We start from the raw sequence: 109,887 nt of genomic DNA on the forward strand, positions 1-109,887 counted from the left end.
TTCAGATTCATTTTTCAATAAATGATTCCACAAACAACAACCAACATAATTATTACATTCAAACAAACTACTTGTAGTAGATAACGTACATTATTCAAAAGTTCACATTACATTTGAATAATAACACGGGAGAAACGGATCCTCTCTTTTCCCCTCTCCTCTCTCCCTCCCTCTCTCTCTCTTTCCCCTCTCTCTCTCCTGACAGCCCGTCAGTTTCTCATGCAGCTCCTGCAGCGCGCTAAACAGAGGGCGGGGCTTCAGGTGATTATGCAGAGCTGCGTGTCTCCGTCTGACTCAGCAGCTGATCTGATCTCTCTCTCTCTCGTCCGGTTACACTTCACTCGCGTTTATGTCCATATCGATCAGATTCCACCTCACCTGATCGGCCTTTATAGAGAGCACCGATCAAACTATTAAGAGTGAATATCGGCCGATAATGAACGGCGGCCGATCGATCGGAGCCTCCCTAATTATTACCAGACATTTTGACCGGCAGGTTTTGAATTTACCGGTTTTTAATAATGTTACCAGCTAAAAAACGTTAATTACCGGCTACGGAAACCCTGAGCTACACCATTGTTTGTTTCTATGGTAGCGTGTCTCTTTGCGCGCAACTCAAAGTCTGAGAGGGTGAGGAAGATAGTCACAGAAAACAAGAACAAGAATCGACAACTCGACCCTCTGCTCACTTACAACTACAATAAGCATGTTAATATTAATCTAATACAGCTCCGGCGATCCACTAGCACCCCCCCCCCGCGGTGGTTTTGAAATGGCGGTGGCGTAGCCAGGAATTATTGTGTGGGTGGGCCTGGAGAAATGTAGGTGGGCCAGGGGGAGACATATTAAGCGTGGGGTCTGAGCTGAAACTTCATTAATGATTTTAATGATTTTTTTAATGCACTAATAGAACATAAGCATAAATTAGCAGTGAAAACAAAAACATAGGCACGGCGGCCTCAGAATGTGTGTAAAACTGACATCCACATAGGGATGGGTATCGTTAAAGCTTTAACGGTACTACTACTTTTATCGATAGCGCTTATGCTCCAGGTTCAGTACCAACCACATCATAAAGTATGCGGACGATACAACAGTGGTGGGACTCATCAGGGACAACAACGAACAGGCCTACAGGGAGGAGGTGAAACATCTGACAGACTGGTGTAACACCAACAACCTGATCCTGAATGTCGATAAAAACAAAAGAGATCATTGTCGACTTCAGGAACAAAAAGCACTGTCACCCACCACTCCACATCAACGGCACAGCAGTGAAGACTACAGACAGCACTAAGTTCCTGGGGGTGCATATCACAAGCAGTCTGACCTGGTCCACTCACACGACATCACTATTTAATAAGGCACAGCAGCGCCTACACTTCCTGCACAGCTCCCCCCTCTCATCCTCACCACGTTCTACAGAGGAACCACAGAGAGCGTGCTGACCAGCGGCATCTCCATCTGGTCGAGAGACTGCAACGCCAAAGACTGGAAGTCTCTGCAGAGAGTGGTCAGGACAGCAGAGAAGAGACACCGCTCAGAAACGCTGCCTGACAAAGCCCAGAACGTTTTTAAAGACCCCACTCATCCTCACCATGCTCTGTTCTCCCTGCTGCCCTCCGGCAAGAGGTTCCGCAGCATTAAGAGCAGAACAGCCAGATTCTGCAATAGCTTTTTCCCCATGCCATCAGACTGCTGAACAGCAAGTAGGCCAGTAACATAAAGATTACATGTTGTGTTACGCTGTGTAAAGAGCACATATTTTCTATATAGTATGTCTATTTTATTTATATGTATAGTAAGTCTTTATATTTTAAACGCACACTTTATCTTTAATTTTATCAGCACCACGTCACTATTATTTATTTATATGTACAATTTTAGCAAGTTTTTATATTGTCCTGTTCCTGTAAGCCAGTACAACGAAATTTCGTTTTAATAGTACACTCTGTCTTGTTGAAATGACAATAAAGTATGTCTATGTCTATGTCTTATCGATCCGGTCCTTTAACATTACTTTTTTGGAGAAAAACATAAGGTCAATTAACTAAACAAATTGTGAACAAAACTAACATTGCTTTTTATTTCAATTAAATACATAATATTTCACATCAAAAGAAACAACAATGTTTTAACAAATCGTATTAAATAATGTGATGACAGAACTGTAAACAGAATAGCTGAAACTTTAATTAAATAACTCTGTTTCCTCTAATCATTAACCCATGTTTGTATAATGTAGTTAACTCTGTGTGTTGCTGCTAGCATACATAACACCTGACGTGGAAACGTTACTCGTGGACGGGGCTACAGAGCTACTGCGTGGGTGCGTGTGTGTGTTGCTGCATGTAGCAGCTGCGTGTGTGTAAACTGCCCCGCCCCCTCGCACACAGACGGGGGAGAGAGATCTCTTGTCTGGATTGGAAAGATCGAAAATACTAAAAATAATCAGACGCATTTTGCAGTCTTTTTGCATGTTAGAAACGGAGTTGGCGACACTTAAACTGCAATGTAATGTTTGTGTAGCAATATATGACATATATCGGGGGCCACAGGTTGTTTATCCTTGACAGTCGCACAGTGGGCACACACTGTGAGTGTTTTCATATTCAGCAAATGTGTACACGCTAAACTGCAGACCTCAAGAATAAATAATTAGGGCTGTCAAGTTAACGCGTTAATAACGCGTTAACGCAAAAACAAATTAACGCCACTAATTATTTTAACGCGATTAACGCATGTGTATTTTTTCCTCGGCCGCCCCGTAGTTTCAGAGCGCATCGAGTTTAAAATACCATCTACAAGCTGATGCTGACAGCCCCGCTCCTGCTGCCCGCTTGCAGCAGACCACACTTCCACGCTCACCGGCAGGCACCGACTGGCTATTGGGAGGACCGGGAGGACCGGGAGGGTGTGTGTTTGTGTGGCCCGAGCGAGCGAGAGAGAGACCTTACGTGTTGTTGTTAGCATCTGGTGCTAGCTAGCTGCGCTAACGGATATAAGGAGCTGTTTAAATGAAAACAGGGGAGCAACATTTCGCCAACAACTGCGCCGAGCACTTGACTTTATGCAGGAAGCCAGACAGTGGGACATTGTACGAAAAGTCAGCACACTCAGCTAGTGTTAATGCGCGCAACATGATCGCAGCGTCCAGGCAGCTCCCATTCGAGCATATGCCTTGAGATGCACATAGCTCCAACGATCCACCATCACACACACACACACACACACACACACACACACACACACACACACGCACACACACACGCACACGCACACGCACACACACTGTATTGTATGAGAGGTTCCAGGTTGAATTGAGGCGAATATCTGTGATGTTCAGAGGTTGTTGTGTTTAATATTCATGAGAATATTTGTCATTGTTCAAATGATAATAAACATTAGCATAACGAATATTTGTCCACTCATATCATATGTTGATAAGAGTATTAAAAAATGAAAAAATATTTCTCTAAGGTACATTTAGAACAGATGTGCGAATTAATTTGCGATTAATCGCGATTAACTATGGACAATCATGCGATTAATCGCGATTAAATATTTTAATCGACTGACAGCCCTAGAAATAATACTTTCATTCACTCACGGCAAAAGTTACTTTACTTACTATAAAAACTCACGGTAAAAAAATGCACTCCCTATTCCATTGTCATGAAGGTGGAATCTAACTATATCCAGAATAAGTTTTATTGGATCCAGGCTAGAAACATGTTTATTTATGCTGTAAAGTTGGGCATTTTAACATGGGGGGTCTATGGGAATTGCTCCTTTTTGCATCCACCCCCTGTCGGCCACTAGATGAACTGCAGTTTGTGGCACTTCCTTCTGGGCTTCCCGGCTCTGCGCTATGAAGCGCTGATTGGCTGTGGGCTTCCAAGTTCCAACAATGGCCCTCATAAGAATCCCAAACGGACCCAAGACTTGTGTTGAGGGTCCCAATAGTCTTCACTCTTCAGGACACAAATAATTCGCCCCCTCCCCCTTTCGGCCAATTCAGAGAGCACCAGCCAATCAGCAGCCTCTGCTCATTGTGTACAAACAGAGCCTCGTGCGCCCTGCAGCCTTTAAATAGCCCTGCAGGAGAAGTGATGACCAGAGCACATCAGAGGAACACAGCACCAGCAGCCAATACACAAAAACCTAAGTAAAAACTAAAGAATGGATCCCATGAGGTGCAGAGAGTCCGTTTGCAGAAGTCTGTTTGGCCCAGTGGACCGAGAGCAGCTGCGCCGGGAACTGACGCTGAAGATGAGGGAGATCACGGAGCAGGACAGCCGCCGCTGGAACTTTAACTTCCAGACGGAGACTCCGCTGCAGGGCAGGTTTCAGTGGGAGGAGATCCCCGCCGAGTCCGCTGCTAATATCTACCAGGAGTCCGAGCAGCAGAGAAGGGATGTTTGTTCTGCATATACTGAGGAAGAGGAGAGGCTGAGCGCAGGGGTCGACCAGGAGAACTGCTCCAGGGTCTCCAACAAACGGAAGTTTCCCGCAGAGGGGACGCCCGTCCGAAGGAAGAGGACGCTCTCAAAGTCTGCAGCCAAGCCCAGGAGCAATGCACGAATTACAGGTGAGGATCAAACCCTGCAGATCCATAAGTGTGCTATTTAAGCTGTAACGCAAGTTTATTCTGATAATGCTGGTCTTTTTAAGTGAGTAAACGTGTTTTTCTGGCAGATTTCTTCGCAAAAAGAAGGAGGACCACAGAAACCAAGTGCATCCTCAATCCTTTCCACACAAGTTCCAGTGAAGCTGCTCTGTGCAAAACTATAAGATGATCATGCTTCTGGAATAATGGACTCTTTTATATTTATACCTAATGGATTGGATCAAAGCCGATTCACTGCACCAAAGGATTTTATGTTATGTTATTTTATTACTTCGTTTTATTTTATTGTCAACTTGAGTGTTGGTTAAATTATACCACTTTCTGTTATTTATTCTATTTATGAACTTTTTATTTAACGTCTTTGCATTTTTATGTTTCATTTCACAAATATGTCTGTTCAAAGATTTCTCATTTGCATTATTATGTGAGAAAGCACATTTGTAAGACTGACTGGTCCTTTGTTTCTGTATGTTTCATTTATTTCTCAATCTTGTTGGTGGATTTTTGTATTATGACGTGCGAAATGGAACAGCACTGTTTTGTCCTTGTCATGTTTGCCTAGAGTCTAACTGAGAATGTAAAGCCTACAAATATTGCAATGTTAAATAAACTATGTTTTAATGACACTATTTCTGATTGAGGGATTATTATATGTCTCCCTGGAGGATCTGCACCTTTCAGATAAAGCACATTTAACATATTCAGACAAAGACCCAATTATCTACTGTCCATATTCATTTGGTGTTAAATGCTTATGCATTTACACACTCTAAAAAACTGGTTATATTTTGTAACTTGGGCAAAAAGTAGCTCGGAAAACTTCGTAATTAGTTTTCCAAACAATGCCTCACAACTTGTCGTGATTTAGATTTGTCTATCTGAAGCTTCCAAATGAACTGTGCCTTGCAGAACTGCACATAGTTTTGGATGTAAAACAATGATTTATAATATACTAAACAAGGTATAATTATAACAAACTGTGCATTTGCATTGCAATTTTGAGTTGAGACACAAACCTATTTGGAAATCCTTTACACTTTTAAATATTTCTGTCAAACATCTTGCAAGCCATATTAATTGGAAACTGAAATGAAAGTGTGTTTTGAGTAATAAACAATATTTTTAAATGCACTTTCAGCTTTTAAGAGTACAAACAAACACTTTACCCAAAAGCTGCTGTCATAACTCACTATGGTAAAAAAAAACCTGGAGTTCAATCATTTTATAGATTTGTGAACTGAATTTCAAATGATTCGTTTTTCAATTTGACTGCAGTCTTATAAGAAAGTACATCTTTGGTTTTATGCTGACTTCATGGCAGCCACGGTTGAGTAAGATTATAAGTATGCCTCTGAAGCCATAGAAAAATCAATTCATGTTGCAAGTTTGGCAATCGAAGGAAGAAAAAAACCTTTTAGAGTAATTGCATTTTCTGGGCTGTATTATGAGATGTTTCATAATCACAAAATTATAAGGACTGTGCTGTCAGGCTTGAAATTATATCCGTTAATATGAGCTGTAACTGCCAAATTAGCCCATTAAAGAGGCCAAATCCCACAGAGGCGTATTCCCTCCCACAGTGTTGGGGTTTCAGCTCTAAAGAAATAGGAGAGGCCATCTGGCAGAACAATGGCCACAAAGCAGAGTGTGCCGTCCATTTCACCTGCAAATCAGCCCTTAGAGCTCCCTGACCCCCCGAGGTCTCCCCTCTTTTCACTCCATCTCTTTTCATAGTCGATCATCTATTATCACTGACATGTGCCCAAACCAATCCCACTAATGTTTATTCTGACTTTGGCTTATGTTTACTTGTGTATCCTCCTGCATGAAGCAAGCATAACATATACATAATTTACATTTTTAAATGCCTTAATGCCAAGGACAGTCAATGTTAAGTGTGTTATTTCTGCATAGGAACAGATGATCTTACATAATGCACCACTGAATTCATGTCACCAGTCAAGAAATCAATAATGTAACCATCCCTTGGGTTCAAAGTACCTCATGGGATCCCAATCTCTCCGCCCAACTCCTTCATTAGATTCATTAAAAGATGCACATTACAAGCTGCTTGTACATTATCAGTGAATGAAGCTTTCCCTAGTGCAGGGTTTGTGTCAATTAATGCAGTCATATTGCTGAATGATTTAAACCTGTACTCTGTATAGGTTCAAACACTGATATAAAACCTAAGCTATTGTACTAATTTCCTTTTCTTCCATATAGAAGAAGCTAAATGAGAACAATTATTAAGTTTTGCAACTCTAACAGTGATCTAGTTGATAAATTAGCACTCAGCGTTTTAAGAAATACACAGTTTTAAAACGTAAAGTGAAAATAACTCTAAAAATAATTTAGTATGTTGCTACATTTTAAGCTTTGCACCTTGTGATTCAGCAAGTTGCAACTCAGTATGCAGAGTAAGCATAAATATTAACTAAAGTTATTTAGCCAGAGCAAAGCTCTGTTGTTGTTTTCACGAATTGAGCATTTACATTTGTTTGTGTTTATGACTGTTGCGGTCTTTGTTGTGGTTCTTTTAAAACCTCTACACCCTCCCTGTAGTGAATCTCTGCCCTCCCTCACCTCCTGTGTAGCACAAAGGCCATCCACCCTCAGCACACTTTAGGAGGGTGGGGTCCATTGTTGCGGACACCAGAGGCAGATGGTCACTTGGGCTTTTTCTCCTCATGGCCACTTGTGTAAAGGAATTCCTGGACACCCCATGGATGGCCAGCGAGGAAAAGGTCACCATCTGCTGCCCAAAGGTCACCCGTGCAAAGGGCATGGTGTTAGCCATGGTGTTAGCTATCTCCATAAGTCAGCGGAGACAAAGCAAACCTGACATCAAAAAAATCAAATGAATTCTGCTGCCTGGCTGCCACTATCAGAGATACACTGATTTTACGGAGACAGTACCTTGAATCAGTTTGATAGATGACTGAGGAGAAGAGAAACTGCAAAAACCTTCACTTTTTAATATGAAAAATTACTTTTTGCTTGTATCAAACCACCTCTGGCAGAAAGACAAACTCTCCCTGGTAACTGAAATATTTAGCTCATTTGTTTTAGTCAGAGATTCCTTGCCTGAAGGCACCATACACAACACAAAGACACTTGTTAATAATAACTACAATCTTTTATTGCTACAGAAGAATATTTCTAAATATTACAAATGTGAAAACAACATCTGATTACATTAAAAGTCAAGGTTTGAAATGTAAGGTGTTGTTCAAATCAGGTTTTATTTATAGAACACATTTAAAACCGATTTTTGGTCGTGCCAAAGTGCTGTAGGCCTACATGTAATAAAAACACTTTACTATAATAGCAACAGAAGACAATACTTTACAACAGCAAATATAAAACAACCCTGTCTCCTAAAAATTACATCCCCACAGAACTAAACTGCATTCTCAATTACGTTTAGCCAGAAACGTATTTTCTCCCACCTTACGTTCGTTATGAACGTATCTCAAATACGTTTATTTTATATCTTCTAGAAACATATTTTCTCCCACGTTACGTTTCTTATGAACGTATCTTAAATACGTTTATTTTCTACATATCTTTGCCATTTATTGTCTTGCTTATAATAATGATAATAGTCATTTATAAATATCATTTTAGAGCACACATTTGAAATCAGTAGGCGAGGCTGTAATTTCGCCAGCTGTTACTCTCATGAGCGAGACAGAAAATAATAGTTTTAACATGCCAAAAAGCTGCTGTGTCGTTTATTGCACCTCAAACATTAAAACAAATCCAGAGTTACGTGTTTCTGTACTTCCTCTAAGACAGTGGCGAGTCGTGACTTGTATACCTAGGCCCTCTGACCCCCCCCCCCCCCCCCCTCGAAAAAAAAGAAGAGTCATTACGTCACACCGTATACTTCAGCGGAATATCAAAACAGCGGCCCGCAAAACGCATCAATGACAGCGACCCTCTACCACACAAAACAACACCATTTATATAAACACCTATCATGACAGGGCACCCACAGCCAGGTAACAATTACAAATGAATTAAGTCGGCACGGCGGCCCACATTGAAAATGACTTAGGCCTACCTTTGATGATCAAATTACTCAAACACAAAGTCCATCCTCCTGTCCTTTTGGATGAAGCACTTGATGGCGGGGTCATGCAGCTGATCCTTTGCCACTCCAGTTTATCATTGTAACTCAATCTTGAAAATGACTCGGTTAATAATTTTGCAAACGATGTCATCACTATCACTGAAGTGAGCCATCATGGACAAACTTATTCTTTCACACACACATCCGGGTTTTGGGCCGACCGCGACACCGTACTTCCGGTAGCTGCCATTTTACGCGAGGTGCAACCAGGCAGGGGTTTCCGCCGTGTTACTTACTTGTTAGTTACAATACTTTGAAGATGGTGAAGTGGTGTAGTGCTGGGACTTGTAGAAATCATCATTGGATGACAGATAGTGATGGGAAATCCAAGTTTTCTTTCTTCAAGTTCCCCAGTCACGAAAAACAGCCAGGACGGGGGGCGAGAGCTTGCTCTCGCAAGCCGTGGAAACCCAAGGACACCGTGCAATATGTGTACATCTGCTCGGCACACTTCATTTCTGGTAAGTTGAAGTTGTATTTCAGAACAACTACTATGTTTATGATTAATCTGATGTCCGCCGCTAGCCCGGACTGGACCAAACTACTGTTTACCTTCCTCTACAGCAGAATCATAGCATGGTAGCATCATGGTTGCTCTTATCTGTTTTTCAGGGCAGCCTTCCAAGGAGCTTGGCCATCCAGATTACATCCCGACCAATTTTGCTACGCCTGGGAAACTACCAACAGCTGACAAGTGCCAGAAACTGAGAAGGTTTGCGAAAATTCATGTACATACTGATGATATGCCTGGCCTAAATCGAATACTGTTGTGATAGATGTGAAGTATACAATTTTACAATAACATACCAGCTGTGGGTAGGTGTTAGTTATCACCCCTGGTAGGGCTGTGCAATTAATTGTATTTTATATAAATGATATATATAAATATAAATGCATTTATTTAATTTATGTTTGTATTGGTTTTTCAGTTCAATTATACATTCAGGGTAAACAACAGTTAAAAAGATACTGTTCAAATTATTATTTGTTTTAAAGTTCAATACATTTATTTTTCTAAGTCAATGAATAATCGTATTTAATAATCGTGATATCAATTATTGACCCAAATAATCGTGATTATGATTTTTGCCATAATCGCACCACCCTAACCCCTGATATATGTAATGTTTGTGTGTATTAGGTTCTCGAATGCTATGTGTCGTCATGGAAAGAAGATGCTTGGCAAAGCAAATGGGCCCTCAAAAAAGAAGTGCAGAGTGGCTTACGCAGTGCAGTCCCTGTTGGAGTGCAGGACACATCCCTTGCATCCTCCGAACCTCCACAGCATCAACCTACTCCTGATTCGCCTCAACCGTCGACCAGTTCAGTGTCTCCACCTTCCGTGCCTCAACAGATGCTCTTCGATGAGATCTCTGCACTCAGGGCGGAAAGAGATGCTGCTTTTGCTGAGAGGGACCATGCTAGGGCCACCCTCAACTCTGTCCGGCTGTCTTCTAACACTGTTGCTGAAAACAATGAGAAGTGTCAGTATTACACCGGACTAACTTGGCCCATTTTTCTAGCCACTTTTCAATTATTGCTAGTTTCGATGATATGCAAAGGTACCCCATCCATCCCCTACATTGATCAGTTTTTTTTATATGATAGTGAAGTTGAAACATGGCATGAAGTTTGAGTATTTGGCAGACCAGGTAGGCATCCCTCAGAGCACGCTCATAGATCATTTTTGGAAGTGGATGGATGTAGCCTTTGTGAAACTGAAGCGTGTTGTTAGTTGGCCAGAGAGGGAGCGCATATTTTCTAATATGCCACCTGCATTCAAGGCTCTGTACCCTAGACTGACTTGTATCATAGATTGTTTTGAAGTGTTCATTGAATCTCCAGGGAACCTTAAAGCTCGTGCCCAAGTCTGGTCAAATTATAAGCGTCACACCACTATGAAGTTTCTTATTGGATGTAACCCACTTGGTGCCATATGTTTTCTGTCTGATGCCTGGGGTGGGAGGGTGAGCGATGTGGAAATAGTACATCAAAGCGGATTCTTGACTAAATGTGACCATCACCCGGGTGACCAAGTTCTAGCGGATAGGGGGTTTACAATGAAGGAAGAGTTTGCGGGTATTGCTGGTGTAGAGCTGCTCACACCAGCATTCACTAAAGGGCAGAGTCAATTACCAGCCAAAGACCTTGAATCCTCTAGGAAATTGTCATCTGTGAGAATTCATATTGAGCGTGTGATTGGCCTAATGAAAAAACGTTTTGTTATTTTGCAAGGCACTTTGCCGATTCGACATATTAAATCTCTGAAGGATGAGGCAGATCAGGTAGACAAATCAAGTGCAGATAAGATAATTGGGGTATGTGCAATTTTGACTAACCTTGGGGGTGGGATTGTATACAAGGAATGAATTTGTATGTGTGGTTGCTAGTTCACATGCTTACATTTAGAGTTGACCATGTTATATTTTGTATGTTGATTCTGTGATACTTTACCTAGGATTCCATCCATATTTTCTGTATTATTGTCTTTGTTCAAATATTGACCTGGTGTCTTTGTATAAGACTATGATGGATTTTTTTGTGTCCCATAAATAATACATGTTGCCAACAATATCGTTTCAATTGTAATTTCATCTGGGTTTATGAAGGAGTACAATGATCCACAATAATGTGAGAATTAATAATCCTTCTCGGATATAATTATTTATAAAACATAACATGAACACACATTTATAAACATAAACATGACATTGAAAAACTATACTACACATACTTTCAAAAACATGGCAGAATTGTGCCAAATGAGAAAGAGAAAGCGTCAAAGGAGACAGTGAACGTTCACTGTCGAAACGTTCGCTTTCTCTTGGTGTTGCTCGACTTGCAATTGTCGCAGTACCACGTTTTGGACCTAGGCTCCTTGGTAATGCCAACGCAAGCCCAGTGGAACCATTGGTGTGTGCATTTCTCATCATCACACCCTAGCATGGGTACACTATCTGCGGAGCCACACGAACAATGACCCTGCTTGTTGTCATGTTCAGTTTGCTTTGTACCCAGTTCCAACTTTCTGAACAACAGCTCAGGGCGAATATGTCCCTCCCAAAATGCTGTTAAAACAGGCACAGAAGTTAGGGTGTACTCCTTGTCAGGGAAAACTGTGCATACATGACCCCCAGTGGGCAGCCACACAAGCAAGTCGCAATAGCTTGCACCAGTCACATACATCTGATGTTGCGTTTGGGTGTAGTACTGGTGTGACACCTTGAGCTCGAGATTATGGTCTAGACAACTGTCTTTCTCCTTGCTCATTTGTTCTATACTCATTTCACGGAATTTAAATGGGGACTTTATCTCCAGCACGCCCATCCCATGACACGAGCATGGCATCTGGAGAGGCAGCGAGAAAAGGCTGCTCCCTTTTGATGAGGAGTCCACAGTTGTTGACTTTCAGATCACTGTGCACTGAAGAGATGGCCCCGTCAGCATACTGCTGCCTGGCAACTTCTTCATGTTGGTTCCCCCACATAATTGCAGTCGTCTTCAACTTTGATGGCCTGTCACAACATATGGTTTTTATGAGGTTCTGTGATGGCTTTGTAGTGCTGGTGCGAAGAACAGAGTGGGAAACGGATGAGGTGATTCGACCAGCCCTCTGCTCGTACCACACCAAAGACTTGGACTGCAGCTTGGTGACATTACCGATATGCTCCACATCTTTTTGGTCAAGTGTCATAGTTTGTGTGGCAGCACTGTACACCTCATCAAGGGACTTGAAACCCTCCACACCTCTATAAAGGGACCGCAGCCCTGGAGGGACTTTCTGTGAGGGTACAACAGCTTTCTTTGGGGCGAAGTTGGAAGAAGTCGAACCGAAGAGGCTGAGCCCAACTGGCATGACTGGGTTGGAGGCAGCAAGAAGGGAAACAAGGAATTCTTCAAATCCATCAGAGGAGACGGGTTGGGGGTCTGCTCGACGAACTGGCGCGTTGTTGGCAACCACCTTCTCTTTGGGCTTATCACCATAGAAGTTGATGTCGGCCACTCGAGCTGGTTGCACACCTTTCATGCTCGCCTCGTTCCATGTGCAGAGTAAATCAGTGCAGGCAGGATCTCTTGCTCCGCCGACTCTGATGATCATCTCCACCTTGTAGAGGAGACCTCCAATATGGGAGTATGACTCACCAAGCCTATAAACACACACATAAATCAATGTAAAAGTTCAACAAACTACAAGTCAATAATCTGGCATTGTTTTCTGTGAGAAAGACATCCACCAAAGGTCAAATGTTTTCATATTTCCAATGATGCCTATGTAATTTAATTGTTTTCAAAAAACAATTGTGACAACCCTGTGGTTGTCCACCCGGTGGTGCTGCTGTAACCTGTGTGTTTACTGTAATCAGCAGTGATGGAACCCACCTGTGGCGCTGATTCCAGGATATAAGAGGGCTGCAGAACAGGCTCTCACTCTCTCTCAGCTGCCCTGCTCGGTGCAGCAGGACACCGCTCCTCTGTTCTGTTTTATTGTTGTTGGAACCACTGTGTTGGATAAATAAATGATTGTTTTGGGCAACTCCGGCGTGGAACTGTTGTCTTTATGTTACAAGCAGAGCCAGCTTGTAACAATCATTTATTTATCCAACACAGTGGTTCCAACTAAAATAAAACAGAACAGAGGAGCGGTGTCCTGCTGCACCGAGCAGGGCAGCTGAGAGAGAGCGAGAGCCTGTTCTGCAGCCCTCTTATATCCTGCAATTAGCGCCACAGGTAGGTCCCATCACTGCCGATTACAAGAAAAACACAGGTTACAGCAGCACCACCGGGTGGACAACCACAGGGTTGTCACACAATATACAACCAGAATATGTTCATAGTAAACATTTAGTTTCTACATACTGGAATCTACATACCCAGCTTTGCAGTCACAGTGAGCAGCAACCACATCGCCGCGCTGGGTAACGGCTGCCCATGGATGATGCGGCGGTTCATTCACCCGGAATGACGGTGTTACATCAGCTCTCAGGACAGTGAGGGTTGTGTCGTCAGGAATGATATGCCTCACTGTCTGCACCCAACCAGATTCCAGCAGTTTGTAGGAGTCTAGTGCTTTGTAATTTCTCATTGCTTCTCTAGTGTGGACACCTTGTTGAAACACAAAGGTAAAACATACACTGTCACCTTATAATTAAACATCACACATAGTAGGATATACTACCTTTGATTTGACAGCTGGTAAGCATCAATGTAAGGCTTAACACAGTGACAATAGCTACAATACTGGTAGTACCAAATTATATCAATGGCCAATGATGAGGTTATGTTTACAGCCCAGGGCCTGTATTACAGACCTTTATTAGTCCCACAGAGGGGACATTTGCATCGTTACAGCAGGAAAGAGCCACAGACAGCTTAATGTTACCAATGTTAAGAAAAAAGTACTAAGTTATGATATAATAAAAAACGTGAGAAGTAAGAAAAAAAATACTTTCCAAAATACAAATCCTGTAACAGTCTAGGTGTTGCTAAGCTTCCTGTACTGAATATCATAGTCTATTGCCTTAATCAATATCTAGTCAACTCTAAAATACCACATATATGCAATGGCATGATAATATTATTGTGACAAGTGGGGTATTCACCTGGTGTTTCCAGAAGATAGACTTATATGTTGCCAAAATCCACCGGAGGCCACTTTCTAGGGTCATTTTGCCATGAATCGGCAGGAACTCTGTAAGGGCAATCAGACAACCCACACAGCTCTAATTTACGCCGGTAACGTTTGAGAGCACACCCCTCAAGTCCAGAGATGTAATCGGAAGACATGGGCCTACAGGGATGTCTTCAGAATATAAATATTAATAGAAAAATGATTGCGCTCTGCCTGCTTATGTTCGCTCGCTGTTTAACTTTGCACCTCCATAAAAATGGCGCATTTTCCCGGGTGACTCGTGACGTCACTGTGTGTGAAAGACGATTTATGATTCGAAAATAATAAAAGTAGGGTAGACATGTGGATATTATCCGGCTGAACAAAACGTTCATTTATCTAACAGGTTCGTTTTCCACAGACCTTATTTCGAGCTGTTTTCCAAAATCCTATGGAGAAATCCCATTGCTCTTTGTCGAGGGAATCCGAGCGCAGCTTACTTCCGGGTTTTAGGACGCATCACTGTACCACTTGCATAGACCTCACAGCGGGCGTAACTTGTCATAAAGTCCGCGATAATAAAGCCCGCCCATTTAGAGGGAAGATATGATTGGTCAATTGTACTGTCATTTGACATTACTCTCTCGTTGAGTTACTATAGCGGGCCCTCTGTGAATGTAGAGAGGGACCAACAGAGAGGGGTCTGCCTGCAGACCTCCACTCTCAGGACAGTTCCGGTGCAGACCTCCACTCTCAGGACACCTCCACTGTCAGTACAGGAAGTGCACGCGAAGAATTCCAAAATAAAATCACCACTATCAGTACAGTGCCACTTTCCAAACAGGAAATGCACGCAAATACAAAATAAAATTGGATCGTGACACTTAATATAATACATATGTATATATATAGATATATACGGACATCTTGTATTGTAGTTACTATCAGTACAGCCGCAGCGCCACTTTCAGAACAGGAAATGCACGCAAATACAAAATAAAATCGTACTGACACTTATTATATACATAAAGTATATATAGATATATATAAAAATAGGGACACCTTGTATTGTTTACTCTCAGTACAGCACCACTTTCCGAACAGGAAATGCACGCTAATACAACATAAAATAGCACTGACACTTATTATCTATATATATATCTATATAGATATATATATTTATTTATATATATAAATACGACATATTGTATTTTAGTTACACCCGCTAGACAACAGTGGAAGTTTCGAGAAACAACCGTGTTTGCCGGGTGCACCGCGGCGGAGGTGGAGAGGTTCCAGCTGGGAACCTCCACCCCGCTGCGGGACCCGTGGGACCCCTGGACGGTGCGTCTTGGTCACGCTTCATATCGGCCGGCACGGAGGCCTTCCGACAGTGGGTCGCGTTTGCCATTCGATCAGTGAGAGGAGAGGAGAAAAATGCAACAACAATTGTCAAAATCCGTTAATATATGGATGAGTGTGGGGGGGGGGGGGCTGGACACAGGCCATGGGGGGACACCCGAGACCGGGCAATGTCCCCGGTAGAAACCGGGTGAAATAACCTAAAAAATAATAAAACCGGGGAAAAGTGGAAAAAAGTGTCCGAAAATAGGCACTCGTGAGGAGGGCAGTCCCCTGTCAACTCCCGTTATATATCTCCATGGTGTAATTTGAGCGAAAAACTTTTACGAGAACCAGGCTGGGGGGGTCAAAAGGGCTTGACCAAAGCCGACCCAAAGTGCACGGTGGTCGGACTCATCACCTCCGTGATGAGTCTCCATTGTGATTTGAAAACTTCCATCAAACGAGTCCTTCGGTGGGCGGGAAAAAAACGCGTCAGAATCGTCACTTCCTGTACTGACAGTGGAGGTCATAGATATATATAAACACTAGATGGCTCACACTCGCTGCTGGCCAATGGAGACCGACGTTGCCACTTGGCCGCCATCTTGCTACAGGCAGTGCTCTCATTCATAACATTATGGTTTACTATTTAAATAACCATTGCTTGCTCAATTTTCAACCGATTTTCAAACGGTTTGGTTTTTTATAAACATCAACGATGTAGTTATGATACTGTATACTTATAATAATGGACTTTCATATGAAAATAACATTAATCAGATAAAGCAATAGCTATACACACACACAAGGTATTTATATTAAATATTTGCCGGTGTATATATTTCCATTTATTTTATTATATTGTCAATATTTAAAATAAATTATAAAATTAAAATACATTTATATTTTATATATAAAAATCGGTCTCATGTTACCACTCTGTAAACCAAGAGTTGTTAATTGAGCAATGCCTTAGCTTGAAGAACAGGGACACAATTAATGACAATAGCATATGTTGGTATATTATTTAGATATTCACACCTTTATCAGAAGAACCAAACCAACATAAAATGTGCTCACAGACAGGCCAGTTCTGTCTAATTTATCACAATTATTTTTGACATGAGATCTTCATATCATCCTAGTTTTGTATTTAGTTTCTAGATTTGTAAACAAATCCAGAACCTTTGAAATATGTTATTGAAAAAAGACCAAGAATAATATAAACTGTACCATATGTCCTTCTGTAGTCCATTTGTGGTTTGTCTTGACTCACCCCGGCTGATATATCACAAAATCCACTGTTTAAATTGTTCTCTATATTGCCCCTATGCCCCTGTAAGGTGTCCTTGGGTGTTATGAAAGGCGGCCCCCCAACATAAATGTATTATTATTATTAAGAAGAACAACTTGGTGTGGTGTGGAGGGGATGTAGGAAGCAGGAGCAGGTGGGGAGAGATGGGGCTTCAAGGTTCAAGGTTATTTGTTTTAAATGTGTCTTGTACACAATAAAATAAAATACAGTATACCACAAAACCAATAAGACACACAGTGACACATGGCACACTAACAATCAATCATCGTCCAGCCTCAGCTTTGGTATTCTTTCACAACCATGTTATGGGTTTATTAGACTGAGCAAACATAAACATATGTGGTGATCCCACGGGTTCTTGTTTGCAGACAGCGGCGATTGGAGCATCCGTAGGCTGCACAAAAGTCCGGCATAGTCAGGTACTTCTGTAAGCACAAAGCCAGCAAATTCCTGTATCATAATGCAAGATGTTTTTAACAAGCCAAACCACTTGGAAGAAATCATGTGTAACTTAAGTTATGTTGAAAAGGAAGAGCAGTTCTGCCTCTCCCACTGGTGTAAAGTTGCTGGGTGAACTTTGTAATACTAGGTCTCACTGACAGCCTCTTGTTATTAGCCAGCTAATAAATACAATCACATACACAAAGAAAAGCTGCAATTTCAACATGTCCAAGCATCCAATAAACCAAACCGTTTGTAAATCAGTCAAGATTTCAGCGAGTTAAGAGTATTTTTGTGCAGATCACTCACCTTACAACAGCTACCATAACCCGAATCAGAGTAACTGTTGACTGTAGCAAGATGGCGGCCAGTCAGCTACGCTGGAAAATCTCCCATGAGCCATCTAGTGTTTATATATATCTATGGTGGAGGTGTCCTGAGAGTGGAGGTCTGCACCGGAACTGTCCTGAGAGTGGAGGTCTGCAGGCAGGCTCCCATGGACCAACAAGCCCTCCCGTCTTCACAGTAACTCGCAGAGACGGCATTTAACCCTTCACATTCCAACAGAAACTGAACAGGCAGATTCGAAGGATTTATTTATTTGGAAATATTATTTTAAATACAATTAAATCAAGTTATTTTGGTAAAACTAATGAAACATTTAACAAAAAAATATATTAAAAAAAATGTTTTTTTTTAATGGTTTCAAATATTATTTTTTAGAATATATTAGGCCCTCACAGAGGGCCTAGAGCAGGGGTGCCCAACCTTTTTTGAACCGAGAGCTACTTTTAAAGTTGCCAGTCTGCCGAGATCTACCAGTCCAAATAGAGAGGCCATTACTGACAGCCTACTGCCAGGTAAATACACACTTATACTTGTATAAAACTGACCTTTGTATGATTAATACTTCATAAAATACTGCAGATCCTTTATCTTACCTCTTTCTAATCTACACACATACAAGTATTTAACTGAAGTTACACAACAGTGTTGTTGATACAGAGTTGGAGTTTATTCACACGTCACATACTACAGTGGGTAATGTTTTCAAGAAACATTGAACAGTGCTGCCACATATGACAGAGGGGAAAAAGAAAAGACTCTGAACCCTCTCTTTGCCATTATATAAAAATAGTGTTGCTACAAAAGTATAAATTAGGCTTACTAATAAGACAACTCAGATCTGAAGCTACACAGGAAACTGCTGCAACAGTGCAATAAAAAAGACAAAATTAATAGAATCAAACCCTTTTTTTGTTGCATTTTAGTAGATTATAAAAAGAAATGCCTTTAAAATAGGATGCAAGCAACACTAGTTTCTTAACCTGAATTGATAATAGACTATAATCAATTTAAGTTTGCATTCTTATACCATTTTGTACAATAATTATAATGAATAAGTTCAAACAAACTCAAACTTACAGCTGATTAATAACGGTATCTGACTTGAGTTTTATCATATCAAAAACCTGTTGAAATGCTACTGTTATTTTTATTACGCATCGACAGCCTCCAGGAATGCTTCTTTCACAACTTCACCGTCTTTGAAAGACTTCATGTGTTTCGCAAGAACGTGACTGACACGATAAGATGCTATGGTAGCAGCCTTGCTCTTGTTGTTGGGCCTGGTGAAAATGGACAGCTGTGCATTTAGCTGTCCTTTCAGGCCCCTCCCCTTTTGGAGCGTAGGGCAGAATTAGGAGGGAATTCCGTCTCGTAGCATTTGTGCACTGTTTTGAAATGCCACTCCTAAATTACCCTTCTTCGATAAAGCCACGCTCGCATTGCAGATGAGACAGATAGACTTTGAATTGGAATAGATACAAAAAGAATCATCCTCCCGCTCGGAGTGAAAATTATATATGTTTTGCTTCTGCCATAATTGCGGTCTTGTGTGTGTGCGGACTGTCACTCCTGTTGACACGGACAACGTTAGCGAACTAGTGCACTGCCCACTGCTCACCAGCCACGCCCCGACACATGGGGTCACGCCGGCCAATCACAAAGCTTTGATGCGTTCAAGTGCATTATTCTGGCACAGGAAGATTATGTTACAGGACATTAACGATAAAACAGAATATTGTTGTTCTATTTTTAGACACATCTCGCGATCGACTGGAAATCTCCCCGCGATCGACCGGTCGATCGCGATCGACTGGTTGGGCACCACTGGCCTAGAGGGTCCTGACGGCTCGCCACTGCTCTAAGAACAAAGGACAGTAAAAGAAGATATCTGTGGCTTCAGGCTTGATCCCCGTTCAAATGACAGCGTTGGTTTCCCCAAAAGTGGGCGGGGCTGTAAAGTGACGTAGATTTTACTCTCGTTATTCAAAACCATTCTATTTATTCTAGCGTAAATTACATGCCAGTGTTTTATGTTTTTATTTATTTGTTTTTATTTTAAATCGTATAATGTTGGACATTTTTTCCCGTCTGTGAGGACAATAAATGTGGCTTAGAGCCTCAAAATACTGAAATCTGTATTTTTGAAAATCTTTTTTTCCTTCTAATTTGTGCTTCTTTTCTAAATAACACACTGTTATTTACTCAACAATAATACACAATTATCCTTGTTTTTATTTATTCGTTTGATTCTATAATCTTGGGCTTTTTAGCCGTAAATAAAATCACAGGAAACAGACGTACAGGCCTATAAGGGACATTTCGAACGAACCCACTGAACAGATTACCCAAGATCCTCAGCTTGAAGCTCGTTGATTGGATGTTTTAGCCGCAATGCATGTTGGGATATGATGTTAATGTGATATGTTATCCGAAAACATTTTCAACAAATAAAATAATACTTTATTCCGAGTGTTCTTGCTTTTCTCTTTGTAAGTCATCACATAACGGCATTGTAATACACGGTTAGGCTGCATTACTACACATCTGCCGTAGTTCTTTATTTATAGAGCCCTGATGAGAAGACTTCTGGACAAACTGGAAGAAATGCCGCCAACACTGAATATGTGACGTGGATCATAAATATATCAACAATTAAACAACATCTTGCATTTATTTTCACAAAATACGTCTCCTTGCAGTATCAATAGTAATTCAGCTGACTTTTATATTTGATCCAATTGGTAGATAGGTTATATTACACCATAATGGTGCACAGCTGATAGAAAAGGACTTGTAGTTTTTAAAGATATTACTGATTTTATTTGAATAATAAGAATGTAAATACTGAGTTGAGAGCATAGTCAGGGAATTTGGGTGATGGGAGACACATCTATGGAATCACAATTTCAATAGCTTACCATTAAATGACGGATATGCCTTTCTGTCTGTGATGTTTTACAAATCAGATATTAATGTGTAGAAGTAAAATATGAGAAATAATATTGCAATATCCTGTAAAATTATGTAAAAACATGAATACAACTACATATCTTCAGATGTTATACATACATAAGTGTCCTACACTAATAATACAAAGTTATTATTAGTATGCTGTGTGTAACTTGTGTGCACCGCCTAGTGGTTAAAGCACGTTATTGAATTATTTTTGTTGAATAATGTTATTTTTGTTGAATAATGTTATTTGATGAAAAAATTATTAAGAGGACATACTTTCATAGATGGAAAGTAGAAGGTCAATGATAGAATTATAAAATATAAAAAATCAAGAAGATACTGTAAGTGATCTCTACAATAAAACAGTTTAGTGCTGGATGTAGCCTACAAAGATATTAATATGAGGTGTTAGGAGATATAAATGTTAACTAGGCCGCATTTCCAAATCTCCCCGCGTCCCTAAACAAGCTGTTATCTTACATGAAGGAAATCCAGATGATACACTTAACCGTTAAACAATAATCCACTTTAATGGTAATATACAATGCAATACAATCAAATACATTACCATACACAACCATATCGTATCATATGTGTAATGTCAGGAGTTTGGCCTACTCCTGGCTCCTGCCCACAGGCCGCCAGACCTCCAGTCCAAGCAGCACGAGAAGAGAGAGAGAGAGGCACACAGCAGGGTTCCTGTCTAAATACTTCGCTGACCAGAGGAGGAGTTATCTGCGCCTCCCTTCCAGACCAGTGATTGGCTGCCCAAATTATTATCAACAGCTCACATCTTAAATTCCCCAATCCCAGTGGCTTAGCTTCATTATCACAGGGATGACTGTATGTTAACTCCACACCTTCCCCCTCTTCCTTTGTCCTCACAAAACCAAATGTTCACAGGCCCCAAAAACAGTTCACAGTTTTCTTACTCAAATCATTTTCAAGCTTCTTCACAGTTTGCATGAATACATACAAATATTTCCTTACAATTCCCTCTTTTGCACTCTTAAAAAAAGAGTGCAATTTACACAAGGCACTTGCAAAAAACTGCATCCTTGTCTGCTGAGTCTCCATACTTTTTATTCTCAGTGTCCACAGTGAAGGGCACTCCGTCCAGGCTCTCGTTGCAGATGACGCAGCGGAAGCAACCGGGGCGGTAAGACTTCCCCAGGGCCTGCCGGCCTGCATGTCCATGATTAGATGTCCACCTGCGTTGCACTTGTCTGCAGACTGCTGGAACCCAGAGTACAGAAAGTCCTCTTCACAGAAAACCCTTCCTGCGTCATAGTAGAACGCCTTCCCTCTCAGCCTTCGACTACAGGCGCTGCAGGTGAAGCAGCTGTCATGGTAGAGGCTGCCCATAGCTTGGCAGGCCTGGCTGGCTCCATACACCGTCTTGTTGCACTTAACACACACTCCTGTTTCAGCGGAGAGTGGAGTCCCCTGTGCCGTCCTGGCTTGCCGTGTCTTTGTCCCCTCTGATCCGCTGACGGCGGCTTCTGGGCTGCCTGCTAGAGAGATGTCTTCCTTCTCCTCCGGCTTGCTGATGGCGGCTTCCGAGTCGATGCTGAATAGATGTCCTCCCGATCTTCCTTCTCCGGTCCGATGATGATGCCTCCCGGGATGACTGCTGGATGGATGTCCTCGAGGTCCTTCTCCTCCAATCCGCTGATGACAGCATCCGAGTCGACCTCCATGACGAGAGCCAGATCTGTCCTGATGTCGTCTAGGGTCCTCGCAGGTGTTTTCCCCCGCCGCACACTGGCTCCGCACAGTGGTACCAGTTGTCCCCCTTTCCTTGTAGGCGGACGGCATGGGATGTCCTCTGGGTCACTCGGTCGGGGCCGGAGAGCCTGGGGTTGACAGTCAGCCTCCTGCGTCTCGGGTCCCCCTTTTGGCATCCACAACCTGTGTGGAGAAATCTGATACAAATCCCTCAAGCCTACGCTCCGGGCTCTGGGGCCCTCGGCTGTTCGACCCACCAGTGCGTGGCAACTTGGAGCCTGTTGGTGGGGTGTCTTAAAACAACAGACGTCTGAGCACAGGTTTTCTAAATGAATTGTGCAGCTTCAGAATCTTAATACTTGGACTGTGCCCACTAAATAAGAACCACAACATCTTTAGGTAAACTAAATAACATATTTCAATAGCTCTGAATTTCTGACAAGCATCTGTATTTATTTAAATGAAATCCCTGAGATCCCATTAAAAATCTAAAAATATGATTTGAACTGCTAATGTTTCTGGTAAAGAAACACACTAATCTTATGGATTCAAAAACAACCAAAATCACAATACTAACAAAGTGAATGGCTTCCTGGTGATACTGCTTCTACCCGTCAGTTCTTAGATATTATCCTACTAAAAAATGAATACAAAATTCCAACAAACTGTCATCAAATGTCTTTCTATTACAAATGTAGATGAAATGTATATCCCCATAATGACCTAAACAATAAAGTCTATGGCTCTTACTTCTTTACCAGGCTAGTTACATGATGTTGTCTGTTGAAACATTACTCACCGGTCAGCCTCTCCAGTATTTCATTCTGGACTTACATCTCTCTGGTAGCCCCTTGGCCACTGATTCTTTATCTGTGTTACCTGCTATAACTCAATCAATACTAGAGACATGTCAACATTCATCAAACAGCCTCTTATCCCCAAATATGGAGCAGGTCAATTCTAAAACTGTCAATCAATGGTCAGATTGAACAATGGAGTTGGGCCAGCCGGTTCCTTTCAGTCCCTAAATGAAAAATGTACATTGTAAAGTTTACACTCCCCCTTTTTTACACATTATCTCATGTGTAAACAAAAACCTGTATGGGAAGAAAACCTTCAGGTCATAATGGATTATAAGACAATACCAAACATTTTTCCCAAATGTACATCCATTATTTCCACAGTAAACACTTGAGAGTGTTTCTCTCCATCATTCAGTCCTAAAAGAAACAGAATTCCAAATGTCATAGTTTGAGTTTCACATTCTGCAAACCGCCACCTCCTGTGGGATTGAAATATCAAGTAGGTTAGAAACGGTTTCCCCTTTTGTGCAATGTTAGGAAACCTCTCATTTCACACATTATTATCACACAAAAATAATGTGTTAGTCCAAAACATGCTTGATTAGTCATCGTTTTAAATCATGCAGTTGCACTGATCAGGTGCAGACATACACTCACTCACACTCACACTGTCAGGTTGTAAAGTCAGGTTTGGTCAGGTTCACCGCAGAGTCAGTCATTGACAGTGCCTTCCCAAGTTACCCTGTCGGTCAGTTGGTCTCAGTCTTTTTGGCCATGTGTCTTGCTCTGCAGAGACTTTGATGTTCCAGCACAGGCCAGCATCCTCCGTCTATACAAATCTGTATATATGGAGCACCATCATTTATTAATTCACAATTACAACTATAATGTTCAAGATATCTCCAACCCCTCCTTGCTGTTTCCAACATTCCCTGAAAAGTGTCTAGCCAAAAAAATGTCACTTCCTTATTGTACTATTACTATTACTGCAATTCATTTCCACCTAATTAGTATTAAAATGACTAATAGATCTATTTCAGAAACATGTGTACATTACTATCTTGTGTCAAAACATTACTAGGATCTGTAAAGATCTGCTATGTATTCCATAACTCATTCTATCAATTTATCTTCAATTCTGGTGCACTTAAAGAACAATGTTACCCTCTTTAACAGTGCGTGGAACTCTGGGTGTCTGAACATGAAACCAGTACCTCAAATTGAAATACTATATTTTGTTTAGAACCAGCTTTCCCTTCAACATGACCTATATAAATAAATATTTATCTCATCTTATAGAGCTGTTACTAAAACTCTCCCTTTGAACTGATCAATACTGTAACAAATTAAAACACTACCAAATTCACACACGAATAAAAAGTCCAGTGCATACTTCCTTCATGCCCCCCCCCCTTTTTTTATCAGTGTGTATTAGACTGATTTTCCACTTCACTTTAATAGTTCTCCTCTTTTCCGCTATTTTTATTTACCAATTGACTAATTTATGGTCAATACATCTTCTTATCTTCACTTATTTATCAAGTCAATTCAAGTTCTTTACAATACATTAGTAGATACCTTGTGAAGTATTCACAATAACTAATCCCCTCTAGGATATGAAATCCATTCATCTTCAAGCAGATACTATGTCCTTATTTATGTTTTGTTCACGATAACAATGGTATAACAACCACATGTCATCAATTCTGGTCCACCTAAAAATCAATGTTAAACTCTTTAGCAGTGTGTGGAACCCTGGATGTCCGAACATGCAACCATTACTCCCTCCTTTATCAAGGATTTAAAAACAGAAGTCATTTCATATTTCCTATGGTAATAACTATGCTACAATGGTGAAATCAATTATTTAGATTGGAATACGATATCTGGCTTGGCACCAGCTCTCCCTTTAACATTATCCATACAGATAAAGATTTGTCTTATAGAGTGGTTCCTAAAACTATCCCACTACTTTATTCACACGTGAATAAAAAATGTCAAAGAATATTTTGTTAACCTGATGAAAAGATTGAAGAATATGGTTGTACTCTGTCATGTGGCCCCCTTTAACCCTCAGTGTGTTCTCATTTTACTCTAATAGTTTACTGCTATTTTTAATTTAATAAATCTTTCTGTCTTTACGTATTTATGCTTTAAATGTGCGTTTTGTGAATAAGTGTGTTTATGTGTAAACTCACTCATTCCCGTTTTCCTTTTCTCCTCCTCTGGTTTTCTCAAGCCGTGACCCCGGCCTCCTCACTTCTAATCGACCATGCCAACTCCTCTGATTCTGTGTTCTCTTCAGTCCATCAGCTGTAACTCTATTAGGCAGCCATTGGCCCAGTTACATCTGCATGCCCCATCATGCTCATGTTCTTGCACTGCTTTGCATTTCATCTCCTCCTTTACAGTCTCCCTGCTGTTTTTATGGAGGGCGGATTCTGCTCTCATGTCCCACACTTTGCTCTTGTGCTCAGCTTGGAACTTCATGGTCCCGTCTGAGGGACTGATGAGCGTAGATTTCTGCCCGTCAGCATGCTGTTTGGTTCTGGATGCCACAGGTGGAGATAGTTCTGGCTGCAGTCTTGTTGTTGTTGTTTCAGCTCTGGTTCTCTGTCTGTTCGATGGAGAAGGAGGAGTCTCCTGTTGGGTTAGGTATTTTGTCTGCTTGGAGGGTCGGGATCGTAGCCTTTTCTAACTCAGAGGGGGAGTCCAGGTCTCGGGACGCATTACCTATAAAAAATCTACCACACTGAGGTTAAATAAATCCAACCCTTTCCACTCTGACTCTTTGTAATCATACTATCTGTCTTAATTGTTAAATGCCATCTAAACAACCTAATTGATGTCTACAAATGATATTACAAAAACTCACTCTAAAAATTGTTTCATCCATTGCTACATATTTACCCAACATAACTCTTTCAGGAAACCATTTTCTCCTATACATTGAAAAACGTACATGTTTCCAGCATCACATATTCCACACACTACGAAAGAACATCTACATATTTTCTCCAATATTTTAAGCTAGTTTCTATAACAAGATTATCATGTGTGACATAATAATCAGATGTCTTGTTTGCTAACCAAGAATATTAAACTTTAAAATGTCTTTTGGCCAGTTGAAGTCCTGCTTACTTCATCTTTAAACTCTTCTTTAATTTGAAACCAAAAAAGGTCTTCCTTCTCCACCATGATCCTATCTCTATATCAAAGTCCAGACAAACTGATGATTTATCTCTATAAACCATGAGGAAGGACTCATAAAACACTATTCTCCCCTACTTCAGTTCTAAATCAAATGAGCCAGACAGGAAACCCCCTCTAACCACTTGAAATTGTTTATCTAAGTTGTGTTACAAGCAGGTTAGATCTGTAATGAATTAAAAATCAATATTTAAGGACGTAATATAAGTTAAATATATTGTTAAGCTAATTACTGTTTTATTGTGAAGGCCTCTCTGGCGAACAGCGGCCTTTGGCTTTTATTTTGAAAGGCCGTTCCGGAACAGCGACAATCGTTCTAATGCAGTAACTATAGTCGTGAAAGAGACAAGGAGGGGGAAGGCGTGTGGAAGCAAGCAATGAACTGAAAATGCCACCAATCCTGTTTTAACGTGATGGCGTACATTGAAAACCGAAGCGGGCATAAGCACCCCTGTGATAACTGACAAGCGTTCAAAAACCTTTCTGCTTATCCCTTAGGCTACTACTTTTCGTCTTATTCATAACCTAAAAATCCAATTGTGATGAATAGCTTGCTTTTGTACCATTACATTTACCAACATAAAACAAGGTCTGTACTAATCAACAATGACAACCTACAGACAGCTCATTTATTTAAATATACGCAATATATTGACTTCGCTTTTATTTATCTGACTTAATTAACGTGCTTCCCCCCCTTTCAGCCACTAGATGGCAGCAGCAGAGCACAAATGAGCTTCACTCTTCTGAGCGAATGTCTGATTACCACAGACAATGCTCACACAGGTTATTCAGGTAAAAATCACACAGATTTATTCCCCGTACAGTTTGTCTAGCTTGATAACGTGCCTCATATGTCGTCACGCAGGACTCTCTGCCTACCTTGCGATCAACGTTATGTTTACGTCAGCCTTTCAAATTAATGTTTACAGACAAGGGAAACGAGAGCCGGTCTCGTCACAATGTAGGTGACGTTAGCGCTCTCTCCCAAGGATTTAACAGATAACAGTTCACTGACACTTTCGCTTATTCGGCCTCAGACTGTTATTTACCCCCAGTTTTAAACGGCGGCTCGATCTGAAATATCGAACATCCAGGTTTCGTCGTGTAGGAATCACACCCACAGCCCACGAACTGCACCGCTTCCACGCCACTTCAGGAATAAACTACCTGAGATCCACGCTAACTGCTTTATTTCTCGTCACGCAGGACTCTCTGTACCTTGCGATCAACGTTCACGTGTTTTATATAACTTTCCTAACATGGCAAAAATATGCATTGTATACTCCATTCAAACTTCAAAAACACTCTGAAACGCCTACAGACAATCCTACAGTTTCGTTACCTTATTTGTAGTGGCGCAGGGCCCTGCTATTGTCCGAGGCGTCTAAAAGTGTTTGTTCCCGACCTAGTCTGGTCGCCTGAATCCTTCCACAGCTCATGTTTATTCGGCGTCGAGATCACCATTTGTTAGGAGATATAAATGTTAACTAGGCCGCATTTCCAAATCTCCCCGCGTCCCTAAACAAGCTGTTATCTTACATGAAGGAAATACAGAGCATACACTTAACCGTTAAACAATAATCCACTTTAATGGTAATATACAATGCAATACAATCAAATACATTACCATACACAACCATATCGTATCATATGTGTAATGTCAGGAGTTTGGCCTACTCCTGGCTCCTGCCCACAGACCTCCAGTCCAAGCAGCACGAGAAGAGAGAGAGAGAGGCACACAGCGGGGTTCCTGTCTAAATACTTCGCTGACCAGAGGAGGAGTTATCTGCGCCTCCCTTCCAGACCAGTGATTGGCTGCCCAAATTATTATCAACAGCTCACATCTTAAATTCCCCAATCCCAGTGGCTTAGCTTCATTATCACAGGGATGACTGTATGTTAACTCCACACCTTCCCCCTCTTCCTTTGTCCTCACAAAACCAAATGTTCACAGGCCCCAAAAACAGTTCACAGTTTTCTTACTCAAATCATTTTCAAGCTTCTTCACAGTTTGCATGAATACATACAAATATTTCCTTACAGAGGATGTGCAAAACAGACAAACTAATTAACCTTTATTAACACATTAAAGAATAATTTAGGTTAAGGTCTTCTTTCAAATAAGAAAAAAGCTCTGGGGGTATCTATCTACAGATAAATATTAAGCCTGACAATGTACTTAACGTCTAATATATTGCTTTCCTGCAATGTTAACTAAGTTGAAGCACTTATTTTAACTGATATTATACACATTAATTATACTCTTATGTATGTATTGTAGATAGTATAAGAAATGTGCAGAATATTTAATGGTGGAGGTATACACACATATTGATAGATGTCTTGTAATGCACTGTTGAGGAACCTGTGTCCCAAGTGTTTCATTCATTGCATAACTACACCATAGTTGTGTATATGATATGTCAATAAACCTTAGAAAATCTGGAAATATGGAAAGGGATGTGCAAAATAGCAATTATATACAGTTTTTAATGAACTATTAGTAGAGAATAACGAGTAATTAATATACTTTATAGAGATCTGCAGATAAATGTTTAGTCTTCTCAAGCACCAACTATCAAATATCTCTCCTGATTGTTGACACTTGACAATCACCTTTCCCTGCATTTTACTCAGGTGTAACTAAAGTCTGCTTTAAGGGTTGTTTATATTTCACATCATTAATCAGAATCTGCAAAGTAACTAAAATAAATGTAGTGGAGTAAAAATACCAGGTTAACCTCTGAATTTCAGTGGAGTAGAATTACAAAGTAACAATGAGCTGTCATGTGGGTATATATTAATGCTGCCCATTATGGATACAAACGATTTTCACCCATTTAGTAATTACATGTTTTAAATTTGTACACACCAATGTGTTTCCTATCGCCTAAACCTCCAGGGCTGTAGGCCTACACAGTTTAATACTGTCAATTTCTAATTTTGGGAAAAACAAAAATGTCTTTTAAAACTACAATTCCCAGTAGAGACGTGCCATAGAGAACATGTTGCGAAACACAATAGCCAGCATCCAGTTTTGAATAGTCTGCCATTGTTTCGTTCCATTTCAAAGAGTTTGACGCTCGGCGTAACCTTGGCGCACTGCCACTCCAACATCCAATCCCAGAGCTTGAAGATTAATCACGGGGTTTGTCAATGGGACTGTAGTCCCAAACGAGAGCTGGGGATTATGGGTAGTGTAGTGTCTTCGGCCATCCTAAACTGAATTTTTTTCCGGATATCATATCGCATTAACAACACCACATCTGGCGTCACAGAGATCTTCTGTTACTGTCCTTTCTTCTTAGAGGAAGTACAGAAACACGTAACTCTGGATTTGTTTTAATGTTTGAGGTGCAATAAACGACACAGCAGCTTTTTGGCATGTTAAAACTATTATTTTCTGTCTCGCTCATGAGAGTAACAGCTGGCGAAATTACACATTTCAAATGTGTGCTCTAAAATGATATTTATAAATGACTATTATCATTATTATAAGAAAGACAATAAATGGCAAAGATATGTAGAAAATAAACGTATTTAAGATACGTTCATAAGAAACGTAACGTGAGAGAAATATGTTTCTAGAAGATACATAGAAAATAAACGTGTGAGGATTTAAAAACCCCTAGGGTCTGGGCCGACCTCACATGCAGGGGCAGACTGTTGTTCCTAAGATATTATTTATATCGTATTTTATTCCACAAGAATACAGCATATTGAATTATAGTACACGATGCTGTAGCCAGTGGCGCCAGCAGGGGCCATGGCCACCCTGATATATTTGTTGGCCCCCCCACTGGCCCCCCCACCACACACACCGCCTCGCCAGTCACGTATGCATAGTAGTTTATCTGATATTTAACAACAAATACACAGCCAGCGAGTTGCTTGATTTGAGCTTCCAAAGCTCATACTACAGCCCCTCCCTCTCCCTCCCAGTGGCGCCAGCAGGGTGGGGCCCGGGGGGGCCATGGCCACCCTGATATATTTGTTGGCCCCCCCACTGCCCCCCCCCCCCACCACACACACCGCCTCGCCAGTCACATATGCGTGGTAGTTTATCTGATATTTAACAACAAATACACAGCCAGTGAGTCGCTTGATTTGAGCTTCCAACGCTCATACTGCAGCCCCTCCCTCTCCCTCTGTTACCATGGTAACACTCTGATACTTATGGGGGTTATTCCCTATCTTTATTCAAGAGCGTGGTATTTAAATTTGAGAGCATACTTTATGTATTTATTTCCCTCAAACTCTGTCCTCGCACTCAAATAGTGCCCTCGCACTCAAATAGTGCCTGCTTGCACTTAGATTTGCTCTGCTTGTGCTCAAACTGTACGCTTGCACTCAGATATATTGCTGCTCAGAATTATTCTGTGCGTGCTCGAAACTTTTTCTGCTCTCAGAATTATTCTCTGCGCGCTCAACATTTTTGTGCAACAATCCTGTCAAAATCCCTCAACCAATAGGAGGCCAGGTGTCCTTGCGGGTGCGTTCACTTTACTTATTACAGCGTCCCGTCAGGGCGGTTACTCTTTGGTTTATAAACTCCAGCCCTCCACGGCTTGATAACATGTACTTCACTTGTTTGATTTACAACTTTCTTTTGGGGGGTGGGGGAGGAAGCACAGTTAGTATATATATATATCAGCACCTTACATAATAGTTACGTTCAGTGGCGTACTGGGACTAAAAATCAGCCCGGGAATCTCGACCTGCCCTCGTTATCGCTATTAAATTGTCAACGGGAGGAGGGGGCAGCGCCATATATAGAGCTCTGGGAGGGGGGATTGCTAGTGAATTTTCCGACCGGCCCACTTCTTCCTCCAGACTGCTGTTCTGCTCCAGCACTGTTGTGCTACAGCTTGGTTCGGCCCGACGCGAAGCGGAGTGTCGACAACCATATTGTATAGATATTCGTATATCACGGCCTGAAGTGAGCTATTGCATTTATAAAACGGTTACCACGTGTGGCTGGCAATGTGAAAGAAAAAGACACACTCCAATTTAAATAGTTTTTATTATTAAATAATGATGTTCAAAATAAAATAGTCCCTCCGTTGCCTTCTGCACAAAACATAGTGCGAGGTGGTTGATATGCAACAACAATAACAGCTAGAGAACATAATAGACAGACAGCATTGTCGTCGTTTAGGTGCTTTTTTTTCTGGAGATAGGCACTTCTCAATCCACTCCTCCATAGTAAGGCCACCCCGGAGGTCGAAGTTAACCTTAAATGTTTCCATTTTAAGCTTTGTTAGTTAGTTTCGTGACGGACGTAATGTAACAGTTGTAACCATATGGTTGTAACGGCCCGTCTACACTACAGCGTCGACAGCGTCGAAAGCTCCAATCTGCCCATTCACTTTCAATGGGGTGACGTCACGTAGTCGCGCTTTTTCGCCGAACTGAATTGTGGGTAGCAGAGCGGTCCGTCTCAGGCGTATCAGGCGACAGAAGTTGAACAATGTTCAACTTCTGTCGCCTGAGACGCCGGAGTAGCCAGCGCCAGCCAATCAAATCCCGTTTCCCAAAATCTGACAGCTGAAGCCGTAGCCAATCAAACCGCATCTAAGCTGGGAGAGATATCCCGCCGTTCATTTCTATATTTCAAAAAAAGTCGGAGGAGAAACTAACTATCGCCGTAGCAAATCACCCGGTTTTGTATGACCAGACCCTCTTCACCTACCGGGATACAAACCGGAGGAACCAGGCATGGAGGGAGGTGGCAGAGACAGTGGGTGAAACTGGTAGGTTTTCGCCTGTTTGGGGAGTTTATATATATATATTGCTCCCATACAATCCCCGGGGTTTTTTGCTTTGTATGTCGGGGGCGGGAGATTCATGTGATTGGTTGTTGGCCGTGTTGCTTGAATAAAATCCCCAAGCTCCAGACACGCCCAGCTCCAAGCTATTTTTGAAGCTGTAGTGTGGACGCTCCGTAACGCTTCTCAGACGCGGAGGGATACTGACTTGTGAAAAGTAACTACAATTATACCCTGGATATACGCTCATTATATCACGACTAAGAAACATCAGATTGCTTGATTTGAATTGTCCGTTTTATAAACATGTACTAACTGTGCTTACACCCCCCCCCCCCAAAAAAAGTTGTACAGCGAAGTGATGTACATGTTATGTTATAAAGCCGTGGAGGGCGGGAGTCTATAAACCAAAGAGTAACCGCCGTTACGGGACGCTGTAATAAGTAAAGCGAACGCACCCGCAAGGACACCTGGCCTCCTATTGGTTGAGGGATTTTGACAGGATTGTTGCACAAAAGTTTCGAGCGTGCACAGAATAATTCTAAGAGCAGAAAAAGTTTCGAGCGTGCACAGAATAATTCTGAGCAGCAATATATCTGAGTGCAAGTGTACAGTTTGAGCACAAGCAGAGCAAATCTAAGTGCAAGCAGGCACTATTTGAGTGCGAGGACAGAGTTTGAGGGAAATAAATACATAAAGTATGCTCTCAAATTTAAATACCACGCTCTTGAATAAAGATAGGGAATAACCCCCATAAATAACCCCCATAGATACTCGGCGCACCACTCTGATAGTTGTGCGCACCACTCTGAGATTCGCACAGACAGCAGCAGGTTGCAGCAAAACGTTTCTTTCTACTGACTTTTCTACTGACTTGACAAAGATCCACCAGACTTCTAGAAGGTAAGTCGTACACGTGCGTTGCCTGTTAAGCCCCACAACACTTTAGGCTTTAGTGTGTTAGCTTTAGGTATCAAAACACGGAGATATGCTTACCTTTAGCTGTTATGCTGATCAAAATGTGTGTTTTTTTATTTTTATTTTTATTTATCCTTTATTTATCCAGGAATGTCCCATTGAGATACAAGATCTCTTCTTCCAGGGAGTCCTGACCAACACGGCACACAACAAGTTTCAACATAAAACAAAGGCATTAAACCAAAAAAACATACAATTCAAATATAAATACAGAAGGCCATTTGTGCAGTGGCAAGAAGCATAATCACATCAGCAATAGCATCAGGTAAAACAGTTACATGTTTCATGAAGGGCTAATCGTAGCATACCTTTAAAAGCATTTACAGTAGGAAGTGCCTCTAGACAAAGTTTTACTTGCAGCGTATTCCATAAAAAGGGAGCATAGTGGGAGAATGCAGCTTTACCAAGCTCTGACTGCATCAAAGGAACATTTAAAAGCATCCCATTTGCTGCTCGTCTAGTATAGTATCGTCTAGTGTTCAATGGCATTACAACGAGAAAAATGCTGGAAGACCTGGAAAACAGGCTCGGGGCTCAGTAAAGGCGGGCTTGACTTCAGGTAGCATCAGCTAAATGCAATGTAATCTAATAAAGGTATAATTCGTCTATAAACACACTTTGGCGGCTATCCTAGTTAGCGTTAGTTTAGCTTGCTAAGCTAACGTTAGCTGATGTCAGTATGCTGGGCTGGTGTAATGTGTAGGCTACTATTAATCACTGCTGTGTGTAATGTCAATTTGCAGAAAATGAAGAGAAAGTTAACAGACATCTCTTCTTATTTTAAGAAGAAGATGAGAAAAGGAGAGACAGAGCTGGCAGGGGAGCAGCAGCACAGGGCTAGTGAGGAGATGGCCATACATACTAGAAAGTACATGTGGAACTTGTTTTGTAAAAGTGAAACTAAAACCTAAGTACAGTTTTATTAATGTGATTGTGACCTTTTTAATCATTTAAGTCTTCTACACACTTTAGGTCTGCAGCTCCTTCAAAATGAAATGAGAATATATGCAGTTTTTCCTCTTCTGTGCTGACCATTAGTCAAGTTTGTTTTCATAATGTTCTGTATGCTAATTTAACAAAAGGGTAACCAGTTTGTTTATAAAGTATAATATACATTTTCAAAACAAATGGAATACAAGCTATATGTATTACTCTCACCACAGTGGCCTAATCTAAAAAAAATAGAAATATGTCTCTTCACTTATTTTCTGTCTAATACTAAAAGGTGGTGTTTTGTATCATTTATAATGTTTTGAATTTGCTATAAAGGTCAATAATAGATGGTGTTTTTGTGTTCAAGTATGTATTTACCATTTTATACCCCTTGTGTTTTTGGGTCCTGTTGAAATAAAAAGTCATGTTTTAAAACTTGATTTAATAAAGTCATGTCAATCATCTTTGATCCCAGTGTGACACAAACAGCTTTGTTCAGTCTAAAACTATTTATAACCTAGAGACATAATATAACTGAAGAACATGTTGTGTTGCTGTTGTGTATTGTATGTGTTGAGAATGCTGAACATTTTGTGCCTTACAATAAAGGAACTTATTTAGATTAAGCTGTATTTGTCTTTTTAAAAGGAAAGAACAACTAGCATATATCAAAAACAAAACAATAAATCACCAACACATGTATACATAACACAAAACAAGGTTCTTTTAAATGTTGTTTGAAGTAAAATGTTAACTATCCGTATTATATTCACTTCAGATGAATAGTATCAGAAAATGTAAAATAAGAAACCAAAGTATATCAGTAGGTGATTCTCTTTGCCATTGTTTTCATCTGGTCTATACTTTTACAACCATTACATTCTTGGTTTTGGTGGGCCACCCCAAGATTTTCAGTGGCCCCATTTGGCCACCCCTATGAAAAATGTCTGGAGGCGCCACTGGCTGTAGCAGGGGCAAGTGTTTGGCATTACTGTAACCCAGAGTTGGAGTACCCGAGTCCTGGACTCCAGTCGGACTCGAGGGCCGATTTTCGGGACTCGTGACTCGACTTGTACATTGATGCTCCGACTTGGACTCGGATTCATGCAAGTTTTGTCTGGAGTCAGATGTACTCTGTCCCGGCTGTGCACCTGCGAGGCGAGTTCACGTACTCAGCGCGCCCCCTCTATTCCAGTATAAAGATGTCCAGAGACACACCCTGCATCATGCTGTATGCTTTCATAGATGTTGCTTCGACATTTGGAAAGAGCAGCGCAAAATGCACGTTATGTGGAAAAAAGATTGAAGAGAAGGCTCCATAACACATTACTCAGTTCAGACATATAGGCGGGGGCGGCGGGTACTGTAGGCTAGGGAAGGCTAAGCCTTCCCAAATATTTGTGTCACTGCATCCTGGTAAAATAAAAAATATAATGTAGCCTATAATGTTTGTGTCTTTGACATTAGCGCTGCTATGCAGCCACCTGTGCCCTGCACTACGAAGCCAGTTCAACAGACCCTGGATATGTTTGAGTTATCTTAACTAACCCTAACAAACGAGATCTCGCTAAGCGGTCCTACGACGCTGGTTATCAACTCGGTAAATCAAGCCAGGGTTTCTCTCTCCAGCTGAGAGCGCGTTCACGTGAAAGGGGCGGGGTTAGCTACATTTGACCAATCACAAACAGGGAAAAGCGTCATACTTCATTAATGAAAAGTAAACTAATATTAGACAAATATGAACTTTAAACATCCATGACTTAAACATATAATCCAGGATACAAGCCACATAGTTGCACCTGCAAGGTGAATATATAACAACTTGTTAAAAAATAAATAAACTACAGTGTTTGAATCAATGCGTAGGCCTACAGCAGTTTTATGATATCACTGCCCCATCTAATGCCCCTTTCACACCAGTGCCTTTTCAGCTCCGGCTCGGAGCTAGAGCCTGAAAAGCGCCGGGTTTTCCAGTTCACACCGGAGCTGCGCCGGCTCTTAGCTCCGGAATCCGCTTCATTTCCAGCTCCAAAAAATTGTCGGTCCAGAGGCAAGAGCTTTGGAGCTAAGAGGTGACGTCGCTTACGTCTCTCTTACGTCGAGGCGTGCAGGAAACTAAACCCACCTCCCATGGGTCGACTGTTATGCCTGCCTACAAGCAGTAGTGCCTATAAACACACTTTATAAAGTCAGGCAACACTAACCAGGCTTCGTGTGGTTCTGTTTATTTGTACCTTACTTTGACCATCCGTTCACTGTTATCGATCATTGTGGAGAGAGGCAGACGTGTTGTTTTGTATTATTGCAGCTATCGGATGCAAGTAGTCAGTTTAGCTTCGGTTGCTATGCTAACATCACCCGTTTTATACCAGAGAAACTTTCATAACAGCGTTGTGATACCAAACAGTGTCAATTCAGACTGACACACATTCACTTAGGCTAAGGGGAACTGGGGATATGCATCAGCTGCTTGTGTGAGTCGGACAGTGAATACTTTAGAGCGGCCGCTGCAGTGTGAGCTAACCGGGAGCTAACGGGAGAATAAACTCCCGTGGAAGAGCAGCCAGCACTGCAGCGGTCCGTAAATGCTGCAAAAACACATTAATAAACAATGAACCACGGCACTCTGGAGAAAAGTATAAGGTTGGAGAAGTCGTTATTCAATTTATTCTGGCTTCGTGTGATTAAAAGCAACACGATCATCGACCCGACGCAGTTGTTGTTGTTGTTGTGAGCTGCCGTAATGGCTGCCGTTGAATGGCAAATCAGCGATGTAAACGGTGACGTCATGACGCAGCAAGGGCAGCTCTGGGGCGCCAGTGGGCGGTGTGAACAGAGCGGGAGCTGAAAAGGGAAACCGGAGCTGAACCAGAAAAGCTCCCGCTCGGAGCTAGAAACTGAAAAGCGCTGGTGTGAAAGCCGCATAAGACAGGAGTGGATCTGACTTTAATTACACGTGAGTGTTTCGTCAAGTTAATGTGTTGCTTAAAATAATACTTCTGCATACAGTATGTGTGACAATGTAGCCTAAGTGTTGCACGGCCAGATACGGCTCGAGAAGCTGACTCAGACGGAAATATTGTTTTTATAATATATGACGGAAATATATGATATATTATGATATTATATGATCGATGATCTGATTGATGATGTGATATGAATGATAAGTGAGACACGTCGGCGTCTTCTCTGAAGGCTACTGCAGTTTAAACAGTATTTCCTTTATCCTGTAATATGACTTCCATCCATCCATCCATCCATCCATCCATCTTCTCCCGCTTATCCGTGGTCGGGTCGCGGGGGTAGCAGTTCCAGCAGAGAGCCCCAAACTTTCTTTTCCCTGGCGACATCAACCAGCTCTGACTGGGGGATCCCAAGGCGCTCCCAGGCCAGCGAAGAGATATAATCCCTCCACCTGGTCCTAGGTCTACCCCTTGGTCTCTTCCCAGCTGGACGTGCCTGGAACACCTCCCTAGGGAGGCGCCCAGGTGGCATCCTAACTAGGTGCCCGAACCACCTCAACTGGCTCCTTTCGACACGAAGGAGGAGCGGCTCAACTCCGAGTCCCTCCCTGATGAGCGAACTTCTCACCTTATCCCTAAGGGAGACACCAGCCACCCTGCGGAGAAAACCCATCTCGGCCGCTTGTATCCGCGATCTCGTTCTTTCGGTCATGACCGGTAATATGACTTGATAGATTTAAACCCCGCACACTGAGCTCTGATTGGTCAGCAGGCGGTGCTTTCACTGAGTTGATCGCTTTTGCCGGAGGCGGGCAGCGTCAGGTAAAAAAAATGATTTAGCTTATGACAAGGTTAAGGCTGTAATGCTAACTAACGTGCTTGCTACTAGCTAGGTAGCTAACTTGATCCAGACACTCCTGGTCCTTTCATCAGACGGGAAGCGAAAGAACGAGCAAGATCCATTGCTGGTATGATAACAACCTGGTACTAAGCACACAGGCATCTTGTTAAAGTTATCTTATCTTAGCCAGCGCCATATAGATAGATTATATCTATATGGCGCTGATTTTAGCTATCTCTTAGTTGAGGAAAACAATTGTGACATCACTTACGCGACTCTGGGATTTGTAGTCTTTCTAGTTGCGTATTTTTCAACAGTTTTACGACAAACTGACTTTTTTGACATGGAAATTATTATTTAAGATTGACAAACATCATAAGTGTAATTCGTGGCACATTTTAAACGGGATCGAAAGATAAGTTTTCTCTCTCCATTGACTTCAAAACATAATTTTTCTGAAATAAGGTCCCATGGACCGGAAGTAGATGGGTGTGACTTCGCCACTCTATACATGTTGTCCATTGACATCCGGTAAAAGTTCCTTGAAAAATAAGAGTCCCGATCTTATTACTATCAAAATAAAAGTGAAAAAACTATATAAAAATATTGGTATACAAATATAATCACTTCTCTAAAAGGTAACTCATTTTAAATATAGTTAGACATTTTAAAGGTAATTTACAATAAAAATAATAATAATAATATTAATATTAGTAATAAGCTTTATATTTGTACAGCATTTTATATACAAGAATTGTAGCCAAACTCGCTTCACAGCAGTTCAATAGACAAGTTAGTATAACATGACAGGATAAAAGCAATGTAGAGGAGCAGCTACATTTCAACAAATGTATCCACTAAGATTAATACATAAAGACTTGTGACTCGGACTTGACTTGGACTCTTCTTGGGTGACTCGGACTTGGACTCGGACTCCAACACCGGTAATGATGACTCTGACTCGACTCGGACACTCCTTGGGTGACTCGGACTTGGACTCGAACACAGGTAATGATGACTCGGACTCGACTCGGACACTCCTTAGGTGACTCAGACTTGGACTCGGACTCGACTCCGACTCTCCCTAGGTGACTCTGACTTGGACTCGAAAAGTGGGATTGGTGACTTGACTACAACACTTAAGTTATATTTAAAAAAATAAAAAATCCTACAAGGAAATTATTTCTTAAAGAAAAGATAGGAAACTAATGCTTACACAACATGTTGAAAATCATTTTTGAGATGTCAATAATGGATTGAATTAATAGTTACTATCATTGTGCCAACATTCAGCAAAGCTGTTAGATATAAAGATAAAGGCAGAGAGTAATATGACAAGGAGAGACTGGGTCAAATCTTGGACCTGAGAGTTGGGGGTGGAGCTGGGCCACAAGGCCAAAGTGGGAGTGGCCTCCAGTACATTACATTCAGTGTCAATAAACAGCATTTTGCTCTATAAAGTTACGTTTTTTGCTGAATGTTACCGCTTTGCATTACAGCTAAGCTGAGGTGTTTATCAACAAGTAGGTCAAGACTTCCTTTTCCGTGTTTGGCTCATTACTTTTCTGAAACGCATTCTAAGTCAATATAAGTACATTTACAAGCACATTTTAAGCTAACAAAAAGCAAAATCATTGTCAAACAATTTATGATTAGTCAACATTTGCATTCCTTCTCTTTGCTCTACACGCAAACTGTTTACTTTCATTAAACATGATTAGCCAACACATTTCCGACCATAACCAGAAACCACAACACTTTGGATACCACTATCTTTTCATGCTTCCTACAGATTCTCCATCAATATGCATTTATTGCGTAAGTGCTACATTTGTCAGTATCTCTGTTGTAGGGAGTGCAATAAATGCAGTTAGAGTTAAGGGATTACTATACTAAAGTTTAGTTACTGCAGTTAAACTTAGTTTTTAACTCTATCTCTGTGAGGGACTACGGATGGACTTTACGTTTTAAAGCATGATTTGTTTTAAATGTTCATCAATATGCATTGTCCCTCATCAAATAAACGATTAAAAAAAACCAAAAAAAAAACCTCATAGTTATATACCACAAATGTTAAAAGCTGTTTTCACATATTCACTTATATATCCTATGTTTTTCTAAAAAAAAGGTATAGTAAATAAATGTCAATAAGTCTAAATCAAGTCATAATGGCTACTTTTATCAACATTTTGGGCAGCTGACGAACAGATAAATAGATTAATAGATAACTTAGTTTGATCTGAATACATTTTATAAATTGTTTTAAAAAGAGAAAAACGTCCTGGTCTCAGCAGTTCTCCTCCCGACTGGCATGGTGGGGGCCGGCTGCAGTGTTGGAGGAGAGGGGGGAAGGTGATGAAGACAGCTGGTCATAGCTTGGCAGGCTGTCCTGACTCGGGAGTACATTACAGGTCCTTCCTTGCCTTACTGTCACCCCGCCTCCCCCTCCACCCTCACAGTCACCCGGGTCCCTCTGGGCCAGCAGGAAGGTGAGGGACTCTGCGATGCGGTTTAGCGTTTGGTCCATGTGCGATATCTACGAAAGATGAAATAGATGTTGATAAAAGTAAACAAAATGCTCTGGCTGAGAGTTATTTAAATGTTATGATGTAGAGATATATTTTAATTTCATTGTGTGACAAAGGCATCATAGTATTGACCTGTGCCACATTGATTTATTGCTGCATTGTGCATTAGACAAAACTATATTTGGTGAAAGTAAAATAAATGAGTTAATAACACACATTAAATTAAAGCCATAATAATACATCTGAGCCTTTAACAGCAAACATGGAAAACCCACACATTCACAACCACTTAAGTTGTATTTAGTAAACGGAAAAAACCTTGTTATTTACTACGTTCATTTTGTGACTAAGTCATTTGATTTGATTTCACATGGTTTAGAGGCAGGTATGTCAGGAGTATTTGGAAAACAAGTTAAAGGGAGGTTGTCAAAATGAGTGCTTTTCTTTGTTTTGACACATCTTAAAAAAGAATTGAAAGGAAAACAACATCAAGGTTTCTCATTGTTTGCTGCTTGCTGGCACAAGCTGTTCAAGTTTTTCATTTGAATCCACAATAACAGGGCCATGTCTATGCAAAGTTATTTTATATTACAAAGCAAAGTAAACCTTTGTTGCATTACCCAATTTCAAGTGTCTTTTTAATGTCTTTTAACTTCTATGGTATGGTCAATAAAAACATGAAATATTTATTTTCATAAAGGCTAAAAATATAAAATGGTAAAATAATACTCTGAAACATTAAACTTCAGAGTAATATTGCAAAAGCTTTTGACAGATTTTGAACAAACCCCACCTTGTCCTCCATCCTGTTGAGTCGGGCTCCGATTGAGTTGGTGCCTTTGTCTTTGTCTCGGTCTTCAGAGGGAAGTAAATAAAAAGACAGGGGGATTAGGACTGTGGTTTGTTCCATATTTACTGTCAAATATTTTCTGAGAGCAGTGGAGTAATTCATTACCGGAGCCCGACTGGAACAAAGTTATCTTCCCTATAGACTGGTCCAGTCTGAGAGAAACAACAGGAAATGAATGAGAGTTGTATACTTTCCCTCTGTATTTTCTCCGCCATCCCTCTCTTGTGTTTTAGATAGTTCTTTTTTAGAAAATAAGATAATCCTCTATTAATCCCACAATGCGGACATTTAAAGTTGTACACCAGCAATGGGACAGTACATCAACAAGGGGAAGAATAAAAGTATAATTAATAAGTAAACCGTTTAAAAACCAAATCTTCACGGGGCGTCTGTGGCTGTGAGGGAATGAAAGAGGTGTGAATGGGTGAGTGACTTGTAGTATGTAAAGCGCTTTGAGGGGTTATAAAGACCTGATAAAGTGCTGTATAAGTGCAGTCAATTTACCATTTACCTAATCATTGCACATATGATATTGTTGTCTGGGAGCAGAGCTGATTTTACTTTCTGAAAGTAAGCAGGCTTCCGGATTGTCTTACATTTTCTGTCTCAAAAACACCATCATCTACCATTGCATTTCTCAGGGTATATTAGTCATACTGTATGAAGCTGGATATTCATCAAGCACTGTACCTTCTTTGCAGTTCCTTAATTCGCACCATGAGGTTGAGGTGACCCTGGGAGTATTGCTCGATCACGTCCCGCACATCATAGGGCTTACGAGCTTGCTACAAATGGGGAAAAAAGGTTTGGAACTTTTACATCAAAGATTTGTCTTCATTATAAACGTCTTGTTAGGTATAACCCCTTTATATATATCAAATATGTAACAAATGTACATTGTATTTTCCTCATATCATTCTTCTACGTAGACTGATAGAAAATGAACAGACCCTGGGAGCAGGTTTTAGTAGAGTACTTGCTGCAGCAAATTGTTTGGAAAGAGGCAATCCATTTAAGCTGTCAAAGCTCTGCTCACTTTTCATTTGCAAACTCTGCTGTAAGACTATGCCAAACTCTGGCTGTTATCAACCTCTATCCACCTGTAGGCACGAGTGTACGTTCCCCTGCGGAAAACATTATTTTTGGTACTCCCCAACCTCTACTGCAGAGTGTGTGTTTGCTTGTCAAGTCAGATGCTAAATAATAACTGTACCTCCTATATAACCCCTTAAGAATAAATCAATGTCATGTAAGTTGGATACCTCAAATGTGAACACTGAAAAATCAGCCTGTGAGAAAAAGCTGTAAAATGGTGTCTCACGTACCTGGAAGTTTCTCTTGGCTACAAAATAACGCATTCTCTGGATCACCCGGATGGCTTTTCGGTGAGACTCAGTCAATCTGTGTAAAAGAGTTCCATATGAATGCTTTGAAGTTTCTCCTGAGAAAACTAAATGAAGCTGAGAGTGTGGTGAAAAGGACTTTTCACAGATGTGTTAGAGAAAGCATTAGAAAACAGAGAATAACCCTGGAAACTTTAACATCAAGGTCAGCCATTTAAAAACTCCACATTTATTTTTATTCACACACATCATCGTGAAAAGATGGTTAATATGGCCTTCACACCTAAACTTAGGGGAGAATTGTTGATGTTCAGTCCACATCAAAAGCCTCTCCCTTCGGACTTTCTTTGAATTGGATCAAGGTTTTGTAAGGGTTTTAAATCCTGCATAAAAGGCCCACAATAATTGTAGTTCATTTTGCCTCTATTATAATATTGTGGAATTAATTGACCAGTTACAATCTGGGTTCGTTACCATTTAAAGTTAATGTGTGTGAGGGCTGAGCCGTGCTTTGTCAAGTCCAGGTGAGACTACAGGAACAAAGTGTGTGTTTGTCTCATAATTGGCTTTCATTGGCAATGCAATAGACATAATCTTGAATGTAGCTTTTTACAACGAAATGTAGATCCTTTTTACAACGAAATGTGGATCCTTATTATTGTTTTTCCCACATTTCCACAACAAATGGTGGTTGTATAACTGCAACATGAGTGACATGGCCGCCGAACAGTGGTTAGAGCATGGATGTATAATAAGAACTGGATACAGCGTCGGAGGCGGGGTCTCGTTCTTTCCTATGAGAGCTGCTCATTGGCGCATGAGGACAAAACGGCCCAACTTTTGAGAGAGCGAAACGTCACAGATTACCCGTGCCTAGCTGTCAGAGCAGAAGAACCCGTATGTGCGCTTCCAGAGCTAATTTGTTCCTCAGAGTCCGGCACACTTCCTGGGGGCTTGGGTTAGAGCTGTACACAGGTTTGACTCCTGAGCAGAAGCCTCGGGCAATGTCATCCTTTCTATCTCCCCCTTTCAACACTCTATAATAAATGCTCTGTCTGGACCAAATCATATCTTTACAAAAAAGACACATGCAGTGAGGCACACAGGGAAATAATTTATTTCAACTCTTAGTTATTCTACTAAAAGTAGGAAGTTTGCAACATGTGTTAACCCTTATGTTGTGTTCGGGTCTCCCGTGACCCGTTTCAAGTTAAAACCATAAGCCCCATGCCCCGCAACATCTTGTATGAAACAGCGTCTGAGGGCTTCTTAACATTTAACAAACTATGAATGTGTCTTACCCACTTAACGGGAGGAAACTCAGCTAACTGACTATATGAATAATTTTTAGCTAAACAAAACACAAGGGTAATAGCAAACCTCTGAATCAGCCCTGAGCGAAAAAACTAACGGTATAAATACTTTATTACTTATCGGATCTGCACAAACAAGATATTAGATTAAAGCTGAGATTCCACAGATTCTAGAGGTATAAGCAGTGGTGTAGTGGGCGTTGGACGCGGGGGGACGCCGTACCCCCACTTATTTGGAGCGTGATCTTTTTTTTAATAGTCTAATAAATATAAAATCATTGCCAGTGTTATCAGTTGCAAGTGTGTATTTGTTTTAATAATGACAAAAACATAAAACATTTCACAGTAACTATAATAAAAAAACAAAACGATTGCCTTAAAAAATTATGATTCGTCATCACGCTCGTGACCCCGGGGCGAGCTGGGGGTGTGTCAGTGACACACCCACTGGGGGTGTCGCCCGCCGATTTTGCGGAAGCTCTTTCCCTCAATAACGCTAACGAAAAAGCTCTGTAATGGCAGGCAAACATTTTTTACTTGACTTCTTTTCTAAAAAGAATATAATTCACAAGAAGAAAGAGGCTAGCAGCACCGAAGCTACAAGTGAAGCTGCTACTAGTACGACATCATCAGAATAGCCGCCTAAAGACATGGATAATGCTAGCACTAACGTTAACGTTAGCTGCGCTAGCAACGTTCCCCTGGCTAGCTCAAGCTCACCTTTCCCAGAGGTATGGACGGAGGAGATGTGGCGGAGGAAACAAGAGGCATACCCATGGATAGACTGCAAAACTGGGCTGCAAAGTTTGTTCATCCAGTTTGGATTTATCAGTCTTCAAAACGCGAGAGAGAGAGAGAGAGAGAGAGAGAGAGAGAGAGAGAGAGACACAATACTGTAGCTTATGCAATTTAGGCCTATACATTGTTTATGTGCCAGTGTGTCCATGGTTTTGAGTCTGTGTGTTGAGCGCAGCGCCGTCTGCTTTTTGCAGTACAGTAACTAAAGTAGGACTATGCATATCAGTAGTTTCTGTGGACCTGTCTGCCCGTTTTGTGAGTGCACTTGTGTGGCATTGTTTGGGATGACCTAATTAAAATAGCGTCCCCCCAGTAAAAACTACACCACTGGGTATAAGTATCATCACTGTGCGACAAAACGCAGGCAGCGAAGGCGAAACCAGACAACACACAATTTAGCTGAGCCAAAACGCCAAATATGTTTTACCCTTGCTGTTTTTCTGATCAAAAGTTGTGTTCAATGGCATTAAAACGAAAAAAACGCTGCTGAAGGTTAATCCAATGTGTCTGTGTCACTTTAAAATTAATATTGATAATCCATCATTCCATTGTTGTCAAAAACGGAGATTTCATATTAGCTGCTATGATAGCTACAACCCAGCTTCCGGTTTTGGGCAAACTGTGTGTGCATCACACTCACTCCTCAATAAAGAGGCAAAGTCCCGCCCATCTACTTCCGACCCATGGGACCTTATGTCGTAAAAATTATGTATTGAAGTCAATGGGGAGAGAAAACGTATCTTTCGATCCTGTTTGAATTGTGACACAAATTACACATATGATGTTTGTCAATCTTAAAAAATAATTTCCATGTCAAAAAAGTCACAGTTTGTCGAAAAACTGTTGAAATATAAGACTATGAAAAATACGCAACTAGAAAGACTACAAATCCCAGAATCCCGGTCCCGCATGCTGGCTCTTACGGAACCGACTAACGATAGTTACGGCTGTAACTACGGTGCTATGAGTCCTGGATGACCGCCAGAGGCGGTGCTTTAAGCACTGGATATGTCCATCGCGCGCATGCGCAGCTCGAGTACCAATAACAACAAAGTCACCTGTGACCCACGTGACACCGGCTATATCAGCCGTTCCCAGAATATTCTCGCGAGCACACAATAATTCTGAGTGACAGGGAACTCTGGCGGTCATCCGGGACTCATAGAACCGTAGTTACAACCGTAACTATCGTTCTATTTCGTCCCTACTGACCGCCAGAGGCGGTGCTTTAAGCACTGGATGACTTATACCAACGTCATGAAGAATCCAAGCCCTTGCTCACCACTGGAAGCAGCGGAGCTCGACAAAAGGACCACGCCCAAAGAATGGGGAGTGGCGACATTGACCTGATGACAACTGGAGAATGTGCCAGAAGACGCCCACGACGCCGCGGCGCAGATGGTCTCCAGGGGCACCCCTCTCAGGGCAGCCCAATATGTTGAGATGCTCCTTGTAGAGTGGCATCTCAGCCTGATGGCAGGGGGGCGGCCACTGGCCCCGTAAGCCTGTGAGATGGTATCGACAACCCAGTGGCGCAGCCACTGGTTAGAGGGCATAACCTCCTTTAGTGCCGCCAGGGCAAAATCAAGAGTTGCTCCTCCTGCCGTATACAGGCAGTAGCCTTGATATATGCCCTTTGGGCACCCCCAGGGCACAGCAACTTCGACGTGCCGTACTCCTGAATGTCAAAGCGTGCCAGCTGGGCAGGCTGATTGAAGTGGGTTTGTGGAAGGACCCCGGGCGGGAATGCCACATTTGCACAAAGGGCAACGCCTGAGAGTCTCACCTCGGGCATGTATTGTTTATGGAGAGGACATGCAACTCCCCGACTCGCTTCCCTGAGGCTATGGCAAGCAGAAATGCTGCCTTCGTGGGCAGCCACCTAAGCCCCACCTGGGCCAGGGGCTCGAAGGGAGGAGATGATAGAGCATCCGGCAGCAGGGGCAGGTCCCAAGCCGGAGCCCTCGGGGTGCAAGGGGGACGCTGCCGTAAAGCCCCTCTCATAAAGAGGGACACCGACCTGTGGCACCCCGCCGTGGCGACGTCGACCCGAACATGTCGGGCAGAAATCGCAGCCACATAAATTCAGAGTGGAGTGAGAACGTCCACTATCTAGAAGGGACTGTTGTCTAAGCAACAATGTACATGCTGTCCCCAAGGAACACGCACATTCTTGCCCCCCAGTTGGGGTCGAAAGTGCGTGAGTGCAAGCTGCACGGCCCGAAGCTCCAGCACGTTGACCTGGCGCGCACTCTGCTGGGCAGACCGCTGACCCTGAACGGTCCTGCCCTGCCGCACTGCACCCCACCCTGAGAGACATGCACCTATGGTGATGGTCTCCTGGCGGGATAGGATGGCGCCCATGGGCACGCCTACCAGGAGATAGGCCCCTCCAGCGTGACAGAGAGTGGAGCAACGCTGCGACACCCTGACTTCCCTGTGCCTATGCCACTTGGCGTCCAAGTGAAGGCTGTTCAGCCACATCTGCATGGGGCGCAACGACAGCGGGCCTAAGGGCCCAGCGGCCGAGGCAGCTGCCAGTTTGCCCAAGGGCCGGAGGAACTGAATATAAGGCACCCTCTTGCCCGGCCCACGTGGAAGTAGGCATCCCTCGGTTGAGAACCACTCCACCTGTGCGTATGCAGTAGTCAGCATATAGAATGGCAGCACCTTCAGGAATCTGTTGATTCCTCTGAGGTCCAAGATCGGGCGAAATCCGCCGACTTTCTTGCTCACGAGAAAGTATGCCGAGTAGAACCCCCTGGCTAAGCAGAGGATCTTACTGGCTTGATTGCGTCCTTGGACAGAAGGACGGACAACTCTTGGCCCAGAGGTAGGGCCCCTGCCGGATCGCTGACGACTGTCAATTAGACCCAGCCGAAGGCTAGGGGCCGGAGCTGCGGCCCGTACCCCTGGGTTAAGGTGAAAACCACCCAAGGGACGGAAGTACAGACCGCCCAGAAACTGAGCTGCTGCTGGGAAAGCAGCCGCCGACCACCCCCGGGATTTCAGGGCCCAGCCCAGACCCCGGAGCCTCTTGGGGGGCTCCGGTAAGGCTCTGGGGCACGAGGCCGCCTGGAAGGCGGGATGACCCGGGGCACGAAAGTCATTGGGAGGCGGTTGAGTGGGCCGTTAAGACCTCTGCAGACCACCCCTGTAATCCGGCGGCTGAGTGCGGCTGCTAGAGCGGCCCCTGGGCCTGCTGGGAGTGGGCACAGGTCTGCGAGGACCCGAGTGCTGCTGCCTGGTCTGCCTAGCGTGGGCGGCACGCTCCAGTGCCTCCAGGGCAGCTGACCTAAACAGCTCCCCTGGCTCGACTGGTACGCTACGGAGGACTCTCCGTCAACCGAAGGAGGTGCGTCAGCCGAAGGAGGGGCGCCAACCGAAGGAGGGGCGCCAACCGAAGGAGGGGGGGGGGGGGGGGACAGGCGGCCCGCTAGCAGCCCCTACACCGGGCCCAGGCTGAAGGGCCAAGAGGCGACTTCATCATGCCCCTATCGGCAGCTAGCCGATCCACTTTAGAGGACAGCCTGTTTCTAGTCCTTCTATTGGGGGGAGCACACATAGCCATCGCTCCCTCAAGTCGCCGGGAACGGCCGAATTTATCTGGAGGAGGATGTGACAAGGAGAGGTGTCTGTTGGCTGCTGCCAGACGTTCCACCTCAGTGATTCTAGCCACTCTGAGCACCCGAGGCATGCAGCTACAGCTCATGCAGGCATTTACCGTGAGAACCTCCCTCAGATGCTCGAATTTCGTCCCCACTGACCGCCAGAGGCGGCCGAGGCAGGAGGGGCAGCGGTCGTGGCCGTCCTCGGACTCAAGAGAAGCCATACAGGCGCTACATGAATGAACCATTCTGTAGGTAGCCAGATGAAGCGTAGCCGGGAGCGGGTGCGGGAACACAGCCTTCACCAGCTACCTGCTTAATGGAAAGAGTAGAGCGTTGCTGCTACTCGCCGAACAGAAAGAGGGATGTAATTACACCCACGTTACCGGCAGAGGTAGCGGGAGCGAGAGCACTGCCTTCACCTGGCTGGATTAATAAACACGGCAGTTCAGCGTCTACCAGGAGCGGGGGCGAGAACACTGCCGGCTGAGTTAGAGACGAATGCCAGATGCAGCGTAACCGGGAGCAGGTGCGGGAACACAGCCTTCACCAGCTACCTGCTTAACGGAGAAACAAGGCAGTTCAGCGTCTACCAGGAGCGGGGGCGAGAACACTGCCGACTGAGTTAGAGACGAAAGCCAGATGCAGCATAACCGGGAGCGGGTGCGGGAACACAGCCTTCACCAGCTACCTGCTTAACGGAAAAACAGGGCAGTTCTGCGTCTACCAGGAGTGGGGGCGAGAACACTGCCTTCACTGGTTGAGTTAGAGACGAATGCCAGATGCAGCGTAACCGGGAGCGGGTGCGGGAACACAGCCTTCACCAGCTACCTGCTTAACGGAGAAACAAGGCAGTTCCGCGTCTACCAGGAGCGGGGGCGAGAACACTGCCTTCACTGGTTGAGTTAGAGACAAATGCCATATGCAGCGTAACCGGGAGCGGGTGCGGGAACACAGCCTTCACCAGCTACCTGCTTAACAGAAAAACAAGGCAGTTTGGCGTCTACCAGGAGCGGGGGCGAGAACTGCCTTCACTGGTTGAGTTAGAGACGAATGCCAGATGCAGTGTAACCGGGAGCGGGTGCGGGAACACAGCCTTCACCGGCTACCTGCTTAACGGAAAAACGAGGCCGTTTGGCGTCTACCAGGCGTGGGGGCGAGAACTGCCTTCACTGGTTGAGTTAGAGACGAACGCCAGATGCAGCGTAACCGGGAGCGGGAACACAGCCTTCACCAGCTACCTGCTGAACGGGAAGAATAGAGCGGTGCTACTACTCGCCGAACAGAAAAAGGGATGTAGCTACCGCATTACCGGTAGAGGGAGCGGGAGCGAGAGCACTGCCTTCACCTAGCTGGGTAAAATAAAGAAGCTTAACAGTAGGGATCGACCGATATGGCTTTTTCAAGGCCGATACCGATACCGATTATTAGTAATCAAGGAGACCGATAACCGATATTTGGAACCGATATACATTTGCAGTAAAATCAGAAAATCTTGGTGTCAAAATGTAGAATAACACAAACTCCAACACAACTCAACACAACTTCTTTGAAATGCATTTAAGCATAGCCTATATTATGTTTAATGAACTTTTAAACATCTTACAACTGGTTTCCTCTCTGTGCCCTTTTCTTTAGTGCAGCCATCTGCTATGAGTTAGAGAGAGACAAGAAGTGGGGCTGCAGGCTGCCATGCTTAACTAACAATAATGCTTAATTTATTATATCAAACCAATGCCTATCTATCTAGCATGACATCCCAATAAGCTGCTAGCAACTGCAAACCACTAGTGCTAGCTAATGTTTTGCAAACTATTAAAAGTGAGGCTATTACAGTAGACCTAACGTTAGACTAGTAGCCTCACTTCTAATATTTTGCTAAACATTTGCTAAATACATGTTGGCTAATGAGCTTCACATATCAACCTGAAAAACTGCGAGGCTTCACTCGCAGCCCCCCCTCCGCACCACAGTTACTCCGCTGCGAGACGCTGCACGCTGACTGACTTCCCGCGTCCCTGTGTAACTGGGAAGCTGATAGAATTGGATCAATAGATCGTGCTGTTTTTGCAACTTCAGCATAGGGGATTGGGATGTTTATTGAACTTCGGCTTTCAACTGATTTACCTTCGAAACACATGTATGGCTCTGCCGCTCAGCGCTGCTGCTTGCTTCAGTCTGTGTCTGCGTTCGTTCGCACCTGCCTGTAATCTGAGAAGGTCCCGCCTCTATGGCTGGCTCCCGCCCGGAAAATCTTCAGTGTTGATTGACACTTCAGTAATAGCCTATCAGATAGCGCTGTGGGCGGGACATTGCTCGTGTACAGAGAGTGGTGACTGCAGACAGAGAAACGGCCGCATCAGAGCCAAAGTGTTATCGGCAATTTTATTAAAAAAAGGCCGATACCGATAATCGGTCAAATGATGAATATCGGCCCCGATAATCGGCCTGGCCGATAATCGGTCGACCCCTACTTAACAGTATACGCAAGATGTTAGCCGAGCGGCTGCTGCTAGCGATCAAGCGAGATCAAGTCAAATAACACACATGTTTAAGACCAGATAACTAGCTTCTAAAGAAGAGAACAGCACAGAGCCGTAGTTACAGCAGTAACCATGGCCAGGGCTCACACGGTATATAACCGTAGTTACAGTAGTAACTATGGCCAGTACTTACACGGCATAGAACCATAGTTACAGTCGTAACTATGGCCAGAACTTACACAGCATAGAGCCGTAGTTACAGTAGTAACTCTGGCCAGTACTTACACGGCTTGGAACCGTAGTTACAGTAGTAACTATGGCCAGTACTTACATGGCTTAGAACCGTAGTTACAGTAGTAACTATGGCCAGTACTTACACAGCATAGAGCCGTAGTTACGGTATTGACTATGGCCAGTACTTGCACGGCTTGGAACCGTAGTTACAGTAGTAACTATGGCCAGTACTTACGGCTTAAACCCGTAGTTACAGTATTAACTATGGCCAGTACTTACACAGCCTAGAGCCGTAGTTACGGTATTGACTATGGCCAGTACTTACACGGCTTGGAACCGTAGTTACAGTAGTAATTATGGCCAGTACTTACGGCTTAGAACCTTAGTTACAGTAGTAACTGTGGCCGGTGCCTAAAAGTGTCAGCCAACGGCTGCCCACTAGACAATATAATATTGGGAGGATGAAATCCTCCTTAATGGCCATACATGCAGAGCACACAGCACACACAGTGAAGATTGTTCTCTGCATATCGTCCTAGTGCTAGGAGTCTAGTACTAGGAGCAGTAAATACAACGATATAGCGCTATTGCAACCATACCATGCGTTTACCGGGAGCGGGAGCGAGAAGACTGCCCTCACCGGCTGAGTTAAATAATGAAGCTTAACAGTACATGCAAGGTGTTAGCCAAGTGGCTGCTGCTAACAATCAAGCAACCAAGTCAGAACACAATGTTAAGACCAGATAATTAGCTTCTAAGAAAGAGAACAGCCCGCATAGAACCGTGCCTGGTTACAGTAGTAACCGCATATGCAGAGCACACAGCACCCGCAGTGAAGATGTTCTCTGCATATCATCCTAGTGCTAGGAGTCTAGTACTAGGAGCAGTAATACAACGAACTAGCGCTACTGCAATCAAACCCTATGCTACAGGGAGCGGGAGCACTGCCCTGAGTTAATAGGTAAGCTCAACAGCAAGGTGTTAGCCAAGCGGCTGCTGCTAACAATCAAGCGACCAAGTCAGAACACAAATGTTAAGACCAGATAATAGCTTCTAAGAAATAGAAAGTACTTACCTTACTCTCTGCATCTAAACGAAAAACGGGTTTAAAGTATGACACTCTGGGCTTTCCATACTAAATTGAATGAGGGACACAGCCAAAGCTGGGACTCAAATGCTAATGATAGCTCGGGCACAACGCCACAAGCAGAACTTTCAAAAGAGCATAAGGGCAACTTTATGGGAGAGGAAGCGGGAACACTGTCGTCACCAGAAAGTCTAAGCCACAAAAAACAAGACAGCAATCAGGAAAACTTGGCTGGGAGAGGGTGCGGGAACACAGCCATCACCAGCAACAAGCTGACACAAACCTGTCTGTCGAGGCTCTGCACAGCGCACAGCCGGCCACAGCTCCTGGAGGACGCGTTAACGACCCATAGCTCCGACTGTCAGTCGCGAAGCTGCACGCGGCCAGCTGCTTGCAGAGAAATCCCTCAGATCAAACGTTCAAACCTGAACGCTGTAGGCTACAAAAATGTAGCCACGGTACCCTCGCGCAGCGAGAAGATGAAAGGAACAGATCCTCTGACGACACCGGCTGATATAGCCGGTGTCACGTGGGTCACAGCCAGGTGACTTTGTTGTTATTGGTACTCGAGCTGCGCATGCACGCGATGGACATATCCAGTGCTTAAAGCACCGCCTCTGGCGGTCAGTAGGGACGAAATAGAACTCCCCTTTTGTGTATGTTACAGCTCTCAACATGCCCAGACTTGTAGTGATTTTCACCTCGTTTTATACTTTTCGCCTCATTCTGAAAGAAATAAGTGAAATGTGCCAACGTGACGGCCGTCTTGGTGTGTGGTGCGAGACGGGAGATGTAGTTCATTGAGCGGTTACTTCATAGTTTTACGACACATTTTTTTTTTTTGACTTGCAAAATTATCTTTTCAATTGACAAACATCATATGTGTGATTTGTGGCACAATTCAAACGGAATCGAAAGATAATCTTTCTCTCCCCATTGACCTCAATACATAATATTTCGGAAATAAGGTCCCATGGAGCTCCCCCGGAAAGGGAGGGACTTTGCCTCTCTATGGCAATGTTTAGATGGATCTTAGGAAAGGAAGTTTCTAAGATCCATTTAAACATTGATCGATCGAGGGCCTCGATCAAAGTTTTTCATTCATTGCATAACTACAGCGTAGTGTGTATATGATATGTGAATAAACCTTAGAACATCTCGAAATCTTGAAAGGGATGTGCAAAATAGCCATTATACAGTCTTTAATTAACTATTAGTAGAGAATAATGAATGAAAAACTTGGATCGCAGGTTCCTCAACAGTGGACACCCATCCATATGTGTGTATACCTCCACCATTAAACAGTCATATTCTGCAAATTTCTTATACTACATGTATCTACATACATCTTATAAGAGTATAATAAATAGTAGGGGTGTAACGGTTCACAGAAGTCACGGTTCGGTTCGTACCTCGGTTTGGGGGTCACGGTTCGGTACGGGTTCGGTACAACAAGAAAAAGCAAAAAAAAGTCCCAAATGCATAATTCCAGGTTTGTTGTTATTTATTTTTTAACAGTAGTGCAAGTTTCAGTTTAAAAATAAGGAACTCTAACATTTTGAATAATTAACTTTATTACACCGTTAAAAACAAACCACAAACAGTACCACACACACTCAGATGGCCATATTATCTATAATGGCTGATGTCAAACAAAAAGGTGTCATCAAGCTGTAAAACTAAAAAGAATGTCTTGAAAATATAACATCATAAATAATAAGAAAGTGTTTCAAGAGCGCAAAGTCGTTGAAAAACATATGCCAAAAGCTTCCGTTATTTATTTTGGTCTCACGGCTTTCATGCCTATTGGCTTCTTAAAAATCAGCGGGGATCAGCTGTTGAACTGCTGTTGTCTTTTGCCGGGCCCGCGCTCCAGTGATTGGCAAATCTGGGTGATGCCTTCTGATATGATTTAGCATGTTTGGCGTGTGTTCCCATTAGCATACCGCACCGCTGTCGAACAACGCCCACACACCGTCCTCGTCTGATCCACCACTCGCACTCCATCGTTATTTAGTCCACAGGGAACCCAAAATGTTCCCACACAGCTGATTTAAAAGAAGCAGGTGGGTTCTAGCTTCTCTGTGTTATCTGAAATCGCCATACTAACTTTTCTTCTTCTTGTATTTTGTTCGTTTTGTTGTTGTGTTTTCTTCTTGTTCTTCATTTGTTGTTTAAGGGCGGCTGGCAAACAGCTTTTAGGCGCAATACCGCCCCCTGGATTATAAATAGTGTAGTGGATACTGCCCTGAAGGACAGACTTTTTTCCCACTCGTAAAAAAAAGGCGTATTAGTCGTGTGACTGCATGTGCCGAACCGTGACGTCCGAACCGTGACGGTACGGGACGAATACGGATACCGTTACACCCCTAATAAATAGGTATAATATCAGTTAAAATAAGTGCTTAAACATAGTTAACATTGCAGGAAAGCAATATATAAGTACTTTGTCAGGCTTAATATTTACTTAATATTTACCCCCAAAGCTTTTTTCTTATTCAAAAGAAGACCTTAACTTAAAGTATTCTTTAATGTTTAAATAAAGCCTTATTAGTTTGTCTGTTTTGCATATCCTCCTATTAATATCTAATAATAAAAATAATACAATTAAATAACGTACTTTAACCACTAGATGTCCCTTTCTATCAGCTGTGCACCGTTATGCTGTAAATATAGCCTATCTACTAATTGGATCAAATATAAAAGTCATCCGAATTAGTATTGATACTGCAAGGAGACGTATGTTGTGAAGAGAAATTGAAGATGTTGTTTAATTGCTGATATATTTATGATCCACGTCACATATTCAGTTGCGGCGGCATTTCTTCCTGTTTGTCCAGAAGTCTTCTCATCAGGGCTCTATAAATAAAGAACTACGGCAGATATGTAATATTTAATGCAGCCAAACCGTGTATTACAATGCCGTTATGTGATGACTTCCAAAGAGAAAAGCAAGCACACTCGGAATAAAGTAGAATTTTATGTTTTTTAAATGTTTTCGGATTTCACATCGCATAAACACCATATCCCAACGTGCTTTGCGGCTAAAATATCCAATCACCGAGCTGAGGATCTTGCCTACGTCTGTTTCCGGTATTGTTTATGACGGATGTATTTTGTTATACACACATTCCTTCACATTTACATTTTAATTTACATTAAAGTATTTTGTGAGGCCTTCTAAAATGTTTTAAAATATAACTAGGGTTCTAGTTGAAGAGTTTGTAAATTAACATGAACCAAAGCTGTTGCCTGGCAGCGCAATCGCACAACGTCACGTCCGTTAATTCCACAATCACACACATGGATTAACATTGATTGAATACATTAATGTAGCCTTTGTTTCTGCTAAAAGAGGTGTCGACCAGCTGGGGCAACAAGAAAATCGGCGAAATCGAGTGTGACTATTAAAAAATAAATAATTATTATATTAATATTGACAATAACAACCGACCGTTGTGGTAGAGCATTTGTTTGGCATTTCCGGGTATTTCTCCACTGGTTGGGCCATGTTAACAATACCGTGTAACTGTCACGTTTGAAGGGACGAAATCGTGACATCTTCACGTCTTCCAGCATGGTAAATCGTCACATGTTCACGTCTTGCTGTGATACCGGGTTGCTTATATTGTGCTCAAGTTGGTGGTTTCCCTATTTTTTGAGCAGAGAGCTCATTCTTTAATGCCAATCTTTTCCCCCCATTGCTCTAAATCCGCCATTCTTTGACTGTTGATTAAGTTGGTGGACTTTCTACCGATTTAAGAGTAGCTCCAACAGCTATAACTGAAAGGCCTGTTAAAAAAGTTGCATTATTTATGTTTCAACTAAATTGTGCTTCAATGTTTTCAATTAAAACTGCAACTGAGGCAAAGTATTTTGCCTCGGCTCAATGCGTGCTGGGTGCCTAAATGGAAATGGAATGTTTTCTCTAGAAATTGGTCCAACAGCTTCCTGAGATAGAAAGAAACAATACAACGTGAGAAACATGACAAATGTTTTTCCAGGAGGCTGAAAACCTTTGCCTCCCACCTACCTACCTGTTTCAATCCCAGCTTCTTTAGTTACACTTTAAAGACCATGTCTGTTAGGAGAGGTGCAATTTCTGTCTGTTTATAACACAAGTCTTGTAGTTTAGCTCAAACCTCTTAAAACCTCAATCATCTTCAACTTACCAATACATCCTGCACTGTGTTGTCAATACCAAGGCAGCTGCAGAAATATAACATCAAGAATACAAGCTGCATCTTACATTTATTTACCAAAAGCAAATATTTTTCAAGCTTTTGAAACTGGTCGTTATCATTTTCATTGATAAGAAAAAAGATATTTCTCATAAAGGTTCAATTTAGCATTGGGATGTGATGTGGCTTTTGCTATGTGAACAGCTGGTAACGTATTTTGGAGTCAGCAGAGCACAAAGTGATTTTTGTCAAGAATGCTGCTGCATGCAATTCCCACTTTGCATCATTACCCCAGCGTCTAAAAGAGGAAATCCCATAGTTCAAAACTGTCGTGCCATTTGTTTCACTTACTATGCACTTATATTACACTACAGTTACTGTACGCTCATTTGCTCGTATCAGGTTGAGTCTCTCGCTGTCCAAAGTGTCTCGGCATGCACAAGTAATAGAGAATAATTTCACAGCAGAGAAATCTATAGGTTACTTACGTAATCCCAGTTCCCGGAGTAACATGAAGTGAGATGTCTCACTATGGGATGCGCTTCAACGCGTATGCAAACAGAAGCATCAATCTCATTACGCCAATCCTGATTGGCTGGTGATCTTGACGTCAACGGCAGGGAATCCACCCACCCTTTAAGTAGCTTGCGCTACGACGCAGCGTCACTCAAAATAAGCACCTCTTCTCGTTTCACCTTAGCAAGAAGGTTCGTCTGGTGAGACATCTCACTTCATGTTACTCTGAGTCTGGGGTTACGTAAGTAACCTATAGTTCTCATTCATAACACTCTGTTCGATGTCTCACTATGGGATATTGAAACTCCCGTATTGCTAGACATGCTTATCTCGAAAATCACCAAAAACAACCAGAACTTAACAGGTAGAACTCTGTCTCAACACGGGACCCAGCACTGCGCGGGCCACACTTGGAGCAGAGACATCTAGCCTGTAAAAGCGGACAAAAGTGAGCGGCGAGGACCAGCTCGCTGCTGCACAAATGTCTTGGATGGAAACACCCTTGAACAAAGCCCAGGATGTAGCCAGTCCACGAGTAGAATGAGCACGCAGGCCCGTTGGTGCTTGCAAACCCTGACTCGTATAAGCCAGAGCAATCGCTTCCACAATCTAGTGGGAGAGCCGTTGCCTGGTAACGGGCTTGCCCTTCTGAGGGTTAGCCCAGGATACAAAGAGTTGGTCATTACAACGAAACTCTTTTGACCTGTCCATATAGATGCGTAAAGCACGAACTGGACACAGCAAATTCGGCCGCTGTTCCTCAAAGGAACACAGCGGCGGAGGAAATGCCACAATGTCAATTGGGGTACATGAGCCAACCACCTTAGGTATAAAGGCAGGGTTGGGCTTCAGCAACACTCTCGTTGGCCCCAGGGCAAACTGACTGCATGAAGGATGTACAGAGCGCGCATGAATGTCACTGACTCGCTTGGCGGATGCCAGGGCCAGTAACAGCACTGTCTTCAGTGACAGGTGTTTCATGTCAGCTTCTTCCAGGGGTTCAAATGGAGGTCGAGTGAGCCCATCTAAAACCACTGCCAAGTCCCATAAGGGCACCAGTGACCTGGAAACAGGGAGGAGCCTGCGAGCCACTTTCATAAAACAGCAGACCAAAGGATGTTGGCTAGCCGTCTTTCCCTCAAAGCCCACATGGCATGCAGCAATCGCAGCCAGGTACACGTTGATCGTAGAGAAAGCTCTGTGTATCAATTAAGTCCTGTAGAAATGATAAAATCACCCCGACAGGACATTGAAAAGAGATGTCCTTTTTGAAGGCACCACTCCTCAAACACCCTCCACTTACAGTAATAGAGAGACCTGGTGGAGGAAGCTCTTGCACTCTGAATAGTGTTTATCACCTTCTGAGGGAGCCCCACTGTATTCAGATTGTACCACTCACGGGCCAGGCCCATAGTACCAAGCGCTCTGGGTGTGGGTGAAAGATCGCCCCCCCCCCCCCCCCCGCCTGAGACAGTATGTCCCTGCGTAGTGGGAGCTGCCACGGCTGCCCGCACAGCAGCTGATATATCTCCGCCAGCCAGTACATTGCAGGCCAGTGCGGAGCTATCAGGATCAGTGTGTGGCGTTGCTCTCTCCCTCTCTCCAGAGACCTCTCACAGGTCGACCTTCGTATATATACCCCCCCAGTCCGTCAGACATGCGTCTGTGGTGACCACCTTCCGCGATAGGACAGAACCCATAGGCACGCCCCGTACTAGAAAAGTCGGGTGTAGCCAGTGGCGCAGAGCCATTACGCATTTCATAGTGACCATCACTCTCTAAACCCTCTAGCCATGGCGCGGGGTTTAGTTTTAGGGCGGCCACCCAGCGCTGAAACTCCCTCATGTGTAAGCGTACCAGTCGTACGACCAGGATGGCTGACGCCATGAGCCCCAGCAATCGCAGGCATGATCTGAAGAGAACATGTTTGCGCAGCTGGAAAAGAGCGAGACAAACTCTGAAAGCTTTCACTCTTTCCGCTGACAAGCGGGCTGTAAAGGGCACCGAGTTCAGGCGTAAACCCAGGAAGAGTATAGTCTGCGCGGGGCACAGCATGCTCTTCTCTGTGTTTATTATGAAACCCAGGTTGAGCATGTGCTTTACGAGGACATTTGTCTGCGTAACAGCCTCCTGCTCCGACTGTGCGAGAAGCAGCCAGTCGTCCAGGTAGGTCGCCAGGCGAATACCCTGTTGTCTTAACGGGGCTATCACGGCTTCCGTACACCGTACAAACACTCTTGGACTGAGACAGACCGAAGGGGAGTACTCTGTATTCATAACAGATCCCCTGAAATGCTAATCTCAGATATTTCCTGTGTGGGTAATATACTGGGATATGGAAATACGCATCTTTCAGGTCGACTGATGTAAACCAGTCGTCTTGTCGCACGAGCCGCAGCAGAGATGTGTGAGTGAGCATTCTGAACTTATATCTTTTTCGATATTTGTTCAGAGCCCTCAAATCAAGTATTGGCCGAATTCCGTTACCTCCCCGTTTGGGAACGAGGAAGTACTTGGAATAGAAGCCGCCCTGACTCTGCTCGGCGGGTACAATAGATATAGCCCTCTTTTCTAGGAGTGAGAGAATCTCTCTCTCCAGAATATGGGCTGACTCTCCTCGAATGCAGAATGCCCGAGAAGCGAGGTGGGGTGACAGCGAATTGGAGTCTGTAGCCCTGTGTTACTGTCTTGAAAACTCAAGCAGATGATGTGAGCATCTTCCACTGCATGCTCCTTAGAGCCAGTGGAGATGTCATGTCTCTTCCCCTCTGAGTCTCTATTTGTTGTGTTATGGGGCCCTCCAGTGTCTGAGCACTGTGGTGCCCCATTTCGACAATCCCCACCGACACAGCGCATGCGTGTGGCGGTGGTGCCTTCACAACCCCAGCCGGCACTGCGCGTGACGGTGGTGCCTTTACAGCTCCAGCAGGCACTTCGCATGCGCGTGACGGTGGTGCCTTCACAGACCCGTCAATTGTCCGCCCTTTGAGAGAGGCCGTAGCTGCTCTCAGAAGGGGAACAGTTGACAGACTGTTTATTGTTTTTATTGTTTTTCTTTTCATTTTTTCGAGCTGCGCCCTTGGCTCGAAGCCTGGATGTGTCAGTGGAAAATGTTTTATGACAGAAAAATCAATAAGTGTGTGACATGTGTTTATGCGGACTTGAGGATGGTGTTGAGGCATCTCTCGAGGAGGCGGGAACACATTTAGAGCTGGGGAACCGTAGACTTCCAGCTCTGTCACAGAGGGGAGAAGGAGGGGCTGTCACGCCGCTCGCTTCTTCTTCCTCGACTGCTGGCCGAAATTCTGGGTTGGCTGCGCCTGGGCTGTAGCCGGAACTGGAGATTTTCTAGGCCAGCTCGCCCTCGTTCCCTGCCTGGGCTGGGGACGAGGGGCGGACTGCGACCTCTGCGTTTTCGGGATTTTTAACCGAGCAGGGTTCGGGGCAGCTTGGACGAAGGGCTGCCGCTGCGAAGGCAGCGGCTGGGCCCTTCGAGGGAGGCAGAGGTCCTCGTCCTCCGTCTTTTTCGACTCGCATCTCCTCTGCATGGAGGCAAGAGCGGAGCCGAAAATCCCCTCGGGAACGATGGGCATGTCAAGCACATCCTCCTTTTCCCGGTCTGGGAGGTTGGTGAGGTTGAGCCATCTAGCTCTTTCCTGCACCACCATGATCCCCATTGTTTTGCCCGTGGCCTGGACGGCGTAGCGTTGGACACGGAGACAAATGTCTGTGACCGCGGCCAACTCGTCCAGAACGGCCGGTCCAGGATTACTCGACATATCCTCACAGAGCTCCGCTTGGTATGCGGTTAGCAGTGAGGAAACGTTCAGAGCCCTGGCGGACAACGCTGCGGCTCTGTAGGACCATTCAGTCATGGTCGACTGGAAACGGTCCACCTTTGCTGGCAGCATGGGGTTCCTGCTTGGTGACGGGCCCATCCTTGGTAGGAGGTGGGCTGCCACCAGCAGTTCCATCGGCGGTATGCGGAGCAGGCCGAGCCTCTCTATACCGTCACAGTCTAGGGAGGAGGCGCCCTGGATTGGGGCCTTGTTGCTAAAGGGTCGGTCCCTCCACGAGACCGACACCTCATCCAATATCTCCGGGAAGACCGGGAGGAGTTGCCTCCTTGTCCTCGTTGCTTGGGGATAATGTTTCCCCTCGTAACGGGACCTGGCGGTCTCCTTGGCCATTTCGGGCCACGGGATGTCTAGCCTGGACGCAGTGCGCTGACACGCGGCCTGCAGGTCCATGCTCAGACAGGGCGAAGCTGGTGTGCTATCGCCCGGGAGAGCAGCCATCGCTCCCGGGTTTGCCGTTTGAGCCGATGACGGGAAGAAATCTTCTTCTTGCTCATCCGAATCAGACAGGAGGGACTCAGAGGTGTCCTCTTCGTCCTCCATGTAGTCTAATTCCAGGACATCCTCCGCGGGCGAGACCATGGTGAGGTCTCGCCGGGAGCTCCCGCCTGGTGAGGCGTGGGGCTCCGTTCCTGCGTCTCTTGCCGCCACTGGGTCCCGGCCTGACACGGCGTGGGATCCCGGTTCCGCAGCTGCCGCTGTTAGTGAGCCCCAGATCGACACAGTGAGGGGCTCAGTCTCTGCGGCGGACGCCCCCGTGTCTTGATTGCCAAACGGCGAATCAGTGGACATGAGGGAGTCCTGTTCCAACAAGCTAGCTTGATGTGCTAGCCGTCGGTGGAGGCTCTTTCGGGTGAAACGGGCAATGCCCGCACGAGCCGGGGTTGTCGATAGCCTCCTATGCGTGTTCTAGCCCGAGGCAGGATGAGCAGACCTGGTGTGAGTCTGTGCCTGCTATCTTCAACCCGCAGCCGCATGACCGAGCCTCCGAGTCCCTGACTCCTCTGGTGTGAGGGGGAGAGGCGTCCATCTTGTTCGCCTCGTGGCGTGGAGAGGACCCGCTCGTAACAGGTACGTCGTTGAGAGAATATTGACTGGTGTGTCAATATACTTTGCTCCTCCGTGAGAGAGAAAAAGAAAAGCGTCCTCACTACTGTGGTGTCGGTAGTAAGGGGAAGCTAGCTAGCAACAGGTGCGTAGCTAGCTTGAGAAAAATCAAAACCTTACCTTACTTTCCGGGGAAATAAACGGCGAGGTCGATTTTAATACTAACTGGCGTTAGTATTACCGTCTTCTTGCGAAGCAGAAGGAGTAGCCGGCGAGCGCCCGTCGACCGAAATGTTTTGGATTTGGGTTCAGTCTGTGGACTGTTAAGCTTGTCCGGCTACTGTAGAGATGTGCTCTGAAGCGAGAAGAGGTGTTTGAATGACGCATGCGTCGTGGCGCAAGCTACTTATAGGGGGTGATTCCCTGACGTTGACGTCAAGATCACCAGCCAATCAGGATTGGCGTAATGAGATTGATGCTTCTGTTTGCTCCGCGATGAGGCGTATCCCATAGTGAGACATCGAACGGAGTGTTATGAATGAGAACAGAGGGATATTAGGGATGTCTAAAATGCATGATCTGTTTGGTATTTTGAGCAAAACACATCATAGACATGTTTTTTATATATCTGAGAATATACCTCAAAATTGCATGTTAGGAGATCTTTAAAATACGTTCGTAAACACGGCATCTATGCAACGGGGATGAACTCACTGTGACCTGGAGCTGACAGGAACCAGCTCATTGTACGGCTCCGCCTCCTGCTCCAGGTCATCTGCAAAGCTGCAGTTCCTCCGCAGGGGGGGGGGAGAGTGGACGTCCAGCAGGCCTGGGCTTCTGTTCACTGCCAATCACACGCAAACACACACATTAGACTAGTTATCCATATATATGTGTATCCAGGACATTCACAGATGCTGGTTCAGTTGTGCTGTTTTATAGATTGGGACTCGGGTCAGGTCGAAGTGTGGTGATTTACTTTAATTCAATTGATCTAAATGCTTGCTTTAATCTCTTGCTGCTTCTATCAACAACACAGAAGTAATTGAGCCTTTATGGTGAATGTGCTTGCTGAGCTAAAAGTCACAGCTGAAGTATGGCTAAAATCCCTGATGCATTATGGAAGGTTAATACATTGTGGGAACATTATGACCCGGTCTGTTTGATTGCCTGCTCTGTTTAAGAAAATTACCGAGCTGTCATTTTCTGATGGGACAAAAAGTGATCTTGTATAATGTGGCAATTTCAAAATAATTTGGTGCTTGTGAGAAACATTTTGTTCAGAACAGCTCATTTGCAAAAACAGACAAAGGCTGTTCTTAAAGGTGGGGTTGGTAAGTTTCAGAAACCGGCTCGAGATACACTTTTTGTTATATTCCATAGAATGCTCTTAACATCCCGATGGCAATGAATATCTTAAGTGCCGGTTTCTGAAACTTACCTACCCCACCTTTAAATTGAATACACCTATATTCGTTTGATTGATATTCCCTTGAGTGCACAATAAAAACAACATTTTTCATATAAATTAACTTTAAATGAGGTGTCTTATTAAAACAACATACCATGTTGGTACTCCCTGGAGTGCGAAAATAGAAACACAGGACTTCTGAATGGTTTAAAGTCCCTTCACTTGATTTTCCTGATAATATTTACATTATACAAATTGTACAATTGTTTCCCTGAGTAAGATGACTATTAAGCTCTTTTCAAAACAAATGGCATACCTTATTTCACAGATCATAATAAAGAGGCCTTATTATGTTGTTGGAGGTTTTCCCTTCCCTGTAGTGTTATACTGTATGTGCATGTAAATGCTCTGCAAAGGCTAAAATCCCAAGGTTCCCTCAGAGGGAGTTTCTCTCCCAGACACTCCCCCCCCTGCCTGAAGCGTCTCCATTGGACTTCTTTGTTTACTTCCGTAACAGTTGAGGTGAAAAAAAAAATATGAACCGAAAATGAGGCCCCTTATAAACGCATCAAACTGTAGTTCACTCTTCAAATGACCTATGTGATGCGACTGTTTATTACTTTAGAGAAAAAGCAACCTGAATATCATATCATAACATCATGTTGTTACCTGGAGGTGGTGAGCTGAACTGAAGGGAGGACAGAGATGTCCAGGTCTGCTGGCAATCTGAAATACACGTGAAAGGAAACACAACCATTAAAAATATTTACCACAGCACAACAACAGGACAAACAAAATATTAGTTGCAAGCTATGGTGCAAAGCATTCAATGTTCTACTCATCACTCATATCATTACTCAAACATAAAACAACAGGAGCATGTACTAAAAAACGGTGCTTTTAGAGTAACAGAAGATAAAAAAGGAGAGCAAGTGAGAACAGTAAGGGCACTGAGGACATGTGCTGGACGTGGACACTAACAGCAGCTCACCACATCCTGCCAGAGTGTGGAGTCCTAGAGAACCAGCTACAGACAAAACATCAAGAGAGGAAAAGGACACAGAAATAGGCAGTTGATTTAGATAAAGAATACCATTTAGACACATAATTAGAGAATATATACACACATACACCGGGAGGCATTTCTGTTCCCTTCATTGTTATAAATAGGGTGGACCAAATCATATTTTTGCAGTTTAAAATAATGTATGTAAAAAATGCTTCCTCCAAAATGATTGATGAAGTTTAACAGATCTTTCATACTTATCCCCCCCCCCCCCCCCCCCCCCTCTGCTTGAACCACACACATCTTCAAACAGAATCTACATTTGTGACTGTTTCCTGCACAGTTGTGACCATAGAAATAGCAGCAGCCATTTGTACACTGTTTACAGTTTTTTACAGTTACAGTTCCCATTGCAAGGATCAGCATAGCAGGTTACTCATTAGTCAATGCAACAGTGCCATTTCCTGTTGATCTAGTCAAATGGTCACATAAAATATTGAAAAGTTGTGTAAACTCATTTTGAATCATCACCTCTCTGCAACAAATCCAACACAAGCTGACATTATAACTTTGATTAATTTATTGTACAGCTGCTGTTATGCTGCATTTCTTTTAAATAGGTGTACCTAATAAATTGATAACTGTGTGGAAATAGTAGTTCACTTCTCTTGAATTTAATATCCAGTAAGGTAACAATTGAATTTCCATCTGAAATGATTGCATTTTAAAGACAGAGGTTGTGTTTCTTAAAAGCCATGCATGACAATAATGTCAGCTGACTCCAAGCAGCAGATCACTTGTGTACCCAGCCAGTGTTACCACACACCAGATGGCAATGCGGCAATTTAGCTAAATGATTCATAGTTAAAAGCAGCATGTTGTAGATGTTAGATGTGCAGTGCGACCTGCAGAATCTATTTAGCTTCAAATCAAAAGACACTGATTTTCATTGAACACGAAGCGAACAGACAAGCACATCTTCACAACATGGGCAAATTAAATTCTGCTGTTGCTCTCAGGTCTGGGTGCGAAGCAAAACCATTTGCACATCTACATGTTGGCTAGGCAGCTTTTCAGGTTACCAGCTGGTGTTAAATAAAAAGGTTATATAAGCACAACAAAGAGTGTGATCTAATACGATGTTCACATATTACAGGCATGCTAAAAGTATCCATATTTATCTCCTATTGAAAACAACACACTATCCTCTCTCGTATCTCATTTTGACCATTAATTCCCTCCATGCAGCACTGACTTCAAAAGGTATGGTTTCAAATAAGTGCATAACACAATGACGAGAACACATTAAGGGATATCATTAGGGTTAAAATGAATAATTATGTCAAGGAGGATTTTGAATTTCTCGAGTGTTTGTTGCTCTGGGGAGGTGTTTAGGTTTTAAGAAAACAGCTCAGTAACTCTTATTCCAAGGCTTTCAGAAAGACTGTCAGAAGGTCGTAAGCGGAGGATCATTTGTGCTCTGATTCATATTCGGGGTTTCTGAATTTCGATTCTTAGGTGTGACGCTGGATGAAAACCTGACATGGAAATCACACATAGCACATGTTAAAACCAAAGTGTCTAGGAATATTTCTGTTCTAAACAAGGCAAAGTATTTGCTAGATTACAAGGCATTGAGGATGTTGTACTGTTCACTCATTTTGCCATTTTTCATTTATTGTATAGAAGTGTGGGGCAACACGTATATGAGCAACATAAAGCCATTGTCAATATTACAGAAAAGGACAGTACGAATAATTCATAAAGCTGACTCAAGAGAACACACCAACAGACTGTTTTTTAAGTCAGGACTCTTGAAACTCAAAGACATAGCTGAGCTGCAGACATTATCAGTAATGCACAGGGCAAAAAGCAGAATGTTACCAGCATATTTACAACAGTTGTTTGTTTTTGGATAAGACAAGGAAGACCACAGAAGGAAATTAAATTTTAAGCATCCATATGCAAGGACTACTCTTAAACAAATGTGTATTTCGGTAGTTGGTGTACAATTGTGGAATTCTCAACACAAGGATCTAAAGAATTGTATATGTATTTTTCAGTTAAAGAAGTTGTATAAATTAAGAAAGATGGGACTATATGAAGCAGAATGTGAATAAGTCTATGTACTCTGGTCCTTCATGTTTTTGATGTATTTGATGTGATGTCTCCTCTGTATTTGCGGGTCCCATTGCCATTGTTATTGTTATTATTATCATCATGCGTCGCTTTCCACCTTCTTCTCCAGTAGGACTCAGATGAGGGTGTTGTACTTTTCCTTTCCTTATACATGTGATGTTTTGGTGTTGGTTTGTTTCTTTCCGTTAACCGTCAAGTGGGAAATAAGTATTTTTTTTTGTGTGTTTCTCTTAGTATCCTAAGATACTGTTATGTTTGGCTGTGAAAAAAAAAAAAAAATATTATTATGAAGGGCAGACCATCTATTTGTATTTATTTGTTTTTTTTAGAAAGGGGCAGGTCACATAAGATTGTATTCTTCTCCCTGCTCCTTTTCGCTCAATGGTAGTCATGTTTTGTGGCAATTATTGTACATTTGGTTTTGCGTACCATGAACGGGACAAATAAAAATGAAATGAAATGAAATATTTGTAATACACTGTCTGTCTATCACTCTTAGTCACTGCTCTATTTGATACTTCTTAAATACCTTGAGTCTGCTCTCTGTTCTGAAAAAATAAAGGATCCAACAAACTCATGGTCGCTAGAACATGAAGTGAATATGAGCTAAAAGCATGTTGATATTAGAAAATGACTGGGATGATATACAAGGGCAGATTAATATTTGATAGATGTGTTGATGGGTGAAACACTCACACACTGTTTTGCTCTAAACAAAGACAACAAGTTTAAAGCTTCCCTAGCTCACTTTTGAGAATCCCAATGGGCCGGTACCGAAGTGGCACCCCCCCCCTGTTCATGTGGGCTGGGCTGCGTGAGATTCCCGGGGTGATTTTTTTGTCCCAGTCCACCCCTGAAGGCTGCTAATATCACCACCACAAGGTGTTCAACTTGTTTTGGGTTTTTGAGAGAATTTAGAAAAATTACAATTGGAACATACTAGTTTAAAACAGTATAAGCACAATGAGGCTACAAAGTCTGACTAAAGTAAAGAATTCCTTGACATCCTCTTAAGGCAAGGCAAGTTTATTTATATAGCACCTTTCAACACAAGGCAATTCAAAGTGCTTTACAAAAAACGAAAGACATTAAGAAAATGGCACTTAAGTCAAAGTCACTCTTTTTTAAGACACTTCAAAGCTATGATGAGATATTAAACATGATTGTAACAAAACATGAACATCTCTTATAGTGTTGAGTGTAGAACTTATTTCAGGCATCTAACAAAAAAAATCATTAAACAAAATCCAAATAAAGGACTCTTATTTAGCGCTCTTTGTCAGTGCAGACAAATGAAAATGTTCATACCTGATGATGGCACTAGCCAGGGGATCACCAAGCCATTATATAGGCACAACTCTCCCCTATTCCCTTATAGCAACCTTCCCGTCATGTGCCATATAGTCTGCATCACACAGTCTTAGTGGTCCATCCTTTGTTTTTGTTTCCAGACAGCTGCTTCCCTGTTCTGCCTGCCTGCTCCATCGCCTGTTTAGCTCTCCCTCGCTGACTGATTGCTGGATTGGGCCTTGAACCTCTGATCAAGTAAACACTTGATTGCTTTGAACTGCTCTGCCTGTGAGTCCACACATCTCCGTGTGCAGAACCGCTGCCGCACCAAAAGCATTTGTAAAATTAAAGTCAACTGAGATTTTGCTATAAAAATGTTTTAATTTAAAAAAACAAAAACTGCAACACATTTTAAATGTATTGATTGGAGACGTGTGGAGAGAGAACACGCAGGCTGCCTTAAATAGCTTTAGAGAGATGCAGTGTATGATTTTAATTGCTTCTTTATATCACTCTTAGCCCTACACTTTTGATCCTGCAGTATACAGTAAACTGTGTGGAGTTTTCAAAGTTCAACAGTGCAATAGTTGAGTTCATGCTCATCAATGCAACCTCACATTTTCTTGCTGAATTGTGCTCATCCATCTTTAATGCCTGGACTTTGTCCTCTCCACCTCCTGTGGCGACAACTGAAGATCTAATCTTCCAACATTTCCTTTTTACTCTATCATCACTGAATGTGTGGTTTGTAGCCAGCACAGCTTCAGGCTTTTCCTTTCAAACTTGTGTTCACCTTGAGTGACATTGCGAGAGATAATGCATATTTTTAATTAAATCACGTAAATGACTAAAAGAAAAAAATGTAGCCCTATTTACTGTAACATCTAGAGTGTGTTCTCAAATGCGTTGTGTTGTATACAAGGTCTTTGCACTGATAAAGGTAAAAGCAACCCAACCTACTGCATCAGAGATGAGAATAATGTACGGTTTGTCCTATCTTTACCTGTGCCCACAGTGCTGTACACATCTGAGCTCAGCTCTCTGCCACTGTCGAATACAGAGTCGAACGTGATGCTGGGAATTGTGGGAGAAGTTGGACCGTTGTCCTTGTCACTGCTCTTCAGCTTCCTCCTTATCTTCACCTGCCCAAGAAATACAAAATTCTCAGCTCAAGAAAGTTTTCCTGTGGATAGCAAAACCCTGTTCACACTTTATGGAAAGATAAACATGCAGACATACTTATTAGGCTGTCACTGATATGGCCAAAAAATGCAGCCTTGTGAATCTGTAGTCTGTAGATTGTATGTTAAAAAGCCAATAAAATAAGTTGTCAATGATGTACATTTCTATTTTTGTTAAATTCATGTATAAACTATTTGATTGAGGTCTAAGTGCAGCAGCACATTAATCAAATTGACTACTTTATATTTGAATAATTTCATATTGTTGTGATTTCACAACTTTGAGGTGAGACCCTGAGTCTAGAGAGAACACTTTTGACACAGAAACAACATTTTAAAGTGTATGCATTAGTGTGGGCATGGTCGAATAGCCAAGTAGGCCCAGCAGTAATATTGAATAATCAATACTAATATTGAACGGCAGCTGGCGTTCTGCTGGCAGTTGCATACCTTATTTTCTTTTCTGCCCTACTTTCTTGTGTTTTTCCCTACAGAGATTTCACATCAACATACACACCATGGAGTTATTGATAATTATTGAAATCTTTTACAAAAAGCATTCAGTGTAATGCAGAAGCAAACAACTACTGTCCATGTAAAGCTATAGGCAAGGCAAGGCAAGGCAAGGCAAGTTTATTTATAGCACCTTTCAACACAAGGCAATTCAAAGTGCTTTACAAAAAACGAAAGACATTAAGAAAATGGCATTTAAAATCAGTCATTAAAAAGAAAAGATAATAAAATAAACATTAAAAGACAAAATACATGGAAAAGTTACAGTGCAGTTTAAGATGTGAATAGTTCAATTAAAAGCAGCGACAAAAAGAAAAGTCTTCAGCCTGGATTTAAAAGTAGTAAGAGTTGTAGCGGACCTGCAGGTTTCTGGGAGTTTGTTCCAGATATTTGGAGCATAATAACTGAACGCTGCTTTTCCATGTTTAGTTCTGACTCTGGGGACAGAAAGCTGACCAGTCCCTGAAGACCTGAGAGATCTGGATGGTTCATAATTTAGCAGTAGGTTAGAAATGTATTTTCAGTAGGACTAACCATTCAAAGCTTTATAAACCAGCAGCAGTATTTTGAAATCTATTCTTTGACACACAGGAAGCCAATGTAAAGACTTCAGAACAGGAGTGATGTGATCCACTTTCTTAGTGTTAGTGAGGACTCGAGCAGCGGCGTTCTGAATCAGCTGCAGCTTTCTAATAGATTTTTTAGTGAGACCTGTGAAGACACCATTGCAGTAGTCGAGTCTACTGAAGATAAAGGCATGGACAAGTTTTTCCAAATCCTGCTGTGACATTAGTCTTTTAATCCTAGATATATTCTTTAGGTGATAGTAGGCTGATTTAGTAACTGTTTTAATGTGACTGTTGAAACTCAGGTCAGAGTCCATGACTACACCTAGATTTCTGGCTTTCTGGATTTCTGGCTAACTTTTATACGTTCTGCCTTGGCTCCAAAAACCATTACCTCAGTTTTATCTTTTTTTAATTGGAGAAAGTTCTGACACATCCAGTCATTGATTTGTTCAATGCACTTACTCAGTGTTTGAATTGGAGCATAGTCTCCTGGTGAAATTGTTACGTACATTTGTGTGTCATCCGCATAGCTATGGTAACTTATTTAGTTGTTTTTCATTATCTGAGCCAGTGGTAGAATGTAGATGTTAAAGAGAAGAGGCCCCAAGATGGAGCCTTGAGGTACCTCACATGTCATATTTGTCAACCCAGATGTGTATTTACCTATAGAAACAAAGTTTTTTCTGTCCTTTAAGTAGGATTCAAACCAATTTAGAACTGTTGCAGAAAGTCCCACCCAGTTTTCTAGTCGGTCGAGTAATATGTAACACTGAAGTTCTGCCACTGTCTGTGTTTAAGTGGATGTCATTGAAGACCTTTACAAGAGCAGTCTCAGTGCTGTGGTTTGGACGAAAGCCTGACTGGAACACATCAAAACAACTATTTAAATGCAAGAAATTACTCAACTGTTGAAAAACAACTTTTTCAATGATTTTACCTATCGCAGGTTTGATATGGGCCTGTAATTGTTAATTACTGAAGCATCTAGATTATTCTTTTTTAAGAGGGGTTTAATCACTGCAGTTTTCAGGGCCTGTGGAAAAATACCTGAGTGAAGAGATTTGTTTACTATATGAAGTAGATCTAAGGCCATGCAAGGAAAAACATCTTTGAAAAATCCTGTTGGAATAATATCAAGGCAGCAGGAGGAGGATTTCAGAAGTTGAATAATGTGCTCTTGGTTTTTATCATTAATCTGATGGAATTGTGTCATGGTGTTTGAATTGATATTAGGTGGACATAGGGACAACACATTTGCTGTACCTGATGCAGAGGCACTGACTGCTTGTCTGATTTTCTGAATTTTGTCAGTGAAAAAGGAGGCACAATCATTGCACGCCCTGGTGGATAGAAATTCAGAGGCTCCTGACACTGGGGTGTTAGTTAGTCTGTCGACGGTAGCAAACAAGGCACGTGCGTTGTTTTTGTTTTTGGTAATGATGTCAGAGAAGAACGATTGTCGTGCGTTTTTCAATTCCAAATTATAAAGGCCAAGTCTCTCTTTATAGATTTCAAAGTGAACCTGGAGATTTGTTTTTCGCCACCTACATTCAGCTTTTTGACACTCTTTTTTCTGCTCTCACGGTCATGGCCTTTCTCCATGGAGATATTTTCTTCCCAGTCACTTCCTTTACCTTAGTTGGAGCAATGGCATCTATAACATTTTTAATTTTTTAATTAAAATGATCTACTAGCTCATTTACTGAGATGTTAGCAGGGGCAAGTGTGGAAGAAAAATTATGAGTAAACATTTCCCTAGTATTTTCAGTTAAATATCGCTTTGTGGTTACCTCTTTTTGAACATTTTTGTGAACAGAAATAGAGCTCTCAAAGAAAACACACACAGGAATGGCCAGAGAGTGCAACATCAGTCACCACAACCTTAGAGATATTCAGACCCTTTGAGATAATTAAGTCCAGAGTGTGCCCCTTATTGTGCGTGGGCTCCGTCACATGCTGAGTCAGTCCATAGTTATCAAGAACACAAAACAGTTCTTTAGCCCCTCTGTCCTGGGGGTTGTCAACATGGATGTTAAAATCACCAACAATGACTAGACGGTCAAAGTCAATACACACTATAGACAGCAGTTCAGTAAAGTCATCAAAAAAGCTTGCACAGTTATAGTGAAATAATAGCAGAGAATAGTCACTCTCCGTTTGTTTTTGTTGAAGGCCTACTCTGAGTTTCTCTCGATCTTCTTTGTTTAAGTAGCTGGTCCAGCAGCGAGTCCATGTGTTTGCCATTTAAAGCTTTTTTAATACAACATTCAGAGCCTTCTAAGTTTAAGGGGTCTCAACAGGGCAATGGATGAGCCGTCAGCTAGCAGCTAACATGTTAGCAAGTAACAGTGCTAGCAGCTAACGGTATAGGCTACAGTCATAGCTTGCTCACCTGAAGGGATGAAGTGAACAGATGTTTGCTGTCCTAAACTGCAGCTGTCCCCGGACATGTCACTGTGCGTAAAAAACTCAATTGTGTAGTGCTTGTTTGGCTTGTGTGTCTGATGCAAAGGATGAATAATTAACGTATTAGCTGCCCTCAGCTGCTTTATAGTAGCTCATGGTTTTGAGTCTTTGTGTTGGTGTTGTGACACTGAAACATCCAGACGTAAAGTTTGCTGAGCACAGGTTTAAATTTGATTTGCTAAGCTTTTTCAACGCTACAGAATAACAGACGATGTATGATAATCAACAAACCTTCTGTAATAAATTCACGCATGTGCAGCATTTGTAAATTATTATATAGCACTGCATTCAACAAGATAACGACATCTCAGCAAACTGAAACGTTTACTTCATCTCTGGATTTTTCAAGTTCAACACATCAAAACACAGATGTTGTACAACACACACAGGAGGAGTGTCACTGCTCAAGAAGACATAACTCCATGATAGCAACAAGCATATTTTTGCTGCTATATTAATGTTCTGAATGTCATGTATAGACACTTCACTTTCAAGTATTATATACCAGTTTGTTAATCCTTCTAACTCCCACAACAATTGTGGTACACTTACATCAAATAATGCAATGTTAACAATAATCCCTTCAGTCTGTCTAACATTGGACAGTTAGTGGAGTTGCTTTCCTTTGACTGTGATTCATTTCATTTAGTTACAGCTGAATTTGGCATTACAGAAGTCCAACACAGCCTCTACACTACTAACACTTTACGGTATTGCATGGATGTTGCTTCATATTGCATTCATTTTTGCTTTAAGACGGAAATGGAGCATGAGAAGCAGTTGCAATGAAATCTATGAAAATGGTTACAAACCGATTTCTTGGGCTTGGGGGTGGACAAAGAAGAGGCAGGGATGTGGGATCTCTTCTTCAAAAACATTTTGAATGTGGCTGAATCCAAGTTCTCCACTGCAAAACATCTCCATGATGTCTAAAGGGGCATGAAAAAAAGCAATATATTGGTTGGACACGACTAATTTCATGCCATGCGAGAAAGATAGTAAAGGATTGTTTCAATAATATCACTGGGGCTCAGAGACGGTTCACTCCCCGGCTGTATTGTTCTGTTTCTGTGTTATTTGGTCACATACCTGAATGAGACAGGCAGCTGCAGGGATCTGTCTGTTGAAGTGTTTTTGTCTTTGCTTCTGCTGCACCTTCAGGGCGAAGCCAGAGCCTAAGATTCCCTGTGAAGAAAAGCACAGCAGAGTTCCAGCTCATTAATTCCCTTTTAACGATTCACTTACAGGCAGCAGCAGGATTCAAAAGACCAAAATAAATTCAATTTAACCAAAAATTAAGGAATAATGGGCTGTTTCACGCTGAAATATTTCTCTACTATAATTGAATATGTTTAAATGGATGATGATGTGAGACATTTAGGTATTTTCTCAACTTCTTAGGATAATTTATTGTAATTTCACGACAAAATATTGTGCAAAGAAATGTAGTAATAGCCCCAAAATATCCATTATATTATATATTGGTTATAAAAAATATGATGGGTATTTTGCATACCTAATTTCTAACACTGTCTTCCTACAAAACCTACTTTGCCATTCAAAGAAATTGCTTTTTGACGAAAGGGTATTTTAGATGTTAGAACAGTAACTATTTAAATTTATATAATACAGTGGTGGTGCAAGGGGGTCACTCACTCAGAAATTAACAGTAAACTGAAAATATTTGTAATCAAATGTAAACTAGCAGACAGTGTTTTCTTCATTTACATATACTAAACTAATTACATGTTTAGTCCAGTAGGGATTAATCTGACGGAGTAGCAGACACCCTGGTTCAACAATTTCTCGTTTCACTTACTGCAGGCAGAGCAAAGAAAGAAATGGCAAAGACTGAGAAACAGGATGCAATGGTCTTTCCAATCCAGGTTTGTGGCACTTTGTCTCCGTACCCAATGGTAGTCACTGTCACCTTTGAAAAACAACAACACAGGAACTCATACAGGTACTTTCATTCTATAAAAAGTTAAAACACATATTTGCTGTAAAGAATGTTCCAACACACAACATTGTGGTTTATAGATAGTAGAAGAAAAGTATCAACACCTATAGTTATCTGTCACATTTTGAATTAGTTTTGGAGCAGCCACAAATCTTGAGTTTGACTTGAGTTTTTTTCCCCAAAATGAGAATTTGAGCCTTGACTTTAAACTAAATGTCAGGGGGATGCTATGAGGAAAATTCTAACTTCAGCATGCTAACATAGTGACAATGACAATGCTTGAATGCTGATGTGTCACAGGTAAATAATCAGATGATTACTAAAGTCAGTAGGCACCATGAATATATGTATTTCATGCCAAACCATTACACATTTATTTCAGCCAAGATTAAAGTGGATCCAAGTAGATTGACTGACCAACCAACATGGCCAAAGAGCCATGTATCTAGCAAGGCTTCAACAGCAACAAACTAAAAACAATACGAATACAGCCTTATAGAGAAAATGCTTTGTCATGTTGGCAGCCAGAATGTTTGACATGTAAATGATTTGTGAACAAAAACCGTTCAGATTGGTTGTAAAATCAATCCACTGTGAGTCTTATCTGAATTGCATGAGGCCTGAGCTTTCCCTGACGAATGCTGACCTTTTACCCCTCAGACTCTCACTTACATATTATTGGACTGAGAGGGCCCATGACTGCAAGTTGGAGAGAGTTGACCCAAAGCTCATACAACTCCTGGAATATAATGGGTAAATATTGCATACAGTACACTTTCATTTATATGGAAAAGTGTTTTTGACTCTGCTCTGTGTGGCCTTTTTTATTATCAGAGTCTCTGAAGTTTCCAAGAAGCAGAGTGGGTGGTGACTTATTGTCTTAAAATACATTTCCATCCTCTATTCTCTGCACTATTTGTTTTGTTGCTTGTATTAGCAGCCCACTGGATGTGCCCAAGGGTCTTAACAAAACTCCCACTGCAGCAACAGTAGTACAGATAAAGCAGTTTGTGTTTGACCTTTCACTTCCCAAATACTGTTTGAAACAAATATGTGTTTCCTGCACAATCTTACTCTTGGCAAGATTGGAAAGAACCAACAACTGTTCTAAGAAAATAAAATATCTATGGTGGACATAGATATGTTCAAGGTCAATTTAGATGTTAGAAAGATAATAGTTCTGTGGATTTAAAATATGATGATAGTCAGGCATAGTAATCTTATATAACCATTGTTGTTTTCACACCGGTTTTTTTCTTCAAAATAAACAAGACATAACGTGTTAATTAGTGAGCTTTAAAGAGGCTTGTAGGCAGATTCTTTTTAACCTTTGGATAGAGCTTTGATAGCTTTTCCCCCAGCTCCTGGTCTTTATGCTAAGCTAACCATCCCCTGGCTACTGCTTGATATTCATCTTATGACATGAGAGTGGAATCAATGTTTTCATCTCATCAGTACTTACCAAAATGTCAAACTATTCCTTTGATAAATAAAGGAATTCATCATTCTGCAATGAAGACGCTGTCAATCAAAACGTATCATATCCGTTATATATCAGATGTGTACAAAATCAGAGGTGAACAAAACACACACAAACAGATATTCTTACCACTCCCCACCACAGGGCATCGGCATAGTTTCCAAACTCTATGGAGCCGCTGCTGTCGACTGCATCTTTCTCTGCCAGGTAGACAAAGTACGAGGAGAAGATCAGGCTCAGAAAGCCAATGTATAAGGTAGTGATCAGCTCCTGAAATACATACGCACGACATATTTCAAAATCAATAAGCCAAAGGGATCATGTCAAATAACACAGAGATTGTATGATATATATGTCAATCTATATATACTTTCTCGCAAACCCTTATTATGTCCAAAATGTGTCTGTTATATCACTTAACTTCTGCCTATAGGGACTAGTGTTTGCTTTTAATCGGACATATGGGTGTGAATATTCATGTCAATGTGTTGTAAATATGATGATTGAAATATTTTTCCGACAAGTCTGCAGTCCCTGTCGCCTTGATGGCAAACTAAAAGTGGATCCACACTTTAAGCACAGTGGCTACTTTTTTTTCCTAAAGGATTCATTATTTGCTCTCATTATGCACTACAGGGCTGCCCAAATAAAATGTGTTGTAGCCTAATCAATCAAATTAAAATCAACAATGTGAGAATCTATTTCTCAATTCTGTGGCTCTCAGCCCCAAGCCCATTTGCTGCTACTTAACATCCTTTCAGACAGCTCTGAACATTCCCAAAACAGCTGGGCTTTATAGTTGTTTTCAAAAATTGCTCAAACGGGAATAAATACTGCAATATATCTCTTTTTAAAACTACTTTTCGGACAGATTAATACACATTCATTTTGCTATTAAGTGTCCATGTCATCGTCAGGTGCATGTGGAGTTTCCTCAAAGTAAATTGTGGTGAAATAAAGTAACATATTACACAGTGCACAGGTGTGGCTCAGTGATATGTTTTTAAGCATTTGAAAACATCAGAGCTCGATTGCACATTGAAATAAAGTTACATTCGGTTACCCGGTTAACACTTGTTAATAGGATCAATTCATTGTTGATTTTGGCATTTTCATGGGAAGGCCAAAGCCTGCATTTAATGATTGCTACACACATATAACAGTCAGGTCTGATCAATTTTAAATGTTCCATGCCTGCTAAATCTATTTGGTTCATAGTATAAAAGCTATTGAACACAATATAGTCTATCCCCACACTACCACCAAGGCTTGAATTATAGAGCTGTCTTTTGTTGTTGTTGACTGCCTTTATAATTAGACTATATTTTAAAGAGCATATGTTCCATTCCACCAGGAGCCTTATTTGGTGAACTGGGTTTGTTTAAAATTAGCATGTAAATTAGAACATGTTTCATGCCTGGACGTACTGTGTAAATAAACAACAGCAGACCAGACCGGCTCTCTGTAAAGCTGCACACGTTATGATACAATCATCCTTATTTGAGTTCTTTAAGGCCAAAATCAATTGAATGAAATTAAATTTGAAAGCAATTAGGGGACGTTTGTTTAAAATGCTTATTTTTTGGTCTTATCTAAAACTTTGTGACACATGACGATAGATTAAAAAGGATAAAAGGGATAACATTTGATACATATGACAAAAATAAACAATGACTTATGATCTCAAAACTAAATTAACAAAACATCATGAGGTACATGTATTCCTCATTTTACAATTGATGTAAAAGTATAACTAAAGTAACACACATCCTGCATATTATTCTGCTTCATGCAGGAACCAAAAGGGTAGCCAAGATAAAACTGAAAGTATGTTCACTCATAATCACTGGATGGGAATTCAGATGGGCACTAACTCATTTACAATTAATTTGGAAGTCCAGACAGCTGATCTATTCCATCATATTTACAATAATTATGAAGCATTTTATTGCAGATTCAATAAAGAGCGGTCTGTGTTTACAGGAGGTCTAATTGGTGTTGGCTCTCATCCTGTCTGACTGTAATTTGAATAGTGCTTTGTGAAAGAGGTCTTTAAGTGAATGTTCTGTTCGTACTTACCTATAACATAATTTAAACATAGCAAACCAGGGAGTGGCAGAACATTCACTTGACTAAATCAGACTGAATTCCTGATCAGTCAAATTCAAGTGTATATCGATGCAGAGAAACTAGTCCATGCATTTGTTACTTCTAGGCTGGATTATTGTAACTCCTTATTATCAGGGAGTACCAAGAAGTCAGTCAAGTCGCTTCAGCTGATTCAAAATGCTGCGGCTCGTGTACTAACCAGAGTTAGGAAAAGGGACCACATTACTCCTGTTCTGGCTGCCTTACACTGGCTCCCTAGCATCTCTAAAAGTACAATGGGAGCCAGAGCCTTTTCTTATCAAGCTCCACATTTGTGGAATCAGCTTGCAGTTTGTGTTCGGGCGGCAGACACCCTATCCGTTTTTAAGAGTGCGCTTAAGACCTTCCTTTTTGATAAAGCTGATTAGATTCAGCCCCTAGTTTTGCTGATATAGGCTTAGTTTGTCGGGGGACATCTTACTTCTTCCTTCTCTCTGTCTATACCTGTGTACTCTCATGTTCCGATTAACCCAGCTTCCCAAATGTCTTTCTTTTTGGTGTCTATATACGCTGGGATCCGGAGTCATGGATGATCCTGCGGTCCTGTGTCCTGCATCGTGAGCCCTGGATCTTGAGTCCTGGCTGTGATCCTGGATCATTGGTCCTGGATGGATATCCTCGTGGATTCATCTTCCTATTATACACACATGCATTTCCAAACATTTGGTCTACCTATGTTGCAAATGTATTATCTTTTCAATTTACACACGGCATCTATTGCACGTCTGTCCGTCCTGGGAGAGGGATTCCTCCTCTGCTGCTCTCCCTGAGGTTTCTCCCATGTTCCCTTTAAACTGTGGGTTTTCTCCGGAAGTTTTTCCTTGTACGATGTGAGGGTCTAAGGACAGAGGGTGTCGTACTGATATTCTGTACACACTGTGAAGACCACTGAGACAAATGTAACATTTGTGATATTGGGCTATATAAATAAACATTGATTGATTGATTGATATCGGCCCAAAACTGTCACTCCCAGAGCACCAGGGGAGTAGCAGTAGATTATACAAAAAGAACCCAGGGATTGGCTATGTTGGTATTTCTCAAAACAACATTAATATACATTCCTACATTACTCTACCCAAGAAGTCCTTATGGGTTTTTTCTTACGTTGCATTTTAGTCTGTATTTCCTCATTTGACAGCTCATCTTTTTGAACCTTTTGAACTTGAATAGTTGACCAAGAAACATCACTGCTTGCAACATAAAAGTTCAGGTACAACCTATTTGAGTCACTACATGGGGTCAAATAGATGTGTTGCTGCGGCTGCGACCCGGCTGACACATTCAGGAAACATGTGCTCATAATCTGCCAGCGACAAAACGGGGAGCAACTGTGCAAATTGTGTTTACAAGCCATAAGCACTGTACTCAATGTGGATTTAAATGCTGTAATTAAACAAATAATTCATACTGATGGAAGTGACTGACACTCTATTGACTCTCAAACTTTAGCTGTCAACATACTGTGGAAGCGATGCAATTTCATGTGCGTGGGGTAAGAGAAATATTCAGGTCTCGTGTGGATTTAATAGCCAGAACGTCACAAAGGAACACATTTCAGAAGTAGTGCACAGTAGGGTGAAAAGAGCTGTTATGGGTTTAACACTAATTGTCAAAATAAGTAGTCCAAGGTGACAACAATGAAAATGAACGCACCACAGTTAAAACACCTTCCAATCAGGATTTATTATAAAATGGACTATCCAAATGTTAATCACACACTTACCATCTCCCTCTGCCTCCATTTGTACATTTCTGTGATAGATGCGCCATATTCAATTTAATCTGAAACCTGCTAATCTGAAGTGGTCTCCAGCCACTTAAAAGGTCAATTTGTCCTCACCAGTGCCTACTTCTTATCCTCCACTACCTTGAATGCATGGGAGGTAGAGGCGATGAATAAAGGAGAGAAACATCATATGAATTTAAATTCCACCTTGCCAATATTATTTCGGTCATGTGCGTAGCCTAAATCACAGGTTCTCTCAACCCAGTGCTCAATAAATCTCAGGGGTTCACAAGAGAGTTCATGGAATAGTAAAAGAAAAATGTACATCTGCTACATATTTCAGACTTTTTCAAGTTAGCTCTGATATATTAGATGTCACCTCCTTAAGGAATCTAAGAAGTAATTCAAATAAAGCAATATGAGAAGAACTAAATCAAGAAGAAAGAAACTCCTGCACAAATGCGTGCACACAACCAAAGCCTAAATCTGTGAAGTGGGTTACAACAAAGACATCCTTTTTTATTTTCTGTGGGTCACAAGCCAAAAGTGTTTTCATTGAAAATCTTTTCATGGTGGATGAAATAAAAGCAACATAAAAGTAACCATGACTGATGTCTCTTTATAAATGTATTTGATGACTTATACCCATATGCTGCTTTAAATCTTCTAATAAAGAGTGCACCATCTGTTTTATTGCACATGGTGATTGCTAGTGGGATGTAGTGCATTTGCAGGGAAACTAATCATATTAAAAGCTTAACAAGCAATCGTGATCTATTATTATTCATGGTGATAGACGTTTCACGGTTACGCAACAACACAAAATGTGCAACGTTCACCTTTTATATCCTGAATCTGAAGTTCACTTAATAGCAGCAGGTGCTACTTCCTGCAAAGTGATTTCTTATTGGAAAGGGCCCGAATATCTCACTGCTGAGGTCAATGACTGCTGATGACCATCCTCAGCCAGGAGCAATATGTCCATAAGCACAGGCCAATACCAGCATCACTGCAGGCGGCAGTGGAGGAGCAACACCCCCTGACTCTCACCTTCATCACTCTCTGTTTTTACACATCTAAGACAACCTCAGTGGCCCCTGGGGATAATCACAGACACCTCTATCTCTCAGCTCAATGATACTGAGAGGGCTACAGTCCTCTTCAGCAGAGGAGATTATGGCCGTAACCCTCTGCACAGTGGCTCTTTTCTTCTGCCTCTGCTGAATATTAATTTCTGCTGTAATCCAGAGTACAGAAAGGAACAATAGAGCGTCATAATACATGACGAGAAGAGGCTATAAATCTCCTGACGGAAAGCCTCCAGCTTACTTTTAACAACTAAAATCCTTGAATGCTTTGGACCTGGAAATGTAAAGTGATTTCTAATCTGCAATGCGTACCTGGCGATGGATAAAGACGACAGAGCCGAGCAGACGCCAGGTTCCTCCCTGCCGATCCACGTGAAGCATTCGCAGGATCTGCAGGAATCGAATCCCTCTGAAAAATAACACAATTGTTTAAATGCTGATCTCGTATTCCGGCCAATTCACGTATGTTTGTACACGCACATTATCAGGGCAAAAATATGTGGATTCCCAAATTGGTATCGCTGTATGTGATCATTCCACAGCCATGTTAATATATACATACAATATACATTTTTATATACAAAGCCATGTTAGGGAAACTTCCATCTTATATCTGCTCCCTGATCTCTCGGAGAATTGTAAGTGGCTACTGCCTGAGATCGAATGCAGTGGTTTTATTAAATGTGCCAACTGCTAGGACTGTCTTAGGGAGGACAGCTTTTAGATGCGCAGCTCCTCTGTCTTGGAATAGTCTGCAAATTAAATGGAAACTGAACAATCTGGTGCCACTAAATGTTTTTAAAGCTCGGTTAGATGCTAGTCAATCGGAAGCTATTGGTACCTGTTTATGTGGATAATTATGTAAATGATGCTGTATGATGTCCTTTTGTTGTTCTATTTATGTTTTTATGTTTCATGTGGAACTACTTGAGCAGGTCTCCCTTGAAAAAGAGATCAATGATCTCAATGGGATTTATCTGTATAAATAAAGGTTAAAAAAAAAAAAAGGGCATTATTCTGCTCCTGTAACAGCTTTCCTCATGAAGCCTCGTGGCAGGATTTGCTCTTTCATGATGTCACCATAGGCCAATTCATCCCAAGGTGTTAGATGGGTTAAGGTCAGGGTGCTGTAGATCTCAGGCAAATCCTTCCTCAGGTAACTGGAAACAACATCCCTTTATGTGACCTGGTTTTGTGCAGTGGAGCATTGTGATGTTGAAAAGGGAAATGGCCTTTCCCAAACTGTCACAACAACGTTAGGACACAACTGTCTCAAATAACCTTGTATGGTGTATTGTCAAGATATTCAACACCACTAAGGAGGTTATGTGTTTGGCGCGATTTGTCAAAAGGATTTTAGTCACAATCTTAAAGTATTTCTGCTGTTAACATTTGAATAATACATCACCGACTGGGAAAATATGAATGTTGGAAGGTTTCCAAAAATGTTCAAAAACAACCGATGGCTCACTAGGTCCATTTCCTTTGCTCTCTGCTGTCATTTAAATACTGGAAATACTTTGAGAAATACAGTAAAATACGCCTACAGTACATGGCTTCTGTGTTGTTTCCACATTGCCACTTAAAGCTCATGAACACAGCAATGTCTGAAGAACGATCCGAAATGGGGCCACCTGAGGAGAAGGGATATCCCGTATGGCCTTTGCGGAGGTTGCCCTCAGAGTGCTATTCCAGTTCTTAATTTGAACCATGGGGCCTAACTCCAACACTGAAAAACAACCCCCGCACTAGAAGTAAAATAAAGGTGCCTACATACGTTTGGCCGTATACAATGCCTCTTACCTTACAGCTGAGGTGGCAAAAACCTGGCCTTTGGAGCCCACCGACAGCACAATAATCGAGGCAGCAACTACAATCAGATCTATAAAGATAGAGAATAAGAGGCTGTAAGTACAACAAGGCACAAGAGAGCAGGCTTTCATTATACAGAAGTTCAGCATATCAAAAGCAAGCATTGTCCTCTGTAATGTTGTAAAAGAAAGTAGATGGGAAGTACTCTATTAAGAAGCTATCTTTGGTTTTCTTTAAAAAAAAATGATTCTATAAATTAATTGAAGTCAAAAGGGTTACCAATAATATTAATGCTAATACTTATTGCTGCTTATTTAAAAACAAATATCACCTGGAGGTTCCAATTTTAAGAATAAAAAGCCGAAGGTAGAAAATAATTGCAGTGACAGTTTTAATTTCACACTGAATTTGTCTGAGATATCTCATTTTGGGAAGAGGCTCAGGATATAGATATTGTTTAAGTACTGTGTGTGGGTAGGGAGCGATATGTGTTTTTGTGCAAGTGCATAGATATGAGTGTGTATGGGGGTTGTGTTCCCACCTATAATGGATATCGGCTTCCTGGCAAAGCGTAGTCGGCCGCAGATGCCAACATATTTACTGCGGCAGCCTGCTGACCAGAGGCGGACAAAATACTCCACACCGAAGAACACCACAAGGACAATCTCCTGTTGGGGAAATTAGGGAAACAGAACAGACCAATGAGGGAGAAGGACAGGTGGAAAAAACGAATGGGGTGTTGTTGCAGGCTATTGAGTGCAAAAACACCTAAACAGCTGCTCAGACATCAGAAAAGTGCTTCAAAAACAGATATTGTTTAATTGTAGATACGACGGTTGCACAACTGTTCTCTAAACTTCCTATTTGTCTGTTAAGTGCAGCTTCTCCCATTAAAGCTGTCACAGCAATTCATTAAGGATTATTGATTCTCAATCAGCAGCTGGATCATCTGTCTCCGTTTCATTTCTGTTAATACATTGATTTATTTTCCATTTCCGCTGCTACATGAAGCTGGATCTGGTAGATGGAAAAAGTGATTCTGTAATAAAAAGTTTGGCGGCAGACACCCTATCCGTTTTTAAGAGTGCGCTTAAGACCTTCCTTTTTGATAAAGCTTATAGTTAGGGCTGATTAGATTCAGCCCCTAGTTTTGCTGATATAGGCTTAGTTTGTCGGGGGACATCTTACTTCTTCCTTCTCTCTGTCTATACCCGTGTACACTCATGTTCCGATTAACTCAGCTTCCCCAAATGTCTTTCTTTTTGGTGTCTATATACGCTGGGATCCGGAGTCATGGATGATCCTGCGGTCCTGTGTCCTGGATCGCGAGCGCTGGATCTTGAGTCGTGGCTGTGGTCCTGGATCATCGGTCCTGGATGGATATCCTCGTGGATTCATCTTCCTATTATACACACATGCATTTCCAAACATTTGGACTACCTATGTTGCAAATGTATTATCTTTTCAATTTACGCACGGCATCTATTGCACGTCTGTCCGTCCTGGGAGAGGGATCCCTCCTCTGCTGCTCTCCCTGAGGTTTCTCCCATTTTTCCCTTTAAACTGGGTTTTCTTTGGAAGTTTTTCCTTGTACGATGTGAGGGTCTAAGGACAGAGGGTGTCGTATTGTCATACTGATATTCTGTACACACTGTGAAGACCACTGAGACAAATGTAACATTTGTGATATTGGGCTATATAAATAAACATTGATTGATTGATTGATTGATTGATAATTCTGTATAATTTAATTTTCTCTTTGTTATTTCTAATTTGCATAACACTAACTGAAATTAGCCCAAACAGCAGGTGTCCAATGCTTAACATGAAGATTATTCAATGAAAGCTTCTCAATGAAAGCTGCTCCATTTCAATTCCATGTACTGCAAGGTTCTTTCAGTGCTCATTGAGGACTAATGGATTTGATCAAATCTATTACAGCACACAATTACATCAACACGTAGAAATGAATGAACTGGTGTGAATGAGAATGCTAATACCGCCACACGTCTCTAAATCATTGACTTGTATTTGGAAATGAAGCTGTCTGAAAGTGACTCAATGCTCTTTCATAGATTTTTAATGGTGACTTGATCATTTTGCAGTGAATTATGGGAGGAACAGCCTGGGGGGAATCAGGCACAAGATGTGGCATGCTGTGCAGCAAGAGATGTTTCCAGCTTGGAATTATTGGATGCATTTGTATTCATGGCAGCCAGAGATTTAAATGGCAGTGAATACAAAAATGGCACATCTTGTTAAACATAAATTGGATAAATAATATGTTAAAATGTGTTCTTGGCAGCAAATATCTACGATATTGTATTCCGTAACTTCTTCACTGAGGATTTCTACTTCAAGGTTGAAAAACAAGTTGTCTATCCGAGGAAGCAACACATTAACAAACAGAAAGGTAGTAGGAACAGGCGTAGAGGAGAATCAAGAGAGTGGCTGTGAGCACTTCATTGTGACCTTGGAAAGAGAAGTCTACTCCATGGTCCATTTACCTGCTGGATCCCTCTATAACACAACTTTAACACCAGATGTTGGCTTGACATTTGAATTGTCTGCTACATTCCAATTATAAAGGACCTGTACAAAATGAATCAGTAACCTAACTTAAGTATCACAATAAACATAATGTAACCTGATTACTTTTCAAATTTCAAATGCATTGTGCAGCCAAGGCTATTTGCTGCCTTCATCTACATTCAGCTAATACAGGCTGTACTATTGGCCCTAGCATGAAATGACTGAGTGTAGCAAAAATACTTTTAATATGTTTACAGTGGGTATCAATGTTCATGTCATGCCTGGACATTATGTATTTTAAAATCCTGCAGTGACATATTCAGAGTCAGATTGAACACAAAATGATTTCGAAAAGTTCAGTCAGTAAAAGCATTCTTTGAACTAGAGACCTCGATGATTACCTGGAAGATTATCTGTGGTCTCACTCGAGACTCATTTCAGACTCATCTCATGTGGTTCTTTAATATAAAAAGTATTGGAACATTGTAATCGTGCTAGTAATCCCCACCTTTTAAAAATGTAACAGTAAACTGATAACTTGTTTTTTTATGTAACTGTAAGGTTGTAACAGTTACCTATTTCTGTATCCTGATAATAATAATAATAATAATAATAATAATAATAATGCATTTTATTTATATAACGCTTTTCACAACTCAAAGACGCTTTACAGTATGAGGGAGGGTAGACAAACAAGGACAGGCAAACAAGTAAGTATAGTAAAATAAAAAATAAATAAAAAGGCAGTCAAGAGGAAGTTGATTGAGAGGGGGGGGGGGCTTATGGGTAGACAGAGTTGAAAAGATGTGTTTTGAGGCGGGACTGAAAGACTGTGAGGGACTCAGAGTCACGGAGATCTTGGGGGAGGGAATTCCAGAGCCTAGGAGCTGCCACTGAGAAGGCTCTGTCCCCAAAGCTGCAGAGTGTGAATGTGGGAATGGATAGGAGTCCGGCTGCGGTGGATCTGAGGGACCGTGGCGGTTGATAAGGAGTGAGAAGGTTTGTGAGATAATGGGGGGCCAGATGGTGTAGGTGAGGACTTTGTAGGTGAGGACCAGAATGATTATGTCATTCCGTTACCTGCAATCCGTTATTCTCTAAGCCTGACTACTGATAACAATTTTTTGGGGTTAAAACATTCAATCTCAGTGGTTAACAGCTTTATGACACCTGGTTAGCAATGTGAAAATGAAAGAACAGAAACCAATACTGAATAGCATCCATCTACCTAAACCTCACCCCTATATTCTTTCCAATAATTGGTTCTCACATCCTTCACCCATCAAATCCCCCTTCTCTACTTCCTCACCTTTTCCACATGTAAAAGGAACCAAAAGGGGGACAACATAGCTCGGATGCCTCTTCTGGTCATTCCGGAGTCTCATTCCATCCACAACATCTTTTGACATAAACCCATCATGGATCCCCATTTCACTCTCGGTTCATCCCCTCTTGCTCGACCTTCATTTCATCCCTCTCTTCAATCTTTTCCCCCTTCATCCCACTCTCCCCAACCCTCCCGTTCATCCTCCTTTTTCCAATAAACTCATTTGAAGTCACGTATCTCTCCGCATTCCTTCCAAATTCACTATTGTAATCTCTAAGTTTTGCGAAAGCCGTTCTAGGGAATAAGCGCTTTCATATTTGCATTGGATAGCTGTTGGTTCCGTCTCATCAACTAAACCATAAATAAATAATGTATAGCTTTACTTTTTAAAACTTACACTCATTTTTGGATCCAAACAACAAACAAGCCCTTTTGGGAACGTGGAGCCTTTGGGCTAGCTGCCAAGCATCTGGCCAAACACACTACTACAAACACTGTCAGCAAACACTGCATCTCCAAGTAAAGAACAGAGTAGTTGACCTTGAGTGTGAAGGAAAAAAGAAACAACACAAAGAAGATGCTTTTGTGGTGTGGGGAGGAGAGAATGAAAGAGTGGCGGGGTCACAGTAAATATCTTAACTAGAAAGCAAAAAGTACAAAAACAACCCCTTTGGGATTGAGGATGGAAAGAGATGAGTGTTTGAGATTTTGGTTGGTTTAGTAGCGTGGCAAATATTAATTATTCATAATCTCTGTCGAAGAGAATAATAAGAAGATTAAATATCTCCAGGGTAAACTTAAGACAGAAACACATTTGCCATAAGATGCATATTTCATGATATTGAGGTATTTATTTACAAATGTTCTGTTCACTTTTCCTCATGATTATAGGTCTGACTCGAGCTTGAATCTGTGAATCCAATGAACCTGTAGGATTTCAGATTATATGCCGGCTCATGAAACACCATGACCATTTTATCCCATTATCATCGGGCCAAGGTGAACTTGTCACATGTGGCACACTCCAGGCCGCCGCAAAGAACATCTCCAAGTCCTTTTTATCCTTTCTTGGGGTTTTTCTTTTGTTTGGGCTTGAGTGACTCACCCATCACAAACAGTTCCTGTGCTCAGCAGCTAGTTCTCAGGGTTAAGTTGATCCCATTTACTATTGACTTTGAAAGAAGAACCTTCGCCCTCTTAGGCCAGCGGGACGCCCTGAAAATGTTTGCAGAGTGGGAAGTCGATGCAGTTACAAATAAAGTGTCCCTAAATTGTTTTTTTGTGAGGCAGCGGTTAGGAGAGTCAAACCTTTGAAATTGCTTTTCAAACAAAAGAAACTGTTTGTTATATGTTGTTTCAGCAACATCCCCAATATCATAGTGATGCCATTGAAAATATACAAACTTTTATAGTAACAAGGTTATCCAACATGTGTTTTATTTCAAAAAGCATTGTCAATGTCTTTTAACTGCATTGTTTTACAAGCATCCTCTTTTTTTTGTCTTCGCTGTTTGATATGGAACGGGAACAAAACTATCAGAAGATGAGAGTCAGGTCTGTTTGCAGATGCCAGCCAACAGACAGAGACAGAAGTGCAGAGCAGATGGTGAAAGACCAGATCAGGAGACAAGGCTGCAGGCTTCATCTTCTGTGTAAACAATGCAACATGTCGATAAGATGGAGATTATGATTCTTTCACATCTCAATCACTCTGCTTGTATCTGTCGTTCATGGACCAGTGACCAGGATCATTAAAGATACAGTACACTAAAACATTTCCTGCACACACAGCAATTGTATACATTCGTGTGTTGCCTTAAAACATTCTCGCAAATCCTTGAGGCAATCTTTGGATGTATGCTACCCCGTAAAATATCCATAAAGCTGATGATTTTTTTATTTATTTATCATGATACCTGGGGCCCATATATTGGTGCACTGCTACCTTCTGGAGCATCGCTACAGACACAGGGTGTGAAACTTGACAGTTAAACCTTTTGTCATGACCTTCATTGGTTAAATGAGAAAATGTAGTTTGTTATGCACCAAAATGTTAGTCAATTTAAAGGGGACCTATCATGCAAAATGCATGATAGGTCCCCTTTAAATCGATGTGTCAGGGAACTCACGCAGCGTCAACAAATAAAACCCTCTCTCTTTTCCTCCGTACCCAAATCTCTAAAAACGGGGGTACAACGGAGCTGATCCAGATTTGCGTCCGATATGACGTAATATCGGAAATGTGGTCCCACGGCACTATCAGAAACGTTGCTATCAGAAACAATGCGCAACGTTTTGGACGTAATATGGTCTTTGTTTACATTAGCAAGCATTGCTAACAGTCAGAGCTGTGGTAAACCTGCAAGAGAAAAAGCATTTGAGCTCCATACTGTTTCAGAAATAATCCTTGATGTGGTTTGGAACTTGATATGGCTTTGCATTCCTAGAAATCTCCCGCATGAGCAGGCATACGTTTTAAAAAAAAAACTGTATTATTATTATTTTTAAAGCTTTATACCCAGAATCAGCACTTTAGTAACATAAAGTGAAATAGAGGGATATGAGGTGTGGCTAGAATGGGTGATCTGTTTGGTATTTTGAGCAAAACACTTCATAGACATGTTTTCTTATATATTTGTATATATCTGAGACCAATGCTATTGCCTAAAAATAGCATGATAGGTGACATGATAGGTGACATGCACAGTCAGTATTCTCCGGGAATAAAAGACCCACACCGTCCTTTTTCTCCGGATTAAGGACAAGGTGGTAATACCTTTTTCTCCCGTCCCACCTGTCGAGAGCCCTCTCCACGCCACGAGGCGACCAAGATGGACGCCCCTCTCCCTCACACCAGAGGAGTCAGGGACTCGGTGGCTCGACTCTGCGGCTGCGGGTTGAAGATCTCGGGCACAGACACACACCAGGTCTGTTCGTCCTGCCTCGGGCTGGAACACGCCCGAGGCGCTATCGACAACCCCGACTCATGCGGACATTGTGTCCGCTTCACAGTCAAGAGCCTCCGCCGACGGCTAGCGAGACAAGCTAGCCTGTCGGAACAGGACCCCCCCATGTCCATGGACCCGCCGGCCGGCAGTCAAGACACGGGGGCGTCCGCCACAGAGAGCGAACCCCTCTCCGTGTCGGTCTGGGGCTCATTATCAGCGATGGCCTCAGAACCGGAATCCCGCGCCCTGGCAGGCCGGGACCCGGTGACGACAAGACACGCGGGAACGGATTCCTGCGCTTTACCAAGCTGGGGCTCCCGGTTAGACCTCACCATGGTCTCACCCACGGAGTATGTCCTCGAGTTGGATTATGAGGAGGACGATGAGGAGGACGGCCTGGCGTTCCTCCTGTCCGAGTCAGATGAACAAGAAGAGGACACCTTCATGTCATCGGCCCAGGCTGCAAAGCCTGGAGCGAGGGCTGCTCTCCCGGGCGACAGCACACCAGCTTCGCCCGGTCTGAGCATGGACCTGCAGGCCGTGTGCAAAGGCACCACCGTCACGCGCATGCGCAGTGCCGGCTGGAGCCGTAAGCGTGACATCTCAGCTGGCTCTAAGGAGCATACAGCAGGAGATACTCACGACATCTGCCTGGGTTTCTCAAAACAGTTACACATTATCTGTTTTCACAAGCCCAGAGAGAGTCAATCCCTTCTCTGGAGAGAGAGGTTCTCTCTCTCCAGAGAAGGGGTTTTATCTATAATGCCCGCCGAGCAGAGTCAGATTACGCAGAGAAATGTCCTCGTAAAGCACCCGCTCAACATGGGTCTCATAATAAAACTAAACCCCGCGCGCCACGGCGTGTGGAGAGTATTGGTTATTATGTAATGGGTAGTGGCACTACACCCGACTTTTCTAGTGCGGGACGCGCCTACGGGTGCTGTCCTTTCACGGAAGGTGGTCACCACGGACGCAGGTCAGACAGGCTGATAGGGTATTTACGAAGGTCGCCCGGTGAGAGGTCTCTAGAGCAGAGACCTCCAGCGGGCACACGTAAACTACCCGGAGATTTTAGCGGTGTTCCCCACCCTAAAACGCTTCCTGCCTTCTCTCAGAGGACACCATGTCCTCGCGAGGACAGACAACACGATATCGTGTATGAACCGCCAAGGGAGTTTGCGTTGTCTCCAGTCACACACACTGGCACACAAACTGATCCCTTGGAGCGGCAGACGTCTCCTCTCTCTGAGAGCGATACAGGTACCGGGAGTTATGCACCTCGGGACAGAATTACTGTCAAAAGGTGCACCACTCTATGCAGACTGGACTCCTCATCCAAGGATCGAGAGTCCGCTGTGGGTGCGTTACGGCGGAGCCGCGTTAAATCTATTCGCATAAAGAAAAAATGCTCAATGACAGCTGTTCTCTTTAATGCACGATTTAAACGCACTGTTAGGCGGGGACGCACTCGTACACGATCGACCTCCGGGTCCTCTGTACGCGTTCCCACCCCTGGTTCTGTTACCCCAACTCTGGCCAGAGTGAAGGAGCAACGCCACACACTTACTCTGATGTTTCCGCACTGGCCTGCAATGTACTGGCTGGCGGAGATATATCAGCTGTTGTGCGGGCAGCCATGGCAGCCCCCACCACGCAGGGACAGATTGTCTCAGGCGGGGGGGGCGATCCTTCACCCACGACCAGAGCGCGGGGCACTATGGGCCTGACCCGTGAGTGGTACAATCTGAATACAGTGGGACTCCCTCAGAAGGTGATAAACACTATTCAGAGTGCGAGAGCTTCCTCCACCAGGTCTCTTTACGACTGTAAGTGGAGGGTGTTTGAGGAGTGGTGCCTTCAAGAAGGACACATCTCTTTTCAATGTCCTGTCGGGGTGATTTTATCATTTCTACAGGACTTGATCGATAAACACAGAGCTTTCTCCACGATCAAGGTGTACCTGGCTGCTATTGCTGCATGCCATGTGGGCTTTGAGGGTAAGACGGCTAGCCAACATCCTTTGGTTTGCCGTTTTATGAAGGGAACTCGCAGGCTCCTCCCTGTCTCCAGGTCGCTGGTGCCCTTATGGGACCTGGCAGTGGTTTTAAATGGGCTCAGAATGACCCCATTTGAACCCCTGGAAGGAGCTGACATGAAACATCTGTCACTCAAGACAGTGCTGTTACTGGCCCTGGCATCCGCCAAGCGGGTCAGCGATATCCATGCACTGTCTGTACATCCCTCATGCACTCAGTTCGCCCCAGGGCAAACGAGAGTGTTGTTGAAACCCAACCCTGCCTTTACACCAAAGGTGGTTGGTTCGTGTACCCCGATTGACATTGAGGCATTTCCTCCGCAGCTGGTTTCCTCCGGGGAGCAGCAGCAGGATCTGTTGTGTCCAGTCCGGGCTTTGCACACATATATGGACAGATCAAAAGAGCTTCGTCTTAATGACCAACTCTTCGTGTCCTGGGCTAACCCTCACAAGGGCAAGCCTGTTACTAAGCAACGGCTCTCACACTGGATCGTGGAGGCGATTGCTTTGGCCTATACGAGTCAGAATCTGCAAGCACCTTCAGGTCTGCGGGCTCACTCGACTCGGGGCCTGGCTACATCCTGGGCTTTGTTCAAGGGTGTTTCCATCCAAGACATCTGTGCAGCGGCAAGCTGGTCCTCGCCGCTCACTTTTGTCCGCTTTTACAGGCTAGACGTCTCCGCTCCAAGCGTGGCCCGAGCAATGCTGGGCACCTTGTTGAGTCGGGACTCCACCTGTTAAATTCTGGTTGATCGGTGATCTTCGAGATAAGCTCGTCTGGCAATACGAGAGCTACAATATCCCATAGTGAGACATCGAACGGAGTGTTATGAATGAGAACTATAGGTTCGCTGACGTCAAGATCACCAGCCAATCAGGATTGGCGTAATGAGATTGATGCTTCTGTTTGCTCCGCGATGAGGCGCATCCCATAGTGAGACATCTCACTTCATGTTACTCTCAGTACTGGGGTTACGTAAGTAACCTATAGTTTTGTCCAAGTGCTACACTGATCTATATAATCTTTATGGGAGTATCATTAGATGTGGAGCTGGAGTTAAAGCTATTCTTCTCTTTTCTCTCCTTAGCTCCTGCAAGGATTACTTTCAGATTTCAGTCTTTCAATCTCTGATTGCTTCACACCACTGCATGAGTTGAGAAAAAATATCTCGGTAGTGCTGATTTTTTAAGGAAAAAGAGACCCGGAGAGTCTAAAAAGGAGAAAAGTATCTTATTATATAAAACTTTATATAACCCTGGTCTGCCCCACAACAGAGATCCGGTATATATCCGCAGACTGCAGTTGCAGGAGAGCAGCATACGAATTAGTCAAGAATTTACCTCGAAGTACAGTTTCTCAATTTTCTGTCTTCAAGGTTTTACATTGGCGTGCACCTCCCACACTTAGTCAATTCTTAATGCAGAAGGATAATAGCAGCAGGTCAACAAGGGCATCTACCAGAGGGGACTGTGTTCACAAAAGAGCAAACAGCATTCTCAGTCAGACCTACCAGATACTGGAATAATCGTCCTATTGAATAAAGTGGGATGACTTATTCACCTGAACCTATTTAACCTGAACACATTAAGTTAAGAGGTAGCACAACTGCAATTATGAGAAGCCACAAAGCCTGATCTCTGGCAACACAGCTAAATACTATCATTGTGTATACCTGCTACTATTGGAATGCATGTTTTTACTCTATTTATATTGAATTGCATCATTAAGCACTTAATTTGACAAATGTATACACTTGGTGGTACAGCAGCGTTGAACAGGTAAGTGAAAACAGTAGGTTAGAAAGAAAATAAAGACAAATACATTTACATCTAAATGAAACCTGATAACTCTAAATATATAGGGAATAATGCAATGGCTAGGTTACTGTTTGGTATTGTATGGAAGTTGATTATAAAGTACATCATGTCCTGATGTTTAGGAGCTTATTCTGATTGTAGCTGCAGTGTGTCCTGGAGAAAATAAGACAGGCGGCCAACATGCAAGTCAGTTGCCAGAGAAATGTAAAACAAAATGGCGATTAATAAGCACTGTTCCTGGTAATAAAAGAAAAAGTTAAGTAACTTTAAAGAATTTAGTTATTCTCGTGTTTTTTACCAAGCTAATTTACCCCATACATAATCACTACAACAGCAACATCTATGAATATCATAAAGCCACCTTGTGGTCTAATTAAGAAATAGCTCACGACAGGCCGTGGTATATGCTCATTATATCACAGCTAAGGGGCGTGGTTCGGCCCGACGCGAAGCGGAGGGTCGACAACCCCCTTAGCTGTGATATAATGAGCATATATCACGGCCTGAAGTGAGCTATTGCTTTTATAAAACGGTTACCAAGTGTGGCAATATGAAAAAAAAATACACACTCTAATTTAAATAGTTTTTATTAGTAAATAATGATGTTCCAAATAAAATAGTCCCTCCGTTGCCTTCTGCGCGAAACATAGTGCGAGGTGGTTGCTATGCAACAACACTAACAGCTAGCGAACATATTAGACAGAGAGCGTTGATTCATTATTTGGCTATTTATTTACATTCATTTGTATGTTGCACCCACTGAAAACCTGTCCAGCATCAGTAGCATGGCTTACGTGGTTACTTGTTGAGGTTGTTCTAGGCTGTTGCTTGGCGTGGTGAGAATATTGCTCCACTTTCTCCGGTCCCCGAGATTTGGCTTCCAGTAGCTCTGGAGAGAGCTTTCGCACCTGTGGCCACTAACGGTCATACTTTCTCTGCTTTGTTTCAAGACCTGCATCAGAAAGCTTTTGAATGGTGCTACTTTTCCAGTTGGTCTACCTGCTCTTCACGTAGCTCTGCATGTCGTCGTTTAGGTGCTTTTTTTTCTGGAGATAGGCACTGCTCAATCCACTCCTCCATAGTAAGACCCCCCGGAGGTCGAAGTTAATCTTAAATGTTTCCATTTTATGCTTTGTAAGTTTGTTTCGTAACAGAAGAAATGTAAATATATTTATAAAACTGACAAGTCAAATCAAGCAATCTGATTGGCCGATAGTATTTTTGCGGACCTCTTTGATTACATATTTGAAAACATCGTTGCTTGCTTTAAAAGTAGCTCAATTCATGATGTCAGACCTTGGAAAGTATCTAGATATCCCTGCCCTTATGCCAAAGGAACTGCACACTGAATATGTTTTGCCGTTTGATGTGTATGTCTGGACCGCTGCGTAAAAAGGAGGGTTTCTGCCCCGTTACTTCTCCGCTGCTTTCTTGTTCCAGTATGAAAAGCAAACTGCAGGCAGTTTGCTTTTCAGCCTAAAGGCCCTGACACACCAAGCAGTCACCAGAGGACTAGCCGACGCTGAAGTCGGCTGTTGCCTGGCCGTGTTCTCCTGCGTTTTGGCCATGTGTCGCACGGGAACACACCGCACCGACTTCAGTGCGTGAGTGGCAATAACTCTCCTTACCAGCAGGCGGCGGTAGTGTGTATTCGTCATTCAAAAGAGGCAACAACCGGAAGACAGAGAAGAAGAAGAGTATCTTTTCTCCGTAATATCATACAGAGCTGGCCTCTCCTGGATCAAGGTGATGAGCAGGTCTTCGTTTGCATCATTCCAGATCGCCATGATGAGATGAAAATGAATAGCAGTCTGTGTGTGCCTTCTTAAATCGTTTGTTTACGTCCCTCACTTCCGCTTCGCTTCTCATGCACTGATTTGCTAGCTGAACAGCCAATCAGAGTGATTATTTGGTCCGACTGCCAGACCCGATGCATGGCCGATTCAACATGTTGAATCGGCCATGCATCGGGTCTGGCAGTCCAAATAAGGCGTGTCACGGTCGACGGTGCGGGACACACCAACCTGACTACGGCGCCGCGAATGCCCGACAGCCTCTGACGGCCTCTGACTCCCAAAATCGGGTTGGTGTGTCAGGGCCTTAACGGTATACTGTTTTTCTCAGACGCGGAGGGATACTGACTTGTTGTGAAAAGTAACTTACAATTCTACCCGTGGTATATACGCTCAGTATATCACGGCTAAGAACCAATCAGATTGCTTGATTTGACTTGTCCGTTTTATAACCAGGGATATAACATCTCTAGTTGTAAGCCCTCTGCCTACAGCATAAATCGTCTTGGCCTATCTGACTCAAAACCCAGCTCTCAGCTCTGACAGTTAGGGTTTTCCCATTGGGATTAAAATCATCTTTTGCTTTTCTAAAACCTCTGTTTGGGAAGATACATTCTGACAAACGACCGAAATGACACAGAAAGAACAATGTTTCTGCAGCTAATCCCAGAGTTGCTTTTAAACAAATGAATACTCACCACCCAGAAGAGTGTTGTGTGAGCCAGAGCCTGGTACTGGTCGATGGTAGACAGAACACTGAGGATCAGACAGGCCAGAACTATGAGAAACCTGTAGGAGATAAGGCAGATAAAACATGATTAAAGTTCATGTGGGTGGTTCTTTTTTTTCCTTTTTTTTTCTTACATCATTCAATTGGATGAAGTCCAGACCTCAAATCCTTTTTAACTTAAAAACAAGCTTGAATCAAAGCTTTACATAACTTGTCATCAGGCAGGTCTAAGAGGGAGAGATGGATCTCCCCAATCCACTATCCTACTCATATTCATGTCAACATTTCACACTTTGATTTCATCTGCAAACTTCAGTCAGCTTTGGTGTGTGGTTCGAGTCAACAACTTTGAAAAATAAAATACTTACAAGACAGCATAACATTACTTTATATTTTTATCAGGAAAAGCATTTGACTGATTTTGAGCAAACATTCAAGGACAGCCCTCCAGAGGAAATACTGTGAACCTTCTGAACTCCACATGAATGCAAAATGCATGATAAACTTGTCAAATACGGAGCGCACACACGCACACATACGCACACACACACAGTTTCCACAAACACTAAATGGCTCCTTAACATTCTCCTTAATCCCCCACAAGGTCACACATTTTTCAACTGCAGCAACAATCATCTGCAAGTCCTCACACTACATAATAGGAAGATGTTTCATTTATTTCAGAGCACACTGCAAAACCATACCACTCTCTTATGTGGCCTTGGATGTTTTACTCCATAAATCTTCAACAAAAACATACTGGGTCTTTTTTGTTATTTAAAAAGACAAAACACCAACTCAGGCTCACATCTAGTGTTTGCTTATATCTTGTAACACTATATACATTTAAGTAGTAACGTTGTCACAGATGTTCATAAAAGTCATAGGGAGGGATCCTGTTTAATGCGATAGGAGGGGAGTATGATGGGATGCATGGCTGCCTGAAATATAGATGATAATTCATCCCCAAATATGTATAAGCTTGTTCCTACATGTTTCAGTCCACAGGGCCAGAAAGGCAGTAGTTCCTGTTTTTTAATTTGCGTAAGTACAGCATTGTGTCCACTTTTTGAGTTGACATTGAGGTTATGTTTCACCCTGTTTCTTTATGCTTGTCTGTTTGAAAGCTTTCTTAGAATATTAATGTGTGTTGTGGCAAGGACAAACTGATTACATTTTCATTTCCGTTGGCAACAGATGTGGAAGGCAAAACTTCTGAATGGATTCACATGACACCATCTGATTTAATTAGCCAATCAGCTGACAGAACCCACTTCCATGATTGGACCGATCGAAAGAACATGGAGGCACTGGACAGTTGGCTTTCTGTTAACACATAGCTGCGCAGCCAATATGTATTTCAATGCTTGGTACTGTGACAGAAGAGCATGTCTTTGCTTACTGAACAAAAAGCAAAATGATTCAGTAAAATGTGAATATATGAGACCTGGAATGGGTTCTATACATGAATACTTGTTCAACTTTGTTTGAAAATATTTTAAAACAACAAACACACATTGCTGTTAATGAGAAAGTTTAAGACTTGAAATGGGTTTATATTTAGTTGTTAACTTTTAATTTATTTGATTAAATATGAGTTCAAGGTAAAAGGAAATAAGGAACAACATTGACCAAGGACATTGCAGATAAAACGGCAAGTGCTCTTGTGTGAGTGGTACTGGTTTGTAAAAAAGACATGGGCATATCTTGAAAATACAGCACAGTGTTTGAAGTATTTGCTCATCGTCGATATTGTTTCAAGCTATTGTTCAGAAAACAGCCAGTCAGAAAACAGTCAGAAAACAGCCCTTAAAGAATCCCTGTCTTGCTCCTATATGAGATAACTTGATGGAAAATATGTGTAGAGGGAGTTTTAGTTTCCAGTCACCATCGAGGCTTATCACCACATACTATAGCCTGAGTTTATTGAAGACAGGCCAGGAATCCAAATACCCCCCTTTTAACACACACACACACACACACACACACACACACACACACACACACACACACACACACACACACACACACACACACACACACACACACACACACACACACACACACACACACACACACACACACACACACACACACACACACACACACACACACACACACACACACACACACACACACACACACACACACACACACACACACACACACACACACACACACACAGGCTTTGACGTGCACGCCACACGTCAACCAACGGAGATCAAAGACCGAGGGGAGACCTGCTCAGGGAAGATGGACTTGCGTGTTTTGAGGCTAACAAAGCAGCTGCTTCTGTTTGAAGGAACAGATAAAGTAGACAATACAACCCCGGCAAAATGACTCTGTAGTTAATAATCTTATAGTTTACTTTAAAAAAAAAATTAACTTAAGGAATGTCATTGAGAATAATATATTTTATCTTTCAATTTTCTTTATATATATAATATTGGGTCGTCTGGTTGTCGCTATGTATTTTTTATTTTCTTCTTGTTTTCCTGTGTTGTTTTCCCTATCTTTATTTGAAAGTAATACGTAATTGTTTGCGTTATGTTTTGTTATTCGGTTAGTGTGAAGGGTCTGTGAATGTGGGAACATTGTTTGTCTTTGTCATTCGTGAGAAAAACTCATTTGTAGTTAACAGTGTCTTTGGCAAAATAACCACGGTCTGCTATTTGTTTAAATGGTAACAAATGTGTCTATTACAAAGAACAGGGCACATAGAGCATAAACAAATTAATAAGTGAGGATGCAGTATAATTTATGACATCTTATGTTCAAATAAGACAGAGCAAGTTGAAAAGAAGATCAAAAGAAAAACAAATGAACATCAAACTTTCCAAGCAAACACTATGCTATATGCTAATGACTGCAATTTGTCAGCGAAGCTCTGCCTGAATTATTTCAGGGCATTTGAAATGCCAGTACACATACACACTCAGTATGCTGAGCCTACACTTCTGCTTCTCTTTGAATCCATCTGAGACGATCCGACTTGTCAGTTCTTCTCTACTACTGTAACTGCACCCTCATATTTCACTGTTTACCTCCAGTGGCCTTTGTGGAGCAATCGACAAAACAATACATAGGCTGAGCTACATAGGCCCCACTGAACTACAAACCAAAGCTCAAATAATTGCTCCTATCTATTATTGATGGACAGATTCACTTGCAGTCCTCTGTGCAGTGAGTGTGAAGGCAAAGCAGGGGACAGGATAAGAGTTAGTAGTGACGCTGCTGACCATGTCACTGGCTGTCAACATCAAATATCCTGTTTGTAACAACAATCAAACTCTATTTGTATCACAGTGAGTGACATATTAATATAAGACAAAAGATAGATCAAACAAAAGCAATTGAACACAACACAAATGTTTAGATAAATACTTTGATAGAAGATAAACTTCCAATGTATTAAAGTGATTATTTGATGTAATTTCGACAGACAATAGAAGCCTTTTTCAGAAACTTTAGCTGTTATTGGGTTAAAACTTCAGAGATATAAGGCAGTCACCAACAAGTGACCTTGTCTATATGCTCCATTAACAATCTGAGCTCCTGTGTTTTGTTAAAGAAAGCAAAAGATAAAAGTATGAAAGCCTTTTCCCCAGACACTAAAATACAGCATGGAATACAAAGCATCTTGAGTCAAAGATGTTCTTCATTTTGAAAAGAAAAACAGGAAATAGACTGTTAACTGGTTTGCTAAATCATAAACAAATTTGTGCCAGTATTGATTACCCCTAGCTTGATGCTGTTTGACCGAATATCTGGATCAGTTTAATGCCGCCGAGGTTGAAAAATGCTTTCTGAATTTGGTTTCTCCCAACTCCTCTGATCCACTCATCTCCAACCAGCATGTGGGATGGACTCATGCTGTTTAAAACCAATATACACTGCGTTTACTCTGCCACACACTGCAGACAGACACCCAGCGAGAGGGATATACTTCTTTTTTTTATTGGATAAAGCTAAATATATACAATTGTTCTTTCCAGTCAACTGTAACTTCTTTTTCACCAAGACAGACCTGAGGCTATGTAAACACACAGAAGCAGCCGCACGCACAAACTGACAAACATATGCATGTTCAAACACACACATAGGAGTACCTCTGATAAGGACTATGGTCACTCTGACGTTCATGTTTTGGGTCAATGATAAGGCTGTGCTTGCTCTTAACTGCTCCCACTCAAACATTTTCAAAACAAGGTACCGAAGTTATCCGAAAACCCTGCTGGCAACATGCTCTTAAAACAAACACCTTCTTTATTACAGAATTTAGAGAGTTTGATTCAAGCTAAATCCACTCAATCTAATGAAATACAACATAACTCAAACTCTGAGTACTGCTGAAACTTCAGAATATACTGAACGTTTCTAAAAGGTATATGTTTTCAAAGCCTGGATTTGGGTGTACAGCTTCCTGTCAAACCTTTTCAGTAAAGGTACGATCACATTTCACTTCTGTGCAAATATTGTCTCCCACTCACGTCAATTGAAGCCCACACAACAGACACATTCAAGGATGCACTTCCTTATTTGGTGCAATCCCCTCGCTGGCTGCAGTGGACTTAAATGTTGATGATAACCATGGTTCAACTTTGACCATGTACAGACTAGAGCCAGCCGATAGAAACACAAACAACTTAGTGTGGCATCCCTGTCACAAATTGTTTAACAGTTTTGCTCAGTTTTAATAACACACTGTAGAGAAAACAATTCCTAGGGGGCTAATCCACTGTTTATCAAAAGATTTCTGATTGCATAGAAGTCTATGAGAAAATGACCCCTCTTCTAACTTGAATGATCATCTCTGTATGTTATTTCCTTTTGAGTTTATGGTCTCCCACTTATTTCAAGTATTCTTCAATACAGCAGCATGTTGGTTTTGTGAATTATGGTCCCATTTACAGTACAATGGACAATAAAGAAGCATATGCTTTAGGACAGGGCCGCCCTGCAATGGACAGGTTTGATACCTGTGAGGTCTGATTTGGGTCCTTTATGTGTTACCTTTAACCCGTTTACAGTGTGTTTTCAGGCCATGAAAATAAATTGTACAATTCTGGCTGCCAAACAATTTCTTTTTTCGACTTTCTTCGTGGGACATCTGGCAATCTGGTTAAAAAAACAAACAAGATGGCGACAGCTAAAATTACAAACTCAAAACTATACTTTGAAAACCAAAGGGTGACGACACCGTTGCTCAGCTACTTCTTTAATGCTTGTGGGGTTTCCTGTCATTACATGCAGTCTGAATCTTCTTGGAATCAGGATTGTAGTGGCCATTACAGGAAGGTTAAAGCACCTCGCCCTTGCTGGTTTGAACCTCATGAAGAGTATTGTAATATAATATAATGAAAGTTGATGCCTAAACAAAGCAGTCACTAACTTGTTGTTATTGCGCTGCACTGTGTTGGCTCATGCTCCCTTTGAGTCACCAAGACTCTAACCCGCTCCGACAATCCTGTGTCCCCTCCAACACTGCAGGGTCGCAGGGTGGCAGCTCCATACAGGGCTGCTACCTCCTCCCCAGCACACACACACTGCCAAGTTTAGCTGCCTGCTATCAGTGCCAGCAAGTGGGGACAGACAGCACACATGGGGGTGAGCTGGTGGATCACAGCCCACATTCCTAAACCTCTGCCTGAACACTGGATCTATTGGACTGTCACTTTGCTGACTGTGGTTTATACGAAAAAAGAACATTTGTGAAATGTATCTTTTGGCATTACATCAGTGGAGTAAAGAGAGCTGCTTATCATGAGTAACATTTCATTTGTCAGAAAAGGACAGGTTTTAAAGCTACCTGACAAAACTGCCACATCAATTCTGAGGGGCGGACCATAATGTGACATATTCATGATATTGGAGCTTTAGCAGATACAGTCCATCCCACAGTGGATTTATTTTCATTACTAGCTGTTTCATTTTCATTAAACCAGTTAGTCTCATTACCTGGCTGTCATACAGTCAGGAAGGGAAAAAGAAACTCATTTCAAATTGAACAATTTAGTGAATGAGCACCAGACCCAGCTCTGTGTTATTAGGCTCCCAAATGAAAGATCAATATTATATTCCTTTAGTGTTCCTGTGAGAGCTTATTTTCTCTGTGTTTCTCTTGTCTGTTATTAATTTATATTCCGTTTTTTTATCTGCTATGGCTAGACTTACATTTCCTTATGATATTTCTAGCGGGACCTCCAGTTGTGTTATGATATCTTAACAGTTATTTGTAAGGAGAGCTTCCAAGGCTCTCCATGCGCAATTAACTCCCTGTTTAATTAAGATCTTACAGTTGCAATTATACCCTTGAATACCCCATGGATCTGGATGATTATGAAAATAAAAAAAACATACTCACACTGTGAAATGATACACGAAGCATTTCCAGCCAGACGGCCTTTCCAGGAAGTTATACACACGTCCTTGGATGTAGGCGCGGGTGACGACTGGACGAACCCCGGTACTGTACACCGACATCCGCACAGACATCCGGGGATGAGATAGGTACGGGTGGAGGTGAACAGTTGGTACATTTGTTGAAGAGTTACCATCCTCTTGCATTGTGTCTCTTTCAGAAAACGTGTCGTTGCCCACAGGTGTCTCCGGTTCAAGTGAGGTGAAAGTAGTTTGCGACAGCTCTAAATCCGGAGGTTTGTTTGCACGTGCCACAGCAGAAGACCTCCGTGTCTTCCCGGGATAGGAAACCGAATTAGACATTGTAGCTTCCTATTATTCCTCTGTCGCTGTGTCGACTTTCTCAACGTTTTTTCTTCGGTCACTGACTAAAATGTTCGCCCATGTGCGCGTACCTTCTGTTGTGCGCCTGATGTCACCAGAGCGCATAAAGCTGCAACATAAACTGTGTTATTAATGCTCTAGATCACCGGGTGGTGTTTCTTTAATTTAACTTTACAGCTCTCTGGGCTGTTGAGGTTATGGCGAGTCTCAGCCCAGAATGAATCTCCCCCCACCTCTCTCAGAGCACTTATCAGCCTGGAGAGCTGTGGGCGCCAGGCGGTGCGCTGTGAGTCGCCAGCTGTTCAGACATTTTACTGTTTGGCAAAACTGCTCCAAAGCAATATGCATCTGATGAACTACTTCCTCAGATCTGTGTGAAAAATACAACACACACCATTAACTTTACCCCCCTATAGTTAGCTTTTCCATACAAGATGCAAATATTAAGTATTCCTGCAAAACTGTGAACACAAATGTAATGTTGTCAAATGGATTTGGGGTGGAATGCATGTCACTCTGCAGGCATGTTAGAATGTTTATGCACAATACCAAATGAAAAGCAAGGCACTCATTTCCCTCAAGGTTACCAGGTAACTGTGCACAACTTAAAGTCTCTTGCATCACAGGTAGGCTATTCATACAATTGAAAGTAACTGAAGTGTTACTCCAACACCAAAATATGAAAATTCAAGTTAGATCTCATATGTTTTGGTCAGATTTGTGATTGAGTGTGTATGTGAAACAGTAATTTAAAAAAACAACAACCTTGTAACGCTGAAACAATTAGTCGCCTAATGATAAATCGATTGATTGAAAGTTAGTAGGCAATTCTTTCTTTAATGCAAATGTCAGACATTGTTGTTCTTAATCTCTCAAATAAGGCACTTTCCTGCTTTTCTGTTTTAATTGTATTAAACTCAATGTATTTGTGTCTTTGCATTGACAAGACATTTAAAAAGACATCATCTCTGACTTTCATCTATACTGCGATGGACATTTTTCATTATTTTCTCACATTTTATAGATCAAGCATGCTAATCAGAAATATTATCAATAATGAAAATAATCTTTTGTTGCCAACTTTGTAGAGACATGTTTGACAATAAGTCATAGCAGCAGTGCAAAGTAATGAAAGATGGAGTCAATGTTGAATCGAGCCCTTCAGCAGGTGGCTGTATTGTTGCAAGAGATTATCAATGTATTGTTGATGGATTCAATAATTATTTAAGATTTTTGCCATCTTTAAAGAGGAAGTGAGTTAAAGCAGAGTTAATTTGCGCAGATATTTCAAATGGCCTTTTGTTAGAGATGATGAAAAGACTAATTAACTAGAAAGATATTATAGAATATTATAGAATATTTCATTTAGAAAACGTTTCCCTTTCTCTACTTTCCTCCACTGCTCACTGTTCAAAACCAGAAGGAAAATAAACACCTAATAAAAAATGGATCATATAAACATCATGACATACAACATGTTACTATGCTTGAAGATCTCGGCTGTTTTCTGACCTACATGTGTGATTTATAACAGTTCAAAAGTAACTTTGTTAACCCTGGTGTTGGTTTAATCAAGAACACTCTGGGGACGCACACAGCTTAGTTTGACAAGGTTACCCTGTTTTTTTCTTTGTAGTGACCTTGGCTGTGCTAGTACAAGGAGGAGGAAACAATTTCACTGCAGCGGATTTAATAAGAGTCGAGTGATGACATGATCTGTTGCCAGGTAGACATTAAACACAGCTCTAACGGGTTCTTACCTTTAGATACCACCCACTACATACGAGTTGTTGTTGTTAATAATACATAAAGGGCAGTTATCTTGAAGGTCACCCGCAGGGTCCTATATATTTCATTGTGTGAAGGAAATAAAATATGTAATATAATTTAATATTTAATGAGAAAACATTATGAAAAACATTATTTTTAAAGAATGAATGTCAAAGATTACCTAGCACAAGCTTTATTGATTGGTTTTCTTATGTGATAGTAAAATGAACACCTTGCTTTAATAAGACAAATAAGAGTTCTGAATATTTTCATTTTCATATCTAAGAGACTAAGATCAAAAAAATCAGTGACTGAGCCTATTCATGCACAGACATGCTTAATCAAGCCACGGCATACAAGGTATAACGATAGGTGAGGGCTTTGCATTTTGTGAACACAATTAGTTATGATGAACAGTCTACCACATGTGCATCACAGAGTTGGGGCTGCACAGATTCACGGTGGCCCAATTCAGTGGCTGCATCCTTTGAAGTCTGTGTTTCAAAACCAAACATGACAAGGCTGTCCCCTTCAAAAGGAATGCAGCCTGATTGGGTCCCGCTTTCGCCTGCATTTGAAGGACACAATTGGTGTATCCTTTGTGACCCTCGTTCTACGTGCAGACACCGGAGGCTGGACACACTGCAAAACACAGTCGACTGTCACTGACTCCCATTTGAAAACAATCTTTGTGCCTGATTTTGTTTGGCTTTGACTGGCTGGAAAATAGAACTATGTACTTTTTCTTTGCTTTTCTTTAGTTTTGTCTTATGTTGCAGCCATGGATATCCAAGCATAACACCCTGAAACAAAACAGTTAATTTTGTTAATGAATGCACAGACTAAATATCTGAAAGTCACACCTGTCACTTGTACATTTTGGTTGTTCTGGTTCATTCATAAAGTTCATACAAATCATGTGAACACAGATTGATCAACTTCAACAGATTTGTTTGTTCAAGTGATCATGAGTCAAATTGTATCCTATGATCATGCCCATGTAAATAAATGCAATTGATTTGTGCAAATATTACTGCAGTTCACACTTTTTGAAATATAATAAAACAATGATGTACCTTTACTGAAAACGTGTGTGTTCACCCTGTGCCGTTATTTCCTTAAGGGGTCGTGTTTTGTTAACATTGAAGATTACTATTAACTGTATGTAAATTCAATTGTTTTCAAACATCTAAAACCCCAGCTACGTCTCTGGAAATGTCCAGCAGATCTACATTAGGTCTGCTGTTGTGGCCATGCTGGCTGTTTCCAACAGTTGGAGAACAAAATATGACCAATCAGAGCCCAGTCTGTCCTCGACTTTAATTGTAAGCTAGCTAGTTGGTTACATCCATGAAACCAAAAATGGGCAAGTCAATATGAAGCTGAAACAGAGGTTGTTTTAAGTCGACTTACAAACATAAATCACTCATAAAAAACAAATATGAAATGTTTATCTAGCAGTGGTCTGCCAATTGTCCGTCATGTTAAGGTGACACATTACTCATCCTCACTTGATTCATGGCAGATACTTCAAGAACAAGTTTTCTCAAAGAGCTGGAACACAATAATCTTGGTCCATACATTATCGGAGTTGATACCACACGTTTGCTGCAGATTCTTCAACCATTGTCACTCAGCCCAATGGTTATCTGTTTGGTAGAGATCCAGCGTCTGGGGAGACCAATGGAGTAAACATAAGTCACTGTCGTGTTGCATTTTCCTCACTGAAAAACTCAATTGGAAAAGGGGAAACTGCATCCAGGAGGGGAAGATCCTGGTTAGCAACAATGCTAAATTATGCTATTGTATTCAGGAAATGCAGCAACAAGGAAACATTTAAGTCAAGATTCATGGAGAGATTATCGTCTCATCTGGCTAAGGTATGTCCCTATAGTCCTTTTACTATACTATAGTAGTTCAGAATAATTTCTCCCCTTTTTCATGAAAACAACATCTACCTTAAACAAATTCAGGGTTAGAACAAACAAGAACATTTTTGACACAACATTTGTATGGTTTGTTACGCCAAGAGTCTCCTTTAATGACCCACAACATACATCAGAACATGGTTTGACAACCCTTAATCTGCTCTCTAACACTAAACATAACAGAAAACACTTGTTCTTTAATGTAGTGTGCAGGCACTACTCAACTTTAGTGTATAATTTGCAATTGAGACGACACCAGCTGTACATGAAGTCAGACTCAAGGGAAAACACAGTGAGGGTGGCTGGTGGACAGGTGGGAAATGTCAGCATCTGAAAAAGAGACATAAACACACAGACAAAGGGAGGCAGGGGATGAGACTGACGCAGGAGCAGCTGTGACAAACACAAAACATTTGACTGTTGTGGGAACTAAAGAGATTATTACAGCTTCAGGCATTGTTTAAACAGATAAACATTTGGCGTGTCTGCTTGTGGTATAGCTTTTGACATTTGTTTTCTTTATTCCAATGCTTTAGTGCCTAACCTTTTAGATTATTTCAGTACTTTGAAATTATACTTTGTCTCAATGATTCAGAGTCGTGAACATTTTGAATTAGTCCGATTCACTACGTGTTTTTGTAATGCTTCAGGCAATATGTTTTTAATGCATCACCTTCCTGTGCAGCACTTTTGCATGTTTTTCATTATGTAAATCGTAAATATACAACCGTTTCAGCTAGAACAAAGTAAATATTTTGGTCTCTAGAGACGCTTGCACTATCCATCTAAAATAAAGCTTTAAAAAGGTTATTTATTATATTTAAAGCTCCTACCAAGTTTCTGTGAGTACATTTTGGTTAGCTATTCGAACCACGTACATCTGCAAAGTGTTAGGCATTTGTAAACTCATTTGTACAGCCCATATACCTTTTTCTGGCTTTCAAAACATATTAATATTTGTTAAGTGCAGGAACTGTACAGCACCGGTACAATAAAACATTATTTATGGGCCCAAACCCACAGTCCATTATTCGAATATTTCTGCTCCCAAACAGCCATTTTAGAAACTAATGCTAAGTGTCAATAAAGAACACAGCCATCTACCAGTTCAGGACAACAGAGCCCATCTATGTTTCTGATGTAGCTGTATAGGCAGTAAAAGGGGTGATTTTAACATTGTTCCCTTGAAATCATACCTGAAGAACTGCTTGTATCTATTCCACAGCTGGAGACTTGGTGGTGCTAAACCCAGAGTCCACACTGATATGTTGTCTCCTCTAGTTAGCACACTGTGTCTCAGAGAGCAGATTACTGTATTTATTTAGCTCCCTGAAACGCACAAAGGGGAGCCGTTTCTTTCCAGAACAGCAAGTCAACTTGCTTGTTGTGTGGGCCCAGCTCCCCTATAGCCGCCTCAGGCAAAGATTTTTAGCACTTGACACTTCGCTGTGCTACAGGTTATTTCAGAATCAGTTTCCTTGTCACTCAAATGTCAAGAGTTAAGTGTAATTGCTCCTGTTGTGTCCTCTGGGTGCTTGTGTTCTCCATGCCGCACGTTTCTGTGTGGCCTGCAGAGAGACAGCAAGGGCAGCCTGCATTTATGATACTGTCAGCAGAGGGAAGGGGATTGTTAAAGCAGATTTGGTTTAGTGTACAACTGCATGTACATATTGAACCTGACACGTGGTATAAGAATAAAGTTGCGATGCAGAAAATATTTTGGTCTCCTTAAAAAGGACAATGTTGTAGATGTTCTATATTATTAATGGGTATTGTCTGTGTTACTAAAGCCAGTTATAGATTTGATTTGATTGATACATTTATTTCGAACAAGTAAAATAAATAATTACAAAACAAATCAAATAGATCAAATAGATGATCCTCTTTCTCCCTAAAAAACGATTAAATAATATACAAATCAGCCACACTGTTGCACTAGATATTACTGTCCCTTCATTAAAATTAACGTTAGCACTTTAGTTTCTTTAGTCAGTCCCTTATCTTCCTTTTGAAAAAAAGATAGTACCCTAACCAATGCACTATTTACTCCTTCCTGTGTAACATCTGGAACACATTACACAGCCCAGCTGTTTCAAATGATTATTCAGCTCTTGAAAAATAACTTTATTTTGATGTTTAATGCTTTCTATTATTTATGTACTTTTCCAATAGTGACAGGAGGCTTCAGGGTTAGTGCCAGAAACAAGATAGGAAGCAACTGACAGATGGACTCCGTTTTGGGGTTTTGCCTTTTTATGGGATTCAATGACTGAAAATGAGAGATAGTACTAATGTCAAACTGTAATGAACATAATAAAAAGTGGTAATTTGACAATAGGAATGAATAAAAAGACAATTCAGACTGAGTCCTAATCAGGTTGTATCTCAGGCAACATATACACTACAAAAGAAACAATTCTTAAGAATACATTGCCTCCTTCCCCTCAGCTATACTACATTTTCCATTACTCCCCTCTTCAAAGTTGCACATCAGGGTTTTACTGAAACATGATATACAGTATAGATATATGAAGATAAATAGGACAGGATAGATGTATCATCCCTTTAAGCTTGGTGAGCCAAGGAGCCACAGAGCTTGAGGATTTCTCGTCTGTCGTCATTGATCAACTGTATTGTAAAAATGGCACCCTGCGGTAATGATGATAGCTAACAGCTGCAGGCAGAGAAAACTGTCAATGGCTTTTTTCAGAGAAGTTCTTTATTTAGCTTGGGCCTTTGTTCCGAATACAGTATTAATGCAATCTGAATCCCATACAAATGTCATAAAAAGGCACGGACAGGGGAAACACTAAGGGTAATATGCCAGCACTTTCAATTATGTAAAGTTATCGCATCTTATGGAAAAAAAGCCATACTAGTTTTATTCTTTTCTCCAGATTATGCCTTTCCCACTCTATTGTGCAAGTGTAATATATGTGTCTTTTTTATTTATCAAGATTAAAAACAAAGGATGCCTTTATGAAATACTAGTGTGTGATGAACAAGGTGTGCTATATGAGTATTTCAGGCAAGTCATGTTCAGAAGAAGAGAAAAATAAACAGACATAAATAGAAGACTTAGGAGCCTCATCAGTTCAAGAATTAAAAGGGATAAATCAAATATCGAAATCAAATCTTAAACTAACAGGCAGTTATTATCAGTAATATTACCAGTGTCACATTACCTACTTACTAGGGACAAGTCAAGATTAATCAGATCACAATGACATAAAGGCATGAGTCTGTGTCTTTCAAAGACACAACTGATCTAATTATTGCCTGTTTTCCAGGAGGATAGAACAACCTGCAACTGAATTAGCCTTTGAGTGGGCCAAAGTCTCAATGTGAACAAGTGTCCTACTCTGGCTTGAAAGGAAAGTAATGTGAAGTTGAATCTGCAAAAAAACACTAAGCAGGAGTTGTCCTATTTACAGAATGTCACACTCCTAGGTTTATGTCACGGTTTTAGTGTTGTCTGTCTGGTTATGGGTTTTGTAAGTCTGTTTTGTCCTCCTCCCTGTCGTTAGTTTCCCTGGAGTGTCTGATTGTGTTCACCTGTTGCCCTTGTGTTTCTCCCTCCCCTGCTCAGCTGTGTCTTGTCCTGTGATTACCCTTCTGT

General features: G+C 42.0%; 2 protein-coding genes across 2 annotated transcripts; one reads left to right on the forward strand and one right to left on the reverse strand.

Annotated features, from left to right (window-relative positions):
- Positions 1-4,182: 4,182 nt before the first annotated feature.
- LOC117462039 (cyclin-dependent kinase inhibitor 1-like) lies at positions 4,183-5,123 on the forward strand. The gene is made up of 2 exons (XM_034104086.2): positions 4,183-4,591; positions 4,699-5,123. Exons 1-2 carry the CDS (start codon positions 4,183-4,185, stop codon positions 4,797-4,799), a joined length of 510 nt encoding a protein of 169 aa, XP_033959977.1. The 3' UTR covers positions 4,800-5,123.
- A 35,046-nt stretch (positions 5,124-40,169) lies between these two features.
- kcnq1.1 (potassium voltage-gated channel, KQT-like subfamily, member 1.1) lies at positions 40,170-102,787 on the reverse strand. The gene is made up of 17 exons (XM_034102702.1): positions 102,191-102,787; positions 95,795-95,885; positions 83,185-83,311; positions 82,635-82,713; positions 81,144-81,240; positions 75,996-76,136; positions 74,246-74,356; positions 73,516-73,611; positions 73,239-73,355; positions 68,701-68,839; positions 63,932-63,988; positions 62,566-62,695; positions 42,710-42,785; positions 42,075-42,169; positions 41,490-41,536; positions 41,328-41,389; positions 40,170-40,542 (listed from the first exon to the last, which is right to left on the reverse strand). Exons 1-17 carry the CDS (start codon positions 102,547-102,549, stop codon positions 40,294-40,296), a joined length of 2,073 nt encoding a protein of 690 aa, XP_033958593.1. The 5' UTR covers positions 102,550-102,787; the 3' UTR covers positions 40,170-40,293.
- Between the last annotated feature and the right edge of the window lie 7,100 nt (positions 102,788-109,887).

Source organism: Pseudochaenichthys georgianus, chromosome 3, assembly GCF_902827115.2.
Source record: "Pseudochaenichthys georgianus chromosome 3, fPseGeo1.2, whole genome shotgun sequence".
Taxonomy (NCBI): Eukaryota; Metazoa; Chordata; class Actinopteri; order Perciformes; family Channichthyidae; genus Pseudochaenichthys; species Pseudochaenichthys georgianus.

Coding starts and splice junctions, on each gene's coding strand:
- LOC117462039 (XM_034104086.2), top strand. CDS start 4,183: ATGGATCCCATGAGGTGCAGAGAGTCCGTTTGCAGAAGTCTGTTTGGC. Junction 4,592..4,698: donor GAGCAATGCACGAATTACAG/GTGAGGATCAAA, acceptor TTTTTCTGGCAG/ATTTCTTCGCAAAAAGAAGG.
- kcnq1.1 (XM_034102702.1), bottom strand. CDS start 102,549: ATGTCTAATTCGGTTTCCTATCCCGGGAAGACACGGAGGTCTTCTGCT. Junction 63,989..68,700: donor GTACAGCACTGTGGGCACAG/GTAAAGATAGGA, acceptor CGTGTATTTCAG/ATTGCCAGCAGACCTGGACA. Junction 41,537..42,074: donor ATTAAGGAACTGCAAAGAAG/GTACAGTGCTTG, acceptor TGTTTCTCTCAG/ACTGGACCAGTCTATAGGGA.